General features: G+C 41.3%; 5 protein-coding genes and 2 pseudogenes across 23 annotated transcripts; 6 read left to right on the top strand and 1 right to left on the bottom strand.

The window, feature by feature from the left end:
- Nucleotides 1–7458: 7458 nt before the first annotated feature.
- Nucleotides 7459–13398, top strand: LOC110553723 (zinc finger protein 54-like; annotated as a pseudogene).
- A 9918-nt stretch (nucleotides 13399–23316) lies between these two features.
- Nucleotides 23317–30008, top strand: LOC110553731 (zinc finger protein 54-like). The gene is given in 4 exon segments (XM_021645821.2): nucleotides 23317–23343; nucleotides 23346–23402; nucleotides 26972–27098; nucleotides 28086–30008. Coding segments are annotated over 4 exon segments (1956 nt in total). The 5' UTR covers nucleotides 23317–23334; the 3' UTR covers nucleotides 29849–30008.
- A 13503-nt stretch (nucleotides 30009–43511) lies between these two features.
- LOC110553729 (large ribosomal subunit protein uL24-like) lies at nucleotides 43512–43970 on the top strand. The gene has a single exon (XM_060380618.1). The coding sequence runs from the start codon at nucleotides 43528–43530 to the stop codon at nucleotides 43897–43899; it is 372 nt and encodes a 123-aa protein (XP_060236601.1). The 5' UTR covers nucleotides 43512–43527; the 3' UTR covers nucleotides 43900–43970.
- A 2910-nt stretch (nucleotides 43971–46880) lies between these two features.
- On the top strand, nucleotides 46881–58924 carry LOC110543936 (zinc finger protein 54-like; annotated as a pseudogene).
- Nucleotides 58925–71905: 12981 nt separating this feature from the next.
- LOC110553707 (zinc finger protein 54-like) lies at nucleotides 71906–83497 on the top strand. 5 transcript variants are annotated; one of them, XM_060380512.1, is made up of 5 exons: nucleotides 71906–72104; nucleotides 74067–74146; nucleotides 78040–78116; nucleotides 79771–79897; nucleotides 81354–83497. In XM_060380512.1, the coding sequence occupies exons 3-5, from the start codon at nucleotides 78087–78089 to the stop codon at nucleotides 83354–83356; spliced, it is 2160 nt and encodes a 719-aa protein (XP_060236495.1). In that variant the 5' UTR covers nucleotides 71906–72104; nucleotides 74067–74146; nucleotides 78040–78086; the 3' UTR covers nucleotides 83357–83497. The 5 variants fall into 5 exon arrangements, with proteins under 5 accessions (XP_060236495.1, XP_060236505.1, XP_060236500.1 ...); XM_060380522.1 differs by having other exon boundaries at nucleotides 78035–78116; XM_060380517.1 differs by having other exon boundaries at nucleotides 71906–72243.
- Nucleotides 83498–86514: 3017 nt separating this feature from the next.
- Nucleotides 86515–109614, top strand: LOC132653136 (zinc finger protein 883-like). 11 transcript variants are annotated; one of them, XM_060380563.1, is made up of 6 exons: nucleotides 86515–86627; nucleotides 88693–88793; nucleotides 98156–98390; nucleotides 100472–100561; nucleotides 104771–104897; nucleotides 105956–109614. In XM_060380563.1, the coding sequence occupies exons 4-6, from the start codon at nucleotides 100532–100534 to the stop codon at nucleotides 107848–107850; spliced, it is 2052 nt and encodes a 683-aa protein (XP_060236546.1). In that variant the 5' UTR covers nucleotides 86515–86627; nucleotides 88693–88793; nucleotides 98156–98390; nucleotides 100472–100531; the 3' UTR covers nucleotides 107851–109614. The 11 variants fall into 11 exon arrangements, with proteins under 11 accessions (XP_060236546.1, XP_060236521.1, XP_060236538.1 ...); XM_060380538.1 differs by lacking the exon at nucleotides 98156–98390; XM_060380555.1 differs by having other exon boundaries at nucleotides 98285–100561.
- Nucleotides 109615–114403: 4789 nt separating this feature from the next.
- On the bottom strand, nucleotides 114404–137104 carry LOC110553704 (zinc finger protein 501-like). 5 transcript variants are annotated; one of them, XM_060380597.1, is made up of 5 exons: nucleotides 137007–137102; nucleotides 135244–135324; nucleotides 124522–124618; nucleotides 121433–121559; nucleotides 114404–120580 (listed from the first exon to the last, which is right to left on the bottom strand). In XM_060380597.1, the coding sequence occupies exons 3-5, from the start codon at nucleotides 124549–124551 to the stop codon at nucleotides 119520–119522; spliced, it is 1218 nt and encodes a 405-aa protein (XP_060236580.1). In that variant the 5' UTR covers nucleotides 124552–124618; nucleotides 135244–135324; nucleotides 137007–137102; the 3' UTR covers nucleotides 114404–119519. The 5 variants fall into 5 exon arrangements, with proteins under 5 accessions (XP_060236580.1, XP_060236576.1, XP_060236591.1 ...); XM_060380593.1 differs by lacking the exon at nucleotides 137007–137102 and adding an exon at nucleotides 135696–135826; XM_060380608.1 differs by lacking the exon at nucleotides 124522–124618 and having other exon boundaries at nucleotides 137007–137104.
- Nucleotides 137105–144179: the final 7075 nt, after the last annotated feature.

Raw genomic sequence — 144179 nt, 5'->3', positions numbered from 1 at the left:
AAAACCTGCATCTCCTCTCCTATCCTTTTTACTTGCATGTTTTGTCTAAACTTGGGGAATTAATTAGGCTAATCTTTGACCTTCTTTTATTACAGAAATTCCATTTGGAGAGTGTATCATAATTTTTATTTCCCCTTAATAATCCACATCAGTTACTCCAGGAGCTACTAAAATTCCCTGCATAGTTGTACCACTTCTTTCTAATAATAATCCTGTAGTCCCCCTAGGTAATGGACCATAAACTCCTATAGATAGGACCTGAACCCCCATTTCAGGAGTTAATATTGTGTAGGTGGAGGAACTGAGGTCCTGTCCTGCACTACCTGTGGTTGCTCTACAGAGGTCCTGAATTGATTTCCTTGCTGAGGGACCATGTTCTGTAGTGCCCCATAACATTGTTGTGGGGCCTGGGGCTGACCCCTTTTCTAGTTTCCCTGCATTAAAGGGTTTCCTGCAACATCTCTTTTAGACTTACACTCATTAGCCCAATGCTTTCCTCTTTTACATCTTGAGTATAAACCAGGTTCCTTTTGACTCCCTTCTTTCTTACTAGAATTAGGAAATTTTTTTCTTTGATGTTCCATTTGCCCACAACCATAACAACTTCCAGATACTCCATTCTTTGGGCCTTTCTGTTGCTGAAATAATGCCTCTTTTAACAGTCTTCCCTTGTAAGGCAGCAGCAATAGCCACTCCTTGAGTAAAAGATGGCCAGATGTCAGAGCATAACCTAATACAGTCAGAAATATTTCCTTTCTTCCCAAAGGGTCTCAAAGCCTCTTGGCAGGCACCGTTAGCATTTTCATAGGCCAATTGTTTTACCAATAATAGTCCAGAATCTCTATCACCTACAAGTCTGCTTGATGCTTGCATTAATCTTGCTACAAAATCTTGAAATAATTCATCAGGTCCCTGACAGATTTTAAACAAATCCTCCATCTGTCTACCTGTTTGTGGAAGTTTATTCCTTCAGGCAGCAGCATTTACCTGAGCATAAACGGCCACACCAAAATTCAATTGTTGTCCTGTTTCCTTACAGATTCCCTCCCCAGGAAGCATGTCATAAGTTATAGGAACTCCTTGAGCTCGATTAAGTTTAGCTGTAACTTGACAATGCTCTGCAAATTCTGACTTGCATAATAAATGATCTCCTCTTGATAAGCATGCTCCTGACGGAGGACAGGTGGCTCCTCGACTCAGCAACCTCCACAGCTCTTGCACAGGTCTGTTTTTGACCTCAGAATGATGTCCCACAGACATATTGCCAACTTCTGTGTTGGGAGACTTCAGGTGCCTTCCCAGCTCTCTTCATATGCAGGAGACACCAGGCCTTAAGCCTAAGCACTAGAGCTGCTATTTTCAGGCCTACACAGACACTTAAGGTGCCTTCCCAGCTCTCTTCATATGCAGGAGACACCAGGCCTTAAGCCTAAGTCCTAGAGCTGCTACTTTCAGGCCTAGACACAGTCCAGACTCAAAAAACAGGCCTAAATTAAACCTTTTACCATCCCTTTAGCTAAAGAAAAATAAATATTCATAGCAGTTTCGACTATGTCTTATGGTAAATAACTAAATACAAAGGTCCCTCTCAAATTTGAGACATGTTATAAGGTTAATAAATACAAGTTATACATATTTGAGAGTCTTAAAAAGTGTCTTAAGGTTGGTAAACGTAAGTTATACATATATGAGAGTCTAAAAATGTGTCTTAAAGTTGGTAATGCAACTTATAAATGTTTGAGGGTCTAAAGAAAAATGTTTTAAGATTGATAAATACAAATTATAAGGTTACAAGGTCTAAGGTAATTTACAGTATCTTAAATAGGTAAAAAGGCTTAATATTTCTTCCTGTTGTTATGCTACTGTTATATTGACTGTCCAGAGTTTTGACCTTTATCAGTAGGACTCTAATTTATTACTCTAACTCTGATACAAAAACATTCCACTATACCATTATTGCGCTATTATGGTCCCAAGCTAAAGATTACAAGCCTCCATAATGTATATGCTTATACTAAAAGTTAAGATCAAGTGAGTTTCCCTTTACTTCATAAAAGGCTTTTGCCTTTTCAGAGTTCACCTTAAAAAGTACTTATGCTGTTAACACAACTATGTATGTCTACTGCCTTTTTCTCTGTGCAGAGTACAATTGTGATACTAACATGTCTAAAGTTTTATCTCCTTCTTAATACGTAAAAGTAATTCTTGTAAGCTGCAGTAAGTCCACCTAAATCCACCTCTCAGGTAAATTAGACTCCAGATAAGTACTGCACTTATTGCCTATCTTAAAAGGTGGGACTCCTCCCCTTTCCCTGGTTTTGGGACTTCCTTTCCTGGCTACCAGACTGCTGTTTACTGCATGCAACCACTGGCTGGATTGGTGAGTTCTCCTTATTGACCAGCTGCTAAATTGGTGACTTCACTCCATTTTCTCAGCATAAACACCTCACACCTCTCTTGGTAGGGGAAGCTTGACCACAGAGCTCTGGCAACTTCCTACTATCTTTTGAGACAGAGGGACCCCTCCCCTCAGCCGGTAGCCTTAATTGTCTAGGGTTGACCCTCTATGCTGACCTCCATTTTAGAGCCACATTCTTCCTTGGGCAGTACGTCCCCTCTCGCACACAGTTCCTCTCCCCACTCGCTTGCCCTCTCACCCACTCATGGGCCCTCTCTCACTCGCTCCTGGGAAGACCTAGCGCTAGGCAAACCATCGTGCTTTGTCCGTGCCACTGGGAACCGTGCCCGGATCCCTGGCCAAGAGCTGACATCCCTCTTGCTCGGAGTCACACTTTCCCTTGGGAAGCCACTGGAAAGTTGGTGACTTCTCTGCCCCCAATGGGAGATGCCCAGATGCCCGCGCTCCAGATAGGATCTCCTCTGAAGAATTTCAGGTTTCTACACCTAGTGCCAGCTGGCATTAGGGCTTCTAAATTCACATGCTTCTGTAACCAAACCTCACCTCAATGACAGATCGAAAACAAAGCCTTCTTTAAATATTGCCAGTGAGGGGTAAATAAAGGTCCCCCCAGGTAGACAGAGGTTCCCATGTACAAGCCTCATCGATCCAAACCTTTCAATGTATACCTACAGGGTTTTCTCTATACTCACCTTTATCTTTTGCCTATATATGTGTTTCAGTGTCCTGCCAGACACAGATGTTTCCTATAGCCACAACAGCGCCAAAGCAGCTACAGGTGTTCAACTCTGACCTCATGGACTTCCAACAAGCTGCAGGTGTTCAGCTCTGACCTCACAGACTTCCAATAAGCTGCAGGTGTTCAGCTCTGACCTCACAGACTTCCAACAAGCTGCAGGTGTTCAGCTCTGACCTCACAGACTTCCAACAAGCTGGACCTGCACCTTCCCTCCCAGCCATGGGTATTCTCACAGGCCTGGGAAAGCATCAAAACAGCCTATTCTTCCTGGACTTGGCCAACATTTCAGCCTTTTGACCTCCCTACAGCGCCCCCAATGACAGCAGGAAGTAGCCAGAAGAGAAGCTACGCCCGTTATTCACTTGTTGTTAACAAAAGGCTGAAGTGGTGTGCTTCAGGACCAGGACAGGTGGCTCCAAGGTTCTCCCAGCGTTCCCCAGTCCCTACCTGCTGCCTTGCATGGCTGGCAACTCTCTCTGTTGACAACCCTCTACCCTAAATTTTCCAGGGCAGAGGCTTCCCTTACTCTTGACCTTGCAACCTGACCATTTCGTTGCTATAATTTTTCTCTCTCTCAACCTCTTGCATGACAACCAAGAGCTGCTTCCAATGAGCCTAAATTTATGTACTTTAACTTACCTTATAAAAAGCAGCCCAAGCTCCCTACTTTTAATTATAGAAAAAGGGAGGAATGTTAGTATTTTGGAACACAACCTGTGTTCGTTACCCAGAGACCTATGACTGTCATCGTGTTGTGGCCACACCTGGAAGGTGTGGTTACCTTCCGACTTAAAGGGCCCACCCCGACACATGGTCCCTCTCTTGCCCCCTCTCTCTCTTACTCACTTTCTCTCTCTTACTTTCCCTTTCTCTCTCTCTCTCTCTCTGGGCGCCCTCCCCTTTCCCTTACCCCCTCACTTCCCCCACCATGTCCCGCTACCCACATCCTCCATATCCCTCCTAATAAACCTCTCGCAGAGAATATCAGTTGTCCCCCTGCTTCATCTATTTTTAATTTATAACACTGTCTCTCCTCCTCACTATGTAATCTGGGAATTTGGGTGCTTTTACTTTTTTTCTTTCTCTCTCTGTTACCTCCCTTGCATAGCAGCCAAGAGCTGTTTCCAATGAAGCTACATTTATATGCTTTAATTTGCCTTGTGTGAGAAGCAGCCCAATGTCCTCATTCCTACCTCACCACCCCTTCCTAGCTCCCCCCCTTTTTAATTATAGCAAAAGAAAAGGATGTTAGTTCACAAGTCGATGCACTAGCCCACTCCTAGGTTGCTTAGCCAACTGTGATGTCATCATTGGTCACCATTTTCAGGGGTCTGGGATAAAAGACCCTCACTATTGCAGTCACTCTCCACTTTTTGTCAGGGAGTCCCCCTCCCCCCATCTCTGTCCACATGGCTCACTAAGGCCCTAACTCTCTTCTGCTTTCCTTCCTCCAAATAGATATCTTTCATACCAGATCTGTCATATGCATGGCATATTTTTATATCATAACATATAGGATACAGTGAAAGCAATACTAAGAGGAAAGCTCATAACATTAAGTGCCTTCATAAAGAAATTGGAGAGATTTCACACAAGCAATTTAAAAGCACACCTGAAATCTCTAGAACAAAAAGAAGCAAACATAACTAAGAGGAGTAGACAGCAGAAAATAATCAAACTCAGGGCTGAAATAATAAAGTAGAAACAAAGAAGACCTTTCAAAGAATCAACAAAACCAAGAACTGGTTCTTTAAGAAAATCAACAAGATAAACAAACATTTAGCCAAACTAATGAGAAGGCAGAGAGACTATCCAAATCAACAAAATCAGAAATAAAAAGGGGGACATAACCAGAAACTTGACGAAATGCAAAGAATCATTAGATCTTACTTCAAAATCCTGTATTCCACAAAATTGGATAATCTAAATGAGATGGACAGTTTTCTTTATAGATTCCACTTACCAAAGTTAAATTAAGATCAGGCAAACAGCTGAGGTTTGGAGGCCCTCCACTGCGAAGGTTTGGAGAGGCAGAACTGATTCTTCCTAGTTACCATGTGAGGCACTAAGAATGTAATGAGGGGAAAAGTGTGGGAGACGGCTAGGATCTGAACTGGCCGATTCCCCAACCTTCGCTGTCGTCTAGGCTCTCCCGCCGGTCGCCGGTACCAGGGTGTATCTCCCTTACTTCATCCCTGAAACGGCCTCTCTTAACTGTTTAAATGAGAATGTCCTTGGCTCAGAGAGTACTCCTCACCTGGCTGTTCACATTACTCTTCCTGATCATGTTGGTGTTGAAACTGGATGAGAAGGCCCCTTGGAACTGGTTCCTCATATTTATTCCCGTCTGGATATTTGACACTATCCTTCTCCTCAGTCATGCTGATTGTGAAAATGGCTGGACGGTGCAAGTCTGGCTTTGACCCCCCCTACCCCCCCATCCCCCCACCTCCCCACCTCCCCACCTCCCCACCTCCGGCACGGATCGCATATTAGTAAAAAGAAAGCCTGGTACCTCATTGCAATGTTACTTAAGTTAGCCTTCTGCCTCGCACTGTGTGCTAAACTGGAACAGTTTACTACCATGAATCTTTCCTACGTCTTCAATCCTTTATGGGCCTTACTGGCTGGCGCTTTAACAGAACTTGGATATAATGTCTTTTTTGTGAGAGACTGACTTCCGAGTACATTGTCTCATTTCTGTCGCTGTTCAACAAGCTATTCAGCATTCTGATTCTTTGTAAGTTTCAAGAATTATAGAGAACTGAGGGAAAATACCAGTGCAGTCTGGAAATACTATAAAACAGGATTGGTGAGGCATGAACTAGTAGCCAACCCAAAGCTCAATTATTCAGTATTTGAGTTATTGGTATCTTTGTTTTCCCTGTGTAAATAAAGCTTGTTTCTGACCTTAAAAAAAAAAATCAGACAAAAAGTTAAATTGTCCCATAACCCCTAAGAAAATAGAAGCAGTCATTGAGAGACCAAAAGATAAGCAGCGATTGTTATGTAGAGTAGGCGCGGTATAGCAGTAAGTTCCCTGAGGGGATAGCTACCTCACTGTTCCAGGTGGGTACGTGACTCGGCTCACAATCTGCCTTCCCGCCTTCCCTGTTCTGGGTACGTGACTTAACTACGGCTTTGTTCAAACCACCCAATCAGATCCCTGTAACTATGCTTCTCGCTTCTGTAACCGCGCCTCCTGCTCCCGAGCCCTATAAAAACCCGTCACCCCAACCAAGAGGCGCGCAAGTCCTCCGATAGGCTTGGTCGCCCCGGGTACCCGTGTATCAAAATAAACCTCTTGCGGTTTGCATCCGAAGGCTGGTCTCGCTGTTCCTTGGGAATCGAGGTCTCCCCGTCTAGATAGGCTCTTGGGAGTCTTTCAGTCATTAAGTCTCCCATCCAAAAAAAGAGAAGAGGCAGTTCTTTTAAGAGGTCCCTATTGAGGAAAACAAAAAACAAAAACAAAACAAGCCAGCTCTTCAACACAAGCAAGCTTCCCAAAGCCAGATGCAATTTCCTAGTCAAGGCAGGAGGCTAAATTCCTTTAAGGGGCTCCTGCTGGCCTGGCTCATGCTGGTAAGAGGAGCAAACACCTGTGGACCCAAAGAGATTCCAAGAGAGAGACAGAAAATCCTTTCCCTGTGAGCTAAAAGACAGGGGTCTGCTGACTCACAAAGCAGGAGCTGGACAAACCGAGAAGCTCCACGCATCTGAACTGGCAAGGTACTGAATTTGGAAAACAGTGAAAGAGAAGGGAAGCTGGGTATAAAAAATCATAGAGAGAAGTGTTTGGTTTGAATAAAAAAGTCCTTGTTGAAAATGGAGGAAGACATAATGACACCATGCTGAATTCCATTTGATTTTGTTTCTCTTAGCATACGAATAATCTTTTTAATGATGATTGCAGTTTTGTATACCCTCTTTGGGAGAGATTAAAATAAGGAAAATTTGAAAAAAGAAGAGACTGAGAAATTAGATGCTAAATTAAGGCCAGAGAACAGAGGTTGGAGGAATCTTTGAATCAAAATAGGGAACCTTCAGAGAAATCCAATTGGGAACTTAAAAAAAAACACCAAAAGAGGTAATTCCAGATGATAAAGTTCCACAAAGGCTTGAGAAAATTGCAGAAGGGCAGCCCATTGAGATAATGGATGGAAAGGCTTTGGCTGTAGGACAACATGGTCAGACTGGATATTGTATATGTATTGTCAAGGTTCAATTACTGCATGGAGTTCTATATGTTAAACTAGAAATGCAGACCCTGTGTGCTGCTACCTTGAAACCAGGTCAAACAATGGTGTATGTGCTCCACTTTGCAGAGTCTGAAAAACTGAAGAATAGTCACCACACCATAGGTTCATATTTGGAACTCCAATGTGCAACTACATTAAGTTCTGAAGAGGAGCATTCGGTAACTACAAATGTATTAGAATGCCATTTCGGTTGTTTTCATTCGTAGTTATTCTGAATATGGCCACAGTAAACATGGGTGAGCATGTGTCTGTGGAGCAGGATGCTGAGCCCTTTGGGCATATGCCAAGAAGTAGAACAGCTGGGTCATGTGCTAGATTTATTTAACTCAAGGATTTGTTTATGTAATTGAGGAGTCTCCATAATGATTTCCGAAGAGTCTAGATTTTTCTGTTCAGAGGGTTTTTATTCCCTATGATTTTGTTTTTATGTTTTTGCTAGTTGGATTATTAGTAGTATTCCTTTCTGTCTGATCTTGCCATGAAATTGATATTCCTGAGTGTAGATTCAAATTGTATTCTACTTGTATTTCTCTTTGGTGTGTAGTATCACGACAGTGGTGGTGTGTGTGTGTGTGTGTGTGTGTGTGTGTATCTTTTGTCTCGGGAGAATTGTTGCTCACCCAACTCACTTACTCAGTAGTAACTTCTCAAACTAGAAAGATCAGTATTTTTTATTTCTCTTTCCCTTTTTGCCTAACAGGATACAAGTATGCAGTTTTTTCTGGCTAAGACTTGTTATGCAGCATTCTGTGGAACACATCAGTAAAAATGTCTTGAGGGCATTGACTAACTGATGTGCGTGAGCCATCATGTTTGGTGCAGAAAGAACATTCCTCATTGCTTTGCTTTAGTCAGCTCCTGTGAGAGTGTTGGCTCGACTCCCCTACATTGAAGCTGCAGGGTTTTAAAGTGGTGACATTGGAAATGGGCTCTGACCCACAGGTTTTCACTTCTATCCCTGGTTCTTACAATAGTCAGAATATGTCACCATTTTGCATTTTCAGAGAAAGAAAGGAAGAATCATAAACATTACTAACCTAAAATCTGTTATACAACATAGCTTAAGTACTAAAATAGAACACATTGAGAACCAAAAAATTCAGACATAATAGTTCAGATTTTCTCTTGAGCGATTTTTCTACGCTGTATTATGGGTGCAAAGCACTGAAACTGACTATAATTCTCACTGTTTAATATATTCATTTAGTCACAGGAAGTCTGTGTCACTTCTGAATGCATGCAAAGTTACTATACCTATGTACACATTCTTAGTTGTAACTTAAATATTATTTAACGTGTTTTTTTTACTTTCCTCACGGTTTTTCTTCAAAACTTCTAAAACTGTTACTTGTTAAAGTTGCCTTATGCTTATTCTTAGAAAAACATTAGAATATAACACGTGGCTGAGTGGAACTTTCTATCCGCTTGGTGGAGGCTCGAATATTCCTATAAAATTCATTCCACGGACTACTTAATTTTTATGTCAATGTTACAATAGCCAGTATGTAGTATTGATATACTTCTTACTGTGGACAAAACACAAAACTGCTTGCCAATGAAATCAATCATATATTCTGCCTCCCATATCTACCCTTTAAGTCCTTAATGTTGTGGCTTTGGACTTAGAGTTTAAACATCCCAACAGAGCATGTTAGAATGGAAGCATGCAAGGCCCAAGTAGATACAGGATTGATTCAGTGTCAGTATTTTAGTATGACCCTCGGTACAGCATTTCAAAGCACATTTCCTAACCACAAGTGTTCCTTCTGAGGCATGTACACTGAGATCCTGTGGGACAGAGACACATCATCCATAACACATAGATAACTGTGTCCAGATCTGAAATATATGTGTTGTTTCATGGATATGCTTGTGAGACTATTGTGTCATCCTGGTTTTACAAAGTTAGAACATTCAGTATAGAGTATGACTATATTAGAAATTACTGATTGAGTAATTGTCTTTGCTTATCTACATCCCAATTTCCTTAAGTCTCCTTTTATTCAGGAAAGCAGTCTTCCTGATAGTACATGGTCAAATTATATTTTCCCTCCTCCCAGTTTTTTCCCACCTCCCCTTTGTTCAATATTCCCTCACTTTCTATTTCTCATTAGAAAAATAAGAGTTCTATGTAATAACAACCAAGCATAAAAAAATAAAATATAGAAAGGTAAAATAAATATCACTAGATTAAAGTCTGACAAAGTAACCCAACAAAAGAAAAAGATTGCTAAGAACAGGAACAAGAATTGGAGACCCATTAGTTCTCACACTCAGGAGTCCTATAATAACACTAAGCTTAAAACTATAATATACATTCAGAGGACCTGGTGCATACCAGTGTAGGCCCTGTGTCTGCTACTTCAGTCCCTGTGAGCTCACTTGCACTTGCCTAGTTCGTTCAGAGGATCTTGTTGTGAATGTGTCCTTCATCCCATCTGGCTCTTGACACTCTTTCCACCTCCTCTTCTGCATGGTTCCCTGAGCTCTGAGGGATTTGATGGAGACCTCCTAGACAGACTCTCTCTTCCTGATGTCTGACTTTGAGTCTCTATATCTCTTCTGATGTTAGAGGAAGCTTCTCTGATGAGGTCTGAATGAGGGAGTGATCCATGAGTATAGCAAAATCTCATTAGGAGTCATTTCCTTGATACTTTTCCTTTTTTCCATTTTACACCAATAGTGTCTGGTTTTATCTTAGGTCTCTGGGATCTCTAGTCTCTGGTCCTTGGTTACCTAACCAGTGTCAAGAATGGGTCATCTTGTGGAGTGGGCCTTAAGTAAAATCAGACATTTGTTGGCTACTCCCACAATGTCTGTACCACCATTGCCTCAGCCTATCCTGCATGTAGATCACAGGTTTTGTAATTGGTTACAACTATATCTTAAAGCTTCATATCCACTAGTGCATTTGACATAGTTTTAATTGCTAGAAAAACTCAAGATATGCAAACAGAATATTCTCCCTAAATATGCTGAAGATATAAGGGGGCACAGAAATTGAGAAATCAGGTCTAGATTTCTCTACTTTGTGTTCTCTTCATATACTGAGCAGAGTACCGTGTTAGATATCTGTATTCTTTCTAAAAACTCTCACTAGGGTCATGGGCTATCTCACAGAAAACATGGATTATTGTATGCAAGGTAGACCTGGTCACCTGTCTGGAGCAAATGAGACTTCCCTGAAATGTGGAAAAGAGAGAGCAGCCACAACCGAGCAGCCACAACCGAGCAGCCACAACCAGGGTGGCTGAGTGAATGAGCGGGACAACAGTGATGGCTTCAAATTAAAGAGAAAGAAAAGAGCTGAAAATGGTTTTCCATATTTGATTACACCTTAAAAGAATTCCTGATCATTTAACTTACTATAGTGTCTTGGCCTCATGATGCATCCTGCTTGCTATAACTGTTAGAAGACATTGTGCTATATTGCACCTGAACTATGGTGACTTAATACCAGTATAAAATGCAATTTTATATGACTATGCTGGCATCGGATGTAATATTTTTACAAATTATAAATCTAACATGAGTCCATGAGGTAGCATTATTCTGAAATTGCCTTCCTTGAACATGTGTCTTTATATTACATTTCATTTTTGTTCCAGTGGAGATTATACAAATATCCTTCTGAAAAATAATTTAGGAGTTGGTGTACAGAGTAGATATGATCAAAACCCTATAGGGGAAGTGAAAAAACACAGCAATGTGTGGAGCTCAGCCAACAGCAGATAGAAACAGGAATAACTACCATGACAGCACAGCCTCAAATGATCCAGCATCTCTGCTGTCTTGCAAATATTTGTTTTGTATCAATTGCTTTTGATGAATCTAGTGGTTTTCCCTTTTTCCTTTTTAGAAAAAAAAAAAAAAAAAAAACACTGAAGCTTTTAAATAAGCCTTTACTATTTAGAATGAATTGAGTCTTCTGAATAGTAATCTTCATTACTATACATTAGCATACACAAATACTGTGACCATGGGAATGGATTAAACTCTTCTTCATTAACGTAACAAAAATATTTAAAAATAAAGACATTCCAAATATAATAATTCAGTGAGCTCTATCGCAAAGCTAATTACTGAATCCTCAATTTTTGTTTCATCTGAAGACTCTCTCTCTGTTTTCATGAGACTCCATACAATTATAGTGAAAGAAAAATATTGATTCCTGGGAGTTCTGTGCTAAGCACTTATCTTAAAGATAACTTAAGGAGACAGTCATTTATCAAATGTTTACTCATGAAACGTGCCCTATTAATCTAATGTATACTCATTTTCAGAGAATGACTACACATAGGCTATTATCCATCAACATATGAGGAATGCAAAGGAGCCTTGTCATTATCATAAACTTGGCAAAATGCTTCATGACCCCTCCAACTGTGCACTTTATAAAATCAGTAAAACTACAGAACTTGAATAACCATTTCTGTAGTAACAACAGGGATGCCTCTGTTGACTCTTCAAGCCCAAATAGACATAATACCGTGCACACTGGAGAGAACATTGTAAATCTAAAGAGAAATCTTTACATTTGTGTCCAGCATCACTCAAGACCAGAGCCTGTACACTGCAAAGAAAGAGCACAGACAGGAAGAGCATGATGACCATTTTAACTCTATATGCAGCCTCATGCAGCAAACACTCCGCATTGGAGAGAAACCACACCAGTAAGGGAAACTATGAGAAATGCTCAGGACCGCCTCAAGCCTCAGTGTAGAGCAGAGAATTGATACTAGAAACCCTACAGGTGCAATGTTTGTGACAAATCTTTTACTCAGTGCTCAACCCTTAAAACACGTCAAAGACTTCATCCTGGGAAAAAAACACTACGAATGTAATGAATGTGGAAAGTCATTTTCTCATTTGTCTACACTTAAAAACCATCAGAAAAAGCATTCTGGAGAGAAGCGTAACGAATGTAGAGAATGTGACAAGTCCTTTGCCTACTGTACTGGTTTGAAGACACATCAGAAAATCATACTGCTGAGGAACAGGATAGTTGTCAACACTGTGGCAAGGTCAGCTTTCACATGTTAAAAGCCATTGCAGACTCCATCCTGTAGAAAAGCCTTACAAATACATGAGTGTGACAGATCCTTTCCCCACTATTTATTCCTTAGAAGACATTATAAAATTCATTCTCTAAAGAAATTATACAAATGCAAAGAATGTGTTAAGTGCTTTCTTGTATTATCACATCTTAAAATTCATTACAGAATCCACAGTGGTGAGAAGCCTTAACAAATGTAGAGAATGTGACAAATCCCTTACCCAGCACACATCGTAGGACCTATATCGAAGAATTCATACTGGAGAGAGACCTTAGAGATTGATGTATGTGACAGATCTTCTACTAAGTCCTCAGCTCTCAACAGACATTAAAAAATTCATTCTGGAGCAAAAACTTACAAATGCAAAGACTGATAGATTCTTTTCTCAGTACTCAAATCTTAGAACACACCAGAGACTTTATACTGTAGAGAGTGTGTAAGCAGTGTGGCAAATCTTAGGGCACATCAGAGTTTTCATACTGAAGGAAACCTTACAAATGTATGGAGTGTGAGAAATCCTTTACTTAGGCCTCAGATCTTAGAAGACATCAGAGAGTTCACACTGGAGAGAGACCTTACAGTTGGAAGGAAGGTGACAAATCTTTTCCTAGGTGCTCAAATCTCAGAGCACATGAGACCATTCTTACTGGAGAAAATAATCTTACAAATGCAAAGACTATGGCAAATCCTTAACACAGTACTCAAGTCTTAGAAGACATCAGAAAATTCATACAGGCAACAAAAATACAATTGTAAATAATGTGACAACATTTTTCTGGTATTCTGGGCTCACAAGTCACAATAGTATACATTATAGAAAAATAAAGATAAGAAATCTGTGAAAGCCTTTATTAGAGTTTAAATCTTAGAAAATATCAGTTTGTCCTAAAATAAAATTCTGCAAAAGCAACTGGATAAAGTTTTTTTTTTCTGTTTTAAATATGTATGGTTGTATTGTGTTCAAGTATTTCCATACACTACATGTGTGCCTGGTGCCTGGGAGGCCAGAAAGGGTCTTCAGACCCCCTGAACCTGGGTTAACAGAAAGTTGAGAATTGCTGTGTATGTGTGTGTGTGTTGGGAAATGAACCCTAGTCCTCTGGAAGAAAAACCAGTGATCTTAACTACTAAACCATCTCTCTAATCCCTGGTAAAATAAGTAATAAAAACATTTCCCTTGTTCAACATCCAAAATTCAACCATAATGCCCAGCCTTTAATGGTGCAAACCTTTGATTCTAGCACTCGGGACACAGGGGCAGGAGAATTTCTATGAGTTTGAGGCCAGCCTGATCTCCATAGGGAGTTTCAGGTCAGCTAGGACTACAAAAATACTTTCTTAGAAAAAAAATCATAATGGGACAAAATATAATAACATTAAAAATGTGGAAAGTCCTTTAGTTCTGTCTCTAACTTTGCTGTCCATCACAGTTCATAGTTCTGAGAAAGGTATACCATATATAATCCTCATGTGTTGCTGTTCATCGAAGTCCCACCCCTGAAATGTATTCACCTTGACAAATCCTAGTTTGTCAACTTGACAAAACTAGTTCTGAAATTGTAGACATTTAAAAATTATCATAAACGAATCAGAGAGCTCTAATAAATTCCCACCTTTTGTTAATCTTCATACTAGAGTCAAACCTTACAACACTAGAAGGAGACAAACTAAAGATATAAGCTGTGAGTGTGACAACATGCAATGCTCACATACATCCTAAAAATCCCCAAAGGCAAAGGGTGTGGCTGTGTATGTTTTTAATGCCAGCACCGTGGAGGCAGAGACAAATATATCTCCAAGTTCCAGGCCAGTCTGGTATACAGAGAACACCTGCCACACACACACACACACACACACACACACACACACAAAAGCAAACAAGAAGAACAAAAAGAAATCGCCAAGAGCATGCTTGAATTCATTCTGAAGTACTGATGAAATATGGGGAAGTATTTACTCTACAGTCTAAAATAATATGGCTGCCAGTAACCTTCATGGAGGTAAAGGAGATTCATGGGACCCTCCCTCAGCCACGATGCAACTGTAGTTGTGTCGGTCTTGCACAGTTGCTTATGTTAGTGTTTTCTGAACAGTTATGAATCCCTGCATTACCCACTATTAACTGCAGGAGTCTTCCTTCACCAAGCTTTAGTACAGATTGATAATTACAAACATGAATGTGTGTTGATGTCAGGTGACAGCATGGTCACTAACAAAACACTTCTGCCTTGCACCTGTAGTTCTCAAGCCATGATTTTTGACCATTATTACGACATGAATTTGTCTCTATGGAGCAGACCTCAAGTCCAATCAAGAGACAAACTGGTTATGCCCATAAGCAGCTCCACCAGTACTGCACCAGTAAACACATCTTGACTTTTAGGTTGTTATTGTATTGCAAAGTCCAATGGTAAGTAACACCACTGACATCTTTTCTTTGCCAGAGGCTTACACAGGACATCACAGTGCTTCACAAGTCAGCCAGCAGGGAGAGTTTCCCAGTAAGTCTGACACTACCACCTCTCTCTCTCTCTCTCTCGTGTGTGTGCACCTGTGAAATACTGCCCAATCTCACCTCCTACCTCTCTACTATTCTGATCCACAATTCCAACAAATCTCTGTATTGTGTTCATCTCTGTTCATATTGCTTTGTGATGCACTGAAGATTAAGCAGAGTCATCTGTGAGGCTGTGACTTTGGAGCTATTTTTTGGAGTCTGGATGGTTCAGCAGAGGATAACAACTAAAGGCACTGATTCTTCTTCAAACATATATCCATAACCAACATTTGAGATGTAAATGATGGTGAAGAGTTCAAGTTAGCCTGGGTACTCCATTTTGAAATGAGGAACCATCTTGACCAGGAGCTGAACTCAGGTACCAGGAAATATCACAGAATGTGCACTTGGCAGAAAACAAAGTTAGCTCTCCTAGCAACGGCCTCCAGGAAATATCACAGAATAAATGTTTAGTAAAAAATAGAGACAATCTCCCCTGGCAGCAATCAATGAGAATCAGTTGGGAATTGGCTGGGAAAATTCTCCCCCAAAGTTCCAGATATAGTTTAGAAGAATGGCAATTGTGATTATGTGCCTCAGAAGAGGTCACCCTGCCCCTCTGACTTTTACCCAATCCTGTAATGCCAAGGCATGTGCCCCCCTGCTTGCTGTCATGGAAACTTGTGCTCCCCCCACTTGCTGTCATGGAAACCCCCTGCTTGCAGTCTTTCCCTTTACCCTGCTCACTCAGGGCTTGAGGTTCCACTTCTCTACTGCTGTTGTCAGTGAGACTTGGGTCCTGAGTTCAATCGCTCTTGTAATAAAGCTCTCTTGCTCTTGCATGGAGTCGACTCCTGGTGGTCTCTGAGGGTCCTGTGATCCTTTTCTGTTTCCTACCAGTGCAGGTCAGTAATGTTGCTGTTTGTAACTGATTACAATAGTTGCATGGAGTCTTAGGCCTTCCTCCTCCTCTTCCTTAATAATCCCATAAGAGCCATTGATGGGACGGTATAACTGACCTTTTTAGGGCTGAGACCACATATATACTTTACTTATTTTCTGCATCTTGTATAGCCGAAAGTCTCTGCATTCACCACTGCATCTATCTATCTATCTATCTATCTATCTATCTATCTATCTATCTATCTATCTTCCCTACGTTTTATCTAAAACATAAGTTACAGAAGACAAACAGCACAGGATGAACTCAGCCTTAGGCAATTAGCAATGGCTGACCACTGACTAACACCTATTTTTTTTTTCCAAGTTCTGAAATGTCTCTCCCCAAGTCAAATTACAATACTGGGTTTTGGCGTATCATGTTGGGTTCCTGGGAATGGGAGCCTGGATTCTGAATTTAGCCTGTTACTGTTTGGTATCAAGTATGTAGCCAAGAGGCTGGTGGTCAAGTCGGTGTTAGGCTGTCTATCTTTTAAATGGTTGGTTCAGAACTCACGATGGAACTCAGATAACCGGGGGAGCAGCATCCTACTAGATCCAGTCCGGGTCTGGGTTGGCAGCAAGGTGTTGGGAGGCTGTGTGGAGCGGGTCCAGGGCAGCCTGAAGGCAGGGACCCTGAGGAAGGCGGCCGGAGACAGGGTGGGAGGGACCCGTCTCAGCGGGGCGGGGCCCCTCGACCGGAAACAGAGGTTGGGCGTTCGTGACACATTGGCTGGCTGTCCAGGAAGGTTGGGGCCTGGGCGGAGTTAGAGGAGTGACGCGAGAGGAAACCGGTACGCTGCGTGTGTGAGCCGGGGGGAGTGGGGCTGGGGACCGACGCCAGACTGTTGAGAAGCCGTTTCTGGAGTGAGCTCGCGGGGCCGCGCCGTGGGGAGTGTCGCGGTGCAGGCCTGAGTGCGGGGGACACGGCGGGGTCTCGCGGGGACGTGAAACCACCCAGAGCGCAGGTACCGCGCGGGGCAGCCTGGGAAGCTCGCCAGTGCGCAGTGCTCTTGCTGGAACCGAAGCGTGGCTGCCCTGGGACCTCCCGGCTCACGGGAGCTGCGGGGCCCGGAAACCAGCAGGAACCAGACCACATCACCTTCTCTGTAGTCATAAGGATGAAAGCTCTCAAAAGGCTGCTGTAGATGTCTTACCGTCATCGGCAAATTCTAAACATTAACGGGAACAGTCCTGTTTGTTGTTTTCTTTTTTCATTGATCTTCTGGTTGCCAAATATTCCTGTAAGAATAATGTAGTAGAATATTTGAATTTATCTGTTGGTATTTGCAAACACGGTTCTCTTTGCTGTGGCGGAAAGAACAATGCTCTTTAGATTTGCAGCGATCCATGCTAACTTCCGTGTTATGCCACTTCCCAGTTCAGGAGAGTGGCATATGGACTCAGGGAGCTACCCGAAAGCTTTTAAATATTAGTCATGAAAGGAACACTTGCAAATTTGATTTAATCTGAAGGAATAATTTGTTGTGAGTTCCACAGGCATGGTTGTAAACATAACTTTTAAAAGTAAACTTTTGTCCGTCATTAGTTTTCCATCTGAGACCTGTGCACTCTGGTGTAAACACAGCGTTGTGAAAAGTGTACCTACTAGGCTTGGTGGCGCGGTGGCGCATACCTTTTATCCCATCACTCCGGAGGCAAAGGCAGATTTCAGCGAGTTGGAGGCCAGCCTGGTCTACATAGTGAATTCCAGGATAGCCAGAGCTGTATGGTGAGACCCTGTCTCAAAAAAACAAAACAAGGAAAAGGAAGGAAGGAAGACAGGCAAGAAGGAGGAGGAGGAAGAAGAAGAAAGAAGGTGTTTTACTGTGCAGAACTCTTAATGTTGCAATTTAGACCCTGGAAAACCACAGTGTGCTGTTGGAGGGTAACATGTCACAGCATTTTCACAGTTAGAAAGGTTATTATAAACCAGGCAGTGTTGGTGGGGGCACTCGCCTTTAATCCCTGCGCTCAGGAGGCAGAGGCAGGTAGATCTAGGATTTCTTTGCCAGACGGGGCTACAGAGCAAATTTAAGGACAGACAGGGCTACCCAGAGAAACCGAGTTGTGGGGGGGAAGGGGAAAGAAAAGAGAGAAAGAAACAAAATTAAAAGGTGTTACAGTATAGGATAATATTAGAAAGAATCTTTTGAATAAGCCTTCTTGGTTCAAAAAAAGCCCTCGGTCCATGGACATGTCCAAACTATTATGTAGAACTCACCAGGTAGACCAGGCTGGACCGGGATTCCCAAATTTCCGCCACCTCTGTCTTCCCAGTGCTCACACTAAAGTTGTGCATTAGCATGAGGGTTCAAACTGATATTTTTTACTTTGTAGTTTGTTGACAGACATTGATGTGACTATAGACTTTTTCCAGGAGGAGGGGCTGTGCCTGACCCAGCTCACAGGGCTTTGTACAGAGAATGGGTGTTACAGAATTGGAGCAGTCTGGTTTCTGTGGGTGAGAGTAGTTTTCTTGCAGTCTTCTTTCTCCTCAAGGTTTCTTGATAAGTTACTCTGCAAGTGTGGAGATTTTTGTAAACGAGTCTTACATCCCTCAGAGTAAGGTAACACCCTCAAGAGGAACAAAGAAAGATTTCATGAAATGTACTCTTCTTTGTGTGTGTCCCTTTGAGATGTTTAAGGCTTATATCATTTTTATCCATGAACAATTCAGAGCCTCACTAGTATGTAATACTGTCATCCCAATCAGTAGTTTCATTTCTGCCCCTGAGATTTGACTGAGCTGTGATTCAAAGTGGGATTCAACTTAATGCTGACTAAAAATGCTTTCTAAATTTGTCATTGTTCTGACACTGCATGCTAATTGGGGAGTCACTGTAAAATCTTTAGTTTTGTTTCTCTTTATCTACTGAACACAGTGTTGTGTTAGAAAGAAATCCAGATGCCCAGGAGCGGTGTAGCTGGGTCTTGAGGAAGAACTATTCCCAATTTTCTGAGAAAATGCCAGATTGATTTCCAGAGTTGTACAAGTTTCATACCCACCAGCAATGGATCTGAAATGCGCCACATCCTTGCTAGCACGTGCTGTCACTTGCGTTTTTGATCGTAGCCATTCTGATGGGTGTAAGATAGAGTTGTTTTAATTTGCCTTTCCCTGATTACTAAGGATGTTGAGCATTTTTTAAGTGCTTCTCAGCCACTAAAGACTCCTCTGTTGAGAATTCTCTATTTAGCTCTGTACCCCATTTTTTAATTGGATTACTTCATTTGTTGAGTGCTTTATATATTTTTGATATTAGTACTCTGACAGATACAGGGTTGAAAATCTTTTCCCAATCTGTAGGCTGCCATTATGTTCTGTTGGCAGTGTCCTTTGCGTTACAGAAGCTTTTCATTCTCATGAGGTCCCATTTATTAATTGTTAATCTTAGAGCCTGACCTGTTCCTTTGCTGTTCAGGAAGTTGTCTCCTGTGCCAGTGAGTTAAAGGCTATAGCCCACTTTTTCTTCTGTTAGATTTAGTGTATCGGTTTTAATGTTGAGATATTTGATACACTTGGACTTCAGTTTTGTACAGGGTGATAGATATTTTCATTCTTCTATATGCAGACATCCAGTTAGACCATCACCATTTTTTAAAGATGCTTTTTTTTTTCTGTTGTATTGTTTTGGCTTCTTTGTCAAAAATTAAGTCTCCATAGGTGTGTGTTTATTTCTGAGTTTTTAATTCGATTCCATTGATCATCCTATCTGTTTCTATGCTAATACCATGCGGTTTTTATTACTATTGCTCTCTAGTACAACTTGAAATTAGGGATGGTAATACCTCTAGAAGTTATTTTATTGTACAGGATTGTTTTAGCTATCCTGTATAGAGGAATATTGATTCAGAACATGGCTGCTCTGGGAAGAGATCATAACCAAAGACCTGTTAGGTCTGTGTGATACAGCTGAAATACAAACATGCCTTTAATCCAGGAGACAGAGGCAAGCAGATCTGAGTTCAAGGCCAGACTGGTTTAGAGCAAGTTTCAGGTAAATAAAGAGTTATATCCAGGCATGGTGGTACACCCCTTTAAACCCAAACAGTGAAGGTAAAGTTGGTTTGTAGAAGGAAGCACCCATGTTTGAAAGTGATGCCTAATTGAGTGGCAGAAAATGTGATGAATCAGAGAAAGATTCAACAGATTAGGATATGTCCAACTCTCACGAGAAGAGAAAAGAAAGGGAGCCTACTTAAGGGGCAGTGCAGAGAAAGGGGAGGAGAAAGGAAGAGGTGAGCAGTTTTACTGGGACAGTAATAGAGAGGCAGGTTGCAGAGAGATAATTCAGGTAAAGACAGAATGACTCAGAGGAGAATGAGAAGGAGCCAGAAGATTAGAAAAGATTACTGGAGTTAGTTCAAGGCCAAGCAGAGCAATTCATAAGTGGAAAAGTCATATTGAAAAAGTCAGCTGGGAGAGTAGTTTGAGCCAGAACAGCTGAGTTGAACCAGCCAGCCCAGAGCTCAGGAAGAACTAGAAAAGGTGAGCTTATTAAGCAGTAATTCTCAAAGGCTGAAAACATTCTAGACCTAGGTTAGATTGTACCTAGATCTTCCAGGATTAGGTCTCGGTTAGCAGGCCTAACGGAGGCAATAAGCTTCCAGGGCAACAATTGAAACACACAATTAAAAGTTACTTTTACAATCCTTGGTTTTTTATTTTTCTATATGAAGTTGTCAGTTGCTCTTTCACAGTCTGTTAAACATTGTGTTGGAGAGGCTAGAAAGATGGCTCAGTGGTTAAGAGCACTGTCTGCTCTTTCAAAGGACCCGGGTTCAATTCCCAGCATCCCACATGACAGCTCACAACTGTCTGTAATGCCAGTTCCAAGGCAACTGACACCTTCACACTAATGCACATAATACATAAGATACGTTCTCCTTCTATTAAAAATTGTGTTGGAATTTTGATGGGAATTGCATTGAATTGCTTTTGGTAAGATGGCCATTTTTAATGTTAATCCAACTGATCCATCAACATGGGCGATCTTTCCATCTTCTGATTTCTTCAGTTTTGTTCTTCAGAGAGTTAAAGTTCTTCTCATACAGGTCTTTCACTTATGTGGTTAGAGTTACACCAAGATATTTTATATTAGTTGTGGCTTTTGCGAAGGGTGTTGTTTTCCTAATTTCTTTTTCAGCCCATTTATTGTTTGTATAAAGGAGAACTACCGATTATTATTTTTTTTAGTTACTTTTGTATCCAGCCACTTTGCTGAGGGTGTTGTCAACTGTTTGAATTCTTTAATAGAGTGGTGAGAGTCACTTATGCATATTATCATGTCATCTGTGAAGAGAGATTTTGGCATCTTTTCCAATTTGTATCCCTTGATCTCCTTTAGTTGTCTTATTGTACTAGATAGGACTTCAAGTACTCTGTCAAGTATGTAGAGATAGTGGACAGCCTTGTTTTGTCCCTGATTTTAGTGGAATTGCTTTGAGGTTCTTTCCATTTGACGTTGGCTATCAGCTTGCTATATATTGCCTTTATTATGTTTTGATATGGGCTTTGTGTCCCTAAAGGGTGTTAGATTTTGTAAAAGGCTTTTTCAGCATCTAATGAAATGATCCTGTGATTTTTCTCTCAGTTTGTTTATTTGGCAGATCACATTGATGGATTTTTGTATATTGAGCCATCCTTGTGTCCTTGGGGTGCAAGGATGGGATCAAGCCTTCTTGATCATGATGGATGATATATTGATGTGTTCTTGAATAAGGTTTGAAAGTATTTTATTGAGTATTTTTGCATCAATGTTCATGAGATATGTTGGTCTGAAGTTCTTTTTCTTGGTTAAACCTTTGTGCGTTTTAGTTATCGGGGTGACTCTCACTTCATCCAGTGAGTGACAGTGTTCTTTCAGTTCCTATTTTGTGCAATAGTTTGGATAGTATTGTCACTAGCTCTTCTTTGCAAGTCTGGTAGAATACTTCTCTAAAACCATCTGACCTTGAGTTTTTTAGGTTGGGAGACTTTTAATGACTGCCTCTATTTACTTAGGGGTTATAGGACTATTTAGATTGCTAACCTGATCTTGATTTAACTTTGGTAAGTGGAATCTATCAAGAAAATTGTTCATTTCATTTAGATTTTCCAGTTTTGTGGAGTTTAGGATTTTGAGGTAAGAACTAATAATTCTTTGGATTTCCTCAGTGTCTGTTGTTATGTCCCCATTCTCATTTCTGATTTTGGTAATTTGGATATTATCTCTTTTTTGGTTAGTTTGGCTAAGGGAGGGGCCTGTGGTTGGGATGTAAAGTGAGTAAATGAATAAATTAATGAGAAAAAATAAAGAAATACAGATGCTTTCTGAAGAATCTCTTTCTCATATGCAGGACTTAGTAATGACCAAGACCTGCTCACCTGTGGAGCAGAACAAAGAAGCCTGGAAGGAGGAGAGGGAGGAAGCAGTATCAAAGGATCCAGGTATGTTGGAGGGATTGATGAAGGGATGAATGTGGAAGTGGGACATGAAATCAGTTTCGGCACATTCTGTTTCACTAGAAATAATTCTGGAGACCTCCACTGAGAAAATTCTCAGGTTTATCCTAATGTACATATGAGAAGACTTCTATAGAAGAATTGATACTAGGAGGCAAATAAAATTTTATTTGACTGTGCATGTGAGTGATGCTGTCATCACGCACATCACTGATTATCTTTTCTATGTCCATATGTTTACCTGCAAAACTCATGATTTTAATTTTCTTTACAACTGAATAATACTTTATTGTGTACATGTACATTTTCATCTTCAGTTTAAGCGCATGTACCCTGTTTCCATTTTCCCCCTGTTGTGAGCAGGGCAGCATTGAACAGGGGTAAGCACATATCTGCGGAGCAGAATGGAGTCCTTTGAGGATCTGCCAGGAAATGAAAGCCCTGTGTCATGTGCTACATTTATTTAACTTGAGGATTTGTTTGTCTCTATATTGATTTCCAGAGTGGCTGTGTTTTTGTTCTTAGTGTCTGTATTCCCAATGGTTTTGTTTTATATGTTGTTAGTAGATGGATTATTGGTGGCACTCGTTTCTTTACTGTGAGAAAGAGTGGTCTGCTGTCTTACCCAGGGATGATGCTTCCCAGCTCTCATGGGATTTACTATCTCCTATGTTCTCATTGATAATTCCTACGATTCTCCTGTGTATGTTTTGCCTATAACTTATGATGTACTTTTCTACTTTAGTAAAATGTGTTAATTCATGAGTACCTTGAAATGCTCTTATGTCTCCATGAATTTTGAGATGTTTCCATGCTGTCATGGCTTGGAGATCATTGACCAGATACTTAGTAGAATTCTGTTGCTTGCGTCTTTTCATGTGGCCTAACATTGTTCTTTATCACCTTTCAGAATGATTTTTGCTTTCTATTTTGATCCCTTGATATTAAAAAGCCACAAGCCAGCTATTCATTGTTCATGAAGGAAAAAAAATCAAAGAAGAGAAACAGCAGGAAATGGATAATTCTCCATTAAGCATGTTCCAGGTCAGTGGTCATGTCCTGTCTTTTCCTAAATATTTTATAGTTTGATTGCAAGCCTTTAAGTTTCTGATTCTGATTTTTTTTTTAAGTTGTGTTTTGAAAATTGGAAACAAGCAAAATCACACACTGCGACTAACCAGATACAGAGACTATATAACTCAGTATACTTTTATGCAGTTTTATAGTAGTCATTGGGAACAGAAGCTCTGGAGCCTCTGATGTGATTTTATATTTTCACTATCAAATGTATCTTTATGAACTGATCTACCCCCCCCAAAAAAAAAACTGTGACAGAATTAGAACTAGAAAAGCAGTTAGCTTATATCCTTTCACATAACTGGTTTTCATTACCTGAGTTCAGTCCTACCTCAGCCCCTGATATTTAATCTTTCTTGTTCTCTTTTCTTCGTTTACTATAGTAGACACATATACATTGTTTCCATATACATATACAATTAGATTCTGCATATGAGGGAAAGTGTCATTTCGTCTTTGTGATACTGTGTGACCTCATGTAATCTTAGTCCATCATTTTTTTTGCAAGTTATTATTACATTTTTCTCTTCCCCTAATATTCCATTTTATATGTATAACATTTTCATTATCCATTCATCTGTTGATAGACAGGTTAATCCCAGTACTTTGCTATAGTGAATAACGTAGCAGTAAACATCTCTAGAGTGGGGTGTGGAATTTTCTGTGTGTTCCCAGGAGGGCAAGAGCTGAGTTACAGGTTAGTTCTATCTTTAATTTTTTCAATAGTCTTCAAACTGATTTCCATTTGAGTGTATTAGTTCACACACACACACATCAACAGTGAATAAGGCTTCCTTTCTCTCCACATCCTCACTAACGTTTGTTTTCAGATTAGTTGATGACAGCCATTTTGCCTGGGGTGAGGCAGTATTTTAAAGTAGTTTTAATTTTATGTCCATGATGGCATTTTAGGAATCCTGAACACTTTTTTTTTTTCTTTTTTGCCATATTCATTGATTGGCAGTTTTATTTCCTTGGCATTTAATTTCTATAATTCTTGGTGAATTTGAGATATGAGCTCCTACCCAGCGTGCTGCTGGTACAGATCCTCTCCCATTCTGTGGGTGTCTGTGTGCTCAGCTGATTGTTTCCTTTGGTGTGCAGAAACATTTTATTCTCAGTAGTCCCACCTGCTGATACATGGGGTCGGTTCCTGTGCTGTTGCTGTTCTTCCTATTCAAAAAGTTCTTGCCCATCCCAGTATCCTGATGGGTATTTTCTAATTTTCAGTGTTTTTGGTTTTAAATGAGATTTTTGATCCATTTTGAATGGAGTTTTGTACAAACTGAAAAATAAAAAAATTTTTTTATTCTCTTACTTGATCTAGTTTTGCCAGCACCATTTGTTGAAAAGGCCATATTTTTGTCAAATACTAAGTAGGTATAGATTTATAGTTTTCTTTCTGGGTACTCTATCTTATTCTGTCCTTTTTTCTGATTTTTTGACTATACCAAGCTGATAGCCATACAATGTAATACCAAAAATCCTCACCTATAGCACTTCTTTTTATTCTGTCCTTCCAAGATGTTTTTTTGAGGGCAGATATCCTACATGAATTTATGACCAGTAATTTTAAAATATTTTCATTTTGACACATTAACTGAAAAATCTGTTGATGGCCATTCAGTGTAGAGGATGGACTGTATCCTTATATCTTTTTTTCAATTAAAATATTTATTTATTCATTTATTATAAATTACAGTTTATCCACTTCATATCCCAGCTGTACCCCCCCATCCACTCCTAATCCCACCCTCGCTCCCTCATCTCCTCCCATGCCCCTTCCAAGTCTACTGATAGGGGAGGTCCTCCTCCCCCTCCATCTGAACCTAGCCTATCAGGTCTCATCAGGATTGGCTGCATTGTCCTCTTCTGTGGCCTGGTATGACTGCTCCTCTATTAGGGGGAGGTGATCAAAGAGCTAGCTACTGAGTTCATGTCAGAGACAGTCCTTGTTCCACTTATTAGGGTACACACTTGTATCCTTACATCCTATTGAGTGAGTGTGGAGTCTGTAACATTTCCTTGGATCGTGGTTATGAATATGCATATTGAAATACGTGGACTAGTTGTCAAAATATCAATGTATGGAATTAAAAGAGACTTACATCTTAGTTCTTAATCATAAATAATACTTGGTTTCTACTAGTAAAGATTTAAGCACACTGTAGAGTGCTGATCCTGGCAAGCATGTGCGGCTGGATTATGCCCTGAAACTGATGTTCTTGAGTGTACACTCAGATTGTAGTCTATTTGTATTTCTCTTTGATGTTCAACATGGTTGTGGAGATGTGTCCATGTGTTTGTTGATACTTCATATTTGTTTGTTATAGGAGAATTGCTGCTCACATCACTCACCTCGTTAGGAAGCTCAGCGGTAACTTCCCACAGTAGAGATCAGTCTATTTTTGTTTTTTTTAATTTTTAATTATCTTTTTTTGCCCCAAAAAACATCCCACCATGTAAAACACTTGGGCTTGGACTCATTAGGTAGAATTATGTATAATGCATCAGTAAAAATGTCTTGAGGGCATTGACTGGTAGCTGTCCGTAAACTATCATATTTGATAGAGAAGGACTTTCCCATGATTGCTTTGCTCTAGTCACTTTTTGTTTGAATGTCAGCTCTCTGTTCTTGTCCTGAAGCTGCAGTGTTCTGAAATTGTTATTTGTCAATGGTGACTTTTGTATATTCTTAGGAAAATTTTAGATTGTACCAAGAATAGTTATTACAAATTTTTTCTATCTGCTTGTTAGTAACCCAAATTTTTTTTTTAAAGATTTATTATTTATACAACATTCTGCCTGCCTCCCAGATCTTACTATAGATGGTTGTGAGCCACCATGTGGTTGCTGGGAATTGAACTTAGGACCTTTGAAAGAACAGCGACTGTTCTTAACCTCTGATCCATCTCTCCAGCCCCCAAATATTCTTATAAAATTAATTCCATAGACTACTTGAGTTTATATGTTAGTGTTAAAATTGTCAGTATTCAATGTTGTTACAATCTTTGCTATTGTGGGAAAAAACCAAAACTCTACTTAATGTTCAGTTATAAGTTCTGCTTTCTGTACCTACCCCTTTGCTGTTGAATACTGTGGCATTGGACCTGGAATTTAAAAATCCACCCTGAGCCTGTTAGAATAGAATCATGTAAGGCCCAAGTACTGACAGGATTGATTCAGTGTCGGTTTTCTGTTATGATCTTCAGGCACAGCATTTCCAAGCACAGTTCCTTATCCCAAATTTTCCTTCTAAATGTACACTGTAATCCTGTAGGACATAAATATAGCATCCATAGCATAGAGATAAACATGTGCAAGCCTTATGTCTTGTTTCAGGTATAGTACTTGTAAACCTGTTCTGTCATTCGGTTGTCACAGAGTTAGAACATTGATTATAAAATGTGACTATATTGGGAATCATCTTTTTTTTTTAATTTTTTGATAATTGTTTTCATTCATCTACATTCTGTGTCCTTATATCCAGTACTCTGCTCTGTAACACATGGTCAAAACATAATTTTCTGTTTCAGGGTCTGTTGACATTCAGTGATGTGACTGTAGACTTCCCCCAGGACGAGTGGGAATGCCTGGACTCTGTTCAGAGGGCTCTGTACATTGAAGTGATGTTGGAGAATTACAGAAACCTGGTCTCTGTGGGTGAGGACATTTTGCTTGTAGAATTCCTAACTCGTCCTTTGTATGTACTGACTTTGTAGGTTGTAAACTCTATTAAGCCAGCATGCAAAAAACAAAACAAAAACAAAAAAAAAAACACCCAGAAAACTAGGGAAAGTTTGGTACTAAAAAAGAACTTTTTCAAGAGGCCCACTTAAGTAAGCAAGAAAGACAGAGGATGCTCCTACTCTGAATAAGTACATGGTAGAGAGATAGGAGACAAAGAGAAGCGAGGTGGTTTGTGTACTATGAAGACAGGCAGAACTGAAGGCATGATTGCAGTGAGGAACAGCCTAATGTGAGAGGCCTCCACTGCCACCTGAGGCCATGGTGATACCTGGACCATGGTACCTCTGAAGGCTGTTTCTGGGTCCATGGCTCAACTCCAGCATAAGTCTGTCTGTGTCTGTAGCCCTGGCAGATGTCCAATGTCTAGACCTTGTGCCTTATTGCAGCTAAATTATCCTGACTTGCTACTATTACAGTGTACAATTTTATTTGACTGCTGACATCAGGTTGGAATAATTGTACAAATAAGTCTAAGGTGAGCCCATGAGGTAGCAATATTCTCGAATTGCTTTCCTTGAATATATGTCTTTATTACATTCTCCATTGTCTTGGTGGAGAATATACAAAACATCCTAAGAGTCAGTGTACAGAGTAGACTTGAGAATGGCCATATAGAAAAGTTAAGAGACATAGCAGTGTACGGAGCTCAGACAATGGAGGATAGAAATAAGCAATAACTGCCCATGAATGCCCTACATCAAATAATCTAGAACCTTGGATATCTGGCAGAATACTTGCTTTTCGTCCATTACTTTTGAAGAATCTAATGCCTTAAGAAAAAATAAAGAAAGAAAAGAAACAAACCCTTTGATGCTTTCAGGTTGACTTAAAAGAAAACTTAGGAAACAGTCATTTACTTTTGGAACAAACCCTATTAATTTGACTTGTACTCTTTTTCAGAAAACTACTGCATATGTGATAGAGTCCATCAACATGTGAAGACTGAAAAGGAGTCTTGTCAGTGTAATGAGCTTGGCAAAATGCTTCATGACCCCTCCAAATGTGCACTTTATAAAAGTAGTGAAGCTACAGAAAACTCTAATAACTACAGATACAGTAATCACAGGGATGCTGCTATTGACTCATCAAACACAGATCCATTTAAAAGCATGCACACTGGAGAAGAACATTGCATATCTAAAGACTGTGAGAAAACGTTAACTTTGTGTTCCAACATTACTCAAGATCAGAGACACTACCCTGCAAAGAAAGAACAGAGACAGGAAGAATATGATGACCATGTCACCTCTACATACAGTCTCATGCAACAAACAAACTTCACTGGAGAGAAACCATATCAGTGTGGGAAATGCAGGAAATTCTTCAGTACCCCCTCAAGCTTCTCTGTACATCAGAGAATTCATACTGGAGAGAAGCCCTACAAGTGCCACGTTTGTAACAAATCCTTTACCCAGTGCAACAATCTTAAAACACATCAAAGACTTCACACTGGGGAGAAGCCTTACAAATGCAAAGAATGTGGGAAGTCATTTCCTCAGTTGTCAGCACTTAAAAGCCATCAGAAATTGCATACTGGAGAGAAGCCTTACAAATGTAAGGAGTGTGACAAATCCTTTGCCCACTGTTCCAGTTTTAGGAGGCATCAGAAAGTCCATGCTGCTAAGGAACTTTATACTTGTCAAGAATGTGGCAAGATCTCATACCACCTTTCACACTTTAGAAGGCATTTCAAACTCCATACTGGAAAGAAGCATTACAAATGCAACGAGTGTGACAAATCCTTTACCCACTATTCATCCTTTAAAAGGCATCAGAAAGCTCATTCTCTAGAGAAATTTTACAAATGCAAAGAATGTGGTAAGTCCTTTCTTGAATTATCACATTTTCAAAGGCATTACAGAATCCATACTGGAGAGAAACCTTACCAATGTGAGGTATGTGACAAATCCTTTACTGTGAATTCAACTCTTAAAACACATCAGAAAATTCATACTGGAGAGAAACCTTACAAATGTATGGAATGTGACAAATCCTTTACCAAGTGTTCACATCTTAGAAGACATCAGAGTGTTCATACTGGAGAGAAACCTTACAGATGTAAGGAATGTGACAAATCTTTTACTGAATGTTCGACTCTCAGAGAACATGAGAAAATTCATACTGGAGAGAAACCTTATAAATGTAGAGAATGTAACAAATCCTTTATCCAGCGTTCAAATCTTAGAATACATCACAGAGTTCATACTGGAGAGAGACCTTACATATGTAAGGAATGTGGCAAGTCTTATACTAAGTGTTCAACTCTTCACACACATCAGAAAATTCATACTGGAGAGAAACCTTACAAATGTATGGAATGTGACAAATCCTTTACCCAAGACTCACATCTTAAAACACATCAGAGAGTTCACACCGGAGAGAGACCTTACAGATGTGAGGAATGTGACAAATCTTTTACTAGGTGTTCCTACCTTAGAGCACACCAGAAACTTCATACTGGAGAGAAACCATACAAATGTATGGAATGTGACAAATCCTTTATGCAGATTTCAAATCTTAGAAGACATCAGAAACTTCATACTGGAGAGAAACCTTACAAATGCAAAGACTGTGACATATCCTTTACGCAGATTTCAAATCTTCGAAGGCATCAGAAAATTCATACTGGAGAAAAACATACCGTTGTAAATAATGTGCTATAACCTTTAACTGGTATTTCCTGCTTACGGGTTACAACAATATTAGTAACAGAATCATAAATAAATAAACTTGTAAAAGCCTTTAATGAAGGGTTTAAATCTTAAAAATATAAGTTTATATTAAAATAAAATTCCCTACGTGTAACTGCAGGGAAAGCTTTTATTTCTTTTAATGTGTATGAGTGTCATGTCAGCAAGTATGTCTGCGCTGTGTGTATGCCTGGTACAAGTAGAAGCCAGAAGAGTGCATCAGGTCCACTGAAAATGGTAGTACAGACAATTCTTCATAGCTGTTTGTATGTTGGGAATTAAAACACTGATTCTCTGGAGGAGTGATTACTGCTCTTACCCACTGAGTCATCTCTCCCACCCCTGGGAAAAGCTATAATAACAAATTAAATTAAATATATTAAAAAATATTTCTCTTATCCAACATTTACACATTCACAGTAGTGCCAGGTGAGGTGGTGTACACCTTTAATCCCAGTACTCAAGACAGAAGCAAGGTCTCTGTGAGTCTGCAGCCCTCCTGGTCTACATAGTAAGTTCCAGGACTGCCATAACTGCATCAACCCTGTCTCAAAAAAGAAAAAAATATATAATAAAGACAAATTGTAATAACATAAAAAATATAACAATGGCCTGTAATTATTTTATACATCACTAAGTTCATATTTCTGAGAAACCATGTAGAGGTATACCATATATAATCTCCATGTCTTACTATTCATTGAAAATTATATCTCCAAATGTATTAAATTTGACACATCCTTTACAAAATAGTGCTAAAAATGCAGAGATAAAATCATGAAAGAAAATGCTCTAATAAATTCTCATCTTTTATTCACCTTTAAAATCATCATACTAGAGTCAGATGTTACAAATGCCAAGAATGAAACAAACTGCAAAGAGATAGGCTGAATGTGGTGTCACTGCACTAACCACATACAGCTTAGAAGTCTCCAGAGGCTAAGGCTATGGTGATGCATGCCTTTTATCCCAGCACTCTGGACCCAGAGCCAGGTGCATCTGTGTGAGTTTGCAGCCAACCTTGTCTACAGTACAAATTCCAAGTCAGCCAGGGCTACACAGGAAACCCCAGTCTCAGGGAAGGAAGGAATGAATGAAAGGAGAGAGGAAGAGAGCAATCCCTGTGACATGCAGAAATTCATTTTAAATTACTGATAGGGAAGTATTTACACTCTAATAAATACAGCTGCCACTAACAGCCATTAGAGCCTCATGATATTAAAGGAGACTCCGGAACTCTCCATCAGCCGTGATGACATGGTAATTGCCTCATTCTTAGATAGTTGCTTTTTAGTTCTTTTTTGAACAGTTATAAGTCTCTTGAATTACCCACTACCAACTTTAAGAGGAGACTTTTTTTCACCAGGGTTAAGAATAGTACAAATTGATAATTATAAATGAATATTTAGATGGCAAGTTAGCAATATGATCATTAACGAAACAGTGGGTTCTTTGCTTGGATCTGTACTTACAGAGCTTTGTTTTTAACCATGGTATGAATTCCTCTATGAAGCATGCCTCGAATTCATTCAAGAGAGGTTAGTTACATCGATACACAATAGTGCCACTGTTGTACCAGTGCACATATCTTGGCTAGTAGGTTGTTATTATAAGATGCATAATCCAGGGGTAAGTAAGACCATGGCATCATTTTTCTGCTACCAGTCTGCTCAAGAACTTGCAGTGCTACAAAAGCTAGCCAAGTGGGAGAGTTTCCTTGTAAGTTCAAGATTGCTTGTCTTATCCTGCAACCAAAGTGTTTCATGTCTTCAGCAACAGCATGTGCTTAGGATGGCCATGCAAAAGGACTGGCAATGACCTGGCTTTTTTTGGGGGAGGGGTTAGGGTTGCCTCTGGGGCATCCATGACCAGAAAGTCCTAGGCAGATACCTAGTAGCTGGTACAGAGAGTTCCATGTAATAACCTTGGCATCTGGGAGCAGCATTATTTACCCATGTGTGATGCCACTGTTCAAACTCTTTAAAATCGTATTTTGTATTAACTGTAAGTTAGTGGGAAATCATAAGGCTTCTTTAAACATCCTTCTTTTTGATTCACCTACCCACTCATCCTTCCTCCCTGCCCCCATCCCAAGTTAAACACTTAGCCTACATTATCTAGTGCCTCATTTTATAGCACATGTGAGATATATATCCCCTCTTGGCTGTTTTTTACTTGAGATGGAAAGTGATAGGGTCTTGTGTAGCTTCCTCATGGACAGCTCATTTGAGTTGAGCTTTTAGCAGCTCCCTTTCCTCCCCACTATTCCACTACGTATTTGAATCATGCACCTCGCATTCCCACTATCTACTTTCATATCACCTATATTCTACTCTCTACCCTCTCTTCTTGCATCTCTCCACTACTGGTCCATTTCTGGTGTCCTGACTTCTACATGAAGTCTTAATAGAACACATATCAATCATGGTATCTACTTGATACCATTTCCTAGATAGTGTGAATAAAGCAGCAGTGCATATGATGGGCAAGAGCTCATTGGTAAGATGAAAAATCCTTGGAGCTTGTGTCTGGGAATGGTTGTATATCAACTTCCTCTGATATTAAACCCCTTCCAACTTGGAGAAAGCTCCTTAAAACATAGGATGATAAAGCAGAACAAAAGGAGCAGAATTCTGTAATGGAGTATGATAGATTTAATCCTGCAGAGAAGCTCAGAAATAGACGACTTAATAGCTTCAGGAAGTCCCAGAAACTGGCAAGATTCACTAGGGCCCTGCTTCCTCAAGCATATAGAATTGCTAAGGACTGCTGACACGGTCAGACAAGCTGAGGTGCACAGAAGATGCCCAGCCACAAAGCAGACACCAGTCAAGCTGCCTAGACCAGATAAACTGTCTGGAGGAGGTACTGAGTGGCTTGAAAGACACACTTCCACCCTCAGGTGAGCTGACTACAAGCTGTGCAATTATCCCCAGGTTTTCAGTTTCATTAGCCATCACCTTCACAGACTGACACAGCTCTCATCCACCCACGCTCACCCATACTCTTGTAAGGCATCCCAATAAAACTCACTGGTCCACTGGAATTTGGAGATGACTCAGCGGTTCAGACACTGTCTTCTTCAGAAGACTCACTTTGAGTTCCCAGCACCCTCACATGGGCACGCAATCTGAAGCCTCACCAGTGCACACAACTCCAGGGCATCCAGTGTCCCCCTTAGGTCCCTTCAATTACTAGAAACACATATGGCTCATAGATATACATGCAGACAAAATACCCCCACAAAAGAAACCACATTGGTTCATCAAGTTGGACTTTGTTAGTTCCTCAACATTGATTTGTCATTTATTTCTTATCTGTGATAAGTAGATGGTTGTCTTTGTTTCTACAGTAGTGCCACAGATCAGTTCTGTAATTGTGTCATACAGATGGTTTCCTTTTTCTATCTTTGTCTGTCTGTCTGTCTTTAGAACATATACAATGACTTTCAAGGTTGATTCTTTAGTTCTCCCACAGCGGTATTTGGCCTCCTTTCCCCACGTGTATGCCAACGTTAGTTATTTCTATTCCTGATGAATAGAAATGGAGTATGCCACTGAACTTAGTGGCAACAAGATAGCTTAAAGGAGCTCTTGTCTGCATTTCATTGGTAGGTTTAGAAACTTGTTTGTTTTTATTTTTTCTTCGGGTTTGTTGATAATTTTGTTTGTTCATTTGTTTTATTTTTGTTCTATTTTTTTGTACTTTGAACTTTTTGAGATAATAGCATAATTACAACATGATCCTTTTCCCTATCTTACTGCAAAGTCCTCCCATATATTCTTTCCTGCTCTCTCTTGGGTGCTCGTTTCATTAATTGTTATTGTAGGTATAACTATATATGTATAATATTATGTATGTGTATATAATAGATGTATAATTGATAAACATATATTCTTAAATATAACCTACTCTGTCCATATCACCTTACTTTTATATTTTTTCAATTAATCGGTGTGCTCGTTCTGGAGGATTCTCCTACTGCCAGCATTTGGCAGTTGACAGTAGTTCTCTGTGTAGGATTGAGATTTTGTGGGCTTTTTCCCATCCACTTTGGCATGTCCATTGTTGTCCTGGTTCAGTTCCTGTTTGGGCGGTCATGTTTGTGAGATTTTATGGATGTAGCTTCTGGCGTTACTAGGAGAAACAATCTCACAGAAAACATGCTAATCTTCTGGCTCTTACAATATTTCTACCCCATCTTCAAAATGCTTTGGAGATTGATCCATTGTGTGTGGGCTTCACAACTCTTCATTTTTATAGTGGCAGATTTTTGTAGTTGTCTCTACCTGTTACAAAGAGAAGTTTCTTTGATGAGGGAAGAAGACTACATTTATTTGTGGGTACAAGGAAAAATGTTTAGATTATGCTGATATGGTGATGTTGGTTCTCCTCCACAATTCTTGACTTCACCAGGACTGAGCAGGTAGCTCGGTTCCAGAACCGGTCATGGTTTCCCTTTTGCTTAGAGTTTCTTACGTTTCATTAGAAAGCTGTTAAGTGTCCACTCTTGCACCTTTAGGGTTATCTTCCCAAGATGACCATTGATGTAGCTCGTAGGCATCATAACTGGGTAGGACTGTTCATTATATTCCTCTCTTGGATGGTACCATTAATGCTATTTCTCAGGGAGGAGTTGGCTTTCATTTGAAACAGATGTCTCCGTGTATTGCCAGCTGTCCTAGACTCCCTAGGTACACAAGGCTGGTCTTGAACTCAGAGTTCTCCTTTTTTCTACCCTCTGAAAGCTAGGATTAAAGGCTTTCATGATCTTGCCCAACTATAGATAACTTTTTATTTTCATGTCTTGAAAATTACCCAAGTTAACAGCATAGCCTACTTGGTAGTCATTTACTTTGTGACCCACCAAAATTAACCAGAGCCATCTGTGAGCCATATAGGTTTGGAGCTATATGTTAGAGCTTGATAGGTTCAGCAGAGGAAAACTAATGGCAGTGATTTTTTTCTCCTTCTAAAATCTACCCATACCCAGCATCTGAGAGGTAAAGGGTGGGATGTTCCCTTTTCTAGACTGATTGTGGTCTTCTGTGAGACCATTGCAGGTAAGTGCCATTGTTTTTGGTTACTGATTACAGCAGGCTTAAAGAATCTAGCCCTTCATCTTCTTTCCCTTATTTCCTTTCCACCCCTTCTTCCTCAGCATTCCTAGAGACATAGATGAAATGTTGTAACTGACATTTTTAGGGTTGGAACCATAAACCTTACTTATTTTCTGCATCAAGAAGAAGAGAAAGAAATAATTTTGTATTTTATCTCAAAACACCTTTAGCATGAGTCACAAAAAATAAAGTTGTTTCTGAGTTAGTAAAATTACAAGACCACCATCTTTAGTGGTGAAAGTACAAGACCACCATCTTTAGTGGCATGAATTCAGCCCTGGGCTGTTAGCAGTGGGTTGACCATTGAGTTCTTGGGACAGTGTAGAGAGCCATTGTACTGAGGTGCTTTTACTCTGACTTGAAAAGGGATTATGGGAGCAAATGGGGCGACTAGTTTTCTACTGGAAGCCCTCTCAGACAGATCCATGTGTAGTGTGTTGGTTTATTAATTTTCTTTCAGTCTTCACTCCCCACTCAGGAACTGTTCGACTCTCTACAGAGCTTTTATGGTCATAAAAATCAGATTAAAAATAGCAAGATGTTTTGTCTATCTTGAATGTATAACTTTACCATCTTCAATATGTCTTGGTTTTAGATTATTGGTCATTGGGTATGTTTAAAATCTGTAATATAAAGTTAACTTATTTAAAACCTAGGGTTGGAACTGTTCCAAACAACAAATGGACATTACTCATATCCTAGAATTTGGAAAACTAAAATATGTTTAGGTAACAATTGATACTTTTTCAGGACTTATCATGGCAACTCCCTTAGCAGGATAATCCAACAAACACGTTATAAGTCTTTGCGTAAAATGTTTTTCTATAATTGGAATTCCTTCCATTGTAAAGACTGATAATGGCACTGCATATATTAGTCAACCTTATCAGGTTTTTCTGCACAGATGAATATAAGTCATAAAAACAGGTATTCCATATAATCCTGAAGGCCAAAATATTGTGGCGCATGCCCATGGATTTCTTAAGAATCAATTGCAAAAAATAAAAAGGGGGAGTCATATCCCCAAATCTTAATTGTGCTCTCTTTATTTAAATTTTTTTTACTATGGATATACAAGGCCATTCTGCAGCTGATTGATTGTGGCACCCTAATACCAAAGATAATTATTCCCAAGTGAAATGGAAAGATCCAATTACTTGAATATGGCAGGGCCCCAACCCTGTATTAATATGGGGAAGAGAGCATGTCTGTGTTTATCCACAGGACGCAGAAGGAGCCAGGTGGATCCCAGAAAGGCTGGTGAGATTTGCGGGAGATGTTCCCCGGAAAGAGGATGTTCCTGCTGCTGACCATGGTGAGTTCTGTCCTGATGCTTGGGCTTATGTATTGGGCTTATGCTCCTGACCCACCTTTGTTTCGTTCTGCTCCTGGGAGAAGATGTTATGCAGAGAAACCTCTTAGATACAATGTGACTGGACTTGGTTGATCTGGTAATCAGGACAATATGCAGTTGTAACCTACTGTGTGTGTGTGTGTGTGTGTGTGTGTGTGTGTGTGTGTGTTGAGACTTGAACCCTGGTCTTTTGGGAGAGCAACCATTGCTCTTAACCACCAAGCCATCTCTCTAGACTCTTGAAAAGATGTGACAAAACATTCATCTTGTTTAACATTCAAAAATTTATAATAATGCCAGGCATAGTGGTACTCACCTTTAATTAGAACACTCAGGACACAGAGGCAGTGGGATTTCTGTGAGTTTTAGGCCATCCTGATCTACATAATGAGTTCAAGGACAGTCAAGACTACATAAATCCTATATCAAATTTTTTATAAGGTCTACAAAATAAGTTATCCAGAGAAACCCTGTCAAAAAAAAAATTACTCTGTCTTGTAGCCAAAGTGCGTGATGACTTCAGCAACACCATGTACTTACATGACCAAGCCAGAGCACTGGCAAAGTTGTGCTTTGTTTTGGGGCCTCCCTGAGGAGGAAGTTATAGGCAGATGACTAGTACCTGGTACAGAGAGTTCCATTTAACAGCCCTGGTGTCCGGGAGCAGCATTATTTACCCGTGTGAGATACCTCTGTTCAAAGTTTTTACATTTTCATTTACTATTAAACTTGCAAGATAGTAGGATTTCATAAGGCTCCTTCATACAGCCTCACTTTTGGTTAGCACACTATTTTAGCCTTTTTATTGTTGTGAAGAGACACCATGGCCACACCAAATCTTAGAAAGGAAAACATTTACTTGGGACTCGCTTACAGTTCAGAGGTTTAGTCCATTACTGTCATTGCAGGAAGCCTCAGACATGGTGCTGGAGGAGGTGCTGAGAGTTCTGTGTCTGCATCAGGAAGCAGTAGGAAGAGAATGACAGACTGGGTGAGACCTCACTGCTCACCTCCTAATGACACACTTCCTCCAACAAGGCCACACCTAATAGTGCCACTCCCTATGGCCAAGCATTCAGACACATGAGTCTATAGGGGCCATTCCTGTTCAAACCACCGCATCCCACTGCCTGGTCCCCATAGGCTTGTAGCTACATTATAATGCAGAAAGCATTCAGTCCAACTTCAAAGTCCCCATAGTCTCATTACAAGCTCAACATTGTTTAAAACTTTAAAGTCTCTTCTGAGATTCATACCAATCTCATAATTATAATCCCCTCTAAAATCAAAACAATAAAGCAAATCACATACTTCCAACACATAATGGTATCATATACATTACTGTTCCAAAAGGGTGGAAAAGGAACACAATGAGGAAATAGTGGTCCAAGACCAAAACCCAGATAGACAAATTTCAAACTCTGTGTTTCCATGTCTGATGTCAGGGCACTCTTCAGATCTCCAAATCCTTTTAGCTTGACTGCAACACACTTCTCTCTCTTGGGCTGGTTCCACTCCCCTGTTAGCAGCTCTCCTCAGCCGGTATCCCACGGCTCTAGCATCTCCAACATTTTGGGTCTCCAAGACAATTTAAGCTTTACCTCAGCAGCTTAACACAGTGGCCTTTCCTGACACATGTCTGGCCTCAGTGGAAGGAAGAAGATTCCATAACTCCTTTCTTCTACCTTTAACTCTAAAGCTGGAGCCACGTGGCTGAAGCTGCCACGTTCTGCTGCTTGCTGGGGCCGGAACAGGGCCCCCTCATAAAATTACATCTAAACTAGCTTTCTGGTTTTGATGGTTTCTTTAATTGTCTAAGCTTGGCTGTCCTGGAACTCACTCCATTGACCAGGCCTTAAACTTTGAAATCAGCCTACCATTGCCTCCCCAGTACTGGGATTAAAGGTGTGCACCACCACACACAGCTCTAAGCTTTTCTTTAATTCCTTTTCACAGATTGGAAGCTTAGCTGGATGGGAGCTTGCCCTGAGGTCACCAACCCCTTTTTTTTTTATCAAACACCAGGCTTTTCTTTATTCCACTTATTTCCTTGAACTATTTAGCTCCATTCCACTTCCTAATGCTCCTTTTCTCCTTGAATTATCCATTTTTTATTTTTCCTTGCCCAGTTTGCTCATTTTCTTTATGGATCTTAAGCGTGAACACTAGTAGCCACCCAGCAGAGTCTATAGTGAGCTATTTCAGAATCCCTCTGCCAGTTCAACTAATCCTTAATTTAGCCTCAGGAAGACTTTGTAGATGAGCAAAGAACAGCCACACTCTTTGTCAAAATACCATAAGAATATTTCTAGTCTATATATTAAATTCTTCCGCTATGAAATCTCTTGACCCAGGACTTCACAATTTAAATCACTCTCAGCACCACTGTCTATGTTTCTACTAGGATGGCCATTAAACCCCACTTAAACTGTTCAGTTGCTTCTCTCTCTCTCTCTCTCTCTCTCTGTGTGTGTGTGTGTGTGTGTGTGTGTGTGTGTGTGTGTTTCTTCTTCTTCTACTTGTTTGTTTTTTGAGACAGGTTTTCTAGCTGTTCTGGAACTCTTTCAGTAGACCAGGTTGGACTCACACTCACAGCGATCTGCCTGCCTCTGCCTCCAGAGTGGTGAGATACAAGGATTGCTCCACCACCACCCTGCTCAGTTGCTTTTCTAGTCCACATTCCTTGAAACAAAGGTGCAATCAGGCCTACCACAGCAATATTCCATTCAGTCCCTGGTACCAGCTACTGTCTTAGTTAGGATTTCTATTGCTATGGAGAGACACTATAACCACACCACCTCTTACAGAGAAAAACACTTAACTGGGGGCTGGCTTATAGGTTCAGAAATCTAGTCCATTGTCTTCGTGGCAGGAATCATAGTGACAGGCAGGCAGATACAGTGCAGAGGGAACTAAGTTCTACATCTGCATCAGCAGGCAAAAAGAAGAGAAGGCTGCCCTGGGCATGACTTCCGAATCTGAGACCTCAAAACCTTCACCCCGGTGACAACACCTTCTCCAACAAAGCACTCTTCCAATGGTGCCACTCCCTATGGACAAGCATTCAAACCCACGAGGCTAGGGGGCCATTCCTATTCAGACCACCACAATCACCCCCTCCTCTTCCTTTCTTCCCGGCCCCATTCCAAGTTAAACATTTAGAACACGTTGTCCAATGCACCATTTTTTAATATTATATGTGTTCTACCCTCCACTTTTATTATATTTTAATGTGGTTTGCAAAATGATAGGGTCCCATGTAGCTTCTTCGTGGATATGTCATTTGGGTGGACCTTTTAGCAGCCCTCACTTTTCCCCATCACCCCACTACATATTTGAGCCATCCTGCCCCCAGTATACATACTCTCTAACTTTATATTAGCTATATTCCAATATCCATCCTCTCTTCTTACATCTCTCCACTAATGGTCCTTTTCTTACTTTCTACACATAATTGTACTTACACACTCACACACATGCACACCCTTTAAGCTAGGCCCCATATATTCAATTATCCGTGTATCAGCTGATGGATATCTAAGTTGATTCCATATCTAAGATACTGTTAATAAAGTAGCACTGATCCTGATGCGCAAGTGCTCAGAGATAAAATGGAAAGGCCTTAGAGTTCATGCCCAGGAGAGCTTAATGTGTATCAGAGTCCTCTGAGATTTAACTTTCCAATCTTGGAGGAAGCTCCAAAACACAAGATACCAAAAAAGAAGAAAAGATACAGGATGCTCTTAGGTAACCGTGCCAATGCTGGGACCCTGTGATAATGTTCCTCACATTTTAGAGATTGCCAACTATAAAATCATTTTCCTACTTCACAACTGCAACTTTGCTGCTGTTATGCATCGTAATGTAAATATCTGATGTGTGGGATATCTGATGTGTGACCCCCAAGAGGTTGCCACACAAGAGTCAAGTGCTACTTCTGTAAGGGGAGGTGAAATACTCCATCCTGCATAGACAGGCCCAAAGCTCAGAGACAGAAAACTTAATAGCTGTAGGAAGTTCATAAATGATAAGATTCACTAGCCCCCTGTTGCCTTAAGCATATATAATTGCTAAGAAGTGCTGGCACCGTCAGACAAGCTGAGCTGCACAGAAGATGCTCAGACCAGCCACGAAGCAGACACCAGTCAAGCTGCCTGGATCAGACAGGACAAGCCAAGCTGCATGGAGGAGGGAGTGAGTCGATTGAAAGACATACTTCCACCCTCAGATGGGCTGTCTGCAATCTGTGCAGCAACACCCAGTTTTCCAGCTTCATTACATCACCTTTACATGGTAATGCAGCTGTCACTGAGTCACCCACAGTGAGTCACCCCACAAAAAATCTCCCTGGTCACTGGACTTTAGAGATATCCCAGCGGTTAAGAGCACTGTCTGCTCTATAGAAGACTCACTTTGAATTCCCAGGACCCTCACATGGGCACACAATCTGGAACCTCAGCTCCAGGGCATCCAATGCCTTCTGGCCTCTGCAGCCACTAGGAACACATGTGGTGCACAGACATACATGCAGACAAAACACCCCTAACAAAGCAACCATATTGGTTCGCCAAATTGGACTTTGTTTCTTTATCTGGGATAAGTAGATGATTGTCATAGTTTGCACAGGAATACTGTCACACATCAATGCTGTAATTGGGTCACACAGAAGTTTTCTTTCTTTAGTTTATCCTTTTCTGTGGGGAGTATCTAGAGTGGTTACAAAAGTTGGTTCTCTACTTCTAGCTCCCACAGCAGCGTATGATGTCATTTCCCCTCATTTATGGCAGAAATAGTTAGCCTTTATACGCCTGATTGTGGACACTGTAGCTAGAGCAGCACGGAGGCTTAAGGAGCTCTCGTCTGCATTTCCGTGAGAGGTATATAACTTTCGTTTGTTTGTTTGTTTGTTTCAGTTTTACGGTGGCTTTGTTGTTGTTCTGCGACCATTTACTTTTGTTTTGCTTTGCTTTGGTTTTACATTTTTAATTTTGAGTTTATTATATAATTAGAACCTTTCTCCTTTCTGTTCCTCCTGCCAAATTCTCCCATATATCCTCCCTGTTCTCAAATTCATGACCTCTTTATTAAGTGTTATTACATACATCTATGTCTGTTGTATAATTCCAGAAGAATCATTGTATCTAGGATAAATATCAGAATTTTCTAGAAGTGCTTAAACCTTGAAGAAATATTTGTAGAAAGAAGTGATTGTTTTCTATGATTTATAGAGTTGTTTTTCTGGAGGAGCTTTTTCATACAGCCTTTGCATAAATTTGGCCACAGACAGTCCTGGCACATCTTGCATTCCAGTAATGCAAGATATGCCAGGACTGTCTTGTGACTAAATTGCACAGAACATCTTGCATTACTGGAGACTGCAAACAGTGCACAATACAGACTAAGGTTGCAGAGGTGTGATGTTTTCTTTCACAAAACATACAGGTTAGATCAGGGGTTTTGGTATGAGGAACTTGTTTTACACACAACTTTGATTGTCCACGCAAGTTCACACACTAACATATGTCTGTGTATATACATATATCAGCCGTATAATATTCCTTGCATATATGCTTTCAAGGCTGACCATTTGGTACTGAGTAACCAGATGGTGCACTCATCCCTGGGTGTAACTATCCTCTGGCTCCCAGAGTTGCCCAGTGGCATATAATCCATGTAGGGTTGAGGTCTTGTGGGGTTTTCCCCATCTGCTTTGCCAAGTCCCTTGTTCTTGATTTTGTTCAGCTCACACTTGGGGGGTCATGCTGTTCAGATTTTACAGACATAGCTTCTGGTGTTACTAGGTGTGATGGCTACTCGTGGTTGTTGACTTGACCACATCTGGAATGAATTACAATCCATAAATGAAGGGCACACCCACGAGAGATGAATTTTGCTTGTTTTGAAATGAGTGATTCCTCTTCTAGTCTGAACTTGGATGTAGGAATCAGGCCTTTGGTCCAGCTCTAGTCCCTTGAAGATACACCTTTAATGTAGCCTCACCTTCTGCTGGAGGCTACAGAAGAGCACGGGAAGAGAAAGCTTTTGCTTGTTGCTTGCTTGTCCTTGCCTGGCTAGCACAGCCATTCCTGTACTGGCATTGGAGGCTACTTCATTGGAATTCCAGCATATACTGAAGACCAGCTGAGATACCCAGCCTTGTGGACTGAACAACTACTGGATTTTTGGACTTTTTATTCACAGCCTGGAATTCATTCCAATAATTATATCTATGTGAGAAAGAATGAACAGTATAGAATAAACATTCATTCTATAAGTTCTGTTAGTATAGAGAATCATGACTAATACACCAGGAGACACACTCCCAGCAAAATCCCTGTTCCTCTGGCTATTACACCTTTCTGTCCCTTCTTCAAATATATTACTTAAGCCTTAGAAGCAAAGGGTTTTTGTTTGTTTGTTTGTTCTTATAGGTGTATCCATAGGGCCTGGGTTCCAAAACTCATTTTGATTACTTGTTCTTTTTTCATAGAGAAATGTCCTTGTGGAAAGACTAAGCTTATCTGTGGGTACAAGGGGAAACATTGAGAATCTTGTTATAGATTATGCTGTTATAATAAAGTGGTGCTTGTTTCTCATCCAATGTTCATGACTTCACCAGCACTGAATAGTTAGCTAGGTTTTCAGTACCAGTCATGATTTCCACAAGAAGACACAAACAAAGCCAAAAAATCTGGGCCCAGGGGTGCCTGCAGAGACTGATGCATCAACAAAGGACCATGCATGGAAAGGACCTAGATCCCCTGCTCAGATGTAGCCCATAGGCCGCTCACTTTCCATGTGGGTTCCCTAGTAAGGGAAGAGGAGACAGTCTCTGACATGAACTCAGTTGCCTACTCTTTGATCATATCCCCCTGGTGGGGGGACCTTGCCAGCCCACAGAGGAAGAGGAGCCAGGCAGTCCTGATGAGACTTGATAGTCTAGGGTCAGATAATAGTGGAGGAGGACTCCCTTTTTAGTGGACTAGATGAGAGAGATGGACAAAGAGGGAGGGAGGGTAGAACCTGGAGCAGATGAGGGAAGGGGCTACAATTGAGATATAAAGTAAATAAATTGTAAAAAAATAAAGAAATAAATAAAGTAAATGAGAAAAAAATGTCTTTAAGTCCAATACAGAGCTCTTTCCTTTTGCGGCCATTGCTGGGTCGCAGCTGCCAAGATGAAGTCCAATCCCTTTGTGACCTTTGACCGAAGCAAAAACCGCAAGCGGCACTTCAACGTGCCTTCTCACATCCGGAGGAAGACCATGTCTTCCCCTCTTTCCAAAGAGCTGAGACAGAAGTATAATGTTCACTCCATGCCCATTCGAAAGGATGATGAAGTTCAGGTCGTCCGAGGACACTACAAAGGCCAGCAGATTGGCAAAGTGGTCCAGGTGTACAGGAAAAAGTACGTCACCTACATTGAGCGAGTACAGTGGGAAAAGGCCAACGGCACAACAGTCCACCTGGGCATCCACCCCAGCAAGGTGGTTATCACCAGGCTAAAGCTGGACAAAGACGGCAAGAAGATCCCGGAGAGGAAAGCGTAGTCTCGACAAGTAGGAAAGGAGAAGGTCAAATACAAGGAAGAAACCATTGAGAAGATGCAGTAGTAGAGGCCTCTCACACAACTGTCATTAAAGACTGTTTCAGTAAAAAAAAAAAAAAAAAGTCCAATACAGAGCTGTTGGTTGCCACCAAGGAGAGCTTTGCACCCTTGCACCTTTATAGTTATCCTGCCATGATGATCATTGATGTGGTACAAAAGTATTGTACCTGTGTAGGACTATAGGTTGGCTCCCTCCATTTGGAGCTTGCTTGGTGCTTCTGTGTGGAGAGATGCTTGTTTGTCAAGCTGCTTTGTTATTGAGTATGAAGACATGTTTTCACCCTGGCCTTCACCTTGAGACAGAGATAAGAGGATGTTCCACCAAGTTCCTTAAAACTTGTTTGTGTGACCTTGGACCATATCTGCTTTAGGGAAGTAGTTTAAGAAAACAAGTGTGCCAGTTCCATGAACTTCTTTCTTGTATTGATATGACTTGCACTTGCTTTGCCTATAAAGAGGAATTGTGGAATAAACTTGAGGCTGTAGCATTACTGACAGCTCTCTCAAGCTGATCCCATGTGACATGCTTTAATTATTTCAATCCTCACACCCACTCAGGTACTGTTCAACTCTGCCAGCAGGCTCCGGTACTCCTGGTACCATAAAAACTATTCCTCAGGGAGGAGTTTGCTTTGTTTTGAGAAAAGATTTCTATGTAATGCCAGCTGTCCTAGACTCTCTATCTGGCCCAGACTGGCCTTGGACTCAGAGTCCCCCTTGCTTCTGCTTCCTGAGTGTTGGGTTTGAAGGCTTGTATGACAGTGCCCAACTAAACATGACTTTTTGTTATATGTCTTTGTTTCTTTCTTTTTTTTTTTTTTTTGTCTGTAGAGACAGAGTTTTACTGTGGAACCTCTGCTGACCTGGAGCCCACTCTGTTGCCAAAACTGGCCTTGTACTCACAGAGATCTGCCCCCCAGCTTGTGATGTCTTGACAATTACTTGAGAAAAATGAGTTAACAAGTGGACCTTATGTTAACTGACATTAAAAACCTCTATTGCATTAAGTTGGAAACTTTAGTTGAAATAAGTGAGTTTCCAGGTTCATATCACACACCAAATATAAACATTAAATAAATAATATGAGCAAGACTACAGTGGCAATGTGAGTGAAGCAATTATAAAATACTACCCTTAACCATAACCAGAATGGCAGGATTTGATCAAAGAAGTTAACAGCAAAGCTACTTAACAATTAATGCTCTAAACACAGACCAGCAAGACTTCCTGATGATTCCTATTACCTGCTACTAAAAGAAATAATACCCGGGCATGGTGGCAAGTGCCTTTATCCCTAGCATTCCAGAGGCACAATATACGGATCTCACTGAATTCAAAGGCTGCCTCTTAAAAAGAAAAAAGAAAAGAAAAAGAAAAAGAATCCCACCAGATACTGATACAACCTAAAAGAAAATATATCCTGATGTGGTCTATAAATTTTGAGCTGGGCATGGTAGCACGTGTGTTTAATCACAAAGATAAACGGAGAATCCCTGCCTTGAATGAATGAATGAAGGCATGACCTCAGCCAAATTTTCTGTTATTAGCTATTCCACACTATGAATATACACACAAAATATATGTGTGTGTGCCTCAAATACTGCACACTCTCTCCTTCCACCGCTCCACTATCCTGGTACACAGTTCCAAACATCACTCTATTGTTTTCGTATCTATTTAAATTGCCTTGAACCCACTGAGAGTATCCAGATCTATTTATGAGGCTGTGAGTTTGGAGATATGTGTTGGAGCCTGGTCGGCTCATCAGAGGATAACAACTAAAGGAAGTGACTCGTCTTCTAAAATCTATCAATAGCCAACATTTGGGAGGTAAAAATTAGCTGTGCCCTTTCCTAGATTAATTGTGGTCTTGGGTTAGCCCAAGGCAGGTAAGCACAGTTGCTGTTGGCTACTGATTACAATAGCTGTATAGAGTCTAGAGAACAGCATGTCCTAGGCTTTCCTCCAATTTCCCTTCTTATTTCCTAACCATCTCTTCTTCAGTGTTCCAAAAGCTATAGATGGGACGGTGTACATGACTTTTTCAGGGCTAGGGCCACATACTGTACTTATTTTCTGCATTTGGGACACCCAAGAGTCTCTGAGTTCACCACTCCACTAAAAGAAAGAAAGGAGGGAGGGCCTGGAGAGATGGCACAGCAGGTAACTGGACTGTCTACTATTCCAGAGGTCCTGATTTCAATTCCCTTTAACCAAATGAATGGTCACAACCATGTATACCGAGATCTGATGCCCTCTTCTGGCATGCAGGTGTACATCCAGACAGATTAATATACATAAAATTAAATATATATGTATTTATCTTTTTAGAACTTGAATTTTATCTCTCAAAGCACCTTCAGCATAAGTCACAGAACACTTGTTTCTGAGTTAGTTAAACCACAGGCAAAAAGAGCAGGGAGCATAGGGCGCGGCATGAATTCAGCCCTGGGCTGTTAACAATGGGCTGACCACTGACTTCCTGAGACAGCTATTTCTTTCCAAAATCCAAGTAACTGAAATGCCTCTCCCTAAGTCACAGCAGCAGTATTTGGTTTGGGCTTGTCATGTTAGTGTGTTGGCGATGGACTCTGGCTTCTGAATTTAGCCTGTTGAGCTTGGGAATGAAGTGTGTAGCCCAGAAGCTGGGGAGTCAAAGCCTAGGTGTTACCCTTTCATCTTCAGGGTTCGGAACTCCCCGTGGGGGTCAGCTGCGGGGTGCATCGTCCCAGCAGAGCCAGATCTGGTGTAGGCTGGCGGCAAGCACGTGCGGAGGCTGCGGAGAGCAGATCCAGGCCAGCCTCCGGGCTGCAGCTCCGTGGAAGGTAGGCAGCGAGGCGGGAACCCGCGCCCGGAAACAGCCCGGGCGGCTGTGGTGTTCGGGGTGGGCGGGGCTGGGTGTGACGTAGGCGGAAGCAGAGCTACCGGAAAGTTGGAGCGCGAGCCGGAGCGCTCGGCCGGGTCCGTCCCGAGCTCGCAGGCCTGCACGGTGGGCATCGCGTGGGGCAGCCTGGGCTCCGAGCACGCGGCGGCCGGCTCGGGGAGCTGAGCGGGCGCCTCCGCGGGGCCGCGCCGGCGGCCTGGGAGCGTCGCCGGGATCCGCGCGGCGGCCGCAGCCTCACAGGTCAGAGGAGCCGCGGGCTGGGAACAGGCCGCCGGGGGCACGGCCGGACCGTTTCCCTGCGGTTCTGAGGACTCGGAGATTCTGCTGTGCATGTCCTCCCGGTCGGTACGGATCAGCTCTGTGACCTGGACCGAGCTTGGTTGGTTGGTTGTTTCATTGCTCTTCTGGTTGGCGAAATAGTCTCTCACTCTTAGTTTCTTTTCGAGACAGGGTTTCTCTGTGTCTCCTTGTCAGCCCTGGACTCGGTTTTTGTAAACCAGGCTGGCCTGGAACTCTCAGCGACCCGCTTGCGTCTGCTTCCCCAGTGCTGGGATTAAAGGCGTGCGCCAAAATGCTTTTAATTAGCATACTCTGGTAGAATACTTTAACTTATCGATTGATATTTGCAGACCAGTTGTCTTGTTAGGGTGGAAAGGACAAAGCTCTTGAAACTTACATTCATCCACGCTCACTCCCCTGTCCCTTCAGGACTTCCTTGGTGACTTGTCATCCCTGGAGAGCTTTTAGATATTAGTCATGAAAGGAGTGGCTGCAAATGTAATTGCGCACGAAAGTAGACGGGTTTTTTGTTGGTTAGTTTTGCTAGTCCCGTAGGTTTGGTTGTATACATTAGCATTCAGAAGTAAGCTTTTATCCACATAACTTTTCATCCAGAGTGAGACTTGCACGCTGTGATGTAAATACAGCATTCCTAAAAGTGTCTCGGCCGGGCTCGGCGGCCCACCCCTGTTATCCCAGCACCCAGGAGGCAGAGGCAGGCAGATCTCAGGGAGTTAGAATCCAGCCTCACGTACAGAGTGAGTCTAGGATGGCCAGAGCTAGACGGCCGGTTCTACATCGGAAGTTGATAGCCAGAGCAGTCTTTAAAAAGAAATTAAAAAAAAAAAGAAAAGAAAAAAAAATTATTTTTGTGCTGAGTTCTTAGAGCCTGAAAACGCACAGTATGGTGTTTGAGGTATCAGGTCACTGTATTTTCACAGGTAGAATGGGCATTTTAAGCCAGGTAGTGCTGGCACACACCTTTAAGCCCATCATTTGGAAAACAGAGACAGGTGGCTCTGGGAGTTCCTTGCTGTACTGCAGTCTACAGTGAGGTTAAGGACAGCCAGGCCTACAAAGAGAAACAGTGGTGGGGCTGGGGAGGGGAGGAAAAATGGAAAAGAAACGAAGAGGTGCTATGGCATAGTATAATATTAGAGAGCCTCTTTTGAGGCTTCCTACAGCTCCTCTAGATGAGGAAGAATGTCTGCAGTAGCCTTTAGTCTCCTTAGTCAAGTAAAGCACAGTTTCTGTCACTGGGCACATGAGCAAACTGTTGTATTTTGGTTCTTGTGTTTGCTGTGTTTGAAAGCTGAACCCATTGTGCTGCTCTGTAGCCCTGAACTCACCATGTAGACCAGGCTGGACTGGAAGTCACAGAGTTCCACCCACTTGTGTCTCCTGAGCACTGGGATTAAAGGTGTGCTCCAAGACAACCATTCAAAGGGTTGTTTTTAATTTTGTGGTCAGTGCCCAGGCACTGTTGTGGCTGTGGACTTCTCCCAGAAGGAGGGCCGATGTCTGGACCCTGCTGGGAGGGCTGTGTACAGAGACTGGATGTTGCAGAATTACAGCAGTCTGCCTTCTGCAGGGGAGAGTAGTTGCTCCCAGCTTCCTCCTCCTCAGGGTGTCCTGGCAAGTTACTCTGCAGCTGTGTGTCCCTAAATTCAGAACCTCATGCTTTACAATATTCTCATCCCAATCATTCAATTCCATTTGTGCCCCTGAGATTTGACTGAGCTCTGATTGGAAGTGAGGTTCAAAGTACAGGAACTGAGAATGCTTCCTAAATATTTTCAGTATTCTGACACTGCATGACAATTGGGAATCACTGTAGATGATTCTGCTTATCTGCTGAGCAGAGTACAGTGTTAGAAGTGCAGGCGCTTTCTGAAGACTGTCTTTCTCATGTGCAGGGCTCACTGATCAGCCAGACCTGCTCACCTGTGGAGCAGTACAGAGAGGCCTGGAAGGAGGACAGTAGCAAAGGATCCAGGTATGTTGGAGGGATTGGGGAAGGGATGAATGTGGAAGTGGGACATGAAATCAGTTTTACCACATTCTGCTTCACTAGAAATGGTTCTGAGACCTCCACTGAGAAAACTCTCAGGATTGTCGTATCATAGTGTGATAAGACAGAAGAATTGATACTAGGAGGGAAATAAAGTTTTATTTAAGTGTGCATGTGATGCTCTCCTTGGTCCATGTGCACCACTGATCAGGTCGTCCTACCAGTATTAGATGGTTTTTATTTCTATGATTCCAATGTAGTATAAAATGATGAAAAGCAACACTTCTAGGTTCAGTTACTGTTCTGAGAATGTTGGAGCCTTTGGTATTCAAGCACACTCACTAGCATTTAGCGTTAATCTCTGTGTTCCTGAAAATAATGCACACAGAGTTTTGATGGGGATGGAAGTATGTTTGCATACTGTTCCCACTCCACCTGTGCTGTTTCCCCATTACTGTCCCCTTGTGTGTGTTGTCATGGCAATCCCAAGTGGCTTCCATTGCTGTAATTGTCGTAAACTTGGAGATCACCTCTAGGTTTGATCCTCTTATTATTTTCTGGCTCTTTGCTGTTCCTTGGTGTTTTCAGGCTTATTTTCTGTAAAATATGCCAGTTGGAATAGTAATTGCTTGGAGTCTTAGAGAAGACAAGGTTGTTTGAAGAGAGCATGAGGCAATGTTCCTGTTTTCATGTTTTATGTATTCCTGTGTTTTCTGTCTGCTGGGGATGTCTGCTTTCCAGATTTTTGTGACATGCACCCGTGTTGATCATTCTATCCACTGGACCATTTTACCATGTGCTAATAGTCTATTTTTTTTTTTTAAACATCCATCTTCATTTTTCTGTCACCAGAATAATTATCATCAGTCATATTTATTACAGTCCATATTCATAGCATTTTTTAAAAAAAATCATTTTTTCTCAATATTTTATGTGTTTAGATATGAAATAAATCTTTTGTAGAAAATATATCTTTTAATCTCTTCTGTCATTTTTTGAATACTATAATCTGTTTATATATTTAGCTTAGGGAATATTATGCATTTACATTTCAAAAATTACTGAAAGGAATGCATTTGTTATTTTTAGTACCTTGAGTGTGCACATTGTCTAGGGAAAACTGGAATCTCTACATATTAAAATTACAGTATCTCATGACCTACAGTGTAGAGCTTTTTCATATGTACACAATTTTTGTGAAGTATATTTTTAGGGGTTTAAGTGTCATGGAGTTTGGATTGGTCACATGAACCACTTTCAGAAATCCTGGTATTTCCCACTGTTATGTCCCATTCTGTGTGAAACATCTTTCCATACTCCAGTTAGCTTCTTCATTTTCTTCTGCTAATCAAAGTTTTCATTGTGTAGACCTTTCAAAAGCTTGGTTAGTTCACTCAGGGATTTTTAAATTTTGTTTTCTCTCTTGTGCTAGCTCTCTCTCACACTCTCTTGCTCTCTCTTTACTAATTTATTTTATTTATGATTCAGTTTTTTTAAGGACTCAAAAAGAACCGTTTCTCGGAACCATTGAACCATCTCTTTAGCCTCCTATTAAGTTTATTTAAAAAAACATATTTATTTATTTATTTATGTGCTGTTTTGTCTGCATGTACTCCTGTACCTCAGAAGAGGGCGCCAGATCTCATTATAGACGATTGTGAGCCACCATGTGGTTGCTGGGAATTGCCCTTTGGAAGGGCAGCTAGTGCTCTTAACCTCTGAGCAATCTCTCCAGCCCTAAGTCTTATTTATGTGAGTAGCAATAATAAAAAAAAAAGTCATAGACATTCTAGTCAGTTTTTATTTAGATGATCCAAAATCTTGACTTTACACAGACATTTGTTATTTCTTAATATTTTTTCTCCTATTTTTGTTGCATATTTATGTGTATTCCTAACATAAAAACACAACCTACTCAGTCTATATTCGGGGGAGGGGTGTGTGAACATTTTGTACTGGATAACTGTGTGGTGTGCTCTTCTACGGGGAAGACTGACTGTTCTTCCAACTTTCAGAATTCCGTAGTGGTTCACTAGGGTTGAGGCCCAGTGACCTTTCTGTCTTTTGGTGGTGTCCTTGTTCAGCTCCTGTTTAGACATGTGTGTAAGAGTGCATGCATTAGCTCCTCTGACATTTCCAGGATATACAATCTCATGGAAATGTCCCGATCCTCTGCCTCTAACAATATTCCCATCCCCTTTTTCTCAGTGACGCCTGAAGCTTGGTTGCAGGAGTTGTGTTGTTTACGTTTCAGTAAGGATTGCGCGTCACAGCTCTGCATCTTGACTGACTGTGGTTGTCTGTAATGTTCTCCATGAGTTGCTGAAAGAACTTGCTTTGAGGGTGAGGAATGAATTTACCTTTTGGAGTTAGGGTAAATGTTTAGAATGCTGTTAGGGATTATGTTGATTTAGTAAAGTAGTATTTGTGGGTTCTCCTGCAAGATCTGTAACTTCACTAACTGTAGAGAAGCTAGGTTTTCCAGGACCAGGCATGATTTCCCACTTATTGAGGGAGCCTTAAGTCCAACTAGAAGCTATTGGTTACCACCAAGGCATGTGTGCTGCTCTGGCACCCTTAGGGTTATGGTGCAGTGCGGATCTCCGTCGTGGTTCATGAGTGTTGTGAGCCGTGGGAAGAACTGTTGCTGGGCTCCTGCCTTTGGAAGCTTACATGCTGCCTTCCGGCACCATTAAATCTAGTGCCCAGAGAGGATGCTTTAAGATCAGGTCCATCTCAAGGTCTCTGGGTTATGTGTCTTAAGTGCATGGCGTCTTCAACACTAGGGAGTCACTTTCTAGCTCTAGCAGGCAACTGTGGGCACTTGCAGTAGCCTGTAATGAATTGGCAGTGTCTTGGACAGCTATATCTAACACCTTCAAAGCAGGCTGCTCCTCCCTGGTGGTGGTTTCATTAGAAGATCTATGGATCTTACAGTGAGTATTATCAGCTCAGATGATTTTTCATGTATACTCTAAATGTACATGCATCCAGAGACTAAAATGTATTGTGGGCTTTTTTTGGTGGATGAATAATAGTATAATTCTGTATGATCGTTTCAGACATCTTAACAGTTAATTTACTTCCCCTTTTCAGTTAATATCTGTTCCATCTCAATAAATAAATCCCTGGCCCTCTTTTTAATTCATATCCCCCTTCAGATCACTGTTCCCTGTCACTCCCTCTCTGTTACCCCCTCCCATGCCCCACCATGGACTCTCTTAACTTTTCTGGTTACTGCACATACGCCAGGATGTGTACTCACATCTGAAGATTTTGGAGCTAAGAACTTCCTGTGAGAGAGAACATCCAATGTTTTTCTGGGTCTGGGTTACTTTATTCAATGCAATCTTTTCTAGTGCTATCCATTTACCAGAAAAGCTCATTATTTCAATTTTCTTTACAACTCGATATTTTATAGTGTATATGTATGACGTTTTCAATATATATTTGTCAGTTGAAGGACATTTAGGTTGTTGCCCATTTTGTAGCTATTATGAATAAAGCAGCAATGAGCATGGGTAAGCACAGATCTGTAGAGCAGATGATAAAAAGTAGAAGAGCTGGGTCATGTGGTAGGTGTATTTAACTTGAGGATTTGTTTATTGAATTAATGATTTTCCGTATTGATTTCCGGAGCCGCTAGTTTTTTCTGTTCCTGGGGTTTTTATTCCGAATGCTATTGCTGTTGCTGTTGCTGTTGCTGGTTGTATTAATGTGCTGTTCTGTGTGAGAATTAGTGTTTTGCTGTCTTGCCTTGGATGATGACTTTTCACATAGTTCATTATTTCCTATGTTCTCATGGATAATTCTTCTCTCTCCTGTGCACATTTTGGCTTTAATTTATTGCACGCGAGCTGCTGTAGTGAAGCAAATTGTGTTAATTTGTGACTATCCTGAACTGCACTTATGTCTTTCTGTCAGTTTAAAGAGACTGTTATTCTGGGTACAACAATGGTTGACAGTGATTTTCTTCTGCAAGCTTCAAATGTGGTTCCATGCTGTCCTGGCTTTGGGATCATTGAGTGGTTGTATCATAGACATGTCATAGCTACATCGTTTGACTCTGTTCTTTAATAGCTTTCAGTATTAATTTTTCCTTTTTCTTTTTAACCCCTTATGTGAAAGAGCAGCAAGCCGGCTATTCATTGTTCCTGAGAAACTCAAAGAAGAGAAAGAGAAAGAAATGGCTGATTTTCCAGTAAACATGTACCAGGTCAGTGGTCATGTCCACTTTTTTTCTAGAAATGTTAATTTTCAGACATTATAAGCTGTTAATTTTCTGTGTCTGGTAATTTGTTTTAACTTTGTGTTTTTTTGTTTTTGTTTTTTTAACATGTAAGTGTGCTCTATCTGTAGATTACTTGTATGGCAGAAGAGGGCATCAGATTCCAATATAGATGGTTGTGAGCACCATATGGTTGCTGGAAATTGAACTCATGATCTCTAGAAGAGGAGCCAGTGCTCTTAACCTCTGAGCCATCTCTCTAGCCCCCAGTTTGTTTTAACTTTATTTTAAAACACAAAAATCCCACACTGAAATTAACTAGACCCAAAGTCTGTACAACTGAATGAACAGTAGTCACGGGCAGCAGAAGGTCCGGATCCCATTTGTTTTTTTTGTTTTTAATTTTTAATTTTTTTATTTTCACTATTAGAAATATTTTCATGATCTTATCCACCACCCAAACCCAAAACACTCTGAGAGAATTAGAACTAGAAAGGCAGTTAGCTTCTGTCCTTTGTCATAACTGGTGTTGACTACCTGCCTTTAGTCCCTTCAGCCCCTGATGTTTAACCTTCTTGTTCTCTTTGCTCCATGTTCTACTGTGCCGCATGTAGCTTGCTTCCACACCATATTATTGACTAGAGTCACGTGTGAGGGAAACGTGCTTTCTCCTTTCTGATACTGTATGACCTCACTTAATCTTACACATTCTGAGTTCAGCCACTTTTCTACAAATTATTATTACTTTTTTTCTTTGGCTGAATAGTATTCCGTTTTATACATATAAAATCTTCGTTATCCATTCATGTGTTGACGGACCATTAGGTTGGTTCCAGTCTTTGATCTGGCAAATAAAGCCCCAGTAAACATGGGTGTAAAATCTCTAGAGTGGAGAGTGGGGTTCCCTGTGTGTGTTCCCAGGAGTGACAGACCTAGCTCTAATGTTTGTTCTAGCTTTAATCTTTTCAGTAATGTTCATTCTGATTTCCATTTGGATGTATTAATTTATACGCCCCCACTCACTCACACACATACACACACCAACAGTGAATAAGGCTTCCTTTCTCTCCACCTCCTCTCTGACATTTGTTGTCAGATTAGTTGATGACAGCCCTTCTGCCTGTGGTGAGGCAATATTTCAAAGTATTTTCAACTTGTTGCCCTGGTGCACTTGAGGGATTTTGAAGACTTTTGCAATAGCTGTAGACTATTTGTCCTCTTGTCTTCTCAAGGTGTCTCTTCAGATCCTTTGACTATTTGATGATTAGCAGGTTCATTTCCTTGGTGTTTAATTCCTGTGATTACTGGTAAATTTTACATATGAGCCTGTCCATATTGTCACTGGTACAGATCCTCTCCCATTCTGTGGGTGTCTGTGTGCTGGGCTGATTGTTTACAGAAACCTTTTATCTTCATGTAGTCCCATCTGTTGGTACTTGGGGTTAGTTCCTGTGCTTCTGTGTAAGGCCAAGGACAGACAGGACTGATTCATTGTTAGTATTTTAGCATGTTCTTGAGGTATAGCATTTCAAAGCACATTTCCTCCTCACAAATTGTCCTACTGAGACTTGAACACTGTGATTCTGTGGGACTTAAACAGCATTCCTAATAGATAGAGAAGCCTGCCCAGACCTTAGATGAGTCTTGTTTCATGGGTATGCTGTGTCATCCTGGTTTCACAGAGTTAGAACATTCACTTCAGGGTGTGACTACATTAGAAATCATCTTTTTGAGTAATTGTCTCTGCTCATCTACATCCCATCTCCTCATATCCAGGAAATCAGTCTGCCTAGCTGTACTAACCATAGTTTTTCATTTCAGGGTCTGTTGACATTTGGTGATGTGGCTGTGGACTTCCCCCAGGAGGAGTGGGAATGCCTGGACTCTGCTCAGAGGGCTCTGTACATTGAAGTGATGTTGGAGAATTACAGAAACCTGGTCTCTGTGGGTGAGGACATTTTGCTTGTAGAATTCCTAACTCATCCTTTGTATGTACTGATTTATAGGTTGTAAACTCTCTGTTAGGGTGTCTGGGAAACAGCATGAAACTAGGGAAACTTTGATAGAGGAAAAGAGCTTTTTCATGGCATTTGATTTTGTTTCTCTTCATTTTCCAGTTTAGAGGTGTCATTTTGTTTCTACAGTGCATTCAGAATCTTACTGTTGTATAATATTTACCCCCATGTGTTACATATCTGTGTCCTACATGGTTTTAATTGTGGAAAAAAAATCAAGATTTGCAAACTGAAAATTCTCTCTAAATATCCTGAAGGGTATGACACAAAAGAGCAATTGCGAATTCATTCTTAGATTCCTCTACTTTGTGTTGTCTTCATGTACTGAGCAGAGTACTATCTTAGACATTTGTATTCTTTTAAAAAAATTCTAGCATGGGTCTTGCACTACCTCACACAACACTTGTGTTATTGTTTGCAAGGTATAGATCAGGTCACCTGACTAGAATAAATGAGTTTGCCTTAGAATATGGAAAGGAGAGAGCAGCCGCAACCATGGTGGGCTAGTGAATGAGCAGTACAACAGTGACCCTTCAAGTGAAGGAGAAAGCAACAGCTGAAAATGTTTTTGCTGTATTCACTTTCATTTGAAGGCATTGATGATCATGTAGCTTGTATAGTGTCTTGACCGCAGAATGCATCCTGCCTGTTGTAATTCTTAGAAGACCTTATGCCTTATTGAATCTGAATCATAGTGACTTAATACTAGTACAAAAAGCAATTTTACCTGACTGTGCTGACATTGGGTTGGAATAATTTTACAAAATTATAAATCTACAGTGAGTCAATGAAGAAGCAGGATTCTGTAGTTGCCTTCTCTTCATGTGTGTCTTCATAGTACATCCATTATGTTCTTCCCAGTGGAGAGTTACATAGCCACCCTGCTGAAAAATGGTCTCCAGAATCGCTGTACAGAGTAGACTTGACAATAACTACGTAAGGAAAGTCAAGAAACACAGCAGTCTGTGCATTCAGATAGTGAAGTAGAGATATATGCAAGAGCTGCCCATTACAGCCAGCCTCAAATGATCTGGCTGCATTCTAGATCCTCTCATAGCTGGCAGAATGCTTCCTCTGCTCCAATTACCTTTAAGGAATCTAGCGTGTTCTTTTTTTTTTTTTAAGCCCTTTGATGCTTTTAAGTGAGCCTTTGTATTAGAAGGATTTGGTTCCTCTGAACTGTGCTCATCATTGCTGTGCATTATTGAGTACAGACACTTGAATGTGGGATTGCATTAAACTCATCATCAATTTCCTAATAGAAATATGAATTCTAAATATCACTAAGCCCATCCCAAAGATAATTACTGATTCCTCAATTATTTGATCATTCTTGAACCATCAGCATTTTTCACGGGGGTGAGATGTCTATTATGAATTACAGACCCTTGAAGGCTGTGAGGCTGTTTTTATGAGATACATAAAATTACAGTGAAAGAAATGCATCTGGGTAGTTGCTGGCTGACTTATTTTAAGAGAAGATCTTAGGTAAATTAAACATTTTTATCAAATGTTTAATCTCGGAAGAATCCCTATTAATCTGACTTGTACTCATTTTCAGAGAACTACTGCGTATGTGATCCTGCCCATCAACATGTGAAGACTAAAAGGGAGTCTTGTCAGAGTAATGAGCTTCATGTGCTTCATGACCGCTCCAACTGTGCACTTTATAAAAGAAGTGAAACTACAGAAAACTACAGTAACTACAGATGCAGTAATCACATAGATGCCGCTGTTGACTCTTCAAACCCAGATAAAACCATGCACGCTGGAGCAGAACCTTGCACATCTAAAGACTGTGAGAAGTCTTTGAATTTGTGTTCCAACGTTGTTCAAGATCAGAGACTCCACACTGAAGAGAAAGAGCACAGACAGGAAGAATATGATGACCATTTCACCTCTATATACAGACTCATGCAACAACCAATCTACCTGGAAGAGAAACCTCACCAGTGTGGGAAGTGCGGGAAATGCTTCAGTACTTCCTCAAGCCTCACTGTACATCAGAGAATTCATACCGGAGAGAAACCCTACAAGTGCAATGTTTGTGACAAATCCTTTAACCAGTGCACACATCTTAAAATTCATCAAAGACTTCATACTGGGGAGAAGCCTTACAAATGCAAAGAATGTGGAAAGTCATTTCGTCAGTCCTCAGTGCTTAAAAGCCATCAGAAAATGCATACTGGAGAGAAGCCTTACAAGTGTAAGGAGTGTGACAAATCCTTTGCTCACTATTCCAATTTCAGGACACACCAAAAAATCCATACTGCTGAGGAACATTGCAGTTGTCCAGAATGTGGCAGGGACTTTCATCAGCTTTCACACTTTAGAAAACATTACAGACTCCATACTGGAGAGAAGCCTTACAAATGCAATGAGTGTGACAGATCCTTTACCCACTATTCATCATTAAAATGGCATCAGAAAACTCATTCTCCAGAGATACATTACAAATGCAAAGAATGTGGTAAGTCCTTTCTTGAATTGTCACATCTGAAAAGGCACTACAGAATCCATACTGGTGAAAAGCCTTACAAATGTGAGGTATGTAACAAATCTTTCACTGTGAACTCAAGTCTTAAAACACATCAGAAAATTCATACTGGAGAGAAACCGTACAAATGTGGGGAATGTGACAAATCCTTCACTCATAGCTCGCATCTTAGAAGACATCAGAGTGTTCATACTGGAGAGAAACCTTACAGGTGTAAGGAATGTGACAAATCTTTTACTGAGTGCTCAGCTCTTAGAGAACATGAGAAAATTCACACTGGAGAGAAAACTTACAAATGTTTGGAATGTGACAAATCCTTTACCCAGCGTTCATATCTTAGAAGTCATCACCACAGAGTTCATGCTGGAGAGAGACCTTACATATGTAAAGAATGTGGCAAATCTTTTACTACATGCTCAGCTCTGAGAAAACATCAGAAAATTCATACTGGAGAGAAACCTTACAAATGTACAGAATGTGGCAAATCCTTTATCCATAACTCACATCTTAGAACACATCAGAAAGATCATACTGGAGAGAGACCTTATATTTGTAAGCAATGTGACAAATCTTTTACTAGGTGCTCAACTCTTAAAGCACATCAGAAAATTCATACTGGAGAGAGACCTTACAGATGTACAGAATGTGATAAATCCTTTACCCAGGCCTCACATCTTAGAACACATCAGATTGTTCATACTGGAGAGAGACCTTACAGATGTACAGAATGTGACAAATCTTTTACTAGGTCCTCCCACCTTAGAGCACACCAGAAACTTCATACTGGAGAGAAACCTTACAAATGTATGGAATGTAACAAATCCTTTACCCAGGACATACATCTTAGAAGACATCAGAGAGTTCACATTGGAGAGAAACATACTATCATAAAAAATGTGACATAGCATTTACCTGGTATTCTCCCTGCTTACAAATCCAACAAGATACATAATAGAAACATAAGGATAAGAAACATGTGAAAACCTTTAGTGAAGTTTTATATCTCAGAAAATTGAGGAAGTATATTTTAAAATAAAATTTTGCAAATGTAATTGTGTGAGAGGGTTTTTTTTTTTTTTCTCTTTGTGTGTATACGGGTGCTTTCCTGCTTGTATTACTATGCAATACATGTATGCCTGGTTTCTAAGGAGGCCAGAAGGGGGCCATCAGATCCCCTGAAGCTGTGCTTACAGCCAGTTGTAAGCTTTTATGTGTGCTAGGAATTGAACCCAGGTCATCTGGAAAAACAGCCAGTGCTTTTAGCCACTTAGCCATCTCTCTAGCTCCTAGGAAAAGCTGTAATAAAAATTTTATCTTCTTCAACAACCAGAAATTCCTAATTCCAGGTGAGGTGTTACACACCATTAATCTTAGCACACAGGAGGCAGAGGCAAGAACATCTCTGTGAATCCAGGCCATCTGGTATACAGTCAAAACGACATAGAATCTATCTCAAAAAATTATAATAAGAACAAAATGTAATAACCTTAAAAATGTGACTGATATCTAATTGTGCTATACATCACAATGTTCATACTTCGGAGAAACCATATAAAGGTATACCATATATACCTGGTATGTCTGGCTCTTCATAGGACATGATCATCAAATCCATGGAATTTGACAAATCTTTTACCTAGTGCCAAAATTGCTGAAATAAAAATTCATCATGAGAGAAAACAAATGAACAAAAATACTCTAATAAAGCCTCATCTTTAATTTACTTTCAAAATCTTCATACTAAAGTCAAACCTTACTTAAATGGCAAGAAAGTAAACTATTAGATTACAGGACAGGAGCCTACCACAGAGGGCCTCTGAAAGACTACCCAGCAGGGTATCAAAGCAGATGCTGAGACTCCTCCATACTTTGGGCAGAGTGCAGGAAATCTTACGAGAGAAGGGGGATATAAAAAGACCTGGAGGGGACAGGAGCTCCACAAAGAGAGCAACAGAATCAAGAAATCTGGGACCAGGGGTCTTTTCTGAGACTGATACTCCAACCAAGGACCATTCATGGAGATAACCTAGAACCCCTGCACAGATGTTCCCCATGGCAACACAGTGTCCAAGAGGGTTCCATAGTAATGGGGACAGGGACCGTCTCTGACATGAACTCAGTGGCTGGCCCTTTCGTCACCTCTCCTTAGGTGGGGGCAGCCTTAACAAGCCACAGAGTAATACAATGCAGCCAGTCCTGATGAGACCTGATAGCTAGGGTCAGATGGAAGGGGAGGAGGACCTCCCCTATTAGTGGACTGAGGAAGGGGCATGGGAGGAGATGAGGAAGGAAGGGTGGGATTTGGAGGGGCTGAGGGAGGGGGCTACAGCTAGGATACAAAGTGAATAAGTTGTAATTAAAAAGAATCTTCGCTTCTGATATAAATTATATAAATAAATATAATAAATTCCTTATTTCAAAATAAAAAGAAAGATGACTTGTACATATGACATCATGGGCATGCTCTCACATAGTTTAAGAATTCCCAAGATTGCTAGCTTAGTGGTGCACACCTTTAATCCTAGCACTCAGGAGACAGAAGCAGGTGGATCTCTGAGTTCAAGATCAGCCTGGTTGTGCAAATTCTAAGACAGCCAGCCAGTGTTACACAGAAAAACCCCATCTTAAAACAAACACAAACAAAAATAAAAGAAAAATATCTGAGGGCATGCAGACATTCATTTTGAACTACTGAGGAAAGTATGGGAAGTAATTACTCCACACTCAGGATAAAATGATGTAACTGCCAGTCCACCCTAATGGAGGTAAAAGATTCATGGCCACTCCCTCAACCATGATGGAGCTTGCACCATTGCTTGTTCATAGTACTTCAATAGTTACGATTCTCTCCATTACCCACTGCCTGGCACCAAAGGAGCTTCTTTCTCCGAGCTGGATATTAAAAACTTGGATTTACATGGCAGATTAACAACTCAATCATTGATAGGTACTGCCCTATCAACTATACTTCCCAAGCCTTGGTTTCTGGCCATGGCATGAATTCCTCTCTATAGGGCAGGCTCCAAACCCAATCCAGAGAGGCTGGTTCTGCTCATCAAAAGCCGTGCCAGTAATGCACCAGTGCATACATATTACCTAGAAGCTTGGTTAATATATATATATATATATATATATATATATAATTATTCAAGATTGCTGTACCTCTCTTTTGCCATCAAAATGTCAGGTGTCTTCAGCACTGACAATGACCTCTTCGGAGTGCCTCTGAAGCCTCCATAAGCACTAAGTCCTCGGCAGATAAGCAGTACCTGGTACAGAGTTTCATTTAATAGCCTTGATGTTTGGGAGCAGCATTATTTAACCATGTGGGACATACCTGTTCAAAGATTGTTGTGAGGCATGTGGACTGTGCAACCAGGGAAATCTGCGTGGAGCTAGAGTGAGGCTGAGAATGTGTCCAAACCCCAAAACTCTCAGTCTTGAGAGCTGCAGGAGTAAGGATCACTTCCTCCCTGTTCTGTGCCTGCATGGACCAGCACTCCCTCCTAGTGTTTCAATGCCCACCCTCTCAGCTCGAGTAGACATATAGCCTAGCACCCGGAATTCCTCTCCGTGCAAAGGAAACACTCACAGCACCTCAGCCCCAGCCGATGGTGCTCACTCACCCACTTCCCCAAGGTTTATATAACCCTTATTCCTTCCCCTCCCTCCGAATGTGAGCTGTATCACTGGGAGAGCTGCATCGTTAAAGAGGTTATAACATACAAGAAATCTGGGACACGATGAAAACACCAAACCTAAGAATAATAGACTAGAAGGAGAAGGCTCCCGGCTCCAAGGCCCAGAAAATATTTACAACAAAACCATAGAGGAAAACTTCCACAACCTAAAGGGAGGCCTATAAACATACAAGAAGCTTACAGACCAGCAAACAAATTGGATCAGGAAAGAAAATCCTCCTGCCATATAATAATCAAAACATTAAATGTACAGAACAAAGAAAAAAATACTAAAAGCTGCAAGAGAAAAAGTCAAGTCACATATAAAGGCAGATTTATCAGACTTACACCTGTCTTATCACAGGAAACTCTGTTGGTATAATGTTCTTGTAAAATGTATACAATTTACCCTTGTTCATTCACATGCTGGTTTCTCTATCCCACTATCTGGTTTCAAGCAGCAAGCTCCTTGTTGAAAGAATGAGACTGTGGATGTTAAGTTGTCCTCTGGAACCTGAGAGTTCTCTGTGTGTATCAATGAAGCCCACAACAGGTGGCTTTTGAGGTCAATCCAACTGCTAATGTCAGGCTTGGGCCACTAGGAGACTCCCAAATTATTGTCAAGTGTTAAGATCAGTTCTAAGCCCTTACAGCTACCTTCCCACAGTACTCTTCATTTGCCTAAGCGAAGCTTTTGTCTGACTGAACTTCTTGGCTTGTCATCATTCATTCCCCTCTTTCGTCATTACTGATTCCTGTGGCTGTCTGTGGTGGTTTGAGTGAAAATACCTCAGTAGGCTCATTTTTGAATGCTTGTTTTCAACAGGTGGAACTGTTTTTGAAGGGTCAGGACTTGTGGCCTTGTTGGAGGATATGTATCATGGGGGTGGCTCTGAGGTTTTAAAAGCCTCTCACCATCCCCAGTACTCTCTCTGCCTCTGGCTTTGGATTAAGAAGTGAGGACTCAGCTGTTCCTGCCACCGGGCCTTTGCACCTCTATCACGTACCCTCACCCTCTGACACCATAAGCTCAATGAAGCATGCTCTTTTTCAGTTGGCTGGGTCATCGTGTTTTGTTTTGTTTCACAGCAATAGAAAAGTAACCCAGACACTCCCTCCCTTCTGGCATGGCAATTCTTACCCTTGGGCTTCCAGCTACTTCTCAGTTGCCCAGGATAGCCCAATTAAACAATAGATTACCTATCAAGATGGCATGTGGCCACAGCCCTCTGAGAAACATGGTGTGACAATGGACCCTTCACCCTAGGAGAATCAGTGCCCCACCAACACCTGCAGTGGGCGTTGTGTCTTACAAGGGCTGTAGGCTTTGCCCGAGGGTAGGACTAACTCCAATCTCCTTGCTAGGGCCTGGCTTATCTTTTGGTAAGATTCCCCCATAACTTTCCGAAAGCAACTGTGCAGCTGGTGTCCTGTGTTGCTTACTACCTTTCTCTGAGTTTCTTTCTGGCTGAGTTTTTCCCTTTGTAGTTTTGAAGGTGCATCTTCTCTTCACAGATTAGGAATCGTGTCTACGTAGTCCGAGTCTTCTCTTTCACCTTCCACACGGAGGCAGTTTCCAGTCTTCTGTCTACTCTGTTACATCTGCTCTATGGTCTCAGGAGCCAAACAAAAGAAATCTGTTACTAGCACTTTCATGGGACATCCATTCACACATCTGTGGGTTGTCATTATGTCTCCCTGACACCTCTCTTACATCACTTCATGGAGCTACTGCTGCTCAAACCTCATTGCAGCCCAGTGGCTGTCCTTGGATGACATTAATTACATTATCATGAGATCCTAAAATATGTCTGGACTAGTGATAAAGAGAAGATATCTGGCAAGATCTGCCAAGTACTAAATATGATGGAGTTGGTGGCCTTGCAGGTTTGAATAAAAAAGCAACTTAAAACATAGCGAGAGCCTTAAGAGTATGGTGTATCTCCTAATAGTGCTGAAAAAGAGACACATTTATAATATAAATCCATGAAAAATTGAATGTTTTTATTAAATACAAGGACTTTCAAAGTTAGATGAAGAAGACATTAATTTAAGAGCCAAGAAAATGTAAAAGCCAGATTGTAAAATTGATAAGTGTTATACACCCCAAAGAGAATAATTATGGATGATTCATAAGACTTGATTGAGTTCAGGAGAATGACTAACACTTCCTCCTGCCTTCCTCCTCTTCACACCCCAAAGCACCCTGACTTCGTCGTCATCACAATACAAATGAAGCAGGTTTCAAGCATTCAAAAGAAGATGTACAGAGCTCACATTTAAATATGTGACCAGTTTGTAATTTAATTCTGTGAAGGTCATTCCCACATTATATATGAGGAGGTAATTGCCCACAATGTGCAGGATAATAAAATAACTAAGTTACTGTCTATACTCTTTCCAACTTAAAAGATTTAGAACTACATAGACATATTTTAAGAAAATCAACCTGAAAACATTGATATTATTGCATTGAAAAGTTTGGACATGTTGAATTTTATATATTTATATGCATATTTATTTTATATTTACATATTGCATATATGTTGGTATAATGTTCTTGTGGACTGTATACAATTTACCCTTGTTCATTCAAATGCTGGTTTCTCTTACCCCACTATCTGGTTTCAATCCAGACATTGCATTGTGATATTTATTCTAAGCATCACCTGTCTCAAGTTTGTGTAAACATGCCATCATTTGTTCTCTGTATTTTCATTTTAAACAACCAGCCAGTGCTGAACAATGGAGAGAATAGGGTGGGACATCCTGATCTGGAGGGGGGGTGGAGAGAAGCCAGTGGGGGGAGTCGGAGAGCAGAGTCGGCAGGAGAGAACTTGGAACCATGAGGAGAGATGAACCGGACCTAAGATTTGACTAAAAGGGAATATAATGTGGGAAATCTGAATGGGAGGAAGCTATCCGGGTTTGGAGCTTTAGGATGGAGGAACTATTTAATCAGCAACAAAACTCTAAAAGCCAGAAGGGCCTAGCTAGATATCTTACAGACACCAAGAGGCCACAGATGTCAGTCCCAACTACTATACTCAGCAAAACTTTTAATCACCATAGAGGGAGAAAAACAAGATATTCCATGACAAAATATATATATATATATATATATATATATATATATATATATATATATTTAAACAATACCTAACCACAAATACACCCCTACAGAAGATACTAGAAGGAACACTCCAACCCAAGGAGGCTAATTGCACCCAGGAAAATATAGGAAATAAATAACCCCTCATCAACAAAACTAAAAGAAATGAAGCACACACACACTCTCTCTATGATCATCAACATCAAAAATAACAAGAATTAACAACCACTGGTCATTAATATCTCTCAACACCAAAGGCCTCAACACCCCAAAAAGAAGACACAGGCTAACAGAATGGATGCAAAAACAGGATCCATCAATCTGCTGCATACAATAAACACACCTCAGCAATAAGGAAACATTACCTCATATTAAAGGCCTGGAAAAAGGTAGTCCAAGCAAACAGGCCCAAGAAGCAAGCTGGAGTCGCCATTCTAGTATCTGATAAAATAGACTTTCAACCAAAATTAATGAAAAGAGATGGGGAAGGGCACTTCATACTCATCAAAGGAAAAATACACCAAGATGACGTCTCAATCCTGAACATCTTACCCCAAACGCAAGGGCACCCACATTTGTGAAAGAAACATTACTAAAGTTTAAGTCACACTCCAAGACCCATGTATTAATAGTGGGAGAGTTAATGAAGAAATAACAGAGAAATAATGAAACTAACAGACATCATGAATCAAATGGACCTAATGTATCTACAGAACAAATTCACCCAAACACAAAAGAATATACTTTCTTCTCAGCGCCTCACAGAATCTTCTCCAAAACTGACCACATACTCGGTCACAAGGCAAACCTCAACACATACAAGAAGATTGAAATAGCTCCTTGTATTTTATGAAAGCACCATGGATTAAAGCTGGAACTCAGCAACAACAGAATGCCTATTAACACATGGAAACTGAAAAACTCACTACTCAGTGACCTCTGGATCAGGGAAGAAATAAAGAAAAAAAAAATTAAAACTTTCTAGAATTCAATGAAAATGAAGGCACAACATATCCAAACTTATGGGACACAATGAAAGCAGTACTAAGCGCCTTCATAAAGAAATTGGAGAGTTCTCATACTAGCAATCTAAGAGCACACCTAAAATCTCTAGAACAAAAAGAAGCAAACACACCTAAGAGAAGGCAGGAAATAATTAAACTCAGGGATGAAATCCATAACTTAGAAACAAAGAGAACAATAGAAAGAATCAATGAAAGCAAGAGCTGGTTCTTTGAGAAAATCAACAAGATAGACAGATCCACAGACAAACTAACTAAAAGCAGAGAGACAGTATCCAAATTAACAAAATCAGAAATGAAAAGGGTGACATGACAGCAGATCCTGAAGAAATCCAAAGAATCATTAGGTCTTACTTCAAAAGCCTGTATTCCACAACATTGGAAAACCTAAAGGAAACAGACAATTTTCTCAATAGATTTCACTTACCTGTTGGTATAATGTTTTTTTTTTAAATGTATACACCTTACCCTTGTTCATTCAAATGCTGATTTCTTCCCCCAACTCTCTGATTTCAATCCAGATATTGCATTGTGATACTCATTCTAAGCATTCTGTCTCAACTCTTGTGTAAACAGGCCAAAATAAAGCAACTAGACACAATGTTGAGCTGGGAGGAGCCAGAGGACAGGAAAGAGGGGAGGAGCTAGAGGGCAGGAAATGAGTGGGAGGAGAAGGGGCAAGAGGAGAGCTAGAAGAACGAGCTGGAGGAGAGATCCTGGAGGACGTGGGGCATGAACCAGACCTAAGATTTCACAAAAAGCAAGTATAATGTGGGAAATCTAAATGTTAGGAAACTATGAGGGCTTGGAGGTTTAGGATGGAGTAATTACTGCCCAGCATTGTGTTAACTAAATAAATCCAGTCTCTGTGTGGTGATTTGGGTATACAGCTGTTCAGGATTAACAGCAGAATTAATAAAAGATAATTATTAGTAAATATTAATCACCGCTTACAACACTTACCAAAACTAAATCATGAGCCACATTGGTTCATGTGGCAAATATTGAGGACTAAGAATCTAACAAAATTAGCAGATATAAATGCTAAGTCAGCCAAGGTTTTGTCTCACTTATAAAATTCCTTCACAATTATTTTAGGACCAATAGACATGATTTAATATTACTTGTTAATTTTAAAGCATTCTTTATTACTTTGGTTGGAAGTGGCGTATCTTTAGTACCTAAAGTTTTGATCTGAATATATGCAATATTATGTCGGGTTGACCTTTCAAATAGATTGTTTAAATGCAACTTTATTACTTTTAGCATAATGCCAAGTAAAATTTTGATCTAAATCTTACTGTTGGGAACCTTGTAGAATAGTGGGGTGAAGGATAGAACGACCCAGAGGGAACAGGATCTCCCATAAGAAGACTAGCAGTCCAGACTAACCTGGACCTGAAGAGTTTAAGTTATCCTGAATATAACTCCATTTTGAAATAAAAATCTTGACTGGGAACTGAATTCAGGTACCAGGAAATATCACAGAATGTACACATGGCAGAAAACAAAGTTAACTCTCCTAGCAACAGCCTCCAGGAAATAATACAGAATAAATGCTTCATAGAAAATAGAGACAAACTCCCTGGCAATAATCAATGGGATTCGGTTGAGAATTGGGTGGGAAAATTCTCCCTAATATTTCAGATACAGTTTAGGAAAATAACCATTGTGATTATATGCCTTAGCCACTGTGATTGTGTGCCTCAGAAAAGGTCACTCGCCCTGCTAAACTTCACCCAATTCTGTAACGCCAAGGTTTGTGCCCTCCTGTTTGTTGCCATAACCCCCCACCCACCCACCCCACCCCCGCTCACAGACTTTCCCTTTAAAAATCCTGTTCGCTCAGAGCTCGGGGTCTCCCTTCTCTACTGCTGCGTCAGTGAGACTTGGGTCCCGAGTTGATTGCTCTCATAATAAAGCTCTTTTGCAATTGCATCGAGTGTTCTCCTGGTGGTCTCTGAGGGTCCCGTGAACCTGCCATTACAGTCCCAGAGGAGCTTGCGGACTGAAGCACCAACCAAGGACCAGGCGTGGACTAGACCTAGACCCTCTACACATATATACCCAATGAGCAGCTTAGTCCCAATGGGGGTCCCCCAGAAAGGGGATGGGGACTCTCTCTGACACGGCCTCTGTTGCATGCCTATCAATTCACTCTGGAGTGGCTGCCTTGTCAGGACACTGTGAATGAGGAAATACAGTCCTGAGACTGGAAGGGCTGGGGCAGGTTTGTGGGGGAGGGAGCTCCCCTTTTCTGAGGAATAGGGGAGGGATAGGAGGATGAGGGAGGGACCAAGAGGAGGATCCGGGAAGAGAGGAGAGAGGGTGCTACAACTGAGGTGTAAAATGAATAACTAAATAAAACTTTCAATTAAAAAAAAAAAAAACATCTTCACACACAGAGAAGAGGCTATAATGCCCTGGGCCCAGTGGTGCACACCTATAATCCCAGCACTCAGAGAAGCAGGAGGAGACGATCTCTACGAGTTTGAGGCCAGCTAAGGCTACACAGAGAAATCCTGTCTCCCAACAATCAAACAAACAAAAAGTCTGTAATATTAAAAGAGACATATAGAAGACAGCTATTTGCCCTCCAAGCATTTGTTGCTGACCTGAAATTCCAGCATATACTGAAGACCAGCAGAGCCTTATGGACTGAGCAACTGCTGGATTTTTGGACTTTTTGTTCACAGTCAGCCATTGTTGGAATTAGGTGGACTGCGGCCTGTAAATTATTCTAATGAGGGGGTGGAGGACTCATTTTATAAATTTTGTCACTCTAGAGAACCCTGACGAATACATCAGGAGACACACTCCCACAGCAAATTTCCTCATCCTCTGGCTCCTACAATCTTTCTACCCCCTCTTCAAATATATAACTTGAGTCTTAGATGCAGTAGTTTTTTAATAGGTGTATCCATTGAGCATAGGCTACGAAGCTTTGTGTGTGTGTGTGTGTGTGTGTGTGTGTGTGTGTGTGTTTTATGAAGGATGAAGACTAAACTTATATGTGGATTCAAGGGAAATGGTTAGAATTTTGCTGTGGATCATGCTGATTTAGTATAGTGGTGGTTGTTGGTTCTCCTCCAAGATTCATGACCTCGTCACAATTGGATACTTAGCTAGGTCACTTACATTTTTCTTTTGTTAAGAGTGTCTAAAGTCCAATTACAGATGCATTGGTTACCACCCAGGGGAGCTTTTTACTTCCTTAGGGTTATCCTGCCATGCTGATCGTTCTGTGGTTCATGGGCATTATAGCGGGTAGGACTGTTGGTTGATTTATTCTTTTGGAAGCTTGCATGGTGCTTTTAGTACCATAAATGTGTTGGGTTTGGGGGAAAAAATCCAAGCAGTTACAAGAGTCCAGCAAAGCAAGATCTTTATTTGAATTAGGCAGCAGACACTAACTAGTCAGATTCAGGAGATGACTGCATCCCTGAACGTTCATTATAGGAACTGTTTAAGCAGAAGAATCATAAGGCCCATAAACATCTGTGCCAAGATACGGTCACAATGTTTCATTAGTCAGAATCACCCAAAAATTCATAAAGCACTTAAGCATCTTTGCCAAGGCACAGTCACAATTTTTCATAAGTCAGAATCATTTGTTCTTAACCTGGTTAAGAACACTCATTATGTTGGGGCTGTGGAGGAGAAGAAGAAGAGGAAAGATGGCTAGCCACCTGGAAAGCCAAAGCCTAGGACTCAAAAACGTAATTTCATTTTATGATCAAAATGTAGTCTGAAAGCAAAATGGCAGTACGTGGGGTCCGTCTCATTTGTTTGATACCAACAACAGGTATTCCTCGTGGGGAGTTTTATTTTGAACTGGGTCTCTGAGTATTTCCAGCTGTCCTAGACTCTCCACGTAGACCTGGCCGACCTTGAACTCAGACTTCTCTTGCTTCTGCCTCCTGAGTGCTGGTTGTGAAGGCTTGCATGACCTTGCCCAACTAAACACAACTTTTGTTATCATGTCTTTGTAGAGAAAGGGTTTCAACGTGTAACATTAGCTGACCTGAAACTCACTGTAGACCAGGCTGGCACTGAACTCACAGAGATCTGCCTGTCTCTGCCTCTAGCATGCTGGGATTAAAGGAACGTACTGCCGTAGGCCAGCTTGTTGTGTCTTGATAATTATGGAATTGGTAAAGTAAGTAAAGGCAAACCTACTTTATAGTCATGAGTGGAAAAGGGGATCTTATGACTTCTCACATTAAAGACTTGTAATGCACTAAACTGGAAACTCAAATTGAAATAGATGAGTTTCCAGCTGCATTTAACAAGCCAAATTTAATCAACATGAAATAAATACTATAAACAAGACTACAAATAGCAACTATAAAATGCCACTTTAAAACAACCCCATGACCAGACGGACAGAATTCTACTCAGAACTTCAAAGAAGAACAGCAAAGCTATTTAATATTTAATACTTGTTGACACAAAAAAGAAAGACATCCAAACTCTTACTATTACCTGATACTAAACGGCATAATGAGCCAGGCGTGGTGGCCACACATTCTTATGATCCTAGCATTCCAGAGGCAGAGTAGTCTGATCTCAGTGAGTTCAAGTCCAGCCTGTCACAAATTAAAAAAAAAAAAAAGAAAGGAAGGAAGGAAGGCAGAAATCCGACCAGATACTGATGCAACAAAAAAGAAATTATAGAGTGATGTGGCCATTATTAAAAACAAAAACAAAAACAAAACAAAACAACAACAACAACAAAACAACAAAAAACTAGGGCTTGGTGCCCCACATCTTTAATCCCAGCACTTGGGAGGCAGAAGCATGCTGATCTCATTCAAGGCTAGCCTGGTCTACAAAGTGCATTCCAGGACACCCAGGGTTACACACAGAGAAACCTGGTCTCAAAAAAACCCAAAGGAAAAAAAAATTGAGTGGGACATGGTACCATACACCTTTTAATCACAGGACTACTCAAAGAAACCATGTCTCCAATGAATGAATGAATGACCTCAAAATTTCTATAATTAGCTATTTCACAGTCATATATGTATGTACATGCACGCACAATGTGTGTGTGTTTGTGTGTGGCTCTTCACGTGCACACCTCAAATTCAGCCTACTCTCGCCTCCTACCCCTGGTCCACAATCCTAAAAAGCACCATATTGTTTTCATATCTATTCATATTACTTGGGACCAACTGAGATTAACCAGAGCCAAGTGAGAAACCGTGACTTTGGGGCTATGAGTTGGAGCCTGTTGAGCTCAGCAGAGGATACAAACTGAAGACAATGTTCTCCCAATATCTGTGCAGAGCCAGCATATGAGAGGTAAAAGAGCCGGTCCCTTTCCTAGACTGACTGCGGTCTTGCGTGAAGCCAGTGCAGGTTTATAGAGTAGCTGATGGTTACCAGTTACAATGGCTGCATGGAGAATGGCATGTCCTAGGCTTTCCTCCACTTTCCCTTCTTATTTCCTAACATCTCTTCTTCAGTGTTCCCAGAGCTATAGCTGGGATGGTGTACAGGACTTTTTCAGGGCTAGGGCCACATACTGTACTTATTTTCTGCATCTGGGACACCCAAGAATCTCTTCATTCACCATTCCACTAAAAGAAAAAAGACGAAAGAAAGAAAAAGGAAGGAAGGAAATGTTTTTTTTTTTTTTTTTCCTCTCAAAGCACCTTCAGCATAAGTCACAGAACACTTGTTTCTGAGTTAGTTAAACCACAGGCAAAAAGAGCAGGAGCACAGGGCGCGGCATGAATTCAGCCCTGGGCTGTTAACAATGGGCTGACCACTGACTTCCTGAGACAGCTATTTCTTTCCAAAATCCAAGTAACTGAAATGCCTCTCCCTAAGTCACGCAGCAGTATTTGGTTTGGGCTTGTCATGTTAGTGTGTTGGCGATGGACTCTGGCTTCTGAATTTAGCCTGTTGAGCTTGGGTATGAGGAGGCTAGTAGCCGAGGTCTAGGATTAAGCTGCCTGTCTTTCATCTTCAGGTTGGGAACTCCCCGTGGGGGTCAGCTGCGGGGTGCATCGTCCCAGCAGAGCCAGATCTGGTGTAGGCTGGCGGCAAGCACGTGCGGAGGCTGCGGAGAGCAGATCCAGGCCAGCCTTCGGGCTGCAGCTCCGTGGAAGGTAGGCAGCGAGGCGGGAACCCGCGCCCGGAAACAGCCCGGGCGGCTGTGGTGTTCGGGGTGGGCGGGGCTGGGTGTGACGTAGGCGGAAGCAGAGCTACCGGAAAATTGGAGCGCGAGCCGGAGCGCTCGGCCGGGTCCGTCCCGAGCTCGCAGGCCTGCACGGTGGGCATCGCGTGGGGCAGCCTGGGCTCCGAGCACGCGGCGGCCGGCTCGGGGAGCTGAGCGGGCGCCTCCGCGGGGCCGCGCCGGCGGCCTGGGAGCGTCGCCGGGATCCGCGCGGCGGCCGCAGCCTCACAGGTCAGAGGAGCCGCGGGCTGGGAACAGGCCGCCGGGGGCACGGCCGGACCGTTTCCCTGCGGTTCTGAGGACTCGGAGATTCTGCTGTGCATGTCCTCCCGGTCGGTACGGTTCAGCTCTGTGACCTGGACCGAGCTTGGTTGGTTGGTTGTTTCATTGCTCTTCTGGTTGGCGAAATAGTCTCTCACTCTTAGTTTCTTTTCGAGACAGGGTTTCTCTGTGTCTCCTTGTCAGCCCTGGACTCGGTTTTTGTAAACCAGGCTGGCCTGGAACTCTCAGCGACCCGCTTGCGTCTGCTTCCCCAGTGCTGGGATTAAAGGCGTGCGCCAAAATGCTTTTAATTAGCATACTCTGGTAGAATACTTTAACTTATCGATTGATATTTGCAGACCAGTTGTCTTGTTAGGGTGGAAAGGACAAAGCTCTTGAAACTTACATTCATCCACGCTCACTCCCCTGTCCCTTCAGGACTTCCTTGGTGACTTGTCATCCCTGGAGAGCTTTTAGATATTAGTCATGAAAGGAGTGGCTGCAAATGTAATTGCGCACGAAAGTAGACGGGTTTTTTGTTGGTTAGTTTTGCTAGTCCCGTAGGTTTGGTTGTATACATTAGCATTCAGAAATAAGCTTTTATCCACATAACTTTTCATCCAGAGTGAGACTTGCACGCTGTGATGTAAATACAGCATTCCTAAAAGTGTCTCTGCCAGGCTCGGCGGCACACCCCTGTTATCCCAGCACCCAGGAGGCAGAGGCAGGCAGATCTCAGGGAGTTGGAATCCAGCCCCACGTACAGAGTGAGTCTAGGATGGCCAGAGCTAGACGGCCGGTTCTACATCGGAAGTTGATGACAGGCAGAGCAGTCTTTAAAAAGAAATAAAAAAAAAAAGAAAAGAAAAGAAAAAAAATTTATTTTTGTGCTGAGTTCTTAGAGCCTGAAAACGCACAGTATGGTGTTTGAGGTATCAGGTCACTGTATTTTCACAGGTAGAATGGGCATTTTAAGCCAGGTAGTGCTGGCACACACCTTTAAGCCCATCATTTGGAAAACAGAGACAGGTGGCTCTGGGAGTTCCTTGCTGTACTGCAGTCTACAGTGAGGTTAAGGACAGCCAGGCCTACAAAGAGAAACAGTGGTGGGGCTGGGGAGGGGAGGAAAAATGGAAAAGAAACGAAGAGGTGCTATGGCATAGTATAATATTAGAGAGCCTCTTTTGAGGCTTCCTACAGCTCCTCTAGATGAGGAAGAATGTCTGCAGTAGCCTTTAGTCTCCTTGGTCAAGTAAAGCACAGTTTCTGTCACTGGGCACATGAGCAAACTGTTGTATTTTGGTTCTTGTGTTTGCTGTGTTTGAAAGCTGAACCCATTGTGCTGCTCTGTAGCCCTGAACTCACCATGTAGACCAGGCTGGACTGGAAGTCACAGAGTTCCACCCACTTGTGTCTCCTGAGCACTGGGATTAAAGGTGTGCTCCAAGACAACCATTCAAAGGGTTGTTTTTAATTTTGTGGTCAGTGCCCAGGCACTGTTGTGGCTGTGGACTTCTCCCAGAAGGAGGGCCGATGTCTGGACCCTGCTGGGAGGGCTGTGTACAGAGACTGGATGTTGCAGAATTACAGCAGTCTGCCTTCTGCAGGGGAGAGTAGTTGCTCCCAGCTTCCTCCTCCTCAGGGTGTCCTGGCAAGTTACTCTGCAGCTGTGTGTCCCTAAATTCAGAACCTCATGCTTTACAATATTCTCATCCCAATCATTCAATTCCATTTGTGCCCCTGAGATTTGACTGAGCTCTGATTGGAAGTGAGGTTCAAAGTACAGGAACTGAGAATGCTTCCTAAATATTTTCAGTATTCTGACACTGCATGACAATTGGGAATCACTGTAGATGATTCTGCTTATCTGCTGAGCAGAGTACAGTGTTAGAAGTGCAGGCGCTTTCTGAAGACTGTCTTTCTCATGTGCAGGGCTCACTGATCAGCCAGACCTGCTCACCTGTGGAGCAGTACAGAGAGGCCTGGAAGGAGGACAGTAGCAAAGGATCCAGGTATGTTGGAGGGATTGGGGAAGGGATGAATGTGGAAGTGGGACATGAAATCAGTTTTACCACATTCTGCTTCACTAGAAATGGTTCTGAGACCTCCACTGAGAAAACTCTCAGGATTGTCGTATCATAGTGTGATAAGACAGAAGAATTGATACTAGGAGGGAAATAAAGTTTTATTTAAGTGTGCATGTGATGCTCTCCTTGGTCCATGTGCACCACTGATCAGGTCGTCCTACCAGTATTAGATGGTTTTTATTTCTATGATTCCAATGTAGTATAATATGAAAAGCAACACTTCTAGGTTCAGTTACTGTTCTGAGAATGTTGGAGCCTTTGGTATTCAAGCACACTCACTAGCATTTAGCGTTAATCTCTGTGTTCCTGAAAATAATGCACACAGAGTTTTGATGGGGATGGAAGTATGTTTGCATACTGTTCCCACTCCACCTGTGCTGTTTCCCCATTACTGTCTCCTTGTGTGTGCTGTCATGGCAATCCCAAGTGGCTTCCATTGCTGTAATTGTCGTAAACTTGGAGATCACCTCTAGGTTTGATCCTCTTATTATTTTCTGGCTCTTTGCTGTTCCTTGGTGTTTTCAGGCTTATTTTCTGTAAAATATGCCAGTTGGAATAGTAATTGCTTGGAGTCTTAGAGAAGACAAGTGTCTTTCTAGGCTGTTTGAAGAGAGCATGAGGCAATGTTTCTGTTTTCATGTTTTATGTATTCCTGTGTTTTCTGTCTGCTGGGGATGTCTGCTTTCCAGATTTTGTGACATGCACCGTGTTGATCAAGGTCTTTCTATCCCCTGGACGATTTTACCATGTGCTAATACTCTTTATTTTGTGTTTAATACTTTCGTCTTGATTTTCTGTCACTAGAATAATTATGATCATCAGTACTATTTATTGCAGTCCATATTCATAGCAGTTTAAAAATTCATTTTTTTCCTCCATATCTTATATGTTTAGATATGAAATAATTTTTTTGTAGAAAATATGTTTCAATCTCTCCTGTCTTTTTTTCTGAATGTTGTAGTCTGTTCACATGTTTAGCCTAGGAAATAGTATCTATTTACATTTTAAGAAATTACTGAAAGAAATGCATTTGTTATTGTTTAGATACTTGAGTGTAGACACTGACGAGGCAAAGTTAAAATCTCTGTATATTAAATATATATTATATTATGACCTATACTTTAATATGTACACATTAACCCTTTCAACTGCATTACCTGTTCAATTCATGTGCAATTTATTGATTATATTATTAGCTCTCTGTAAATATTTTTATCTATTATATTGTAAATACATAGATATAATAAACAGACATAATAAATGTATGCGCAGCGTAGGCCATCTCCATATTCTTTCATATTACCATTTCCCTTGATGTTTAGTATTTTACACAACACTCTTTGCCAGTTCCTGCCCTTACATAAAATGTTGCCCTTTTGTGTTTACCCTGAAGGATTCACTGTTTCAGATCATACATGTGTGTTGTGATTTATTGGAGGATAGGAGAGGCAAACCCAGCTTCACATTTTCATGTGTGGATAGATACTTTTTCCAGTACCACCGCTTGAAGAAGCTATCTAGTTTGCACCACAGTTTTGTGACACTTTGGTGACGTTCATTGCTATTGGGCAGATTTTATTGCCTTGGCAGACTCTGTTGCTTTAGGCTGCTCTGGAATTACACTGCAGTAGCTCAAGAGTTGCAGCATTTTCCTGGGCTGCTCAGAACCCAGGACATTTGTGCATCAATACAATTTCCAGGTTAGTCTTTACTGTCTCTGTGAAGTATCCAGTATGGAGTTTAAGTGCAATGGGGTTTCAACTGGTCATAAAATCACACCCAGAAATACTGCAGATTTCCCAATATTGTGTCCCATTCTGTCTGGGTGAAACGTCCTTCCGTGTTCTAGTTAGCATCTTCCTCAGTTCCTTCCACAAATCAAAGTTTTCATTGTACAGACATTTCATGAGCTTAAATCATTCAGGGAATTTTAATTTTCTTTTCTCATCTGCCTGTCTATCTGTCTCTGTATGTCTATCTATTTATATCTCTTTCTCTTTTTACTATTGAGGTTTTTGTTAAAAGGTCTCAAAAAGAAACCACTGAACCATCTCTCTAGCTCACTGTAAAGTTTTATTTATGTGAGTAGCAATAACAGACACTGGTATAAAGCCATTCTAGTTGATTTTTTAATTTAGGTGATCCAAAATCTTGACTTTACACAGGCATTTATCATTTCTTAATATATTTTTTTATTGTTGTATGTTTTTGTGTATTCTTAAACATAAAATTACAACCTATTCAGACTGTATATTTTCAGGGATGAATCTTTGATATTGATAACTGTCTGGTGTACTCTTCTGGAATAGGCTATTTCTCCAGCTTTCAGAATTCCTTAGTGTTTGAATAGGGTTGAGACCTGGTGAGCTTTTTTCCTTCCATATTAGCATGTCCTTGTTCAGCTCCTGTTTAGGCAGCCGTGTTTGTAAGATTTCATGCATGTAGCTTCTCTGACCTTTCTTGAAATGAGCTATTGGGACCAGCCTATATAGCTTGAGTTGGGGAGGGGGGAGGACAAAGGAACAAGGGAAGAAATGCACCTATATATAAACACGTTGAAGAAAGGCAAACAATAATGATGGACCCTTTCAAAATGTCAGCGCTCAGGAGAGCAGGGAGGAAGTGCTGGAAGTGCTGCTGGGGTGGGCATGGGCTGGGGGGCTGGGGGAACTCGGGGTGCGGCAGGGACTCTCCAAGCGTATCCCTCAGCTTAGCAGACTGCCACTATCATGATTTCTGAGAAGCCAGTGTTTTGATAGAGAAACAGAAGCATAACCAGCTTTCATGTGACGTAGTCTCTGTCTCTGTGGCCTGAGTAGGCTCAGTCCTGATTTGGGTAGGAATGGCCCCTTCCTTGCCCTGCCATCCCACATATGGCTTGAGAACCAACACTGCTCTCTGTTACTTTCCTCTTCCTCCCATGGTCTCTTTTTACTTTTCTGGTCACTACAGTTAATCCAGTTTGTGTACTCCTGACTGAAGATTTGGAGCTAGGGGCTTCCTATGAGAGAAAACAGACAATATCTGTCTTTCTGGGTGTGGGCTACTTCACTCAGTATGACCTTTTCTAGTTCTATCCATTTACCTGCAAAGCTCAATAATATTCCATAGTGTATATGTACCACATTTTCGATATATGTTTGTCAGTTTAATGACATTTAGGTTGTTGCCCATTTTGTAGCTATTATGAATAAAGCAGCAATGAGCATGGGTGAGCACAGATCTGTAGAGCAGATGATAAAAAGTGGAAGAGCTGGGTCATATGCTAGGTGTATTTAATTTGAGGATTTGTTTTAATGATTTTCCGTATTGATTTCCGGAGTCGCTAGGATTTCTGTTCCTGGGGTTTTTATTCCGAATGCTGTTGCTGTTGCTCTTGCTGGTTGTATTAATGTACTGTTCCTCTTCCTTCTGTGTGAGAATTGGTGTTTTGCTGTCTTGCCCTGGATGATGACTTTTCACATAGTTCCTTATTTCCTATGTTCTCATGGATAATTCTTCTCTCTCCTGTGCACATTTTGGCTTTAATTTATTGCATGCGAGCTGCTGTAGTGAAGCGAATTGTGTTCCTGTGCAGTATCCTGAACTGCACTTATGTCTTTCCATCAGTTTAAAGAGACTGTTATTCTGGGTACAGCAATGGTTGACAGTGATTTTCTTCTGCAAGCTTCAAATGTGGTTCCATGCTGTCCTGGATTTGGGATCATTGAGTGGTTGTGTCATAGACATGTCATAGCTACATCGTTTGACTCTGTTCTTTAATAGCTTTCAGTATTAATTTTTCCTTTTTCTTTTTAACCCCTTATGTGAAAGAGCAGCAAGCCGGCTGTTTGTTGTTCCTGAGAAACTCAAAGAAGAGAAAGAAATGGCTGATTTTCCAGTAAACATGTACCAGGTCAGTGGTCATGTCCACTTTTTTTCTAGAAATGTTATATTTTCAGACATTATAAGTGGTTAATTTTCTGTGTCTATTAATTTGTTTTAACTTTATTTTAAAACACAAAAATCCCACCCTGAAATTAACTAGACCCAAAGTCTGTACAACTGAATGAACAGTAGTCACGGGCAGCAGAAGGTCCGGATCCCATTTGTTTTTTTTTTTTGTTTTGTTTTTAATTTTTTTTATTTTCACTATCAGAAATATTTTCATGATCTTATCCACCACCAAAACCCAAAACAATCTGAGAGAATTAGAACTAGAAAGGCAGTTAGCTTCTGTCCTTTGTCATAACTGGTGTTGACTACCTGCCTTTAGTCCCTTCAACCCCTGATGTTTAACCTTCTTGCTCTCTTTGCTCCATGTTCTACTGTGCCGCATGTAGCTTGCTTCCACACCATATTATTGACTAGAGTCACGTGTGAGGGAAACGTGCTTTCTCCTTTCTGATACTATATGACCTCACTTAATCTTACACATTCTGAGTTCAGCCACTTTTCTACAAATTATTATTACTTTTTTTCTTTGGCTGAATAGTATTCCGTTTTATACATATAAAATCTTCGTTATCCATTCATGTGTTGACGGACCATTAGGTTGGTTCCAGTCTTTGATCTGGCAAATAAAGCCCCAGGAAACATGGGTGTAAAATCTCTAGAGTGGAGAGTGGGGTTCCCTGTGTGTGTTCCCAGGAGTGACAGACCTAGCTCTAATGTTTGTTCTAGCTTTAATCTTTTCAGTAATGTTCATTCTGATTTCCATTTGGATGTATTAATTTATACGCCCCCACTCACTCACACACATACACACACCAACAGTGAATAAGGCTTCCTTTCTCTCCACCTCCTCTCTGACATTTGTTGTCAGATTAGTTGATGACAGCCCTTCTGCCTGTGGTGAGGCAATATTTCAAAGTATTTTCAGCTTGTTGCCCTGGTGCACTTGAGGGATTTTGAAGACTTTTGCAATATCTGTTGGCCATTTGTCCTCTTGTCTTCTCAAGGTGTCTCTTCAGATCCTTTGACCATTTGATGCTTAGCAGGTTTATTTCCTTGGTGTTAATTCCTGTGATTACTGGTAAATTTTACATATGAGCCTGTCCATAGTGTCACTGGTACAGATCCTCTCCCATTCTGTGGGTGTCTGTGTGCTGGGCTGGTTGTTTCCTGTGATGTACAGAAACCTTTTATCTTCATGTAGTCCCATCTGTTGGTACTTGGGGTTAGTTCTTGTGCTTCTGTGTAAGGCCAAGGACAGACAGGACTGATTCATTGTTAGTATTTTAGCATGTTCTTGAGGTACAGCATTTCAAAGCACATTTCCTCCTCACAAATTGTCCTACTGAGACTTGAACACTGTGATTCTGTGGGACTTAAACAGCATTCCTAATAGATAGAGAAGCCTGCCCAGACCTTAGATGAGTCTTGTTTCATGGGTATGCTATGAGACTGTTGTGTCATCCTGGTTTCACAGAGTTAGAACATTCACTGTGGAGTGTGACAACATTAGAAATCATCTTTTTAAGTAATTGTCTCTGCTCATCTACATCCTATCTCCTCATATCCAGGAAATCAGTCTGCCTAGCTGTACTAACCATAGTTTTTCATTTCAGGGTCTGTTGACATTTGGTGATGTGGCTGTGGACTTCCCCCAGGAGGAGTGGGAATGCCTGGACTCTGCTCAGAGGGCTCTGTACATTGAAGTGATGTTGGAGAATTACAGAAACCTGGTCTCTGTGGGTGAGGACATTTTGCTTGTAGAATTCCTAACTCATCCTTTGTATGTACTGATTTATAGGTTGTAAACTCTCTGTTAGGGTGTCTGGGAAACAGCATGAAACTAGGGAAACTTTGATAGAGGAAAAGAGCTTTTTCATGGCATTTGATTTTGTTTCTCTTCATTGCCTCAAATGATCTAGACTGTAGTGTAGAGGGATTTTAATTCAGAACATGACTGCTCTGGCAAGAAATCACATCCTAAGACCTTCTAGGTCTGTGTGATCCAGCTGGAATACAAACATGCCTTTAATACAGGAGACAGAGGCAAACAGATATAAGGTCAAGGCCAGCCAGGTAAAGAGCAAGTGTCAGGTAAGGAAAAGCTTAGGTCCAGGCTTGGTGGTACATCCCTTTAATCCTAAACAATGAAGATGAAGCTAGTTTGTAGAATGAAGGACCCATGTTTGAAAGTGATGTTTGAGTGGCAGAAAAGATGGTGACTCAGAGAAATTTTGACAGAATAGGATAAGTCCAACTCTGGTGAGGAGAGGAAAGGGAAGCTACTTAAGGGGCAGTGCAGGGAGGGAGGAGGGAGTTTTTATTGGGACAGTAATAGAGAAACAGGTTGTAAAGAGAGAACTCACGTTAAGGTCAAATGAGCCAGAGAATGAGAAGGAGCCAGGAGGTTAGAGAAATTTCTGAGTTAGTTTGAGGACAAGCAGAGCAATTCAGGGGCTGAGAGAAAAGCCAGATTGAATAAGTCCGCTTAGAGAGAAGTGTGAGACAAAACAGCTGAATTGAACCAGGAAAGAAAAAGGAAGGTTGAGCCTATTAAGCAGAGGCTGAAAACATTCTAGGCCTAGGTTAGATTGTGTAGAGAAGCTTCCAGGACTAGGCCTCAGTTAGCAAAAGGAGGAAGTAACAATTGAAACAGGCAAATAAAAATGTTATACTCTAGGCTCAGATATCTGGCAAAATACTTGCTTTGTTTTCATTACTTTGAAGAAATCTAGCATGTTCTTTTTTGTACAACAAAAATAAGCCCTTTTATGCTTTTAAGTAAACCTTTATATTAGAAGGATTTGGGTCTTCTGAAATGTACTCATCATTGCTGTGCCTTATTGAGTACAAACACTTGAACCTGGGATTACGTTAAACTCATCATCAATTTCCTAATAGAGACATGAATTCTAACTATCAATCAGTGAGCCATTCCAAAGCTAATTACTGATTCCTCAATTATTTGATCATTCTTGAACCATTAGCTTTTTCACCAGGGTGAGATATCTATTATGAATTACAGACCTTTTGAAGGCTGTGAGGCTGTTTTTATGAGATACATAAAATTATAGTGAAAGAAATGCATCTGGGTAGTTGCTGGCTGACTTATTTTAAGAGAGATCCTAGGTACATAGTTATTTCTCAATTGTTTAATCTTGGACGAATTCCTATTAATCTGACTTGTACTCATTTTCAGAGAACTACTGCGTATGTGATCCTGCCCATCAACATGTGAAGACTAAAAAGGAGTCTTGTCAGAGTAATGAGCTTCATGTGCTTCATGACCGCTCCAACTGTGCACTTTATAAAAGAAGTGAAACTACAGAAAACTACAGTAACTACAGATGCAGTAATCACATAGATACCGCTGTTGACTCTTCAAACCCAGATAAAACCATGCACGCTGGAGCAGAACCTTGCACATCTAAAGACTGTGAGAAGTCTTTGAATTTGTGTTCCAACGTTGTTCAAGATCAGAGACTCCACACTGAAGAGAAAGAGCACAGACAGGAAGAATATGATGACCATTTCACCTCTATATACAGACTCATGCAACAACCAATCTACCTGGAAGAGAAACCTCACCAGTGTAGGAAATGTGGGAAATGCTTCAGTACTTCCTTAAGGCTCATTAAACATCAGAGAATTCATACTGGAAAGAAACCCTACAAGTGCCACATTTGTGACAAATCCTATAACCAGTGTGCAAATCTGAAAATACATCAAAGACTTCATACTGGGGAGAAGCCTTACAAATGCAAAGAATGTGGAAAGTCATTTCGTCAGTCCTCAGTGCTTAAAAGCCATCAGAAAATGCATACTGGAGAGAAGCCTTACAAGTGTAAGGAGTGTGACAAATCCTTTGCTCACTATTCCAGTTTTAGGACACACCAAAAAATCCATACTGCTGAGGAACATTGCAGTTGTCCAGAATGTGGCAGGGACTTTCATCAGCTTTCACACTTTAGAAAACATTACAGACTCCATACTGGAGAGAAGCCTTACAAATGCAATGAGTGTGACAGATCCTTTACCCACTATTCATCATTAAAATGGCATCAGAAAACTCATTCTCCAGAGATACATTACAAATGCAAAGAATGTGGTAAGTCCTTTCTTGAATTGTCACATCTGAAAAGGCACTACAGAATCCATACTGGTGAAAAGCCTTACAAATGTGAGGTATGTAACAAATCTTTCACTGTGAACTCAAGTCTTAAAACACATCAGAAAATTCATACTGGAGAGAAACCGTACAAATGTGGGGAATGTGACAAATCCTTCACTCATAGCTCGCATCTTAGAAGACATCAGAGTGTTCATACTGGAGAGAAACCTTACAGGTGTAAGGAATGTGACAAATCTTTTACTGAGTGCTCAGCTCTTAGAGAACATGAGAAAATTCACACTGGAGAGAAAACTTACAAATGTTTGGAATGTGACAAATCCTTTACCCAGCGTTCATATCTTAGAAGTCATCACCACAGAGTTCATGCTGGAGAGAGACCTTACATATGTAAAGAATGTGGCAAATCTTTTACTACATGCTCAGCTCTGAGAAAACATCAGAAAATTCATACTGGAGAGAAACCTTACAAATGTACAGAATGTGGCAAATCCTTTACCCAAGACTCACATCTTAAAACACATCAGAGAGTTCACACTGGAGAGAGACCTTATATTTGTAAGGAATGTGACAAATCTTTTACTAGGTACTCATATCTTAGAGCACATCAGAAAATTCATACTGGAGAGAAACCTTACCAATGCAAAAACTGTAATATATCCTTTCTCCGGATTTCTAGTCTTAGAATACATCAGAAAATTCATACTGGAGAGAAACCTTACAAATGCCAAGACTGTGATGTATCATTTAACCAGATTTCAAATCTCAAAAGACATCAGAAACTTCATACTGGAGAAAAACCATACAAATGTATAGAATGTGACAAATCCTTCACTCATAATTCAAATCTTAGAACACATCAGAGAGTTCATACTGGAGAGAAACCTTACAGATGTACGGAATGTGACAAATCTTTTACTAGGTGCTCCTACCTTAGAGCACATCAGAAGATTCATACTGGAGAGAAACCATACAAATGCAAAGACTGTGACAAATCCTTTATCCACCTTTCAAATCTTAGAAGACATCAGAGAGCTCATACAGGAGAGAATGTTGTAAATAATGTGACGTAACTTACCTGGTATTCTTTCTGCTTGCAAATCTCAACAATATACATAATAGAAACATAAGAGACTTGTAAAAAGCCTTTAATGAAGTTTTAAATCTCAGAAAATATGACAGAGTTTATGTTACAATAAAAGTTCACAATATAATTGTGTGAAAAGTTTTCTTGTTTGTTTGTTGGGGAGTGCTTTCCTGCTTGTATCACTGCACTACTGGTGTACCTGGTGCCTGTGGAGGCCAGAAGGGCATAGGAGATCCCCTGAACCTGGAGTTAAAGACAGTTATTTGTGTTGGGATTTGAATGCCAGTTATCTTTAAGAGGAGATAGTGACTTTATCTAAGCCCTTTCTCTAGGTCCTGGGGAAAGTTGTAATAAAAACATCATGTTCAACATCCAGAAATTCATAACAATCACAAGGAAGGTGTTCCATGCCTTTAACCTCAGCACTCAGTAGGCAGAGGCAAGAAGATCTCTGTGAATCCCAGGCCATTCTGGTATGCATAGTGAGTTCCAGGACAGCCAGACAACATATACCGTCTCAAAAAAAAAAAAAAGGACAAAATTTAATAAAATTCAAAGTGTGACAAAGACCTCTAATTGTTCATCTCAAAGTTAATACTTCTGAGAAACCATGTAACTGTACTATATATAATTGCCATGTCTTGCTTTTTACTGGAAAGAACCCCCACCAAATGTATAGATGTATAAGTCCTTTACCTAAGTGCTGAAATTGCTGACATAAAAGAAAATCCATGAGAGAAAACACAAAAAATGTTTTCATAAAGTCTCATCTTTCATACTAGAATCAAACTTTTCAAGTAGCAAAAAAGTTAAAAATGTAAAGAGATGGATAAACTGCATGTGGCATCACAGGCATGCTCAAGGGTGCTGGACTTGACAGCACATGCCTTTAATCCCAGGTCTCCGGAGGCAGAAGCAGGTGGGTTTTTTGAGTTCAAGGTCAGCCTGGTCAAGAAAAATCTGTGAGGGCACGCTGTAATTCACTTTGAACTATTGAAGAAAAAATGGGAAGTATTTGTTTCACCCTCTAATTTCATATCATCTGTATTCTACTATCCAGCCTTTCTTCCTGCACCTCCCCTCTACTGGTTCATTGATAGCTTCCTATCTTCTACATACAGTCTCTTAAACAGAACAGGAACTTTGAAGCTAAGACCAACATGAGATGAAATGTGTGTGTTGGTAACTAGTGCCCTCCTGCCTCAAGTGTATGCAATCAGTAAGGACTGCTGGCACGGTCAGACAAGCTGAGCTGCACAGAAGGTTTCAGACCACCTATGAGTCGAGCTGCTTGGACCAGACTAGACAAGACAAGCTGTCTGGAGGAGGTAGTGGGTGACTTCAAAGACACACCTCTGCCCACAGATGAGCTGTCTGCAAGCTGTGCAGTGATCCGGGTTTTCCAGCCCCAGTAGCCATCACTCTCACTGGGTGAGGCAGCTGTCCTTGAGTCTTTTGTGCTTATATATCAATAGCCCATCACCCACACTCTTGTAAGTAAATCTCACTGGTCATTTAAAGATGACCCAGCAGTTAAGAGCGCTGTCTGCTCTATAGAAGACTCACTTTGGATTCCCAGTTCCCTCACATGGGCATACAATCTGGAACCTCAGCTCCAGGGCATCCAAGGCCTTCTGGCCTCTGCAGCCACTAGGAACACATGTGGCGCACAGACATACATGCAGACAAAACACCCCTAACAAAGCAACCATGTTGGTTCACCAAGTTGGACTTTGTTTATCTGGGATAAGTAGATGATTGTCATAGTTTGCACAGGAATACTGTCACACATCAGTAATTGTAATTGGGTCACACAGAAGTTTTCTTTTTTTCATTTATTTGGCGGTGAGGTCATCTAGACTGATTTCAAAAGTTGATTCTCTGTTCTTGATCTCATAACAATGTATGACTTCCTTTTCCCACATTTATACCAACATTTTCCATCATTCTATTCCAAATGGTTGACACTGTAGCTAGACTCGCATGAAAGCTTAAGGAGCTCTAGTTTGCATTTCCTTGAGAGGTATATGACATTTATCTGTTTGGATTAATTTTAGTTTGGCTTTGTTGTGGTGGTGTGTTCATTTGTTTTATTTTTGTCTTGCTTTGTTTTACATTTTTAATTTTGAATTTGTTATATACTTAGAACATTTCTCCCTTATTTCTGAGTTAGTAAAAGAACAAGACCCCCAACCATCTAGAGGTGCAGTGTGAGATGAGGTCAGCCCTGGGCTGACTATACACTTCTTGAGACATCTGTTTCTTGTTAAAAATCCCATTTCTTGAAATGTCTCTGCCCAAGTCACAATTGTAGCATTTTATTTTGGCTTGTCGTGTCTGTGTGTTCGGGATGGGACTCTGGCTTCTGGATTTAGCCCGTTATTAGTGTAGGCAGTCAAGGCAAGGGTTAGGATGCCTATCTTGTGTCTGAAAGGGTCAGAGTTCACTGTAGCTGTCCCATATCCAGGTACAGCTTTCTACCCGATGCCGTCTGGTCTAGCCTGTCATCTTGTGGGAAGGCTGTGAAGACTGGGTCCAGGGCAGTTTGACAGCCAGAGCTTGAGACACAGTGGGGACACTCACCAGGAAACAGAGGTTGGGAGGAGGCTGGCCGTTAGGTAGGTGTTGAAGGGTGTAGAGTGGGAGGGGTTAGAGGAGTGAATGAATGGCAACTGGAACAGCAGTTGAAAGAGGCCCAGGGAGTGGGGCAGGGACCCATTCCCGGACGGCGCTCCAGGCCTGCACTGCAGGGAATTGCATGGTGCAGACCTGGGTGCGGTAGATCGGCGGCGTGGGGCGGGGGTGAGAGTCCTGAGGGAATCCCCCTAAGCCGCACGTGCTTGGCGGAGCAGCCCGGGAAAGCCAGCCTGGCGGTGGCGGCAGCTGCAGCCCGGTGGCCCTGGAACCTGCCCAGCGCAGAGAAGCTGTGCAGCTGGACGCCGGCTGTAAGGGATCGGTGTAGGCAGCAGGTCACTGTGTAATTCAAATTCTGATTTCTGTCCCTCTCATCCGGTTGCAAGCCTTGTCCTGCGAAACTCTCGTCTCAAAGTTGTGTAAACACTGCTCACCAATTGTCCTCAGATGTGCCAATAAAGCGGCTTATAGCCAATCACTGAGCAGAGGAGAAAATAGGGCTGGACTTCCTGCCAACTGAAGGCTTTGATTCTCCTAAAATATATCCTCAGCTAACATTTGGAAGGTAAAGCGAACCGTTTCCTTTCCTAGACTGATTGTGGGCCTGTGTGAGGCCAGTGCAGGTGAGTACAGTTACTGTTGATTACTGATTGCAGTAGTTGCACGGGGTCTAAAGAAGGTCATGTTTTGGCCCTTGCCCCTCTTTCTCTTATTTTCTAACCACTTCATCCTCAGTGTGCCCAGAACCACACAGCTGGATGGTGGAACTGACGTTTTAGGGCTGGGACCACATACCTTTACTTATCTTATGCATTTGGAAAAGCCAAGAATCTCTCGGTCCACCATCGCATTTTTTTTTTAAGATTTACTTATTATGTATACAATATTCTGTCTGCTTGTACACCTTCATGCCGGAAGAGGCAGATCTCGTTATAGATGGTGGTGAGCCACCATGTGGTTGCTGGGACTTGAACTCCAGTGGGACTTGAGTGGGACTGACTGGGACTTGAGCAGCCAGTGCTGTTAACCTCTGAGCCACCTCTCCATCCCCCACCATCGAATTTAAAAAAAAAAAAAAAAACCTTTCTATGTTTTATCGCAGAACACGTTTAGCAGGAGTCACAGAGGACAAGCTTTTGAGTTAGTAAAATGACAAGGCCACCATCTACTGGTCAAAGCATGTAGCGTGGAACCCACCCTCCGCTGTTCGCATACTTCTAGATAATAAACATGTTTCTTTCCAAAATCCTAGCTCTGAAATGGCTCTCCCCAAGTCACAATCGCAGCCTTTGGCTTTGGCTTGTCGTTTCTGTGTGTTGGCGACGGGACTCTGGCTTCTGAATTTAGCTTGTTATTGTTTAGTATGAAGTATGTAGCCCAGAGGCTGGTAGTCCAGTGGAAGTGTTGGGCTGCCTACATTTTACCTGAAGGGTTTAGAACTCCCCGTGGGGGTCGGATATAGGGGTGCAGTGTCTTACTAGATCCAGGTCTAGGCTGGCAGCAAGCATGTGGGGAGGTTGTGCAGAGCGGGTCCAAGGCAGCCTGACAGCTGGAGCTGTGTGGAAGGGGGTATGAACCAGAGAGTGTGAGGGATGGGTCTCCGCGGCAAAGGGACACGGGTCTAGATCAGAGGAGTGAGGAGGAAAAAACCAGACTGGGGAGGCCTGGAAAACACAATTGGACCGATGAATTGAACCGGTGGGGGTGGGAGGAAGAGGAAGGGTCCCAGCGCTCACGTAACCGGAACTGTACTTGATGGGCGGGGCCAAAGGCGGTTCCAAGGACTACAGGAGGGAGGGACCTCAGGCAAGGTGTGTGCGGCTCTGGGTACAGGCGTGAGTAGGGGTCTCGGGTGGATGTGAAGATCAGTGGGGCGGCCCGGGAAAGTCACCAGTCAGCAATACAGTGGCGAGATAGCAGCCCTGGAGCCTCTCAGGTCAGAGTCGCTGCAGGGAACCAGGGAGGGACTGGATCAGGGGTTTGGTCAGTTTTTCTGCTGCTCGTAGACCCTCCGCGCTCACAATTCTGTTACAGGGAATGCCCTTGAGGATAAGTTTGAGATGGTATGAAATGGGGTGCATGCTAATTTTACCATTCACCTGCGGTTTCTAGGATAGTCTCATAAATGGGTCTCTTAGACCAATTGAATTTATGTGTTGATGTTTGCAAACGTGGTTCTTTTTGTTGTGCAAACACCAAAACTTTTGGCACTGAAATTCAAAATACTTTCTAACTCCCCTACTCTACCCCTTTCCTATTAAAGAGAGTGGCATTGGACATGGAGATTCGACGGTCTGATAGAGCTTGTTAACTCAGCCCTGTAAGGAATAACTGCAAATTTTGATCAGGTCGATTTTTTTTTTTAACCAAGCTATAGAGTTATGGTTGTAACTCTTAACATTTATTAATTAAGTAAACATTTTTATTAAGTAAAAAGTTTATTTTTACTCAACATCAGTTTTCCATTTGAGATGCATAAATTCTGTTGTAAATATAACAAAATGTGTGTTCTTAGGCTGAGGTTTTAAGAGTACAGAAAGGTACAGTACATATGTTGAGAGTGAGGATATCAGGCCACACTGTTTTCACACTTAGAAAACAGTGTATATTAGGGCAAAGTTAGGATGTAACTTCTTCTGGTAGAGAAACGCATTCTGACCATAGCCAAACTGTTGCTTTTTATTTCAGTGTTGCTGACGCACAGTGAAGAGGGACATGCCTGGACCCTGCTCATAGGGTTTTGTCCTGGAATCAAAAATTGAGGAATTGCAGCAGTCTGGTTTCTGTGGGTGAGAATAGTTTTCTTGCAGTCTCCCTTTGCTCCTCGGGGTTCTTGTGAAAACTGCTCTGTGTGTGTGGGAATCGTGTGTGAATGAGTATCACATCTCACAGGGGAAAGTGAAATGCTCAGGGGAAAAGAGAATCTTCATGAAATTTCAGCTGTTCTTCCTGTTTGTCCTTTTGAAAGGTGTAAGGCTTTTTTCATTTTTGTTAAGTGATGAAATCATATACCCAGCAATGTGTCCATTCCTGCCTTGAATTTTGATCGAGCTGTGATTAGAAGTGGGATTCAAGTTATGGAAACTCAGAATGCTTCCTCAATGCTGTCTGTGTGACAGCTGGGGGATCCTTTGTAGAATCCTCTATTTCATGTTCTCTGTTTCTGCTGAGCACAGCACTGTGTTAGAAATCCTGAAGAAACTCTTTCTCATATGCAGGTCTCACACTGTTCAGCCCGACCTCATCCATAGAGCAGATCAAAGAGCCCTGGGAGGTGGAGAGAGAAGCAGAGTAGCAAAGGATCTGGGCACGAAAAAGGGATCGACAAAGGGATGGAAAGGAGCTCAAGTGACAGGGAAAGCTGGACATGTAGTCGGTTTTGCTACATTCTATTTCACTAGAAGTAATTCTGGAGAATTCTGCTGAGAATAGTCTTCTCAGGATTATACTGTTGAAGGCGTTAGAGGAGTCTCTATGTAAAAATATATACTAGGAACAATAATTTAATTTTGAATGTGATGGCGCCCCTCTTCCATTAAAGTGCTGATTGTGGCTTCATACCAATAGTAAATGATTTTCAGTTCTATAATTTTAATGTAGTGTTTCATTAGGAAACTTGATGCCTTTGGGTTTTTTCTGCTTCAAAATTTTGGAGCTTTTTGTATTTTCTTCATTTCTGTATCGTATAGGGTTAATTTCTCCATTCCATAAAATAGTGCCAGGAGGAATTTGACAAGAATTGCTTAGTATCTACATGGTCTTCCCATTGCTGTCTCCTGTTGTCAGTCTTCATGTCAGTACTCAACAGTTTGCATCATTATAATCTTAACATATTTAGAAATCACCAGTAGGTTTGATCCTTTTCTCATAATTTTTGAAGTCTGTTTTCATAAGTTTGTACATTTTGGACTATTTTCTCTGTTTCTACAAGAGATACCTGTAAGATTTTAGTACAAATTGCTTAGAAGAGCGACACCGACCTTCTCTACATTTTTTCCCCATGTTAGAATTAGAACATGCTAGTAATGAGCCACTATTTGTGTGTCTTTAATGGATTCTGTTTTCTATCTGTTGGTACCTGTGTTTCAGATTCTTAAAGAATGGACTTAAACATTGATATTTATGAACTTTTAAGTTTTGGTATTTCTAAGACTTGGCTACAATGGAGAGTGTTTCTTGAAGTTACAGAACTCTGCCTGGGAATCTCCTACTGTTGTGTGACATTGATTTTTCTGTCTTGATTTCCTTGTGCCTCCCGGAATGGTGGATGTTGAAGCATCCCTGCCTCACTGTCTATTTTCTCCGCACGGTTCTGCACTGATTGCTTCTTGTGTTTGGAAACTTTTTGTGGTATGTGTCCACATTGCATATAGTCCTATTTGTCTGTTTGTGTCATGGTGTGTAATTCTGTTCAGAAACAAGTTCCCTTTGTTCACATATTTCTACTTTCTGTTAGGTTTCACAGTTACGGATCATACATCATTCATTGTACAGTGGGAGAGAATGGAACCCAGATTCATACTCTCTGTGCAAATAGATACTTTTCCCAACACTATTGGTTGACACAGCTGCCTACTGTGCGACATGTGTGTGGTATTTTGCTGGCACTCTCAGCTTTGTTGCTGTTGGTCTGGTTCTCGGTCTGCTACTGTGTTTCATTGGGCTGTATGTCTACCCTCTGCCACCCCCATGGTTTCTGTGGTTTATATATGGTCATATAGCTCTGCAGGGTCAGCTTGCTGGGGCAACTTGATCTCTGCCCTGAGGGTTGCTCTGTATTCTCAGAGTCTCGGTGCTTCCATGGAAATTTGAAAGATCATCTGTACTGTATCCGTGAGGTTTGTCCTGGGGAGTTTGACAGTCATGGTGTTTGTCTTAATCATACCAATCTCTTTCATTAGTATTGTAATTTTCACAATACTGTGTCCTATTCTGTGTGCATGGAAATTCTATCTTCCAGTGTTTTATTTGGTTCCTTCAACAAATTAAGGAGTTTATTTTAGAGGTCTTTCTTTTGCTTGTTTAGTTTTTCTTCCCCCTCCCCATTAGAAAAATGTATATTTGAGCCAGGTGTGGTGGTGCATACCTCTAATCCTAGCACTCAGGAGGCAGAGGCAGGAGAATCTCTGTGAGTTCGAGACCAGCCTGGTCCACAAAAAGAGTTTCAGGACAGCCAGGGCTATACAGAGAAACCTTGTCTGAGGAGGTGGAGGGAAGCAGGGACCTTTTTTTTTCCTCTCTCTTTAGTTTTAATTATGTAAATAGAAGTAATAACAGCACAAGGCTCTTCTAATTGGATGGATTAAAATGATTAAATTTTTGCTTCCAAATAGGCATTGATATTTCCTATTCATTTATATTTTTACAGATTTTGTAATGATTAATTTAGGTATTTAATCATTGCATATTCAGTATACTATGATCATAGTTACTCCTCACCATTATCCTCATTACCTTCCCTATCATTCCTGTTCATCCACATTTACGGCCCAATTATTGCTCCTTTTATTTCACCTATCTTGGAACGAGTAAGCCGGACTGTCATGTGTGTAGCTAATTCCAGCTGCCATATATTATAACAGTGTAGTTTTCCATACGTCGCCTCCCTTCCTCCAACTCTTACCATCCTTTCCCCCTTCTCCTGTCATACTCCCTGCGGTTTGGGTTTTGTAATGTAATTTCCCATCACAGGTTGTACAGTCAGCTATCTCTGAAATGACTGTTTTATGTTGTAAACAAAGTTTCTCTGGCCCAGGCTAAAAGCAGTACCTGGCTGTGAATGTGAACAGAACAAGCCAAAGGCCAGTTTGAGTATTTGAACATGTAACAAAGTGTCAGAAGCGCATTCTTTCCTAGGGCCTGTTGCTTCCCAGTCGTAGGCTTTTGGCCAGCCTTCCTGTCTATTTCCTTCTGTGGAGCTGGCCCCAGATCCAACCAGAAAGCCTTTGTTAACCACAAAATGTTACCTGTTACACCGCTGTTCATACCTTGCTCAGCGGGTAAGAATTTTAGCACCCGGGGTTAACGTCAGGGCATGGCCAGTGATGGCCTTTTACCCCAGCAGCCCACACAGCCCCTTTTGGGAATGTGAAAGGTACTGTCAGGGAGTCCTTGGTATTACTGTAGACACTGAGTGGTCTGCTGATTTCTTGGCTTCTTCTTCTGGCCATGTAAAACACTAGCTGATTTTTGTGGATTGTGATTTTGTGAGTGTGTGGATTTTATAGTTTATTAAGTCGGTTATCAGGGCTGAGCTTTCTCATGGGACATATAAAGTTTTTGAATTTCAGAATTCTCTTTTTTTCCTTATAGGGTAACTTGCTTTTGATGTTCTTATACTGTCCCCTGTAAGTTTTTCTCTCCCCTTCTTTGTCTGGATAACCCTTGATACACCATGTTGAGTTGAGGTGGAGGAAGTGGACATCCTTGTCTCTGTCCTGAGAGGAATCTCGATTCCAGTTTCCCTCACCGAGTGTAATGTTGGGTGTAGGTGTGTGGCTTCTAGTATTTATGGTGTTGAGGTATGTGTCTTCAAGAGCTTTCATAATGGGCAAATGTGGAATTTTGCTATAGACTTTTTATGGGTTGATTGACTGTTCATGTTTCTTCTCTCACCGAGTGTAGGTATTTGCTGTTTTACGATGATTGTTTTGTAGTATGCGTTTCTGAAACACTTGCGTTCCTGGCACGCAGCCAGCCTGAGCTCCACTTCTGCATAGTTCAGAGAGAGACTCTGTGTCGTTTTCTACACTGATAACTGGTCTGTGAGTCTCCTTTGCAAATGCTGTCCTTATCTGCTTTGGGTATTAAGTTCTTTTTTTGGGGGGAGTGGGGTATTAAGTTCTAAAGCAGCCTTGAATGATATGTTGTTCCTTTAGAGAATTTAGTGCTGAATCTCTCTAGTCTGGGAAAACATTTAGAAGAAATTATTAACGCTTAAATCCCGTTATCTGTGTAAGGTCTATTCTAGTTTTATGACAGAGAAGATTGTTTCTAGGAACTCATCCTTTTCTTCTACATTTCCAATTTGTTTGGCATGAGTTTCCACAGCACTTCATGAAGCAATACAGGCCTCCGTGGTTCCGCCCTACTTTCCAGCTCTCAGGGATTTGCTCTCTTAGTTCGGGTTAGTTAAGATGCTTTGTTAGTACTTCTACTTCTTCGCAGCAACAGGTCTTTGCATTGACTCCTGACATTGTTCATTTAGTCTCCACTACATTGATTTCCACATGGCCTTTCTAATAGCTTCCTATGTCTTATTTCAGATTGACTTGTTCTATGCTTGTAAGCCCTTAGGCACACAATTATGTTTTACAGCCAGAGCTTCTTGCTTGCCAGAGCTTCTCAGTATGTCTTTGTTACCCACTTCTGTATGAGTGTCTTTCATGACCTCACATTCACCCTGACATTCTCAGAAGCTGTCCATAGTGCTCCACAAATTCTGTCTCATTGTTCAATGATTTAAGTCTTCATCATAGCTAATTAAGGACAGTAAGAGATGTAGCTCTGCAGTTAAGAGTACTTGATGTTCTCAAAGAGAATCGTGGTCCAGTGCTCAGCATGGATGAGATAACAGGGCAAGAAAGAACTCACAAGTGTCACTGCTAGTGTGGGAATAAATGTGGAGCCTGTATATGTGACAGGACAGCTGACACCTCATGTGAGATGATCTGATCTGATCTGATCTGATGATATGACATCAGAATTAGAAATGATCCCTATGGATGATAAATAAAGTGGTTTGTGTTCCTGGGGCCCAGAGCTGGAGAGACTCCTGTGCCCATTGTAATGTGCTGACCCAAAGCTTATTATATTGATGGTGTAGTTAGGAACACGGCAGTAGCTTTTACGAGGATCCACCCTAATTATGGAAGAATTTCTAAAACAAGAAGACGCTTTCACTCATCCGTCTACCGGGAAGTCTGCTATGGGAGGAGAGTGAATTGTACCAAATGCCATGGCTTTCTCATTCTGTGTTATAACCGCAGGTCCCCAGATCATAAACCCCCACTGATCATCAGGTGTGTTGTAGGACGAACATGTTCTCGCTGTAAAAGTTTATCACCAGCAGACAGGACTCGGCATCTGCAGTAGTAAAATAGGTTGGATTACGGGCTGCATGTTAGTCACACTCAACATAGTCTTCCACGCTGATCATATGTGAAATGCGTTGAAGCCAAACACATTGCCATTCTCATTCTCACGCTCACTTCAGTGCTGTGGTTTGCAGTTGAGCTGCGAAGATCCTGAAGGTCGTTGTATATTCTCTGAGGAGAGTTGGCTGCAAGTTGGGAGCTTCTGAGGTTGCTGCATTTTTACCTTCCTTTCTACACTGCTGTCAAATTCTGTGTTGCTGCTCTGAATTTCACTGACCCCACGGACCGCCTGTAGAGGGGTCATATCCTCATGGGACCGCCTGTAGATGGGGCTAATCCTGTGTATGGTCAGGGTTCTGCAGAGGAAAAGAACTGAAAAAACGAATCTACAAGTAGATATAGAAAGGGATTTTATTGGAGTGGGTTATGGGCTGTGGTCTAGCTCGTTCATATGGCTGGGCGTCTCAGCTTGTCTTGTAGACACTGGAATCTTTGAGAATTAGTCTCTAATGAACTTGGCAGCAGGAGCAAAGGCAAGCAGGGAAAGAGAACAGCTTCTTTTTCCACGTCAGTTATATAGGCTGCCAGCAGAAGGTGTGGCCCAGATTAAAGGTAGATCTTCCCACCTCAAAAGATCCATATTAAAAGTGGGTCTCCCCAATGGGTGGTGGTAGCACACACCTTCAGTCCCAGCACTGAGTGGCAAAGGCTGGTGGCTTTCTGTGTGTTTGAAGTGGTCTACAGAGCTAGTTCCAAGAGAGTCAGGGCTACACAACGAAACCCTATCTCAGGGGGAAACCTGGGTCTTCCCACTTCAAATGATTTGATTAAGAAAAAAAAAATCTCTTTCATGTGTCCACAGCCACTTGGATTTTAGTTAATTCCAGATGTTGCCAGGTTGGCAATCAAGAACAGCCATTCCGCCCCATTTCCGTTGCTGCGCATCATATTCCCCCTTTTGTTAGTTTAAAAACAGTAAATTCTTAATGGAGATCTTGAAGCATGTCTGTTTCCTTTTTCAGATTTGAGAATTTCTCACCTTATCGCCCTGTATTGTAGATATCAGAACTACAATCTGCTTTTGTCTTATTTCTGTTTTGACTTTGTTGTTAGTAGTATGAATTTCTTAAGTTCACATAGCTGCCATTCTTCTGCATTAGCTCATTGAGTATCTTTTTAATTCTTCAAGTAATCCACGTATTTAATTCACACGTATCCATGGCTGATTTCTAGAGATTTATTTTACCTGTCTCATTTATTTTGATTCCTTTGAACACTTTCTAGACTCTGGTTTACATGTGATTATTTAAGAACTTTGCACATGTCTGTTATGTCAGTATTGTGGAAAATAGTAGAGATTTTTCCAAGTCACAGGGAATAAACATGGAATGCCTTTGTTCCATTATTGATCTTAGAGACTATCATTCCAAGGGCAGTCCTTAGTGGGATGCACCTTATCTGTGCCCCTCCCTTCTCTTTTCCCTGACAGCCATCACATGGGTCTGCCATGCTCTCCACTTTAATGAGTCTGCCTTGACGTTGCCTAAAGCAATTTAGCACACACACATTCCACTTAAACCATATATGTTTTAAACCATAAACAAATTTCATGTAGTTTCCGAAGGGCAGAGGTGCAAACACAAGTAATAAAACAGAGAAAGCAAGTCCCATCTTGAGAAGAGAAGTTAAGTTGGAAAGGTACACTTTACCTGGCTGAGCAATGTGGGGTCAGCTTAGATGGCGCTGAGGCTGACTGTAACTAGATCTGATGGCGAGTGTGCCACATTGAAAAGAAGCCAGATAGACAGAGCCACTGCATGTGTCTGTTCTCCAAGAGACAGGTTACACATGGTGAATAATGTGATCAAAGAATCAGATACTGTATTCTAGGTATTTACTACTGTCTAGAGTAAGCTCACAGCAATGTGCAATGATGGAGAATTTTAGAACCACTTCAAACTTTTCTCAGGAAATGGCTGGTCTGGGATTGTGATTGTGCTCGTATTGGAGAAGATTCCTTACATTTATGCAGGGTGCACAGCCTTCTCTTGCGCTCTGTCAGTATGGAAACAGTCCTTTTATTGAGCTGTGAGCTTGTGACAGTGTCAACAAAAACCACACTCTTGCCATATAAATGACATATGAAGAATGCGGTGCTAGGTTGTTCGTTTCTGATAGTTTCCTGTTTCAAGGCTGTGTCATTGTTTCCCTTTCCTCTATACAGCTCATTCCTGAAGAGCAACTATGTGTCAGCTTTCTTTCCCAGCCTAACTACTGTCTCTCTATACAGCTCATTCCTGAAGAGCAACTATGTGTCAGCTTTCTTCCCCAGCTTAACTACTGCCACTCCATTGTCAATTTTGTCTTTATTCCCCACATCCATCCAGAGCTCCTTTTGCTCTCATGATGTTCTATCTAGAGCAGTGGTTCTCAAACTTCCTAATGCTGCAACCCTTTAATACAGTTCCCTCATGTTGTTGTGAACCCCAATCATAAAATTATTTTGTTGCTACTTCATTAATGAAATTTTGCTACTCTTATGAGTCATAATGTAAATACCGAATATGCAGCAGTACCTGGCATTGTGACTCCCTAAAGGGAGAGAACCATTGGCCCAAGACTCACTCTTACACTGATGTACATAAAAATGGGCTCAGGACATGGTAGAAAACTTGCAGGCTTCCCCCCCCCTTCTTTTTAGGAACTACATTTCTGATTTTAATGCAAAGATCATGATTGTAATTTTTTTTGTAGCAAAATAAAATTCCACCATGTAAATTCATTTCATTTCCTTTTCTGTTGCTGGACATCTAGGCTGAGTTCACTTCTTATCTCCTTTGATTAGAGTAGCAATAAACCCGTGTATGTTTTTAGTAGGACTTGAGAACTGTGTATATGTCTCACTTTTGGTGTGGTGGGTAATACAGTGGTTGAGATTTTGGGTTTTGAAAATTCCGAAATTATTTCTATGATTTTTACTGGCTCATAGTTCCTTAAGGAAGGAATGAGGATCCACTCTTCCTTTTCTTCAACTGCATTTGTGGTCTTTTTTTTTTTTCTTTCTTTCTCTTTGTTGTTTTTTTTTTTTGAGACAGAGTCTCTCTGTGTAGGAACTCACTGTTTATACCAGGCTGGCACCAAGTCACAGAAAGCCACCCTCTTTTTCCTCTGGAGCAGGAGGAAGTGCATCCCTGCTACCCCTTCTCCACTTTAGCCATTCTGCATAGGGTAAGAAGGAGCATCAGTTGGTTTTGATTTTGTAATTACCTCATGGCTAAGGATGCTAAACACTTTTTTTTTTTTTTCCCAGAGCTGAGGACCGAACCCAGGGCCTTGCACTTGCTAGGCAAGCATTCTACCACTGAGCTAAATTCCCAATCGATAAACACTTTTTAAAAAATGGCTGGTAGCCTGGCAATGGTGGTGTGTGCCTTTGATCACAGCACTTGGGAGGCAGAGGCAGGCGGATCTCTGAGTTTGAGGCCAGCCTGGTCTACAGTGCAAGTTCCAGGATAGTCAAGGATACACTGAGAATGTGTCTCAAAAAAGAAAAAAAGGAAAAGAACTCAGTGACATCTTTGTATTGTCCTCCTTTTCTCACAATGTTTTTTTTCCTCTTTTTTTTTTTCATTTTATCTTATTATTTTTTTATTTTTATTTTACTTATATATTTTTTCTCTATTTTTACCCCATAGGTCCTTTGGGTGTATATTAATATTATGACTTACAATTTAGTGTTCTTATGAGATTACTGAGTGTTCGAACTAGTGGGTCTCTGTTTCTTGTGCCTTCTCTTGTCCTCTTCTTTTGTTGGTTTTATCTAATTCTGATGTGTTAGTTTTTCCTTTCCTTTATTACATTATGTTTTTATTTTATCATTATCTCTTAGGAGCCTTTTTGTTTTCTGATGAGAGACAGGAAGGAGCGGATCAGGATGGGAAGGGAAGTGGGGGACTGGATGGAGTGGAGGGGAAACTATATGCAAATATACTGTGGGTGTGGTGGTTTGAATAGGCATGACCCCTAGACCCACGTGTGTGAATGCTTGGCTTTAGGGAGTGGCACCGTGAGGAGTTGCGGTCTTGTTGGAGTAGGTGTGTCGGAAGTGCGTCACTGTGGGGGCGGGCTTTGAGGTCTCCTATGCTCCACCCATGCCCAGTGTGGCACACAGTCTCCTTCTGCAGCCTTTGGATCAAGATGTAGCACTCTCAGCTCCAACTCCAGCACCACGTCTGCCTGCGCACCGCCATGCTTCTCGCCGTGACGATAATGGACTAAACCTATGAATGTGTAAGCCAGCCCCAGTTAAACATTTTCCTTTATAAGAGTTGGCGTGGTCATGGTGTCTCTTCACAGCAGTGGGAACCTTAAATAAGACAATGGGAGAAAAAAAATCTATTTTCAGTGAAAGGCAAAAACAAAACACAAAACACTTGTTCTTACAGAGGACCTGGATTTGTTTCCTGCAATCTACATGATAGTTCACAGTTGTCTGTAATTCCAGGTCCAGTGCATCAAATGCACTCTGATCTCTGTGGGCACCAACATTCACATGGTGCACATTTATACATGCAGGGCAAACATTCATACACAATAAATAAATAAATAAATAAATTAAAAATTAAAGAATACACAATGTGCATACACAGATGCGCTGGCTTCTGTGCTTTTTATTCTGATGACTGCCTTTTTAAACAGATATTCATTAACTTTATTTTACACTACTTGTGTGTGCACACACTACATGTGTGTATTTCCTATGAAGATTAGAAGAGGCATCAGACGCCCTGGAACTGTGGTTACAGGGTATGGTAAGCTGCCATGTGAGCCCTGGGAACTGAAACCCAGAGCTGCTGACAGAGAAGTACGTGCTCTTAGCCACTGAGCTCTCTCCAGCCCCTCATTAACCTCTGTTTTCATTTTGTTGTTTGTTTGTTGTTGTTGTTTTCCACCCCACGATAGGGTTTCAAAACAAACAAAGTTCTGGCTCTCCTAGAACCAGCTGTGCAGACCAGGTGGCCTCAAACTCCTGCCTCTGCCTTCTGAGTGCTGAGTGCTCCCACCGCCCACCTGATCTGGGTAGTTATGACCTGGTTTCCGTGTAACGTTTAGAAAGTGTTTTCTTCTTTTGAAGACTGTCAGTATTTTGCACGTGGTTCTGTCAACTGCTGTCATTGGTAGTAAAACCATTTACATCATGGCAGTTTTCACAATCAGTGTGCATAGAAGTTAATTTTCTTCTTCCGTGTTCTGAATTTTCATTACAGACGCTATTGAAGTCGTTAGTTAAGCTTATTCCTAGCTCTTTTGTGTGTGCATGCGTGTGTGCGTGCGTGTGTGTAGCCCTGGCTGTCTTGGAACTCAGCCTGTAGACCAGGCTGGCCTCAAACTCAGAGATGCACCCAAATGCTGCCTCCCGAATGCGGGGATTAAAGATGTGTGCCACCACTGTCTCATTCCTTGGTCTTTTTAGAGCTGTTATGAATGGGTTATTTTCCTACTTTGATTCACAACACCCCATTATTGGTACATTAAAAAAAAAAGAATTACTTTTCTATTTTAATTGTGTATTCTTCAATATTATTTGAAGCATCTGTCAAGTGTAAGAGTTTCTGATGGTGTCTGTTGGAAGTTTTGTGTCTATAATCATATCATTCTTCCCTATTTGTATGTCTTTTTTTTTTTTCAAATTTCTTAGCTTTTATAATTCTTTATTACGTAAAACTGCAGAGCGCATGCATCTTTTTCTTGTTACAGCTTCTGAAGCGATACTATCCATTTCTTTCTTTCTGCTATAATGTTGGCCTAGGATTGAGACATATACCTCTTACTGTGTTGAGCTGGGTTCCATTTATTCTTAGTTCTCTTAGAAGTTTTATCACAAATTTTGTTAAACTTTGTCCAATGACGTTTCCATGCTCTACTGAGATTTTTATCACATGATTTTTATTCCCTGTCATATTTTTGATACGGCTGCTTGGATTGTAGGTAGTGTTTTTGTTCTTTCCTTGTTATAATTAGTAGTTTTCTGGTTTGATGTGTTGGATAGACAGAGTCGGTTACTCCCCAGCTCTCCTCTATTCCTCGCATGAAGTATTTTATTTCCTGTACTTTCCTGGATAATTCCTTTCTACTGTTCTGGGTATATTTTGCCTCTGTTATCTGCAGTGACTTGAGTGGAATGAGATGTGTTAATTCATGAATATCTTCAAATGCACTTCTCTCTCAATTTTCAGAGAAATTTTCTGGCTGCAGTAAGATGGTTGACAGTTACTTTCTGGTTTTGGGGTCTTTTTATGTGGTTTGACAATGTTCCTTAACAGAGTTTAGCATTAGCTTTTGTTTTGCATTTTTGACACCTGATATGAAAGGGCAAGAAGGTCCAGTCATTGTTCCTGAAACAGAAACTCAGAGCAGAGCAACAGGAAGAAATGGCCACTTCTTCAGTAAGAGCATCCCAGGTCAGTATCATCTTCACTTTGTTTTTTGTTTTGTTTTGTTTTGAGAACTGTTATATATTTAAACCTTGCAAGCCTTTCTTTCTCTGCTTCTGGTAATGTTGTCTGAAGTATTTGTTTCCCATGTATTTCTTTGTTGGCATTAGTTTTTTTTTTAACTCTTTTATTTACGTTTCTTATATCTTTTCCTCCCTACTCCACCCCAATCCCTTCCAACACCCCAGCACCACGTAGGAGAGAGAAAGGCTTAGTGGGAGAGGGGGAGCAGTTTTTTTTGTAGTTGCTTCCTGCCGGTCAGGGTTGGGTTCGTTGGAGCCAGTCCAATCCTCCTTTCAGGATATCTCTATCTTCTTGTTTCACAACAGCAACTAGGAGCAGCAAGGGAGAAGTAGGAGCAGCCTTGCTCTTTCTCTCTCCATTCTCTGGGCTCTGGCATTTATTCTCTCTTCATAGTCCTCAGATTTAAACTATCTGCAGCTGGCAAAGAGCCCCTCTCAGAGCCCGCATGAGGCAAATAGTCTGCTGCTGTGGACCATCTGAATCCTGGGACCAAAACAAAAACATGTTTATATCCACAACATTCCTTTTTCTTCTGATAGTCAGGATTCACTCTTTAAATGCATGTCTACTGTATGTGGCAGCTTTTTTTTTTTCTTTTTCTCTACTCAGCCCTCTCCAGACTCTTTGTGGGAGGGTAAATATTCACAATAAAAATAAGACCTATGTTTCTATTGTGACAGGTAGTCAAACAATTATATTGGTGTTTTTTTGTTTGTTTGTTTGTTTTTTGGCCAACTATATTGTTTAATTGCTACAAAGAATGGATTTGTGCATTATACACAAATCCATCGAGGGATGTTAGTTTTCTTGGACTATGCTTACGAAGGTGCACATTCAAACCCCTTGAACTCCTTGCTAGACTCACTGGTAATTTTTTTTTTTTTAATCAAAGACATGGTATTTGGATCCTAAACTGGATTCTAATGCTAAATATTTAAACTCTGTAGAGGGTACTGAAGATGGCAGGCATGAGTGCCTTGACCATGCCATGAAACTGATGTTTCTGTGAGGAGGTGCAGATTGTAGTCTGGTTTGTTTGTTTGTTTTGTTTTTTTCGGCACTGGATATCACATAATGGTGATGTTCCTGTGTTTGTTGACACCTGACATCTATTTGTCTTGGAGAGTTTCTGCTCACATCATTCAGTTGATTCCAATGCTCAGCGGTAATCTCCCAAACTAAGAGATGAGTATTTTCTCTTGGTTCTTTGTTTGTGTTTTCAGACAGCTATCCATGGTGTAGCCTCCCCTGGTGGTGAGTTTTTGTGACACCATGTGGAATATATCAGTAAGACTTTTCTTGAGTGTGTTGAGTGAGCAATGTACATGAGCCATCACATTTCATGCAGAAATGAAGATTCCTCCTAATCACTTTGCTCTGATCTCTTCCTGTGGAGGAAGCTGGCTCTTTCACCTACCCACCCCCACCGCCTTTTTTTCTTTTGCTGATGTTACTGTCTTTTTTTTTTTTATTGAGACAAGGTTTCACTTTGTAGCCTTGGTTGTCCTGGAACTCACAGAGATCCTGCAGGTCAGGCTGACCTCGAACTCACAGAGATCCTCCTGCCTCCACCTCCCAAATACTGGGATTAAAGGCATGTGCCGCCACCACCCAGTGGAGCTACTGTTTTTCATAGGTGGAATATTGGGAAAAACTGCTGGGATGGACAGATTTACTTTTGTTTATTTGGAGTTGGTGGATGTTGTTTGGAGACAGAGTTTCACTATGTAGTCCTGGCTGTCCCGGGACATAACTCTGTAGATCAGGCTGGTCTCACAGAGATCTGCCTACCTCTGCCTCCTAAGTGCACTACCACATCTGTCCCAGTTTTTCTTTTTTCTTTGAAAATATTTTTTATTTTATGTACGTGAATGCCTGCCTGCATATGTGTTGTGCCTGGTGCCTATAGAGGCAAGAAGAGAGCTCTGGATCACATGAAACAAGAGTCAGGCTGTAATGAGCAGCCGTGTGTATGCTGGGAACTGACCCAGTTTCCTCTGCAAGAACAGTAAGTGCTCTTAGCCTGTAAATGGCACTTGCCTATGTAACTGCCAGTAGAGCTCAAATACATTACATAAACTAAAAATTTGAAGTTATAATTTTTAAGTTTTCTTTTGAGCCCCTCTTAGGAGCAGTAACATAATTGAAAAGCAGTGAAGAGTTAGACTATTTTTGCCTGATTTAATTCATTCATTCCATCCACAGTCTTTAAACTTCTGAAATCATTTGTCTGTATTGGGTGGTATATACATTTAGAAAAAAATTTTATATGCATCAACTATGGCTAATGCTCATTTTTTTTTTATTTACTTCATGGTTGCAAAATGTTCATTCAGGCAAAATGTTCTCACAGACTATGATTTCATGTGTTACAATGTTTGCAATATTGTCATTATTGACTGTTGTTAGTCTTTACTGTGGAAAAAAAATCAAAACTCGTTGACCTTAAATTTACCTGTGAATTCTGCCTTCCAAGCTCTTCCTCTGTTACACAAAAGTCCAGCACTGAACCTGAACCTTAGTGTCCCCACTAAGGTTGTTATGATAATATCAGGTGAGGCCCAGCTGCAGGCCAGGTTGATTTAGTATCGTTAGTGTAGCAAGATCAACAATTGTAGCATTTAAAGGCACAATTTTGTTCATCACATCTGCGAGGTGACACTGTGATCCTGTGTGACATAAACATCGCCTTCGTAAACAGTAGATTTCTATACCTTAAATCTGTGTCTTATATTCCCTAAAAGTCTGTTATTTGTGAGGTTGATATGTCTGAAGGGCCCTAGCTGGCTGGGGCCTGGCAATCATGGCGCTGACGGGCCTTTGCTCCCCCTTCCCCTCTCTTTGTAAACCATAGGTTACATCCCTAAAGCTTGTCGTCAAGGTCCGTCCCCTTTTTTGGATAATTTCTTCTGCCAGACTGTTCCGGGGGCTGACTGCCAAAGTCCAGCTTTCAGAAGCCTCGGTTCACCTACGCAACATGCCCCATCAAACCACCACCACATCCTAGCCCATTCGAACAGACTCCCCTTTTATCTCTTCTTAACAGTTACACTTGGAAGGTTGCCTGTTAGAAAGCAGCCACTGTTACTTTTCTTCCCCACTTCATAAAGGATCTCCCTGCGAAAATAGGGTCTCCAGGGTCTTGGGGCGAGCCCCGCAGTGGGCAGGGTTTCTTCAGTGTCACCCTGTTTTCAGTGTTGTGTGATAGGTTGGGGAGATGTCATACCTACGTGCAACTTGTACAAGTCTACTCACCGGAAAAGGAGCCCACGACACACCAGAGTATAAATATCGCCGGCGTGGTGAACCAATGAATTTTTGGGGGTTTCTCATAGGAGTGTGAGTGAAAGCTTCCTTAAAGGAATAGGAATTCCTTAGAAAGCTGCGTCACCAAGGCCCAGGCCCGCCGCCGCATAGGTGACGTCTCACAGATCCTGGAAACCCGGAGCACGCTGCACAGCTTGCCGGCAGCGCAGCAGGTTGGACGGCGTTTTTTCCCCGGTGGCTCTTTTGGTCGGAACCCCTTCCAGGCTGCTCCGCCGGGGCTGCTAGGCTGCTCTCTGCTTCTTGCCGGTACCTGTGCTCAGCTGAGAGTCTTCTCTGCAGCTTGGCTTGTCAGGGTGGCCCTCAGGGGTCTTGACTGTTCATACACTCTTGGGAGGGAGGGACCGAATGGATTTGGTCAGTTTATGGACTGTTGTGAGTAGTCTACTTCCTGTTTTAATGAGGTTTTTCTGCAGGACAGGATGTTTCAGACTCTTGAGAAAACTGCTCTACAGTACACAAAGTCAGAACATACAGTTAAATTTTATTTTAATTTTACATGTACGGGTGGTTTTGCCTACATGTAAGTCTACGTACTACTTGCATGCCTGTTGTCCTCAGAGGCCTGGTGAGGGTGACGGATCATGTGGAACTGGAGCCACAGGTAGTTATGAGATGCCTTCTAGGCCCTGGGACCCAAACCCAGGACATGTGGAAGAACAAGCAGTACTTTTAACTGCTAAGCTGTATCTGTGGCCCATCTAAAAAACGTCTTAAGGAATAATTTTCCTGTCTCGTCTATATCACAAAAGTGTTCCTACATCCTTATACCACTTTTATCTGGGAAAGCATACTTTCCATGGTAAAACTCTTAAATTTCCATTACAGGCTCTGCTCAAGTTTGGGGATGTGGTTCTAGATTTCTCCCAGGAGGAGTGGGAATGCCTGGACTCTGCTCAGAGGGCTCTGTACATTGATGTGATGTTGGAGAATTACATCAACTTCGTCTCTGTGGGTGAGAACAAAGTTTGTGTTTGTTTGTTTGTTTGTTTGTTTGTTTGAGAAAGGGTTTCTCTGTGTAGACTTGGCTGTCCTGGAGCTTGCTCTGTAGACCAGGCTGGTCTCCAGCTCACAGCGATCGGCCTGCCTCTGCCTCCCGAGTGCTAGTATTCCAGGCTAGTCCTCATGCCTGGCTGAGTGAGAACATTTTTCTTGCAGAATTTCATCTTTTGTATTTACCTGGTTTATAGGTGTATAAGTTCTCTGATGCTGTCTAGAAACCACAGGACATTAGGAAAATTCTCATAACAAGAAAACTGAACTTCCTCGTGGAATTTCCCTAAGTCATATGAAAGAAAAAAAACAAAACAAGTGCTCTTAGCTGCTAACCCATCTCTCCAGCTCTCTTATCAAGTTGTTTGTTTGTTTATTTGTTTGGGTTTTGGGGGGTATATTTTTGTTTGTTTATTTTGAGACAGTTTCTCTATGAAGCCTTGGCTGGCCAACTCGCTTTGCAGACCAGGCAGATCCACCTGCCTCTGCCTCCTAGCGCCTCCTGGTGTGTACCAACACTGCCTGGTCCCCCCTCCCCCACCAAGTTTCTAATAAAGCACTTAATGTTAAAAAAAATGTAAGTGTGTGACACAGAGATATGCATTGCAATACACTTAGTAAACTGAATATTTTCATCTTAGTATTACATTAAACTATTCTTCAACCATTTCTGGAAGGAAAAGGAGATTTGAAAAGAGAAAAATATGTTAAGTATAATCCTTCAGAGAACTCTTTTCCCACAGTTCTTTATTTTTTTGATCATTTAATTATCCCACCTTCTGCAAGTAGTGCAGTTTAGATAAGAATAAGAATTCTGTTATCAATCCCTTCAGGGTGATGGAGGTCAAAATGGAGGTTCTGGGCAACCAAAAATGCTACTGAAATGCCTCTACTAAATATTCTAAATAATTATTACTTGTCTGAGAGAACTGAAGCTGACAGTGGCTATTGAATCTGTCACTGAATCTGTTATTGATCATGTGTCAATCCCTATTATTCCCAATTCTGCTCATTTCCCAGAGAACCATCACACGTGCGGTAAAAAGGAGAAGGTCTCAGATCAAGACCCAAAGCATATTGTCCATCAGCATGTGAATGTCCAAGAGAAGTTTTACAGATATAAGGAGTGTGGCGAAATGATTTGTGGATCCTCCCAATGTACGTCTTATAACACAAGTGATACTGCAGAAGACTGCAGCAAGGACACAGGTGGTAACCACCTGGATGCCAGTGAGCCCTCAACCCTAAACAGACCGAGAAGTATGCACACTGGAGAAGAACTGCTCAAATATAAGGACTGTGGCAAGTGTGTAAGTCTATGTTCCAGCATTAGTCTGAATCAGAGTTTCCACACGGAAACCCTGTGTGGAAAGGTAGAGCACGAGTGTACAGAAAGTGACGGACTTTCGGGCTCTGCACACAGACTTGTGCAGCAAAGAATCCATAGTGGAGAGGGAGCACACAACTGTGGGAAGTGCTTCAGGAGCTGCTCAAGCCTCAGGACACATCATAGGCTTCATGCTGGAGAGAAGCCGTGGAAATGTAAAGAGTGTCCTAAGTCCTTTAGGTGGTTTTCCCACCTGAAAGCCCACTGCAGAATCCACACTGGAGAGAAACCTTACAAATGCAGTGAGTGTGATAAGGGCTTCTCTCAGTTATCTAGACTTAAGAGCCATTATAAAACCCACACTGGAGAGAAACCTCACAAATGTGAGGAATGTGGTAAGAGCTTTTCTCGGCTGTCAAGACTTAAAAGCCATTACAGAATCCACACAGGAGAGAAACCTTACAAATGTAAGGAATGTGGCAAATCTTTTACCCACTGCACAGGTCTCAGTACACATCAGAAAATTCATACCAGGGAGAAACCCCACAAATGCAAGGACTGTGGTAAATGCTTTTATCTGTTGTCAGCACTTAAAGAACATTACAGAGTCCACACTAGAGAGAAGCCTTATAAGTGCAAAGAATGTGGTGAGTCCTTTCACTGGTTGTCAGGCCTTAAAAGCCACTACAGAATCCACACTGGAGAGACATCTTACAGATGTGGAGAATGCGACAAATCATTTTCTCAATTATCAAGACTTAAAAGCCACCAGAGGACCCATACCGGAGAAAAATCCTGCAAATGCGTGGAATGTGACAAATATTTTACCTGCTGCTCAGCTCTTAAAAGACACCAGAAAATTCATACTGATGAAAAGCCCTACAAATGTGAAGAGTGCAGCAAATCCTTTTATGTGTTCTCACACCTTAAGAGCCACTGCAGAACCCACACTGGAGAGAAACCTCACAAATGTGAGGAGTGTGGTAAGAGCTTTTCTCAGCTCTCAAAACTTAAAAACCATTACAGAATCCATACTGGAGAGAAACCTTACAAGTGTAAGGAATGTGACAAATCCTTTGCCCATTGTACAGCGCTTAGTACACACCAGAAAATTCACACTGGAGAGAAACCCTACTCATGCAAAGACTGTGGTAAATGCTTTTATCTGTTGTCAAGACTTAAAGAACATTACAGAGTCCACACTGGAGAGAAACCTTACAGTTGTAAAGAGTGTGGCAAGTTCTTTCATTGGCTGTCAAACCTTAAAAGACATTCCAGGATCCATACTGGAGAGACACCTTACAGATGTGGAGAATGCAACAAATCGTTTACCCACTGCTCCAGTCTTAAGGCTCATCAGAAAATTCATGCTGGGGTGAAACCCTATAAATGTGAAGAGTGTGGCAAGTCCTTTTATTGGCTGTCAAACCTTAAAACCCATTCCAGAACCCACACTGGAGAGAAACCTTACAGATGTGGTGAATGTGACAAATCCTTTACCCAGCGTTCTCTTCTCACAAAGCACAACAGGGTCCATACTGGAGAGAAACATGAATGTAAGAAACAGGTGAGAGCTTTGAATGAATGATCAAATCATCGAGAATACCAGGAGTTTAAAGTAATTCATAAGGACCACGTGTAGTCAGAAAGCTCATACCAGAAAGAAATTACATGACTCTTCACTGTTGTGAAATCCTCAGGTCGTGCACATTAAACATTCCACACTACAGAGCTCAAGAAATGCATTGACTTTTTCCAACACCTTTATCTAGTGTTAAAAGTGTAGACACAACGGAAAACTCATCCTATTCACCTTCAAAATGTTCATTCTGGAGTGAACCCCTACAAGTAGCAAGAGGAGGAGACGCGTTGAAGAGATAACCTGTGGATGTGACCGATGCACACACACAGCCAGGAAATCCCAAAGAGTGTGCAGGAAAATTCAGCACCTAGGAAAGCTGGAGAAGTGTTTAGTTCAACGGAAAAGCAGTGATTCATTCATACAGAAACACTAAGACGCAATAGACATTAGACAAACCAGGGTGTTGCAAAGAGGAAACCAAGTGAGTAAGTGAATTTGTCATGCATTTGAGTGGAGAAGGATATTTCTATTTGAGTAAATATGAAATTATTCTTACTAACATTTTTGGTAATACTAGTATTGGAATTTGCTAAAATGTAAACACGGTAGGTTTTTTGCTTTTATTTTTTCTTTTACGCTCAGATATATCTATGCTGTCTTGCTTACAGATTTTTTATGATGTGTATCAATTGTTGGTGCCTTTAGCACTGATGAATCTGAGGCAGGAGTGATGAAGTTAGTGAGTAACTGGCCACTAGCCATTTGGCAATGCCAACCATCTAGATAGACTTCTTATGGCAAATTTTATCTCCCTGGGTCAGAGCTCCTCTTCAGACAGATGGTGCACAGACCAAAGCCCCTCTGCTTAATGACCTCTTGGTAACTACACTAGCCGGTGACAGTGTTCTGGTGCCAGGGAGAAGGCTGCCATTGTGTGCTCATGCAGACCACTCTTTTTTTTTCACCACTTTTTCCACATTGTTTTCTTCATTGGTTCACTATTTAAGGTACAGCCGTTGGCATCAGAGCAGCTTTCTGTCTTGAAACCCCCCTGGCTTCAGGAAGTTTTCTTCCCCATCATTTGGAACACATGGTGGCTGAGTGTTCTGCTCTGCTGGAGTTGTTTTCCTTGTGTGGGCAGGATTCTGAGATCCTAGCATACAGGTGCAGCCATTAGAGCCTGCTGCCTGCTGTTCCTAGGAATCTACTGTCTGTCAGTAAGACATCATTAATATCATTTGTTCCGTGAAGAATCAGTAGCCTAAGCAAGCGTTGTTACTGTAACACAAGTGGATATGAGCTTTATTTTGCAGAAGGAAGAACACACTTACATTTGAGGTAAATATGCTGAACACCAAGAAGAGAAAGGGCTGTCTTAACCTTCAGCATACAAAGGCAGGGGGATCTCAAAAACATATTTTACAAATATCTCTCTCTCTCAAAAAAAAAAAAAGGCAAATCCATGGAACCGATTTCTATCTGGGTGTCCTCAATGAAATTTATGTTGAAAAATAGAGATATCAGAGGAAAATAAAATCTAATCTTAGAAAATGTATAGTTGTATTGAACAATGCACACTATGAAACTCACACCTTTGCTTTCTTTGAAAATGGTGAATAATACCTATAGGTTTCCCTATCTTAGTAAAGTAGCATTTCTCCTGTTGTAATCTACATTTTCTGAAAAACCACTTGTGTTTTTGAATGTTCCACAACTCTGTGTAAGGTGATTTTTGAATATAAATAAAAATGTCTGTATTTAATGTTTTTACATGGCAATCCAGTGAGTAAATGTGAGCCAGCTTCCAACCTGAACCTCTCACTTTGTATTAATTAACATACGAGAAATACAGGATCATTTACAAGGCGTGAGAAAGCACTGGGATGCTTTCATTCTAAATCTTTCCACAGTACTGAAACCTTATATGATTTGCTGCCTGGAAGAAGCCAAGAAGCAATGAGGAGAAGAAGGGAAGAAGAGAAGTGGAGGGGGACTGAGGCTCCTGAGCTCCACTGGGGATGCCTCCCCTGCGAGCTGAAGTGCCTTTGCTGAGGAGGCCTCCTCTCAGAGCTGTGTGGCTTCCGGGCCCGTGTCTCAGGAAGCCCTTCCATTGGGACACTGTCCCACCTCAGAGCTGTGTGGTTCTGGGCTCCCGAGTCCCTCCTAGGACACTTCCCATCTGAGCAGGAGGGCCAACAATGTCTAAAAAAAATCACTAAGAATTTTCTTGAGAGTATTAACTCTCCATCACATTTTATGCAGAATGAAGGTTCCTCTTAACCTTTTTGTTATCTGTCTTCATGACACTACTGAATAGTTTGCATTGGAGTAATTAAATTTTTTGTTTGATTTTTTTTTCCTTTTTGAGACAGGGCTTCTCTCTGTATCTTTAGCTATCTTGGAGCTCACTCTGTAGACCATGCTGGCCTTGAACTCAGGTCTGCTGGGATTAAAGGCATGCACCACAACCACTTGGCTACTTTTTTGGAGGGAGGGGATTAATTTTTTTTTATTTTACTTTGAAACAGTCTCCACTGTGTAGGCTTGCCTCCTGGAGGTCATTTTGTAGACCAGGTTTCCTTTAAATGGCATCGTTCTTCCTGGGACTGAGGTGTGCCCCACCATACCTAGGTTTAAAAATATTTATCAAGTGACCTCTAGCGTGGAGATTTTCTCAAGATTTTTGCAGTCTTTGTCCTTTTTCTATAATCAATTTTTTTTATTTCTACAACAAATGCCAGGAAATTTTTCATAGGGATTGATTAGGATCTATAAAGGACAAACCTCCTTCTACATTGTCCTCTCAGGTTTGAACACGCTAGTTGTGTCAGTTTTCACATGTCAGTGGGTGTGAGTTTTTTTTTTTTTCTGCTTGCATGTGTGTGTACTACATGTTACTGTAGTACCCTCAGTGGCCATAAAGCTCAGGTCCCCTCGTTGTGCTCTCCAGTAAATACCATATCTCCATGATGTCTGCTTCAGGGCCTGCCTTGGTTTCCCTCAATGGGGGCCTGTAATTTAAGATGTATTTATTTTATTTATGTACATTAGTGCTCTGTCTTCACGTGTACCAGAAGAGGGCGTCAGATCCCATTCCAGACGGTTGTGAGACACATGTTGCTGGGAATTGAATGTAGGACCTCTGGAAGAGCAGCCAGGGCTCTTAACCGCTGGGCCATCTCTGCAGCGCAATAGATCACAATTTGTGATATGATATAAACCGATTTCTTCCCCATGCTGGGTTTGTGAATATGTGTTATGTCAGCAACAGGGAGGTAACTAGTGCATTCACTATTGGATACTTTAATCTGTAACCATATTCACACACATATCCCTTGGCACACATAGTTTATTCTCTTTCGTTTTACTTTCAGTATATCCTGAAGGAAGAGCTCAGTTCTTTGCACATAGTCCCAGGTTCCGTTCTGGTAGTTGTTCTCTGAGGGCCAAATACCGGGAACACATTAGCTTAGAGGTACAGTCGCTGTATCTCCCTGCGTCTGTTATAAACCCACTGTATGAACAAGGGGTTGGCAATGTGCCGTGTGCAATCAGCGGTTACCGTCCAAATAGATTCCACTGCCGTATAACAAATGCAGGTGAACTTTCCTTTTTGAGAATAGGAAGGCGTTCTGGCAGGTATTCCTATGTGCTAATTGAAAGCGGGGATTCACTGATGAGAGGCGGGGCCAGCTTTCTGGAGCACTGCAGCCTATGAGGGGTGGGGCCAGTTCTGCACAGGCCCTGGACATCCCCATGGTCCCAGGTGAATGCCCCACCCAGGGAGGGCCCTGTGGTCTCTAATGGTAATAATGAGCCACAGACATGACACCGGTTCATGCTGCTGCCATAGCCCCAGACATGGCCCTCTGCTGGGACTTCACCATGGCCTCAGGTGGCCAGTCTGGCTACTCACCACAGGCTGCTCGTCTCCACCCTCATGTCTCCAGTTCCATCTCTCTTCATAACATTCAAACTGTTCCACTTCTCTTTCTCTCCCATCACCACACACTTGCACATTGTGGCTCCTGCTATAGGTGAGCTGTTTGACCAGCCTCTGGGTGACTACCTCTGTTCTTGGAGACAAGAGGGCCTCTAGGTGTCTACAGACCGGCTGTGTGGCAAAGTGGCCGCTGGGTCTATGGAATGCCTCCCCAACTTGCACCACGTGGCCTGTACCTCATGGCATGGGGGCAGCTGAGCCTCTGTGTCTATTGCCTGTCCAAGCCACGAGGCAGCAGGTCTCTGGGTGTTCGTCCAGCCAGCACAGCATGGCATGGTGGTTTGCGGGTCTCCTGGCTTGGCTTTTAACCTCCACTGCCCTCGGCACAGCCCTGGGATACTGTGATGGCCTACTTGTCACTGACTTCAGCTTAGCAGCCAGAGGTCCCAGTTCAAAGCAAGTCAGGTCCTCAGAAACATTTTTGAGGACATCTAATTCTCAGAGAATTTGCATAGTTTTGTTTCAGTTCTTGATTGGCATTTCCGACCAAACGAATATAGAAGTTATACGGCAAATTGGAATCCTCGTTTTTTAACACTGGCTATATTTACAAACCTTTATTATTTTGCTTTGTAAGTGGTGACCTGATCAGAAACCTGAAGTAAGCTACATGCAAGATAAGAGCGTGAGGACCTTACAGAAGGAGGGGAGTGAGAATAATGGGGCAGAAAGGGAAGGCTCTGCTGTATGTCCACCTTGTACGTCATTTTTTAAAAGAAAAGAGGAACACAAGTATCAAAAATCTCAACTATTAGATGATGGCTTGCAAGTTTTTTTGTGTTTGTGATTATAATTCCTGTTTTCCAGAAGAAGGAACTTTAAATGAAAAAGTATGAAACAGAGACTCAAAGGATATTGAAAAGGAACATAAACAAGGGGAAAAGATCCCTATTCAATTTTTGGTCACCGAACAACACAGGTCAGATGTCCACAGCAGAATTTTGAAAGCCAGCACCCTCATGAGCAGCAGCAGAGGAAGTGATCACACCCCTTGTCTGGTTCCTGCCTCTTTCTCAGCTCCACAGCTCCTCTAGTGAGGGAGGCTCTAAGGCCACCCAGGCTGAGGTCCCCACCGCTACATGGGGAAGGAATCCATCATGTATAACACAACAAAGCCCCCAGGGGCCTGCCTCTAGGCAACTCATCTACCATGAAGGAAAACTCTGTCTTGAGATGTTTGGCTTTTTCAGAAATTGTTCCATGTGCCGTGGTGCATGGAACAACTCTTTGATAATTTGTTTCTTGGCTTAAGTCATGACATTTTGGAAATGATGTGAAATATTCCTTATTCATCTCCTGTGTTGAGCATTGGGCATTCGGAGATGAGGCCACCGAGAGTGAACAGATCGTGAGTTCACAGCCCTTCATACATTCAGCCAGATATGGAAGGAAATGGAGAGCCGTCCAAATGGAATCCACCAGCCATGACAGCGAAATTATCTGGGATCAAAACCTTGAGACAGACATAAAATCTCAGCAGGAACAGAAATTTCACCCGGCAAAATTCAACAAGACTTCATGATAAAATTCCTAGAAGAACCTGGAATAAACAGAGGAAAGCTCAGCACAACAAAGGGCCTGTGTGTCAATTCAGGTTCACAGTTCAGTACAAAGGGGGAAAAATGTACAGCTTTGTCCCTGACACTAACAAGAGAAGGGTGCACAGTCTTCCCAACTGTATTTAACGTAAAGATCTGACCTAGCTCAGGGGCTGGGATGAGGCGCAGCAGTTAGGAGCTCTGGTTGCCCTTCTGGAGGACTGGGGTTCCAGACCCAACACCCTCATGGCAGCTCACAGCTACTACAGTCCCTAATCCTTATACCTTGCCTGTTGAACCCATTCTTTATTCAGTTTCTCTCTGTCATGTTATGGGTCTTTTGAGACACATCAAGCTTAATTGACACTGCTTCCAGGAGCACTGGGAGGGGACACTGACTGGAAGATTGGAGGATGACATGTAGCTCCACTTCTGAAGACAATGGCTCACTTTCAGTCCAATGACCACTAAATGTAAGTCCTCAGGAGAGGTGGACTGTGTGAGGCTCTCACTTGCATTGACCGTAGCGGCAGTCAGGTCAGGACAGTGTTTCCTGTCAGTCCTCTTAGTCTTGGCGCTCTTGTGTTCTTTCACCCCTTCATCCATGTTCTTGGGGCATCAGCTGCAGTGAAGATGTTTCCTGTAGTACTGAGCCACCACTTTGACCAGAATGAGCCTCTGAAATAACTACCACTCACAGCAAATACGGAAGGGTTTGGGGAGGCCTAGAGAGATAGCTCGGTAGTTAAGAGCACTGTCTGCTCTTTCAGAGGTCCTGAGTTCAATTCCCAGCAACCACATGGAGGCTCACAACCATTTATAATCTAATCAGATGCCCTTTTCTAACATGCAGGTGTATATGCAGGTAGAGCACTCATATACATAAAAATAAATAAATATTAAAAAAAGAACCGTCTTTGACCAAGACTAAGAAGAGCACTAATCTCGGGAAAGAAGCCTAAATATTTACAAGACAGTATGACAATGAGCCCACTTAAAAAAACAACTAGCATTTCAACACATGGGATCCATGACCTCCGCACTGATGTGCATTTGACTCAGTTTACAGTGACATCCATGAATGATCATAATACAAGTCCAATGAGTAACGAGATGGTGTCCCCACAATCCTAAAGACAAGAGTGACACATCTTTTCAGTATTGCGGCAGGCCGCGCCTGCAGCTCAGTGAGAACATGGATGATTTTTCTTCCAGCATTTCAGATATTCTGCACTTTCAGGTCTTATGAAAACTCACCAGCAGGGGAGAAGCTTCCTGTTGTTTTAAAGAATGAAAATCCCAATCGTTCGATTTTACCAATAAAGACTCGAGAACCAGATGCTGGGGTGCAGGGCTGCTAGCTCAGAGAGGCAGGGAAAGCACCCAGCCAACCTCACTACTCATGTCCCAGAGGATAGAGCCAAAAAAAAAAAAAAAATCCTTCTTCTCCACTCAGTCTTTAAAACCTCTCTCAGAGTCCCTCCTTTCTACTTAATCCCTGTCAGCTGGTTTCTTGCTCCACCTCTTGACTTAGGGTTAACTTGATTAACTCATTTACAGAAAACTTGTGGATTAAAGGTGTGTGCTAGGGCTGGGCTACAGTACACCCACCTGTTCACTGTCCACACATCTTCTTCCCACACAGACTTAACTGAAGACATCCAGCCATTCCATGTACAGGTATTCTCACTAACTTCATGAATTTCCTGGCTTTCCCAGAAATCTACAAGATTTATTATATTCAGAAATTCTTTAGCACACCTGCACCACAGTAAAGGGCATTCAGCCTTACACTCAAAAAAGAAAACTCATCTGCACTTGTTGTACCGCATGAATTTTGTTTGGGTCACTAACCATTCCTGGCACACATGCCATTAAGGATGGTTTGCTAACAGAGTGTGGATTTGTAACAGGAGCAGGCAGCAAGCTGCAATGGCTGTACAAGCTGCTGTGACACTGGAATCCAGCCCTCAGACAAGAACACATGAACTGGATGGATTGAAAAACTGAGCACTTCAGCCATCATATATCAAAATTAAAAAGAAAGAGGAACTCCTGAACCTGGCTTTTTTATAAGAGAATGGACATGGTGAGGGGTATGTGCTTTACGGAACAAAGTACACAACAGCAGATGTCTTAATTACATATTGAGTTCAAGAACCAGAATAGTGATACACTGTCTCAAAAACAAAAAAACAAACAGGAAGAGCCAGGTGTGGTGCCATGCCTTTAAATCCCAGCACTCAGGGAGGCAGAGGCAAGCAGATCATTGTGGGTTTGAGGCCAGCCTGGTCTACAAAGTGAGTCCGGGACAGCCAAGGCTACACAGAGAAACTCTGTCCCAAAACAAACAAACGGAAAACAAACAAAGTTTGAGAAGGAAAGGGGTTTATTCCATCCCACAAGTTACAGTACATCATTAAGGGAGACCAAAGCAGGAGGAGTTGGAGGTAGAATCCAGAGCGGAGATCATGGAGGACTGGGTTCACTGTGTTGCTGTCTTAGGGCAGCTTTCCCAGGGCTAGCAACACCCACACTAAGCTAGTTCCTCACACATCAATCATGAATCATGAAAATAGCACAGGCCAACATGATGGAAGCAATCCTTTCTTGGAGGTTACTTCTTCTGAGATGACTCTAAATTTCTGTCATGTTGACAAACATCAACCAATACTACTAACAAATCACAACCGTTTCATTCCTTGTTTGTCCCAAAGATCTCCTATCAATTTCATAATATAAAACACTTTAAATGTCTCCATAACCTTAAAAAAAATCAGCACTTAAAAGTCAGCTGTCTCTTTAAAACTCAAGTATTTTAACTGTGGCTTACACTAACAAAAATGTGTTACACACTTCTTATTCTGCAGATGACTTGATAGTGAGGTGAGTGCAAGCAGACAGCAAAAGCTTCCTTCTTCCATGTCCTTATACAGGTCTCCAACAGATCATGCAGGTGGTATGGCACAGTTACCCTCAAATCAAACTAAATCCAGTATCAAATATAAACGTACTTTAGTGTCCAGAACACATGATCTCCTTGGACCCACAGCCTTGTGTGGCTTACTTCTTTTACTATGCAATGCACAGCACACACAACTTGTCTCAGGTTCAAAGCCGCTCAGTTCTCTATGTTCTTGGCAGTCATCCCATGGTTCTGCCAACTCCAATATACTGGCATTTCCACTGCAGCTGGGGCTGCATATTCATCAATGCCCTCTGCTCAGGGAACCTCTGACCCTGGCACACAAAGCAAACCTCTATGAACCCTTCAAAACCATGTACTCATGATTTGACAATTTCTGCTACAAGATGGATATGTAGTCTTGACCCAGCACTAGAACAGAAAATACAGAATCTCTCTCTGCCCTTCAGCTGTGGTCCAGCTACTCTAACAGTGTACAGAAGGTCCAACAACCCAGTAATTGTTCAGTCCCAAAGATGGCTGTCTCAGCTGGCTTTCAGTGTATGCAAGAACCCTGAAGAGCTAGGCTCTAATGCCAGTAAAAGAACGACTTGCTGGCAAGGCGAGAGCCAAGAGACAAAGAGCAAAAGCTTTGTTCTTCCATATCCTTATACAGGCCTCTAACAGAAGGGTTGGCTCAGATTAAAGGGTTGGCTCAGATTATAGGTGGGTCTTCCCACCTTAAAGATCTTGATTAGAAGCGGATCTTTCCACTTAAAATTAAAGAAAAAGCTCTCAGGTTGTCCCCCTCCATTTTTAGGTTTTAATTAATTATAGATATAGTCAAACTGACAACCCAAAATAGCCATCACAAGTATCAATATTTCAAGAGTGCTTTGGCACTGGACTACTTCCACATCTGTTGTAGGTGACGATTAATATTTACTATTGATTTATCTTCTGGTAACGCTGTATTGATTTATCTTCTGGTAACGCTGCTGTTAATCCTAAGCAGCTTTATAACCAAATCACCACACAGACATTGGGTTTATTTAGTTAACCTAGAACACAATGCTGGGCAATAGTTACTCCATCCTAAACCTCCAAGCCCTAATAGTTTCCTAACATTTAGATTTCTCACATTATATTTGCTTTTTGTGAAATCTTAGGTCTGGTTCATGCACCACGTCCTCCAAGATCTTTCCTCCAGCTCTCTCCTCTAAGCTCTCCTCATGCCCTTTCTCCTCCCACTCATTTCCTGCCCTTTAGCTCCTCCCACTCATTTCCTGTCCTCTGGCTCCTCCCAGCTCAACATTGTGTCTAGTTGCTTTATTTTGGTCTGTTTACACAAGAATTGAGACAGAGGATGCTTAGAGAGTATCACAATGCAATATCCAGATTGAAACCAGAGAGTGGGGGGGGGGAATCAGCATTTGAATGAACAAGGGTAAGAAGTATGCATTTTAAAAGAACATTATACCAACACACATCCTTTTTTCTGTACTTCACAATGATCTTCCAGGACCCCCCTTGAGGAATTCTAAGCTGTAGGCACGTTACCATGCACTGTGTAAAGATTCAAATGCTGACTTCTGTGCCTGCAATCCTTGTTCTGAGAATCTCCTGTCTCAATGCTGTGTAAACATTGCTCTCTAACTGTTCCCTGATATGTCAGTAAAGAAGCTTAACAGCCAATGACTGAGCAGAGGAGAGAATAGGGCTGGACTTCCTGCCAGCCAGAGGAAGAGGAAAGAAAGTGGGGATTCTGAGGTCCAGGAGACAACAGGAGGGAGCAGCTGGAGCTGAGAAAGCCATGAAAGTGAGTATCTTAGGGATTTATGTTGGGAAAAAGCCAGATTAGCTTAGAGGGTGAAAATAGATTAATACTTAGTTCTTGTGCCATTAAAGCTTGTCAAATAAACATAATAGTCCAGTCTCAATTATTTGGATGCTGCCTAGGTTAAGTGAGAAACTGCAACACAATTTAAAAACAACCACTAATATTAAGTTCTACATGAAGTCGTCTTGTTCACAGGTTATCTCTTTAAAGCTTTGGAGTTTGATACTTGTACAAATAGATTCATATAGTTGAATATGTCTTTATTAATACATTTTGAGTTTTATTTCATCATTGTTTTTCTGATATGTCTACAGTATTAGCACCATGTAAAAGGATTTAACAAAAAGAACTGAAATTCATTTAACTTCTTGGGGCTTAGAGTGGAATTTCTGAGGTACAGCAGGACATGAGGAAAGCACAGTGGTATTCAGTATCTGTCCACAGGCAGCAGTGTACAGAGGGTCACTCATGGACACAGCCCCGCTTACTGCCAGCTTTGGAGCTGTATCTTCATTTGTCCCCTTATAAACCTCACTCTCTTCTCTATGAATGCAAGGAAGATGGAGCAGCCTCTTTTCTTTGAGTCCTTAAATCTCCACATTTGAGCCCTTTTAACAAAACCAAGTATTACTATGACAGTAAGACAGGGAAAGTGAACACAGTCTTCCCTGCTTTGGTTAACCAAATGCTTTCTATTTAAAATTAATTTTCTGGGGAGAGATCATTCATATGCATCTACTCACCAAAAATGGGAATGGCAACAAGGTATGCATGCCATTAGGTCCACCTCATTGAACCAATGGGCTTTATTCATAGTACTTACAGAAATATGGGGAAAGGTGCTTACAGGAGCAAAATGGACTCAAAGACAGTTGTCATCAAGAAACTCCACCCCAGCATGGAATACCACTTATGAACACTGGACACATGAAGCACACTACACACATGCAGGCATGTCTACTGGTTAAAGGGCACCCTGCCCTGGTGGTTCAGTTTGCCAAACCCTCTTCAAAATAGTATGAATTATCTGAGTTTCTTCATGGAAGTCAAGCAGAGTGAATATTGTCAGTTCCAGAGACTTCCTGAAATCATTTTGGGGGTTTTTATTTCCTGTCTTAATCAGCTTGTCTCCAGGAAACTGCTACAGAACAGCACATTCTTCAGGCCTTTCCATATTGTCTTTATTATGAACTATTTCAGGTTGAAAAAAATAGAATGTTTTAATGAAAAATTTCCCACACTGTAACATTTTAATAATTTTTCCTTGATGTTTTCTAAGATTTGAACATTACTTACAGGAATTCAGAAGTTTCTCATGTTCATAATGATTCTCTACTGTGAATCCTGCAATGGTTCCTAAGAACAGACCTTGTATAAGCACTTGCCACATTATTTACTAATTAAAACTTCCCTACTATGAATTTTCTGATGCTTTCTTAGACCTGAGAGGTGGGTAAAGACTTTAACACATTCACTGCACTTGTAAGGCTCCTCCCCTGTATGAATTCTCTGATGTATTCTAAGTTGGACTTTCTGAATAAAGCATTTGTCACATTCACTGCATCTGTAAGGTTTCTCTCCAGTATGAATTTTCTGATGTCTTCGAAGATCTGAGCCACTGGTAAAGGATTTCTTACATTCACTACATTTGTAAGGTTTCTCTCCTGTATGAATTCTCTGATGTTTTCTAAGGCCTGAGCAACATGTAAAGAATTTCCCACATTCACTGCATTTGTAAGGTTTTTCTCCCGTATGAATTCTCTGATGTATTGTAAGTTGGGCCTTCTGGATGAAGCACTTGTCACATTCACTACATTGATAAGGCTTTTCTCCTGTATGAATTCTCTGATGGGTTCTTAGGTATGTCAGCCGGCTAAAGCTTTTGCCACATTCATTACATTTGTAATGTTTCTCCCCTGTATGAATTGTCTGGTGGCTTCTCAGGTGTGTGAGCTGGCTAAAGCATTTGTGACATTCACTGCATTTATAAGGTCTCTCTCCAGTATGGGTTTTGAAATGGTATTTAACCTGAGGTAGCTGATGAAAGCACTTGCCACAGGCTTTACATTTGTGGAGTTTCTCTTGAGAATTTCTCTGGTGAATACTGAGGGTTGAGTAGATTCTTTGATTTTGACTGATGATGGGAAACCAATTTGAACAGTTTACACAGTCTTTAAACTTGTAAGGTTCTTCTCTAGAGTCTCTACTTTTACGTTTGCTTATCGTTGCGGAGTCAATAGAAGCATCGTTATGCTTACCACTTCTGTACTGATTGTAGCCTCCTGCAGTATCACTTGTGTCATGAGGTATACACTGGGAGGATTCATGAATCAGTTTGCCAGGCTCATTACATTTATAAGACTTCTCTTGGATATTCACATGCGGACAGACAATATGCTTTGGGCCTTGAAAGAGGGATTTTTCATATTTTCCATATATTCGATGGTTTTCTGGAAATTTAGCACAATTATGGATAATATGGATAGATACATGATAACAGATTCAATAACTGATGTTTCCTTATGTTCTCTAAGGCAAGTAAAATAGAAATTCTTAGGGGTAGAGCTCTCAGCAGAGGCTTTTGGTGTTTCACTATAATTAAATGGATGCTCAGAAGAACCTCTGATGTCTACCAAACCAAAGGGACCAATGCTATTGCCTTCTTGTTCTTATCTAAACTACCTACCTTTCAGAGGGTGATAGAGCAATAATGAACTTTGAGAGAGCAGCTCTCTGAAGAGTCATATGAAGGATGTTTGTCTATTTTCTTGATGTTTATATTTTGAAACAGTCCTTTATGTAGCCTTTGTTAGATAGGAACATACTATGTAAACCAGGTTCTCCTGAAAGTCACCCTAGTGCTAGGGTTAAAATCATGCTGTGCCAGGACTATGGAGACCATATGTCAAAAAACAAACAAACAAACAAAACAACATGCTTACTGCCAAAGGGTCTTTATTTTAAAATGCCTCAATCTTTAAAATTATAAATAGTTTAACTCAATAGTAAAATCAAAATAGTCCAATTAATAAGTGTACTGCAATGCCTTTCCGTGGTCTGAATATTTAATTTTTTAATTTTATATTTTTCCATAAAAACTACATAGGAGGGCTGGCAAGACTGCACAGAATATAGCATTGATTACTCTTGCAGAGAATAACAACAACAACAAAAAAGTAAAAGAAGCACCATGAAAAAGTTATGTTCACTATCAGAATTCCCCCTTTTTTACAGTTTACATGCATTAAAAGTAGGTAAAGACAAAAGCTGAGTCAGGGATTCTACAAGAGGAGCACTCTTACCTACAAAGAGTAGATTGCTGTAATTCTCCAACATCACATCCATGTACAGAGCTCTCTGAGCGGAGTCCAGACATTCCCATTCCTCCTGGGAGAGGTCCACAGTCACATCCCTGAATGTCAACGGACCCTGTAATGGAAATTTTTCTGTTTACCATGTATTGCTGAGGAGCGGAAAAAAAGTTTTCCTGGGTCAGAGAGGCCTAAGGAATTAGAGACACTTTTGTGATATAGATAAGGTGTGGCAATTATTCAAAGACAGGAGTTTTCTACAAGTGCTGCAGAGATTGTTCATAAGTAAAGAACACTAGCTGCTCTTCCAGAGAGCTCACAGTTGGTTCCCAGCAACTGGTACTAAACAACAGATCTTAACTTGAGTTCCATCAGATCCGATGCTCTCTTCTGAATTCTGCAAGCACAGCGTTCATGCATACGTCAAAGCAAATATTTTCAGAGGTAAAAATGAAAGTTAATTTTTATAAAGGATACTTTCATCCAGGCACAGTGGCACACACCTTTAATCCCAGCACTAGGGAGGCAGAAGCAGGTGGATCTCTGTGAGTTCGAGGCCAGGCCAGCCAGGGCTACACAAAAAAACCTGTCTGGAAAGACAAAACAAAGCAAAAAAGGGCTACTTTCTAGAACAGTCATGCTCTATTTCAGTCATACTTTATTTCCTATCTCTGTGAAAACAAGGTGACATTATACTCTCACAATCAGCAAACCTGTAGGGAATATAAGATATAGATTTGAGGTCTGGATGCAGAAATGTACTTCTACAAAGGCTGTATTGATATCAAACAGGATCACAGTGTCTCCTCTCAGATGGCAAAGTTATGATGAGCAAACTTCCAAATTCCAAGTTATGATGTGCTTCCAAATTCTGCAACTGTCAATCTTGCTCAAATACAGACACTAGACCAATCCTGTCTGCAGCTGGGTCTCCTCTGACTCTATTCTAAAATGCTCAGTTCAGATACTGAGGCATATGTACAGTGTTATACCTTTTTTAGAACAAATATGGAATGCAGAATTTATGGATGAATCAAAAGTCAAATAGTCTTTTTTTTTTAACTGTAAGGAGTATAAAACACCACTGCATACAACCAATGTTCCAAACAAAAAAAGAACCAAATATTTTGTGAATTTGTAAGAATATTATAACCATGAAGTAATTAGGAAAAAGAGCAATAGACAGCATTGATATTATCTAAATTTTTCTAAAAATCCATGCAACTGATACAGATGAATAACAATTTCAGAAATTCCATATGGGGCTTCACTGTAGAATAGTTAGAAAGATATCTGTAAATAAATGGCCTGTGTGAAAATTCATTCATATAAAGTAGCCAGATTATTTGTGATTGAAACAAATGTATTAAGGTGAGTGAAAATTATGCTAAGTTTTCATTAATTCTTTATATAAAATTGTTTATGAAATTGGCTCACTTTAAGTAAAAAGAAAAAAAGAAAGAAATTGGCTCAATTGAAAATCTGAATCTTAGCTGGGCACATGCCGTTAATCCCAGCACTCAGGAGGCACAGAAAGACAGATCTCCGTAAGTTTGAGACCAGCCTGGACTACAAAGCAAGTTCCAGGAGATCTAAGACTACAAAGAGGCACCCTGTCTCAGTGAAAAAAAAAAAAAAAAGGGAGAAGTAGAAGAAGTGGAAGAGGAAGAGAGGAGGAGAAAATTTAAATCTTATAAATTCACCTCTTTCTCACTACTTGAACTCAATCATCTAACAGGATTTTAGGTTGCATAGTATCATTTACGAATCTTCCTTTATTCTTCAAAAACTGGAAAACAACAGTTTATATACTGGCTCTGTTGTGAATAAGAAATGGAAGACTGAGGGGTAGAGAGATAGCTTGAGGTCAACGACACTTGCTATTCCTACAGAGAAACCCATTTTAATGTTCTCTACACACATGGCAGCTCATTGCACTGCCCAGGGTTTGGGGCCATCCTCACACACCCATAAAAAGCACGCAGGCATGCAGTACACATGAAAACACACAGACAAATTCTCACAGGTAAATAAAACCTGTCCATCCCAAGCACTCTTCAGAAATACGACCTATGTAATTAATACACAACTTTAGGGAAATGTCAGATGTAGGGTGGAGGAGCCTTCCTCCTCATAAAGGAAAAAAGAGAGCAAAGTCACTAATATGGACATTGGCTTATGCTTGAAAGCTGATGGCTTATGCACAGCACAAAGTCTGTGCTCTCTAGAATATTCTTACTGAGATATTCCACATAATGCTATACAGAGGTGGGACCAGCAGTACATACACCCTGCTGGAAAAATAAAACAAAAGACAAAGAGAACACACTGATCTGTGTATTGAGACTTAAGACTGAACACTGGAATCAGGAGCAGGATAGGAGCAGCACCTTTCCTGAGACAAATAGATCTCCGGTGCCAATGCACCAACAAAGAGAAAATCCGCTCTTCTGTAATGTACATCTGTTCACAGAAAGATCAAGAGCAAGCAACATGCTCCTTCCATCTCAATGCTCTCCAGGGTGCTGAAATATTTACTGAGGTTTATATTATAAACCTAAACAAATAAGTATTTATCAAGATTCAAGACAGTTTGTTCCTCCTATTTCTATTTGTTCCACAAATTGCTCTGTAATGTCACCAAAAGTTGTAAGAATTTGCATGTCCACTTTCATAAGCCTGGTTCTGGGGATCTGACCATCCCTAAAATATGAGCTATGAGAGCACACGAGACCTACCTTCCTCACTAATAATAAGGACTTCAGTTCATCTTCTCTAGAAACTGGGAATCAATGCGGTTCTTTGAGCATCATTTACCATGGAATCATTCAGAACTGCAGTCTTAAGTCCATGAAAAGTATATCAATCAAGGGAAGATACAATGGAATGCGGCTGAGCTAAGTATGTATCAAAACTTAAAGATTTAATCCTGAATTCTGGTTATCAGAGAAAAACACCATACACACACACAAACATAAGAAAATGACACTTTAGATGACATTACCAGAGGCAGAAAATGAAAAGAATGAATGGTTTTAATATAAAAACAGTTTTCAAAGAAATCTAGACATGACACTGACCTGGGGCACATTTACCGGAGAAGGAGCCATTTCTCAGTTCCTTTTCTCTGAGTTTCTGTCTCAGAAGCAAAGACCGGAACTGTGGTTGAAATTCTACCTTCAGGGGACAACAATACAAAACCAACATTAATCCAAATCTGTTACAAATGATGCCAAACCACAAAAAGAGACCCTCAAATCAAAATGATATAAAGGTCTTGTCAATATTCCTACAGAGAGGAGACTGGAAGAGTATATTTAGAGCAGGGGAAAAATTAACTGTGATCCTCATCACTGCACCCAGAAACACGGGTTCTTAATAAAGGGCACTTGAAGAAGGTTATGAAATAGCTGGGAAGCAACAGACTATGTCCAGCACACAAAACCAGCAAAACACTATTGCCTACTAGAAGGAAAGAAAAACACTAATAGTAATTTTACCAAACACACTAAAAAAATAATCACATAACAAATAAAAAGCCCTGTGATATGAAAATCTCAGTAGAAATGAAAATGTAAAAAGACAAAGTTCAATAGATTTTTGTGATAAACTTCCTTGTATTAATAAATCAGTGTCGAGCTGTATGTTTATTATTAGCTATATAATTATTATAGTGGTATTATTTAACCCACTATCATAATCAATAAGACACAGACACCCGTTAGATTTTGTAATTGTTGTGTAACACCATGGGCTGGGCAAATAATTCCACCTACACTGTCTCAATAACCTCACCTGTTGTGGATATAAACATGTTTTTGTTTTGATCCCAGGTGTGGGATATGGGACTGATTCAGAAGGTCCACAGCAGCAGACTATTTGCTTCGTGCAGGCTCTGACAGGAGCTCTTTGCCAGCTGTGATAGTTTAAATCTGAGAACTCTAGAGAGAATAAATTTCAGATCCCATTGAGTGTGGAGCACCGAGAAAGAACAAGGCTGCTGCTCCTTCCCCCTTGCTGCTCCTGGTTGCTGTCTCCTCTCCTTGATTCTCCTGTCTGCAAAGCCAGGGAACCTTAGACATACCTACTTCCTTTTGCCCTGCCCAGGTGTGGCCTTTTTTATTAACCAATCAAGAATAATGCCTTAGGCAAGTTTACACAAGGATGTTGTATCTGGGCAGTAACCAGACCTTGAGGGCCAGAAATTAGCACCAAAATACAAGCATCAGACCAACCCCCAACACATCCTAAAGGTACTAGGAAAAAATGTAACCCGGATCACCAAGTAAGAGGCATGCATGTTATTTCTATGTCAACAGTACGCTGCTGAGAAAACTGAACAGCACTAGCAGAAAACCAAGGAGAGGAGATGCCATACTCATCAGTCTTAGTGAATCCAGAGCCATAAAGGGAGCTAGAGAGATTGGCCCACACCTTTAATCGCAGCACTCAGGAAACAAAGGCAAAAGGATTTCTGTGAGTTTGAGGCCAGCTTAATATATAGAGTGAGTCTCAGGACAACCAGGGCTACACACAGAGAAACCCTATCTTGAAAAAAATAAAATAAAATAAAAACAAACCAAAAGAAAAGAGATAGATAAATTTGAAGAAGACAAAGGATAAAAAGGAAGAATAGCACCAAACTAATTTTTAATGATAAAACTCCTCACAGACACCAGGGGGAAATACAACACTTAGTATAATACAAAACTATTTCCTGGCCCACAGCTCTGGGAGAAGCCAACTCTTCTACCAGAGGCCATGCTGATACTGGAGCCCCAGATCAGACCTGCCTGAAAACAATCACGTGGACACAGGAAAATCACACATATAAAAATTAAACCTCAGAAGAGAATATTCCTGAGGGTATCACAAGACCTGATCATACTTCATAATACAGACGCGCAAGGACAAAGACAGCATGATGCTGCACATGAAGAAATACGTAGAAAACTGAACAGAGAATCCAGAAATAAACTCACAGCAGAGTAAAGTAAGCCCAATATGTCAAAGACAAACTTAGAATAAGAGAGTTCCTTTGAACATTTTGTGCTGGGAAAATGATTGTCCGTGTACAGAAGAGTGATATTAGATCCATACCTCTTGCCCTACACAAAAATCAACACAAACTATTTCAAAGGCCTTCCTGGAAAACCTGAAATGTTAGAAGTGCTAGAGTAAAACATGATTAAATGCTTACTAATTCAGAAATAAGCAAATACTATCTGAAAGATTCCGGGAGCACAAAAGAAATAACCAGGAAAAAATGACAGACATTTCATGGAGTACCAGCTGCAAAGGTCAGGAAAGTACACAAAGGATGGTAGCTAAGGAAGTGAAATTGAAATAAAATGCCTGACAGGCTAATTCAAAAAGAGATATAATACACACAAACACACACACACACACACACACACACACACACACGTCTCATGTTCATCCATGCGTCATAACCCTGGATACTATTACTAAACAATGCCTTCTTAACCACGGCGTAATTACACATGTAGATCTACATCTGTATCACACTGATCATATTTTATATCATCCCACATAGTTCTCTTGATAGGTAATGGACATATTAGCAAAAGCTCAAGTGTTTTAGAGTAACATAGGGAAAGGAGATGAAACTTAAAACTAACTTCATTCCATTTGATCATACGAGGTCATGGAATGGCCCAATGCTATGTTCACCTCTCATGGCTTGAGGGAACTGCTCTACTCTTTTTCGCTATGTGGAAATAACAAGTAGGTACAAATTTCTTAAATGATCAATTTTAAATAATAGTCAAGAAGAGAATCTAGGTAAATGAAATATGAAATTCCCTCAGAGTCAACCATGAATATTTATTAATTACACTAAGAATTCAAAAGATACTCAATGAGTTAAGCCAGAAGAATGGCAACTAAGTGAATTGGGATATTAAAAAAATTACAACAATACAAAGAAAATCAAGTTGTAGTTCTACAATATGAAGCAAGAGGTAGAAATTTTCAATTTTGATGAAGGAAACAGATATAATTCATAGCTCCACCTATCCTATCTAACAAAAACCAGGGGACACAGGAAAAGAAAATTGTATTTGTCAGGGTTCTCTATAGAGTAACCAAACTTATAGAAAGAATCTCTCTATTAGAGAGAAAGGGAAGAATGACTCAGAAGCTACAGTCTAGCTAATCCAACAATGGCTGACTGTGAACAGAAAAATCCAAGAATTCAGTAGTTGCCCAGTTGGCAAGACTGGATATCTTAGCTGGTCATCGGTATATTAGAATCTCAAAGAAGTAGTCTCTAATGCCTGTTGAAGGAACAGACTTGCTAGCAATGTAAAAGAAAGCAGGCAAAAGAGCAAGCTTCTTTCTTCCATGTCTTCGAGAAGAGGCAAGGTACATTGTAGATCTGGATTAAAGGCCTGATTTTTTCCCCCAGTTTAAAAGATCCAGATTAGAAGTGGATTTTCCCATTTCAAATTAAGCAAAAATCACAGAGAGAGAGAGAGAGAGAGAGAAAGAGTGAGCAAGCACATTTCATTTTGTGCTTTAGTCCCAGATCCAGTCAAGCTGACAATCAAGAATAGCAATCACACCTTAATGTACAAAGCAGATTAGGACAAATACATGCAAAGGTAAAAATCACTGACCAGTTGCCAAGATGAACATGGAAAAGAGATTCTAAGAACTGTTGATTTCATGCCAAGATGCAAGACTATTTAAACACCTACAAACCAATCGATTCAAGGCACAAAATATGTCAACTCAGGGAAGAAACAATGTTAATAGATCCATGAAAGGTCTGTGGCAAAATGTCACATTGGCTCGGTATAGAAGCTCTGAAGAATGGGAGAACACAAGGAATATACATCAGCATATGAAGACAATGAGCCAAAAACCTAAACCTAACGTTATATGAATCGAGGACAGATGCCATCATTCTAATCAGAACAGAGACAAGAGCACCCACTCCCTCCGCGGTATCTCAACACAATGCAAGAACAGAGAAAAAATTTAAATTATCCAAGGAGAAAATTTAGAAGGTTAAGTGTCTTAAGGCTTACTATTGCAATTACTAAAGCAATTTGGGGAGGAAAGGGTTTATTTGTCTCACATTTTCATATCACTGTTCATCATAGAAGGAAGTCAGGGCAGAAACTCAACTAGGGTAGGAACCAAAGGCAGAAGTCGATGCAGAAGCTGTGAAGTGCTGCTTACTGACTTGAACCTCAGGGCTTGCTCGGTCTGCTTTCTTATAGAACCCAGGATCACCAGCCCAGAGATGGCCCCACCCACAATGGACTGGACCCTTGTAAAATTTAAAGTATGTTAAATACTTTCTTAGTCCAACAGGGAAGTATCAGGGGAGTTATAACCACATCAAAGCCAAACCAAACTCCAACAGTGTAAACCACTCAGTGTCCAATATCTGGAATCCAAATACCATCTTCTGGGCTCATCCAAAAGACTTGGGTCAGTCCTCCAGCTCCCCCATCTGCAGCACACAAAACAGGCTGTCGCTGGCTCCACTCTGCCACCACTGCTGTTCTTGGGGGTCTTACTGCATCTCCAAAATGTTAGGGTCAAAGTGCAACCAGGTTGCTCTTTCACCAACGGCCTCTCCTTGGCTCTCTTCAGGGACTACAGACCTTCCTCACGGTGCCAAGCCTAACTTGCTCTCCATGATCTCTTCAGGCATTCAAAACAAATGCCACCTGGGTAACCCTTACACTGCCAAGCTCAGCTGCAAGTTCTCGGCACAACCTCGGCCTCCTCGGAAACACAGCTTCTGTGTGCTGACCCTGAAGACACACTTTCCAGAAAATGTCACCTCAGTGATGCCGGTCTCTTGTTAATCACCACTAATTCCTTAGCTCCTGCTGATCAGCATAACTGACCCAGTGAAGCGAAGGTTTTCCTTTAGTTTAGTTCTTTAGAACTAAAGTTTTCCTTTAGTTCTAGTCTGTTAATCACAGCTAATTCTTCAGCCCCAAATAACCAGAACCACAGATTCTCAACTACAAATAGCAAATGGCCCTGATAGTCTTTAAATGACGCTTAAAAACTTCCCTCTGCAAGTTTACAAGCCAGGTCTCCAATGTTTGCATTGTTTTCACGTTCGTATTTTTGAAGCTCCCGCAGAAGAGCTCACCAAGCTTGAAACACTCAATGGTTCTTCTAGACCAAAATTCCAAGATCCTTTCACAATCCCACCTAAAACACAGGTTTACAGCAGTGATAGCTCTTGGTCTAACTTGTCTTAGTCAGGGTTACGACTGCTGAAACACCACGACCAAAAGCCACTTGGTCAGGAAAGGGTTTATTTAGCTTACACATGCATATCACTGTTTATTATCAAAGGAAGTCAGAGCACAAACTCAAGCAGGGCGGGAACCCAGAGGCCCGGGCTGGTGCACCGGCCATGGAGAGACGCTGCTGACGGGCTTGCATTTCAAGGTTTTTTCAGCCTGCTTTCTTATAGAATCCAGGACCGCCAACCTAGGACTACACAATCTGGGTTGGCCTCCCCCACCAATCACTGATTAAGAAAATGCCCTACAGGCTTGCTATAGACCTAGCTTACAGAAGTTAATTGAGGTTCTCACCTCTCAGATGACTTCAGCTTCTGACAAGTGGACATAAAACTATCAAGCACAAGTTTTTCCAATAAACAAGAAGCATAACTCAGCAACTGGGAGCTGTAAATATTTCATGAGAAAGCTCAGATCTGATAACTGTCTTAATAAGCTATGTAAAATCCACAGACAGTTATCATTTTTTTTATATCCATAGACGTAACAACAGAAGATTCTGAAAGGTCAGCAAACCACTCAGCGTCTAAAAATGGATATGCAAGCCCTGGCGTAGCACTTAGACTGTTTAAAGTGCCCCGTGGGCTAATAGGCGAGAGCACCATCAGGGCCTGCCCCACTCTGCTTTGGTGTGCCGCAGTGCCAACCTGCCAGGCAAGCAATGTCAAGTGTGTAATAGAACCAAAACTGTTTCATGGGCAACAGGATTTCTGGTTCCATCTGAGGACAAATCGAAGCGAGAGGATGACACTGGAAAGCTGGCAAAAAGCCAATGACTGGGAAAGTGAGAGGGTCTAAGAGAAAATCCACTCCTGAAAGATTGCTACATGTGAAAAAAAAAATACTCAAACTACCTTCAAATAGCTCTCCTCACAGCATGCCTGGTGCTGTTTCCAGCCTTGGTCAGAAGCTTTGTTTGTCACAGGAGTGTTATTTTGGAAATTGTTGACTGAACAAGCCAATGATGGAAAATTGATACTACCACTTCCAAACAGAGATCAGTACAGAAGAGGGTGGGAATGATGGAAGAGCTGAAGGATGGAGAGTCACTAATGAAAATTCATACTGTCATAATACGTCACAGTTGGATTTATGAACACATGACAACAGCCTGGCTACAGCTTAAAGCCTATCCCACAGCATACATGAAATAAGAGAGGGACTGCCAGGAAGAAACCAGGAATGTGACAGAGAGATTACGGCACAGTAATGGTGCAGGTTCCCCAGGGAGCAACAGCTGTAAAGGCCACTCTCTTGAAAATGCAAGGGAATTAGGAAGCATGGAGTGTCGTCGTAACAACCACAACAGCCAAAAACAAACATCAAAAACGAAAACAACAAAAGACACAGATAATGCAAATACCCTACCTATTCTCCGTAACTATTCTAACAAAACAATATGGTACAAAATTTACCAACAACAGAATTTTGAGAGCCAAAATAAAAGTTTTAAGAGAAAAATCAGGATGTTTTCACTAAGAACTTCTTTAGATAATAATAGGAAAAAATACAGAGGAAAGAATCAAACATGAATTATCCATGAGGACACAGGAAAGACTATAATTCATGTGAGGAATAAATGAGCACCAGAGAGCTGGGAAGCAACCTCTCGTGTACAACACAGAAAGCACTAACCCTCAGAGGAATGGAGAACAGCATAACAAGTAATCCACTGTCCACAACACCATCACTAACTTCTAGACTACAAACCCTAAGGCATAAAATCTCAGTTTGAAGAGAACTTTATCTACCAGTCTTCAATAAGTCTTCACCATAAAATTCCCATTAGAAGCTGGAATAGATGAAACACATCTCAGCCCAATAAAGTGTATGTGTTGGCCAGGAGTTGGTAGGTCTTTAATCCCAGCAGAGACAGGCAGATCTCTGAGTTCAAGGCCAGCCTGGTCTGCTGACTGAGTTCCAGGACAGTCAAAGCTACACAGAGAAACCCTGTCTGGAAACCAAAAACAAACAAACAAAGGGTCTATGTGTCAATCTTGGCTTACAGTCCATGTACAGTACTGACCTGGCATATAACAAGAGAAAGTTCATATTCTCCCCAGTCTTATTTAATATAGAGTTTAAACCCAGCCAGAGAGTCCAGAGTGAGGCTGGGTGGTGCTCTTCCAGAAGACAGAATCTGGCCCGACAGCACAGGGCAGCTCATAAAACTATCTGTAACTCTGGTTCGAGGGGAATCCACTGCCCCCTTCTGGCATTTGTGGGCACTGCAGATGTGGTGCACAGGCATAAAACATGCAGATCAAATACCTATTCACATGTAATAATTATTATGAAAGACCAACCTACAGAAATTTGAAAGAGACAAAGAAACAAGGAGATACAGTAGGAAAGGAAGACATTTAATTCACCGTTTCCAAAAATAGTGATTGTTTTTGTAACCAACCCGAAGATACCACTAGAAATCTTTGTACAGGACAAATGCCTTAGCAGTACTGAAGAATAAAGAATTACCACACATAAAGCACCAGTTCATTATATACCAATAACGAGCAGGTTGAGCAACAAATTAGGATATCCCATCTCCGTAGCTTCAAAAACCTTCAGAGCACCTCAAAAACATCATTTACTGTGTTAATAATCCTCAGCCATGAGGGAACTACAAACTTGAACACAACTGACATTCCACTTCACTAGAATGGCTAACGTGAAGAAATAAACTGGTGTGGTAGTTACCAGCATGCACTGCTTTTCCAGACTACCTGAGTTAGAGTCCCAGCACAAACATGTGGGCTCACAATAATCCGTAACTATTCTCCCAGGGAATCCAACACCCTTCTGACCTCCACAAGCACCAGGCACGCAAACATACCTACTGCCAAAACAAATGTATACATAAACTAACAAAAACAAGTGAATAAAATGAAGGCTCGAAGGGCAGAAGCTGTGGAGGCAAGTGTAACCGTAATTTGCTGCTAGTCTTGTCCACATACTGATTTTCACAACAATGACAGCTATATAACCAGCCCCCCCTCAAAAAATTATAAACAATCAGTATGATCAAATGCCCAGGAATGCGTTTAAGGAAATGGCAAAGTGGGTCATTATGTTGGAAATCCAAACTACTGCAAAGAGCAGAAATCACTTCTGAGGTTACAGGAACCGCCAAAATGAACCAACATATTACCCTGCAGTGGTGAGGGATACAAGACTTTCAACATGTGTAGATCTCTCAGTGTAAGACTGTAAATATCTAGACTGTAACAGGAGAAACATGATCATGTTGATATATCCATAAATACCTATGGGAAATTTTCACATCTGCTCACTATCAAAGATTTAAAGAATCTGGAAATAGGAGAAACATACCTAAGTATACTAAACACCAGAAGCCACAAACCTAGACCTAAACCCCACATTTTACTAAATGAGGAAAACTGGAAGGAGTCCAGTCTCCTCAGGACAGTGACAAGGGTGTCCATTATGTCCACACTTTCTCAGCATCTATTGTTATCTAGAAGAAGAAAGGGTTTTAAAAAAAAATCTCAATTTAAAGGAGTTAACAAAGGTCAAACAGCAACTTATTCCAAATTGTAAAAAATATGCCTTTTTTGGAGGGATGGGAGGTTAAGACAGGATTTCTCTGTGTAGTTTTGGCTGTCCTGGAATTTACTATGTAGACCAGGCTGGCCTTAAACTCACAGAGATCTGCCTGCCTCTGCTTCCTGAGTGCTGGGATTAAAGGCCGGTGGTACCACCTCCTGGCAAGAAATACAATTCTCAACTTCAAAAACTATAAATATTCCATGAGAAAGCTCAGATATAATAATCTTTTAATTATACCATTAAAACCTACACTCTAATAGATGAGGGTAAGAAAATAGCAGACCACTAAAACCTCCATTATATCTAAAAAATATCTCAGATACCCCGATGGTAGCTATAGCAACAAAAGGTGCAGTATAAGCTAGTACCTTACCCACTGGGCTGGAGAGATGGCTCAGAGGTTAAAAGCACTGTCTGTTGTTCCAGAGGTCCTGAGTTCAATTCCCAGCTCACAACCATCAATACTGGGATCCGATACCCTTTTCTGGCATGCAGGCGTACATGCAGATAGAGCACTCATATATGTAAAATAAAAAAAATTGATCTTTACAAAAATAATAACCTTACCCAGATGTGGACTACCTGTATCATGCTACCCACCTGTATGTTAATCTCCTATGTAGCACGGGCAGATTAAAGCTACCAGAACAGATCGGCAACTGCCTGCTCAGCGCCCTGCGGTGTCCTACTGTCTGTAACCAATATCCTCTCCTTGAACTTTGGCACCTTATGTGACTTCTGGCATATTTAGCGCCTTAGAAAAATTTCTGCATCTGAGGCGCTTCAGCAAATGCTGTTAAACTAACTTAAGATGGCCAGTCAAAACCCGTGTCACTCTGGATTGCTGGTTTGGAAACACACAGGGCGACAGAAGGAACTGAATTTGGCATTCAGAGTTTAGACACACACCAGCTGATCCCGTGTGTGTCAAGACTGCATGGTGCAGCTGCCTCCTGGTTCACAGCTTGATGGTTACCTCCTTTGGGTTCCTAAAGCAGTGCAACAGTGCCGTCAAGAGCCCATGACTGGGAGGGTGATAAGCCACGGGGGGAGATACACTCATGACATTTTGTTGCACGTACAAATACTCAAATTACCTTTACTAAATTCTGTTCACAACACAGCCTGGTGCTGCTTTCAACCTACGTCAGAGAACCTTTTTATGCAATGGCAACAGTTATGCCAGGGACACTTAACTGACCACATATGGAGAAAGAGTGGCTGCTGACTAAACAGCCATGAAGAGAAAATCCATATGATCTGGTTCAAGTCCCAAGGATCATGACAAAGAGGGGACAAAGACCATCAAAGCAGAAGAATCGGGAAGTTAGCTATAAAATACATAATACACCAAATAACACTCAGAAAAATAGAAAACTAAATGTACACGGCAGCACAAAGAACCTGAGGACAAGCCCAGGTACACAGAGCAGAGCCGGAATTATCCCAGCCGCGATTCCAGGTGACACTTTAGAGCAACAGGACCAACAGACATGGGAGTGGCAGAAAAGGAGAAACAGCTCAAGGCAGAGCAACAGATACAGTGTCAGTGCGACAGAAACGAGCTGTCTGAAAACAAGCAACTTCGTCACACAATAGCAATGGGAAAGCATCTATGCAGACAGAAAATGTGCAGCTGGGTCTGATTCTCTCCTACTGTACAATGAACCACAGACCTTCATGGATGAGCTGAGACAGTGAAACTGACTGAAAGGATGCATGCTATAAAAAGTGGCCACTGGGGTCAGAAAAGGCATCGGAATCCGGAACCAGTTATTGATGGCTGTCAGGCACCATGTGGGTGCTGAGACTGAACCCATGTCCTCTTCAGAGCAGCAAGGGCAAAAGCATTAAATGGCAAGCCCTGTTCCCCATTCCATTTCAGTGTCACTTGAACCTCTCACCACCCCTAACTCAATCCCTCCAAAATACCTGGTACATCTGCTTCTGCCTCCTTCCTCTCCACCTTCCAGGGAGCTTCAAAAGTGAGCAGCTCTGGCTTATCAGTGAGCCCTACAGAACGGGAAAGAGATTCTTCAGAAAGCTCCTGGATTTCTAACCCAGTTCGATGCTCAGTAGATAACATTATCTACACATGATTTTCCAAATGTCATGCAGTGTCTGAATACTGAAAATACTTGGGGAACATTTCAGCCAGCATAACTGGAGTCCAACAACTTCTAATCACAGCTCCATCAAAACAAAAGGGCAGAAATGGAACGGAATGATTGGGATGACAGTATTTTACACCACGGCGTTTCTGAATTTGTCAAGGGACAAATTGAAAGAAGCCTTAAAACAGCCAAAAGGACACTCACTCACACAAGGCTCACACACTCGCACAGTAGTTTTCCTAGGAACCCTGAGAAGCAGACTGTTCTCACCCACAGCAGACAGAATGCTGCAACTCTGCAACATCCAATCTCTGTACAAAGCCAGCTGAGCAGGGCCCAGGCATCGCCCCTCCTCCTCCTGAGAGACGTCCAGTCACAGCGCTGGCCAGCAACAAATGCTGAAATTAAAAAATAAAGGAGTGCTTAAGCCATTTGGGATTCTACACTGCTTTAATCCCAGCACTCAGAAGGTAGAAGCAGGCGGATACCCCATGTGAAACCAGCCTGGTATGCCTGGTGGGTTCTTAGCCAGACAGGGCAGAATTGAGATACTTATTCAATACAACAAAGCCAAAACCAAACCAAACAGTGCCAACTGGGCAATGAGTCCATGAGAAGTGTGCTTTTCTTGGAACAGGAAGAGAAATTTTTTTCTCATATACTTGAGTGATCTGAAATATTTAAGAGATTTTTTTTGTCCTAACCTAGTGCTTTATAGCTGTAAAAAATGTATCCTGCTTTTCTCACAGCATGCATACAAAATTAAATATTTAAAACTGCGTTTACATCCTAGTATGCTTACATCTCAGATGGACGATAAACGGGGATTTAAAAATTTGCTTAGGGAGCTCCGCTGTTAAGAACACGGGCTGCTCATCCAAAGGATGCGGGTTCAAATCCCAACACCCACATGGCAGCTCACAGCTGTCTGCAATTCCAGGGGATCTGACACCCTCACACAGACATACATGGAAGCACAACACCAATGTAAGAAAAATAAAAGTTTTCAAAAAGCTTGCTTAGTAAATGTTAATGTTCACAGCCATAACTTTAAAGCTTGCTAAATACACTTTCTGGCTCAACCACACCTGCAGCGGACTGGTGTCTAAAAAGCACTGTGGAGATGCTTAGCCCCCAGGGGCGAACGCCACTCTCTTGATTAGGAAAGCAGTAAAATTAGAAAGCGTAGCTGAACTTAAACTCCAGGGGACTTGCAATTGCTACAATGGCAAAGGACAGATAATGCAAGTCCTCCGGGAGATATTGTTCCGTAAATATGCTGGCAACCATAGATTAATGAAAAACAAAACAAACAAAAACAAACAAGAAGCCCAGTTCACAAGATGTGAAATTTATCGACGAGGCACCGCAGCTTCAAGGCCAGCTTGTTTATGAGCAGCAGAGAAACCACCACAGGCAGGTCCAGTTCCCTCGTGCTAACAGCCGGCAGCGACTCCGACCGGGGAGGGTCCTGAGCCGCGCGGAAGCTCCCGCCACTGCGCTGCTGCCTCTCCCAGGCCCTACCTGTCCCTTAGGGGAGTTCTCACAAACCCCTGAGAACCCAACCTGCGCCCTCCGCACCTCCAGCTCAGAAGCGGGAGGCTTCCCAGTCCCAGAGGGAACGGCGGGTGTCGGAACTCCTACTTCCTTCCGTTCCGCGGTGCCTCCTCCGGCCCACCCATCACATACCTGTTCGGGTCACGTGCCCTCCAACTCCCTCCCACCCGCTTCCTCTGCCCCACTCAGATTCCCGTCCTTCTCGCTGTTTCTGGACTGAAAACAGCAAACGACCATTGCCCACTCGCCAGCGACATTCCAGGTTCTGCCGCTCCTCCCCTCCTGTGGCTTGTGGGAGATTCCGCTGCTTCGGGAAGATCTCTTTTTCGCAGGCAGGTTAGCCTACTCTATTCAGCAAGCTTGACACCGACCATCAAAATTTGTCACTCTGACTTGGTATAGGACAGAAAATCAACCTGGGCATAAAAAGCTGTAACTGAACTCGGGATCAGCTTTGGACTGAGGTCAGATGAGCTTGCCTGCGGCAAGAGTAATGTCACTGTGGTCCTCAAGGGACAGTCCGGCTCCTTACTCTGCCCCTCCCTGAGGCAGGTTCCTGCTTCTGTGAACTTGCCGTTTGCCCAGAGGTTCCTGAGATGTATCTCAGAGGAAGTGGCCGCAGCCTGAGACTAAGGAACGAAACCAGTCCCCAACTCTTCCCTCATGTGCAGGAGGGAAATGTGTAAAGCTGTGTCATGAAAATCTTCGAAATAGGGTATTCATGAGATTATGATACTACCCCGAGATCAGACATTCTCAGAGTGCCCTTACTCTGTGTGGGCTGGCCTTCCAGGTGACACGATCTCTCTCTCTCTCTCTCTCTCTCTCTCTCTCTCTCTCTCTCTCTCTGTGTGTGTGTGTGTGTGTGTGTGTGTCTCCCTGTCTCTGTCTCTGTATCTCTCTTTCGCTTGCTCTTTTGACCCAGCTAAAAGCCCTTAACATACAACAATAGCAACAAAAAGGAACTTAGATGTTCTTAACAACCAGAAATAATGATTGGATTCAAACTCAAGGTCCAAACTACCACACAGAACTCTTCAAAAATAAGCAAATATTAAAGAAAAAAGCACGAATGTATAAAAAGCAGAAATAAAATGATGTATATATCAGTGTTTTTCCGGCATGCACTATTTTTTCTCACACTTGTGCCTAGTGCCACAGGAAGTAGGAAGGCATCGTAGCCGTGGATCTTGGGGCTGAATCTTCCCTGGAAACCACCTTCTCTTGATGGGAGTGGTCTCTGCATTACCCAGCACGGGTTTCTCAGCTGCCAGTCTGCTTCCTTCTTCTTCCCTGAGACTTCACTGAATCTGGTGTTTGCTTACATTACCAGCTTGTCAGTGTCATTCCTTTACAAGATTACAATAGGTGTCTGTAACGACACTGTCACCATGTGGTAGCTACACTACATCTACCGAGGTGACTGCCTGATTAAAGTTACTGAACATCCAAATTTGCTAAAGTGTCTCAAGGATATATATAACGTGCAAATTTCTCAAGACAAGAGAGCAGGGAAGGATATGGTGAAAGGAAATTAACTGTGAACCATAGAGTACCCAGAAACACTGGCTGTTATAATTCATGGAGAAGGAAGTTCACTTGAAGAAAGCTATGAAATAACTCAAGTCATGCACTCAGGCAGCACTGCAGAACATAATCAGAGGAATAGATAAATAGATGAGAGCTGGGAATAACAGACCATGTCCATCACACAAAACCAGCAAACCACTAATTCTTTTTTGTTATTTTTAATTAATTGCAGTTTATTCACTTAGTATCCCAGCTGTAGTACCCTCCCTCATCCCCTCCCAATCCCACTCTCCCTCCCTCATCTCCTCCTATGCCCTCCCCAAGTCCACTGATAGGGGAGGTCCTTCTCCTCTTCCATCTGACCCTAGCTTATCAGGTCTCATCAGGACTAGCTGCATTGTCTTCCTCTGTGGCCTGATAAGACTGCTCCCCACCCCACCTTAGGGGAGGTGATCAAAGAGCCAGCCACTGAGTTCATGTAAGAGACAATCCCTGTTCCCATTACTAGAGAACCCACTTGGACACTGAGCTGCCATGGGCTACATCTGTGCAGGGGGTTCTAGATTATCTCCATGAATGGTCTTTGGTTGGAGTATCAGTCTCAGAAATGACCCCTTTGCCCAGATATTTTGGGTTTGTTGCTCAACTTGTGGATCTCCAGTCCCCTCGCAAACCAGTAATTCTAACTAGAATTAGTGGTAATTTTACCCACCAGAATATTAAAAACAAAAAGTAACAAATGAAAACCCTGTGATATGAAAATCTCAGTAAAAATGGAAATGTCATGAGATGAACTTCAACAAGATCTTGTGATAAACTCCTCAAGGAAGTAGGAAGGACTAGAGCGTGGCTCAGTACACATGTGTCACACCTAGGGCAATAGTACAGGGCAGAGAAAAAGGAATAGTGTTGGCAGGAACACCGTAAGGAGAGAAGATACATGAGATTAAATCTCTCCAGTCTTATTTAACACAGGGCCATGAGAGTAAGCTAGATAAAGCTGAATGAGACAAAGGATAAAAGGAGATACAGGTGGGTCAGAAAAGCACCAAACTCCTTTCTAATGACCATGTGATGACACTCAAAACTCCGAGACACCGAAGGAAAATCTTCGACTTAATAAGTGCTGTAAGTATAACTGAAAAATATAACACACATACACACACACACACACAGTTTCCCTACATACCAATAATAACGCTTTGAGAAGAAAATTAGAAATTTAACTCTTTCAGTTTTCTTCAAAAGAAAGTAAGTGATGGCTTCACTTTTGTGAGGAAAATTTTAAGGCACCCAGAAAAAAAATAAAAATAAGAGTACACATGTAAATGAACTGCCACACACTCTGACTAACAAATGACATGGTGAAATGGTTATATTATTAACAGCAATCAATAGAATCAATGCAATCTACACCAGCAAAATAGATATGAAACAGTCACATGGACACGAGGAAATCATACACATGGAAATTAACCCCAAGAGAGAGTATTCCTGGGGCTATTACAGGACCTGACCACATATCATAATACAGAAGGACAAGGTCAAAGACAAGGTCCTGCACATGAAGAAACATGTAGAAAATGGAACAGAACACAGAACCCAGAAATAAACACACAGCAGAGAGACAATGAGAGCCAAATATATCAAAGACAAATCCCCAAAAAGACACCCTTCGAAATTCTGTACTAGAAAAATGATTGTGCAGAAGAGTGACACAAGATCCATATCTCTCATCCTACACAGAAAACAATACAAAGTAGACCAAGGAACTTCCTGGAAAAGTTTAAGTGCTAGAGGAAAACATGATTAAATGCTTAATAATTCAAAATATACAGCACTGTCTGAAGGAGGTTCCAGGAGCACAGAAGTTACACAGGAAAGAACGATAAAGGAAATTCGTGGAGTACAAAGCTGCAAAGGTCTGAGAAGCACACAAAGAGTGAACAGCAGTGAAGACAGTGAAATAAATACTTAGGGTTTCTCCACGTTGGGGGTTAAGAGCCGCTTAATGTAAACACATGCAGTCCAAACTACCGGATACAAAATTGACGTATTTCAAAATTGGGACACAGAGTTCATTCACAAAACAAGCACCCAAAGCCAAAACATATACATACCAACTTTTTAATTCTTGAAACACTTTATATTTTATGTAGTGATGTGTCGGCCTGCATGTCTAAATGCAGGTCACATGAGTGCCTGGTGCTAACATAGGACAACAAGAGAGAATCTGATCCCCAGACACAGGGTAACAGACAATTGTGAGCCATCAGGCACAGCCTGGGAAACAAGCCATGCCCTCGGAAAAAACAACAATGCTCTTAATGGCTGAGCCAGCTCTACAACTAGCTAAAAAAAAAAAAAAAAAAAAAAAAAAAAAAAGTTTTTACATGCTTGAAACCCTTAGTCACAAAATTACAAATTCAAAACCAACTCTTAGTACTTCTCACCCTGGTCAGAATGGCTAAAATTAAGAAAACCAATGGAGAAGCCAGGTATAGTGAGAAAAAAATTTTTTTCCAGACAGGGTTTTTCTATGTAGCCCTGGCTGTCCTGGAACTTGCTCTGTAGACTGCAGACCAAGCTGGTCTCAAACTCACAAAGATCCACCTGCCTTTGCCTCCTAAGTGCTGGGGTTAAAGGCTTAGAACTATTTTTAATTCCGCCTCTCCAGAGGCAGAGGCAGGAACAGGTGAATCTGTGACTCCATTCCAGCCTGGTCTACATAGCCAGTTGCAGGACAACTAGAACTACACAATGAGGTCTGGTTTCAAAAAAAAAAAAAAAAAAAAACAAGAAAAAAGACAATGGAGTGCAACAAATGAGGTGAGGGTATGGGAAAGTAGGATCCTTAGTCACCCCTGCTGAGAAGATCAACTGGTAAATCCATTTTGGAGGTTTTTAAAAACTAAAACTTTAAATCACAAGTTTACCCAGCATAGGAAAACTGAGCCCTTGCTCACAGCTCCTAGATTCTCCCACAGACAGCTTGCACACAGAGGCAACTGCTGTGCTAGCCCCAGAGTTAAGAAACAGAAACGGCTGTTTGTGGTGGCACACGCCTTTAATCCCAGCACTCAGGGAGGCAGAGGCGTTGACTACATTAGTTCAGGAAGTTTGTCCTTGGTGGAGTAAGTATGCAGCTGGAGAGGATACTTAAAAAACTGCCCACTCGTCCCAGTTCATTCTCTGCTTCCTGCTTAAAGATTTTGAGTTCACGAGCTTCCACCTGGTCCTGTTATCACATCTCCTGTCACTTTCTGTGATCTCCTGTCATGATAGACAGTTTCCCCCTGAAACTCTAACCCTAAATAAACCTTTTTTCCCATAAAGTGAGTGACTTTGGCATCCTCTCAGGTTATCAATAAAATAGCAATTAATAATTTATGAAAAACTCAGACAATATTTTATGCCTTCCTAATCAATCCCAAAGAAACACTCTACAATTGGTTTTACCTAGTTACATGTGTTTTATGATACAGAAGTCAATAGAACCATCACTAACCTTATCAACAAAGTTAAGGAGTTTAACAAAGGCACAAAGGTACAGCCCAAAGAACATAGAGAGAAAGATCTCAAACACCAGAGTTGTGCTCAAGAACATACATAAATAAAGCTAAATGAAATGTCAAAGACAGTTCATAATTTGAAAACCAAATTTAATAGAGATATAAAAATAATGATAAAATATAAAATGGAAGGAAAATTAATAGAAAATCTCAAACATCCAACTACAAACTCAAGAGAAAACTTTAGAAATAGAATTTACTGATTAGAGGTCAAATATCAATAATTGAATTAAAGTAGAAGAGTTAGGCTAACATGCAAAAAATAGTTTAAAAATGGAAAATATAGGAGCACACAAGAAATACCTGGCAACAAGATAGGTCAAGTATTTGAATTATAGGCATAGATGAGGGAGAAGCATCTCTGCTTGATGGTACATACTGTATCTTCTACAAGATCATGAATGAAGCCATTTTCAAATTAAGGAGTGGTTATCATTTCAATAAAAGGGGCAGATAAAACACCAAACAGACAAGAGTATAAGGTAATTCAGCATGCCCTCTTTAATAAATATAACAAATGGAGAGTTCCTAGTACTCCAAAATAAAAACATGCAAAAGAAATCCCATCAGAAAAAAAAGCTGGTTCTTATGTGGAAATTATGTAAGGAATATGATTATAGAAAAATGTATGTAATCTCCTAAATGAACCTGATGGATGGCCAGCCTAGACTAGTGTGCTCAGCAAAACTATCTACCATAACTGAAGGACAAAGAAAAACATCCCATGAACCAAGCAAGTTAAAAATTTCATATCAAACAGGAAAGTCCAAAACTAAATCAAAATACAGAAAACAACATTTCAAACTGTAAAAAGGAATAAGTTGCAACCAAGGGAATATAGAAAGAAAAAAAATCAAGTGAAAATAATTTGAACACAAAGTGCTGGGGACCAGCCTCAGCCCAGTGTGGGTCATGAGACGGGAGGAATGGAATGGAATGAGAAAAAAATCACTTCACACATGAGGCAGGTACAAGCTGGTGACGACTCATTTCAAGAAACTGTTCTCAGGAGGCTGGCTCTCTGGTGTCTGCTCATTTTTTCTCCTTCTTCCCCTTAAAGCAGAGAGTCAATCCCAGTCTTTTATTGTTCAATCATTTCCTTATACATTTTTCTACATGATCAAAAACCTTTTTGTCTTTCCCCAGAATATTGGCTTTTCCCCAAAACCCACAGATGAGAATAAACAGAATATAGCAAGCTGTCTGCTACATACACGGTACAGCGATTGGACCCAAGAACTCATAGAACAGAATATAGCAAGCTGTCTGCTACATACACAGTACCGTGATTACATTGCAAGCAAACAAACATATTTAATCATTACTCAGTGCTTTTCTCAGACAAACTTCTACATCATAGGTCATCTGGGCAGTCCTTTCTGACTGCAGCAGTCTGGGGGCTGAGTGTGGAAACTCAAACAATTCCTGATATTGTTTGATATCCATGAACTGACTAAAGTTTTTCAGGGAACAATTAGCACAAAGGGCCTCTATGAATTCAATTTCTTGTTCAGATAATTCAGAGTTCACTTTACAGGAGGAGTAATGCTTCCTCCAGAGTGGTTGTTTCTGAGCCATTTTCTTCTCCCCCAGTCCCCCTAGAAATCTTAACAGTTGCATTGACTAGGAAAAAGACGGAGTCACAGTAAGAAACAAAGCAGGTAAACATATAGGAGAAAGCAACGCCATTTGTGGACTGGTAATCCAGAGATGTTTTCTCCAGGGTGATGGTGCCGAAATTGTGTCAAACAGCTACTTCCGCAACCATATAATCCCTGATAATTATTCATCATTTCATGGATGATATTTTGTTGGTTGATTCTGATGAAGATACTTTAAAGAAAATGCTTTTTAAAAAACACAAAAAATTCTAAAAAAAAAAAAAAAAGAACTAATTGGATTCTTCCATGTATTGTAAAGAAAACAACAATTCTAGAGGCACCAACATTCTATACTGATGAAAACAAGGTGGAAATGGCAGGTTATAAATCAGACAAAATAAACAAGGTGATCAAAAGCCCACATTCTTCCGTTCAAAAATCAGAATTGTATGTAATCCTTATGGTATTATTAGATTTTCCTGAACCTCTTAATA

Source organism: Meriones unguiculatus, chromosome 1 (assembly GCF_030254825.1).
Source record: "Meriones unguiculatus strain TT.TT164.6M chromosome 1, Bangor_MerUng_6.1, whole genome shotgun sequence".
Lineage (NCBI taxonomy): Eukaryota > Metazoa > Chordata > Mammalia > Rodentia > Muridae > Meriones > Meriones unguiculatus.
Note: the sequence above shows the minus strand (reverse complement) of the source record. Positions and strands in the feature narration are given on the sequence as shown.

Bases quoted from the DNA above. Each gene is read 5' to 3' on its own strand.
- LOC110553729 (XM_060380618.1), top strand. From the start codon at position 43,528: ATGAAGTCCAATCCCTTTGTGACCTTTGACCGAAGCAAAAACCGCAAG.
- LOC110553707 (XM_060380512.1), top strand. From the start codon at position 78,087: ATGGCTGATTTTCCAGTAAACATGTACCAG. The intron at 78,117-79,770 runs GTCAGTGGTCAT...TTTTCATTTCAG, and splicing joins TTCCAGTAAACATGTACCAG to GGTCTGTTGACATTTGGTGA. The intron at 79,898-81,353 runs GTGAGGACATTT...ACTCATTTTCAG, and splicing joins CAGAAACCTGGTCTCTGTGG to AGAACTACTGCGTATGTGAT.
- LOC132653136 (XM_060380538.1), top strand. From the start codon at position 100,532: ATGGCCACTTCTTCAGTAAGAGCATCCCAG. The intron at 100,562-104,770 runs GTCAGTATCATC...TTTCCATTACAG, and splicing joins CTTCAGTAAGAGCATCCCAG to GCTCTGCTCAAGTTTGGGGA. The intron at 104,898-105,955 runs GTGAGAACAAAG...CTCATTTCCCAG, and splicing joins CATCAACTTCGTCTCTGTGG to AGAACCATCACACGTGCGGT.
- LOC110553704 (XM_060380597.1), bottom strand. From the start codon at position 124,551: ATGGCTCCTTCTCCGGTAAATGTGCCCCAG. The intron at 121,560-124,521 runs GTCAGTGTCATG...TTTCCATTACAG, and splicing joins CTCCGGTAAATGTGCCCCAG to GGTCCGTTGACATTCAGGGA. The intron at 120,581-121,432 runs GTAAGAGTGCTC...CTAAATTTCCAG, and splicing joins CAGCAATCTACTCTTTGTAG to AAAACCATCGAATATATGGA.